General features: G+C 37.7%; 1 protein-coding gene across 1 annotated transcript; it reads left to right on the top strand.

Moving 5' to 3' along the window:
- The first annotated feature begins 62,005 nt into the window (after positions 1-62,005).
- On the top strand, positions 62,006-120,560 carry PTGFR (prostaglandin F receptor). Its single transcript, XM_022580890.2, has 3 exons — positions 62,006-62,434; positions 63,889-64,758; positions 114,501-120,560. The coding sequence occupies exons 2-3, from the start codon at positions 63,961-63,963 to the stop codon at positions 114,789-114,791; spliced, it is 1,089 nt and encodes a 362-aa protein (XP_022436598.1). The 5' UTR covers positions 62,006-62,434; positions 63,889-63,960; the 3' UTR covers positions 114,792-120,560.
- The last annotated feature ends 23,619 nt before the right edge of the window (positions 120,561-144,179 follow it).

Raw genomic sequence — 144,179 nt, 5'->3', positions numbered from 1 at the left:
AAGCAATCTCAAATTTATAGAAAAATTGCAAAAACAGAGTACAAAGAATTTTTTTCCTAAATTATTTGAGAGCAAGTTCCCCATCACCCCTGGATACTTTAGTGTATTTCCTACTACTGCCAACATTCTCTTAATGAACCACAATAAAACCATTACATTAGGAAATTAACGCTGACACATTCCTACCATCTAACCCTCAAACTCCATTTGAGTTTTGTGAATTATCTTGAAAATGTCTTTTGTAGCAGAACGATCCACGTGAACATCACAAGTTGCATTCAGTTGTCATGAGTGCCTCTTTAGTCTCCTTCAGCCTTTTTTCAATCTTTTTTTGACTTTCTTGACCTTGAAAATTATAGGGAAGTTATTTTGTGCAAAGTCCTCAATGTTATTTTTCTTGGTTCTATTTATGTGTCTTTGGCAGGAATATTACAAAAGTGGTGCTGGGTTCATCTCATTGTATCCCATCAGGATTTCTATTTGTTCCATTATTGATGATGTGCTCATCAATCATTTAATGATGTTTAATGACTTGATTAAGGTGGTGTATGCCAGTTTATCTTTGTAATTACTCTTTGTAATTAATGAATGTTCTATAAAATAGTCCTTCGAGAATAGCTAGACATCCCTTTCCTCAACAAGCTTTTTTCTTTCTTTCTTACTTCTTTCTTTCTTTCTTTTTCTTTTCCTTCCTTCCTTCCTTTCTTTCTTTTCTTCCTTTTTCTCTCTTTCTTCCTCCCTCCCTGCCTTCCCTCTATCATATTTCTATCATCTATCTATCTATCTATCTATCTACCTACCTATCTATCTATCTGTCATCTTGCTCTTTCTATTTCTCAGTATAGACTCATGAATTCTTATTTTATTCAAAGGTTATAATCTATTTATATCACTATTTACTTTGAACTTAAAATATTCCCTCATTTGATCAGGGGAATCTTCTTCAAGCTGGCTCCTACGTCCTTTTGACAGCCCATTATCCTTTGAACACATCTGTACTTTCTGGCACAAGAAGAGCTTCCAGGTTCATTTTTTATTTTCCTTGCCTTAGTCCTGGAATCATCCATTTCTCCAAGGACTTCTGATTCCTTTCATTAAGAATGGCATTTAGAAACCAAGATCTTGATGCTAAGTAAGCTCATTGTTACTATTGTAATATTGCTGCTCCCAGGCCCCTTATAGCCAAAGCTGGGAAATATATAATATAATTATATATTATTTATTTATTTGTTATATAGAATAATTAAAATATTATATATTCTTTATTTATTTGTTTATATATATAATATATATATAATTATATATTCCCCAGCTTTTTCCCGGGTGCCCAGGGGTAGCAACAAATGAGTTTATATATATTTTTTATTTTATTTTATTTTATTTATTTATTTTTTTTGCGGTACGCGGGCCTCTCACCGCCGTGCCCTCTCCTGTTGCGGAGCACAGGCTCCGGACATGCAGGCCCAGTGGCCATGGCTCACGGGCCCAGCCACCCCGCAGCATGTGGGATCCTCCGGGACAGGGGTGCGAACCCGCGTCCCCTGCATCGGCAGGCGGACTCCCAACCACTGCACCACCAGGGAAGCCCAATATATATTTTTTACATCCAAATTTTTCTATTTCCATCTAAATGTTGAAACTGTGAGTTCACAGATATATCTCCAGTTCCAGTCTAATACCACAAGAATCATTCTAGTTTTTTCTCTTGCCATATTTGTAACTCCCTTCACCAACTGTGAGAAATCTAGCTCCCAATATCCTCAATATATTTATTTGCTCAATTCTCCTGTGTATAGCCCATCTCCCACTGCCAACACCCCTTGCGTTGATGCTCTATTTACCTTGCTTAGACATCTCACTCTGCTTGGGCTTTGACACCGTGTGCTGTCATATACACACAGACCCTCCTCACTCCATTTGGACAGCTTGCACCTGGCCATCCCTCTACATGGATACCTTCCTCACCGTGCTCAGGCTTTGACAACCCACTCTGGGATGTCTCCTGGCAAGGACATTCTCTTCACTCGTTTCAAGGCTCCATCGCCCCAAACTGGGCTGCCACTATCACTGCTTCCCTAGGTGAACATCCTCCTCCTTTTGCTTGGGCTCCAGTTTTCCATGTGGGATGCCACCATGTGCCATAGCCTCTGTGCTGATGCTTACCTTGCTCAGCCCCACCTAAGAGATTTTGGATAGAATTGTTCAGGAAGGAAAGGGAAAGGCAAAAAAAGAACAAGAGGAAGAAGAAAAGTTGGTTTATAGTTTGCTTTACAGGCAATGCAGTGGGGCAGAAACTGAAATGAGAAAGACACTGTCAGATGATCTTGAGGAATGAGTTTAGCAATGGCATAGGATGAGCACTGGTTAGTAGTAAAGCAAAGGCCTGCCAAAAAGAACATAAAATGTGGCCAAGGGGAATTCTGTCTCTGGAATACTTTGGCTTTTTTTTTTTTTTTTTTTTTTTTGCGTTACACGGGCCTCTCACTGTCGCAGCCTCTCCCGTTGCGGAGCACAGGCTCCGGACGCGCAGGCTCAGCGGCCAAGGCTCACGGGCCTAGTCGCTCCGCGGCATGTGGGATCTTCCCAGACCAGGGCACGAACCCGTGTCCCCTGCATCAGCAGGCGGACTCTCAACCACTGCCCCACCAGGGAAGCCCTACTTTGACTTTTTTATTAGATGAAGGGGGAAAACAGAATGTGAATGGCTTGACCAAGCAAGTTCTCAGGATGATGGCCCAGGAGTAAATGTTCTATGGATAATTTCATAGCAAGTTAAGAATAATTGTTGTGTACTTATTATGTGTTAAGAACTTAAGTTATATTATTTAGCAATTTCCTTGATAGGTGGGCATTATTCTACCCATTTTACAAAACAGGAAACTGAGGTTTGTAAAGGTTCATCACCTTGCTAATGATCAATGAGGGGTCTGAGCCAGGACTCAAATCCAAGTCTGACTGACTTTTATAATCATTCTTTATTTTATTAACCATGATTAAACTTGTTAATTTAGGAGAAGTGATGATGATAGTTAAAATTTTTTGTTTGACTTCTCATGGATTTGTGTACAGGTGTATGTGAGGTTCTGAACTCTTTCAACCAAGTCAGTCTGGAAAAGCAGATGCAGGAGATGCTGGAAAACTTCCTAGTCCGTACTATAGTTCTTCCAACATGGAGAAAAAAGAATCTGAGAAGAGAGGCTGAGAAGGTTACATATCAACTCTAAGGAGAGATTGATCCAGAAACACAGCAGGCAGGAGTGGGGCCCAGGAAATTAAGCTTTATTTAGATTGGTATCTTAGAACAATCAATCTGCATATGGAGGATAATTTGTCCCCAACATGGAAGCTGTAGAAAGAAAGAGCTAATATGTATTTGTATCATTGCCTTGTCTCAATTTCAAAGTCCCCCTTCCTCCTTTTAAACTTCTGTTGGACAGGAGACAAGTGAGATCATGACAGTTTCAACAAGTATTTATGTCTGCGATTAGGTGATGTCTCTTGGAGCATAGTGTTTTCTCTACATCTGCATTGAAACTGAGTATAAAGTTATTCTGGTGACCTGTATGTCACATAATATCACAGACTCCCTGACTGCATTACAATGGGGAAAACATACTTCAGTTTCCAGAATCTTATTGTTTGATGTTGGTACCTGTTGTTGTAATCATTCAGTTGGTATGTTTTAATCTCCTATAATAAATAGAATAGAGGTTTGGTTTTATAGTTTCCCTTACGTAAGCAACAGTAAACGAAACATGATTTATGCAAAAATAAATTTATGGCTCTCTTTTCCCCAATCATTAAGAATGAAGACTCCATAAATGAAAATCTAAGCCTCACCCAGAGTTATAAAATGAATTCCACCAGCCTACCTAGCCCACAAATTTGTGAAACTTTGTAGAGTCTTATAGAATGTTTGGAACCAAGAAGCATAGAAGAGGACAGCCAGCATGACTTTAGCTCCAGGGGGAGGGAATAAAACCTAATGGCAGCTTCTCAACGTCCCTTTCATTTGCTGTGGTTACTCAAGTGATCTTTATTTCTGATGATGTAATGTCACTTAGTATTTACATTATCTTTTTATAAGAGGCACTCATTGCTTTTCAACATAAATTTTCACTGTGTGCCTGAGTAGGTGAGCAACAAACAGCACTGCCTATATTGTGGGCCTCGTCTGTATGAAGGGATGTGGAGAATTGAGCAATTAACTGCTTTTTTTTTTTCCAAGTTAGAAAGTTAAAATACTTATCTAGTAAAACAAGCTAAGGCTATTTATTTGGAGGACTATATTAAATTTTCTGTAAATTATAAGGTTCTAATATGGTTATTGCTTTTGCCAGAGTGTTGGACCCTGCTATGAAGATGGGGTAAATTTTATAGCTGAGCTTCATATTGGTAATAAACGGTTGGACCATTTAGTGTTAAACATAAAAACAATTACTCAGCTGCCTGAAGAAAATAGTATGACTGCATGGTGAAAAAAGGTGCTTATTAGGTAATTATAATATATTCTAGAGAAGTGGGAGATAGGGCCACCACTTAGAAAAATAAGGTTGTGCTCACATTTTGCTCTTTTGTTTAGCAAATTATTTGGTATCCTAGACACAAAGAATATTAAGGAGTTAAACTAAAATATTGCAGGATAGAAAGCATTTTGGATTATTAAAGGGTGTAAAAACTATTAATATAGGGAAGAAATAATTATTATATTCAATTACATTCTTAAGTGAATTAAGAGATTCTATTATTATTGGTATTCATGATACATGGATGGACATTGCTGCAGTTACATTAGTTTAAATCTCGAACATATTATAATATTTTAGTACTTGGCACAGTGCTGTGCACCTATAGAAGTTTGATGTTTCTTGAGTTTCAATAAATATATATCCAGTAACTATTTAGACAGCTTAATGAAGGTTAAAACTTGAAAATGTATGCCAGAAGCTTGCTCGCTGTCAATGAGAATTCACTTTAAAAATGTTATTAATGTCTGAAATCAAGAATTTTTAAGTAGAAAGATAGAGGACCCATATTATATTAATGAATTAGAAGTTAATATGGGTCTTAAGAAATAAAAATATTTTATAAATATTAAACAACTCTTCACAGAAGAGTTTTGTAAGTATACAAATAGGTTGCCAAAGAGGAGTTTAAACTTAGAATACAAATACGACTGTATAGCCAGAGAGTCCATCTGACTTACTGTATGAGTATGGTAATGATAGGAAGAAAAGTCTACAGAAAAAGAAAGAGGAAAACCATTAGGTGGTCTCCATGGGTCATGGAGCTTAAAGTGGGAATAACACCGCAGACTTAAACTTCAGAGTGGACCAGCGAGATAGGTGAAGTTGTCCTAACACTCCGATTCTTCAGGGTTCCCCAGTGGGCACACTTGTTTATGTTGTGAGTCATTGACTCAGAATTCAGTGTCGTATGGAAAAGAAAAGAGTAAGAACAACAATAATTAAATAACGCGAGGCATTTTCATAGTGTTCTCCTGGTTCCTTTCAGCAAAGCTCCAGTCCATTGTCCAGGGAAGAACTCTTTTATCTCCTCTCTGGGGATTTTTCTTCAGTTCCTAACCAAGCAAACTATTGTGTGCATTTCCCCTTCACATAAAAGAAAAAAGAATGAAGATAGTCACCTATCCTCCTTAATGCTTTCAACCGAATGAACAATAACAGTTATTGAAAGGGTAGAGGAAAAGGGGAAGGCAAGCCCACTCACCTTTCTTTATGAGGGATGGCACTCTTAAGCGTTGGCCTTTCTTTCTCCCTAAAGAGACACCAAAAGGAAGGCATCTGCTGGAATGTAAGTTAACGAAGCTCATTAGTCTTTAGTCTTTGCAATAAGCCTTGCTGCTTTTGACTTGTGAGAGGATAGAAAAGCTCGTCTGAAGCAGTAGAAAGTTAGGGATCTACACTTCACAGCCATCTCTTAGTGATCCAAGAATTGAGTGTAAACAGGATGAATGGAGTTTACTACGACCGAGACAAGCATTAAGTGACTAAACAGCTGTACGTTTACACATTTTCTTCTTACACATGCGAGGGACTTCATGCACTCGCATACAGCAGGGGAAGGGAACTAGCTAATTAGTGTTTGTCTTGTGCCGAGTTCCATGGCAGACATTTTATTTAAATTATTTCTTCAACTCTAAAATACCTGTCAGATTATTATAGGGTGCTGCTTATTAAATTATTACAGGATTGCTGTGAGGATTAAATGAGATGAAACTGATAGTATATGGTACATTAGATTCTCACAACAACCCTATAAATCTCGACAATGTTAAAGTGACCCAGCCAATGTCACACCGCTAGAAAGTGGCCAAGATGGTGTTCTAATCCAGAACTGATCCCACAGGCCTCACTCTTGCCGCTGCACTACCCAACTGTAAAAGAGTGCATTTGTTGGGTAGTTGTTTGTGACTTGTGATAAGAGGGATCTTGGGCCAGAAATTTCAAGCAAAAGCTTATTACTGTTAAACAAAGTCCATTCTGAGGAATAATTTGTAGTTCCTGGGAGAAGTGTACTTTTATGCTTTTTCTACTTTTGAAGTACAATGGTTAACGAATTGCTTAATTTCATCTTTACACGCTGAGTGCTGCAGGCAAGCTGTTTTCCCACTGGCAAAGTGTTTCCAAATCTGTATCTATGGAGATTAAATTTGAGGAAATTTGACATCCCAAACTTTGGGTTATGAATGTGACACTTATTTGGGAATTTTGTGATCTTATGATGATAAAGTAATTTCTCTAAGCTTGGTTAGGTGGAATCCTTGAAATAGTTTTTTGATCGGAAAGAATGGTATGCTCCACCGGCAGAAATGTGAGTGGAATTTACTATTCATAGAGCTGTCAGGACTGTGCTTTTTAGTCCTAATATCTATTTGTCATCTTTTTTGATGCAAACAGGGTAGGTGCACAAGTATCAGGTGAAATTATAAAGAGTTTAAGGATGAAATACTTATGATGACAAAAGTGATGGTTAGGCCATAGTTAATTCACTGAGGTATATCCTTAATAATAACACTTAATTTTAAGTTATCTAACTACTACCTATCCTTTCTATCTACTTAATTTTATGATACTAACATATTCTGGAATATAAGCTCCATATGGACGGAGACTTTTGTCAGTTTCAGTCACATCCGTATCCTTAGAACCTAGAAGAATTAGTAAGTGTCCAATAAACATTATTTAAAAAAAGAATGAAACACTTAGGCAAAGGGATAGAAGGTTAAGGAGTTGAACTCTAGTAATGCAGGAATAGAAAGAATTCTCATCAGAGGAACAAAATATTAAAAGGATAAACTATTAAAAAAAATTAATCAGGGGCTTCCCTGGTGGCGCAGTGGTTGTGAGTCTGCCTGCCGATGCAGGGGACACGGGTTCATGCCCCGGTCTGGGAAGATCCCACATGCCGCGGAGCAGCTGGGCCCGTGAGCCATGGCCGCTGAGCCTGTGCTTCCGGAGCCTGTGCTCTGCAACGGGAGAGACCACAACAGTGAGAGGCCCGCCTGCCGAAAAAAAAAAAATAAATAATTATTTCTATTGAAGTATACTTGATTTACAATGCTGTGTTAGTTTCAGGTGTACAAAAAAGTGATTCAGTTATGTATATATATATATATGTTTTTATATATTTATAAAGGAACATATATATATTTCCTTTTTCAGAGTCTTTTCCATTATAGGTTATTACAAGATATTGGATATAGTTCCCTGTGCTATACAGTAGGTACTTGTTGTTTATTTTATATATAGTAGTATGTATCTGTTAATCCCAAACTCCTAATTTATCCCTCCCTTGTGCCCTTTCCCCTTTGGTAAACATAAATTATTTTTTTTATGTCTGTGAGTCTATTTCTATTTTGTAAATAAGCTCATTTGTATAATTTTTTTAGATTCCACATATAAGTGATATCATATGATATTTGTCTTTCTCTGTCGGACTTCACTTGTATGATAATCTTTAGGTCAATCCATGTTGCTGCAAATGACATTATTTCATTCTTTCTTATGCCAGAGTAATATTCTATCTATCTATCTATGTATCTATCTATCTACCTATCTCACATCTTCTTTATCCGTTCATCTGTTGATGGACACTTAGGTTGCTTCCATGTTGGCTATAGCATATAGCGCTGCAGTGAACAGTGGGGTGCATGTATCTTTTTAAATTAGATTTTTTGTCTTTTCCAGATATATGCCCAGGAGTGAGTGGGATTACTGGATCATATGGTAACTTTACTTTTAGTTTTTTTAAAGATCTCCATACTGTTTTCCACAGTGGCTGCCCCAATTTGCATTCCCACCAACAGTGTAGGAAGTTTCCCTTTCTCCACACCCTAGCCAGTATTTATTATTTGTAAACGTTTTGTTGATTGCCATTTTGACTGGTGTGAGGTGATAACTCATTGTAGTTTTGATTTGCATTTCTCTAATAATTAGTGATGTTGAGCATCTTTTCATGTGCCTATTGGCTATCTGTATGTCTTCTTTGGAGAAATGTCTGTTTAAGTCTTCTGCCCCTTTTTTGATTGGGTTGTTTGTTTTCCTGATATTGAGCTGTATGAGCTGTTTGTATATTTTGGAAATTAATCTAAAGGCATAAACTATTAATGTAGGAGTAGAAATAATTTTATAGAATTAAATCTTCAAATGAAATATAAAAATTTTATTATTGTTGGTATTTATATTACAGAGAGGCAAAGAGCCTCTCCAAACGATCAAAGATAGTTTGCATAATTCTTCCAGGTTATTCAGAAGAAAAGATGAAAAGGATCATACCACAATGTCAAATGTTAAGTTTTAACATTTCATTAAAAAAAATGTGTGTGTGTGTGTGTGTGTGTGTGTGTGTGTGTGTGTGTGATGGGGCAGGTGAAGGAGAGAATGGAGGGGTAAAGGATGCATTAAGATATTTTAATTATCTCCCTTGATTACATCTTATTTCAGGGAACTAGCCATCAACAATGCCTTTTTGTCAATTTTGGCTAGTGTCTTTTTGGTTTTAGTATTATCAGTGACAATATGGTGCTGCACTGTTCTTCTTCATTTAATGATTTTTATCTTTACCTATGCTACACAGACTTTACCAAAGTTGTTACTTTTTCTCAGAGATCGAATTCTTTAAACATTAAACATACATTTTTTTTTTCACTAATAGCATGTAGAGTAAAGGAAATAAAAGGATGGGGAAAATGTAGAGTAAGGGATCAGCAAGAAAATCTCCCTAGTTTTCTATCTTCAGATTCTAGGAAAAACAAAGAACTTAATTCGTAATTAAAACACAAAAATTTTCTAGCTTTTTTATTTTGATTATTTTGAGTGTCTACGTTTGGGGAATAAGGAGAAGCTCTAAGTAAATTCAAAGAAAACAATTGCCTATTTCTAGGAAAAAAAAGCTTTAAAATTATTAACGACTTTAGACTGTTTATAAAATGCCTCTGTGGACATAAAATAGTTCTTACAAAACAAAATTTTGATTATTTGTGTGTAAATAAATTAGAAACATATGAACTAAATTTCACATAAAATACACATGACTTCAAAAAAATTGTGTAAAAAGGTACTTGGCAAAACTTATTTAGGGTTTGGTAAAGCCGCAGACAGTTGAAAAATATCTGGAAATAATCACCAAATCCAAAGTGTTCCTAAGTTAGCCCATTCCTTGGAAACTTTTTATTGTAATGATGTCTGATGATTGATCATTTATTTCTTGTACTAAAGAAAAGCAATTCAATTATGATAAATGTAAGGGAGATCAAATTTTCTTTTTCCAGTGAGTTGCTAGAATTTGAAAACCCAATAATTTAACAGGCATATTGTTTGCTTGTTTTTAAAACTCCGCAGCAGTGCTATTATTACAGTTGAGCGATAGCATTCAAGAATTAGCCTCTTTCCATTCACACCTCGTGTTTCCTCTTAAAGTTTGAAGAGAACTTTAGAGTTCATCTCATCTGTCTCTTGATCGTTCCCTGCCTCCTGCTCTTCCTCCTTCTCCTTCTCTTCTCCTTCTACTCCTCTTGCTCTTCCTTTGGTATTTCATTGTTTTTCTTGGGTATATCTCAATAACCATATCCTGGGTTCCATGTTGGGAATCGCAAAGTAGGCAAATGTCAATCTTAGTCCCCTTCCATCCCAGCAAACTTATTGCTCCTCTATAATCCTTAGCTTCTCTCCAGATGCTCAGTGTTCTGTAGCCGTGCCTACTCTACACTCTCAGTCATACGCTTCTTTAAATCCACCACTGTGGAGTTCCCAAACAATCCTCTCATCAAAGTTTACCTTGTGGTCAGCCAGCATCACACTGGGGAGAGGGGTATTGGAAATGCCTTGTATTATTTAATTACGGTTGCTCACATTACTTTGTTGAAAAAGAAAAATGGCATTAGACTTTAGTTGGAGAGTTTCTAATAAATTTCTCTTATGACTTGGTGCAAGCCACAGAATTCCATCTGATCTAGAATAAAGCAGAAAGAGGATGCATGGACAGCTCATGGTGCCCAAGGATTGCATACTGGATTGCGTACTAGTTACATCTAGAACCAGGGGCTGAAATGCTATCAGGCTTTTTCTGTGTCTTTCATTAACTACTTTTTGGAGAAGTCTGTATCATTTTTCTCTCCTGCAGGTAGGTTTCTACTTCTTTGGACTACATGGAAGAACATGGCTCATATAGTTTCTGAGTTTTCTTATAGCAAGTTCAGCCACCAGAAGAAAGACTAAATTTTTCTTTTGTTCCAAATTCTAAATTTTAGAGGCAGAACTCTTACTGGTCAAGCTTGGTTAAGGTACTTACTCTCATACTGGTCAATTGTGGCTAGGGGACGGGAGTCATATGCATAACTGTGACTCCTGGGAGCTATTTTTTTCACCAAGCAGATGAGGCTAGGTGGCTGTGAGGAATGATGGTGCTCAGAAAAAGAGGGGCTGGGGGACAACCCCAAAGATACACACTACAAAGATTGCTCACATTTAACTGTTAATTTTCTTGATAAAGAAAAGAAGGGTATTTCTTATTTATATATTATTTACTTGAAAGAGTGGATTTTTAATGTAGATTTTATTAGGCATTACAAGCTGGTAGAGATGAGTAAACAGAAAGGAGATGTATAATGATGCTTTTCATATCACACTTGCAGATAATTACACAGTCCATGTAAAAACTCTTTTGTTAAAAATTTGTTCAGGTTTTAATTTTCCTTGTTGGAAAAAAGATCCAGAAATATTTTGATACTCTCATTAATGGTAGGACATTATCCATTCAGTTCCTTGTATAAACATTTAACGAATACCTACACAGTGTGTTAGGTAAGAACACAGAAATGATTAAGATAGTATTTACTCTGAAGGTGCCCATAGTTTATCAGGAAGTCTAACATTAAAAAAATCACACTACATCATGCTAAGTACAATAATAGAAGTATGTACCAGGGACAGTGGTGGCATAAAGGATGGAAAAACACAGTGGATCAGGGGAAGCTACAGAGAATGAAAAAGAGTTCTGCCAGGAAAAGGAGAGAAGAAAGGGTGCTTTAAGGCAAAAGAAATATGATCAAAGACATAGATTTGTGAGACAACAAGGTCTGAGAATAGACCCCAGACAAGATTCCGAGTCTAAACAGGTAGAAGTAGCTTATGAGTATTCATTCCCCTTCCCTCCTCCCCAATTCTTACCTTAGCTAGATTAATATTACTCCCTCTATACCCCTGCAAGCTGACTTTATTTGGAACCTTCAGTGCTGCTCAGCAATCACACCTTATTTCTGTAGTATACTCTCTTTCACTCTCCTAGACAATTATTTCATTACTTCTCCTATTTCTTTAAACTTTGAAAATTTCCTCCTCCATCCTGCCTGACTTTACTTTCCATATTACTAAGAAAATAGAAGCATTCTGCAGAAAACATCCCCAAGCTCCCATTTCTTCCACCCACCTAAGCATATCTGTACACATAGACTCTGTCCCCTGTGTGACTATGGATAAAATGTCCATGCTCCTATATGAGGCTAATCTCTCCTCTTGTACATGAGGAGACATCACTTGATTAAGACACCCCTTGAGCAATTTTCCCTTCTCTCTTTACTGGATCCATTCCCAATAGCACAGAGATGGGCTGTTTTTTCCCCTCCCACCTTAACAAAAACAAAACACCAAGCAAAATATACCTCTCTTGATCCCACTTCCTCTTTGGCTGTTGCCTCATTGCCACATTCTTCTTCAGAGTAAGTCTTCTTGAAATAGCTATCTATACTTTTAATCTCTGATACCTGTTGTCCCTTTCTGTTTTGAACCCACACCAATCATGCTTTTACTCTCATCAGTTTACCCAAACTGCTCTTGTCAAGGTTACCAGTGACTGCCATGTTGCCAAATCCAATAGTCATTTCTTCATGCTCATCTTTCTTGACTCATTAGGACCATTGGACACAGTTGATCACTGTCTTATCTTTCAAACCCTTGTTTGACTTGAATTCTAGGACATTACACTCACCTGGTTTTCCTCCTTCCCTAGCCACTCTCAGTCTTGTTTGGCTTTTTGCTCCTTATCCTCTCAATATCTTAACTTTGGAGTGATCCATGGCTCAGTCCTTAGATCTCCTCTCTAACTAGACTTACTGCCTTGCTGATCTCATCTGGTCTCATGGATATAAACATCAGCTATATACCCTTACTTAAGATGTGTCTCATTTTATTTTTTTATTTTATTTTTTTTTTTGCGGTACGTGGGCCTCTCACTGTTGTGGCCTCTCCCGTTGCGGTCTGGACATGCAGGCTCAGCGGCCATGGCCCACAGGCCCAGCCGCTCCGTGACACGTGGGATCCTCCCGGACCGGGGCACGAACCCACGTCCCCTACATCGGCAGGCGGACTCTCAACCACTGCGCTACCAGGGAAGCCCAAGATGTGTCTCTTTTTAAAAGAGACTGGTTTGATAATCATTTACTTGGAATATTTTGGTACATTTAATGGAAATATTGATATATAGTGGTTAAATATCTTTAATTCAGTCAACTTTTAATTTGTTTTCTATTGGTTCTAACTGTTCTATGTTCTTTTTCCTCTCTCTCTCTTTTTTAACCATTTTTGGGGGTTAATTAAGGAATTAATTATGATAATTCATCTCTGAATTATCTTGTTAGTTATACATTATTTTACTACAGTGTTAGTGGTAACTCTGCACCATACGTCCTTGATGTGTTGAAGTCTAATATTACTTACATCACTTTCTGAATCTTAGAACACTGTAGCTCCATTCACTCACCTCTTTCCTTTTGTGCTACTTTTGTACATTTTAATTCAATGTATTTTGTAACCCCATAAGAAATTATTGTTTTATAAGGCCAATATTAATTTAGATTTACTCACGTATTTACTCTTTTTATGGCTATTTCTTCTGCAATTATTGGGCTTCCACCTGAGATAATTTTCCTCTGCCCAAAAAATTATCTTTAGTATTTTCTTTAATGTAGATATTGAATTCTTTAATGTGCTGGTGATTAATTCTCCAAATTTTTGCTTTTCTGAAAGTATTTTTATTTCATATTTATTTTCAAAGAACGTTTTTGCTGAATATAGACTTCCAGGTTGACAGTTATTTTCTATCTGAACTTTGTATAGATTATCTCATTGTTTTTTGAGAAGTCAGCAATAATCTCTGGTAACTTTTAAGATTTTCTCTGTTTTTCTCTATTTCCAGGAATTGTACAATGCCTAGGTGCCTAAGTATGCTTTCCATTGTAAATATTTATCCTGCTTGTGGTTTGTAGAAATTCTTGAATCTATAGCTTGATGTCTTTTACCAGTTTTGGAAAATTATCAGCTATTTTCTCTTCAAATATTACTTCTGCTCAGTTATTTCTTCCTCTTTTCTTTTTGGAGCTTCAATTACCTGTGTATTAGACCCCTACACCTTGTCCATTTGTCTCTCTTTGTATCAATCTGGATATTTTCTTCTGATTAATCTTTCAGTTCATAAGTTTCCTCTTCAGCTGTGTCTCATGTGCTGTTAAACTCATCTTAATTTCAATTATTGTATTTTTAAAATTTCTAGAATATCTATTTTTTTCTTTCCTTTCACTTTCCTTATATTTTCCATCTTTTCATTTAATTTTGGAACATATTAATAACAATTGCTTCCAAATATTTTTTCTAACTCCAAAATTTGGATCTCCCATGTGCCTGTTCTGTGTAATTTTTTCCCCTTAGTTTGTGGTCAGTTCCTTTCTTCTTTTTTCCTTTTAAAAAATTAACTTCTGGACATATGTACTAGTTTGCTAAGTTTGTCATAACAAAATACCACAGACTGGGTGGCTTAAAAACAGAAATTTATTTTCTCACAGTTCTGGAGGCTGGAAGCCCAAAATCAAGGTGTTAGCAGGTTTGGTTTCTCTTGAGACCTCTTTCCTTAGCATGAAGACAGCTGCATTCTCACTGTGTCCTTATATGGTCTTTCCTCTGTGCATCCCTGGTGTCTGTCTATGTCTTAATCTCATCTTCTTATAAGGACCCCAGTCAGATTGGATTAGGGTCCACTCTCACAGCCTTGCTTTAATTTAATTACCTTTTTAAAGGCCTTACTTCCAAATAAAGTCACATTGTGAGGTACTGGGAGTTAGGCTTTAAACATATGACTTTTGGGGGATACAATTCAGCCTAACAGTACTGTTTATGAAGAATTGTAGAGATAATTTGAGGCTCTGGATAATGTTGTCTTCCTTCAGAGAGAATTTACTCTTAGCTCTGGGAAGCAGTTAGGGGCAGACCTCTTTAATTCAGTTAAGGGTTGTGCTGACTAACAGCTGGCCTTCAGTCTTGGTAGGGGCTGATTAGTTCCACTTTACTTCTGCTTCTAAGGTATATGCTTCCAAGGGCCCACTTGAAAACTTTAATTGTTTTCCAGGACCCCTCCTGCTTAGTGGGCCCTAAGTTTCAATTTTTGTCTCTCCCGACCTTCAGCTGCAGGTTGTGAATTACTAAATGACTCATGAGGAATGGCAGTATCAAATTCCAGGCTAATTCCTCTGTGTTTTCATTCTCTTGAGCTTCTACTACTGGTAGCTTACTGATACCCTCAAGTAGATTTTTAAAAAATAGTAATATGCCCAGATTATTTTCTTTGTTCTCAGCAAAAAGGTAGGTCTGAAACAAGCCAATCCATGGTTTCTAGAAGGAGAAATCCCAGTCCAAGTCCCTGAAATTAATTACTTGAATACTTATTTACCAAAGGATCAATCAAATGACCAAATTCCTAATTTATCTTTTACTAAATGCCTGTGTTTCTTGAAAATATTTATAAAGTTTAAAAAAATTTATATTGGATAGGATACTATTAATACTTTTAATAATTTTTAGCATTTTTGAGAATGTTAGGTGTTGATGTTTACATTTGTTTCTTCATAGCAATTTTTTAAAATTAATTTTTAATGGAGTACGGTTGCTTTACAATGTTGTGTTAGCCTCCACTGCACAACAAGATGAATCAGCCATACATATACAGATATCCCCTCCCTTTTGGACTTCCCTCCCTTTTAGGTTACCACAGTGCATTAGGTAGGGTTCCCTGTGCCATAATCTATGTTCCCATCAGTTGTCTATTTTATACATAGTATCAGTAATGTATATGTGTCAGTCCCAGTCTCCCAATTCCTCCCTCCCCACCCCTTTCCCCCTTGGTATCCATGCATTTGTTCTCTATGTCTGTGTCTCTATTTCTACTTTGCAAATAAGATCATCTATACCATTTTTCTATATTTCACATATGTGTGTTATTATACGATATTTGCTTTGATCTTTCTGACTTACTTCACTCTGTATGACACTCTCTAAGTCCATCCACATCTCCTTCATAACAATTTTTAAAGGAATGTTGAGTTTGTCTCTTTTCCAACTCCATGCTGAAATGGACCACGGCAGAGATAGGGACCCTCTACTAGAAAAAAGAAGGAAAGTCAGTCTCAGTGCCATCTCAGCTGTCTGTTCTTGAGAGTGGGGAGACTAAGGAGCAAAGAACCAGGGGAGGGAATGGGGGCATGGAGTGAGGTTGGAAGTCTAAGGAGGTTAGAGTCTTGGATTTACACATTCTTTTGCTGGAGAACCATACATTTTTGAGAACTTTATAAAAATCCAAAGGAAAAAGTTTTTGGTTAATACATAAATTTGGTAAATTTGACAAATTGGCATTTAGCTAATTGATCCTTAGGCAAAGTAGCTTTCTGCAATTGTTGACCTTAATTAGGGTGCAGGATCCTATAATATAGACTCTAAAATATGGGAGCTTAAAGAAGATTGAAATGGATATTTCTTTCATTTAACACTCTGAGCCCAATGTTGATAGAGCAGCTCCTTGATATTTAAAAGCCAGGCCCTTCCATCCCAAGATCTTGGCCTTGTCCAAATGGTCAAAGAAGGACCAAAACTCAATCACAGTATCCACATCCCAGTGGGGAAGACAAAGCTGGGACAAAGGAGGGCACATTTATGCATTATAAGAACATGGAGCAACCTACAACAAAGATTACTCTACACAGCAAGGATCTCATTCAGATTCAGTAGAAAAATTAAAATCTTTACAGGCAAGCAAAAGCTAGGAGAATTCAGTACCACCAAACCAGCTTTACAACAAATGCTAAAGGAACTTCTCAGGGCAGGAAACACAAGACAAGGAAAAGACGTACAATAACAAACGCAAAACAATTAAGAAAATGGTAATAGGAACATACATATCAATAACTGCCTTAAATGTAAATGAATTAAAAGCTCCAACCAAACACATAGACTGGCTAAATGGATACAAAAACATGACGTGTATATATGCTGTCTACAAGAGACCCACTTCAGAGCTAGGAACACATACAGACTGAAAGTGAGGGGATGGAAGAAAGATACTCCATGCAAATGAAAATCAGAAGAAAGCTGTAGTGGCAATTCTCATATCAGACAAAATAGACTTTAAAACAAAGACTATCACAAAAGAAAAAGAAGGACACTATGTAATGATCAAGGGATCAATCCAAGAAGAAGATATAACAATTGTAAATATTTATGCACCCAACATAGGAGCACTTCAATACATAAGGAAAATGTTAACAGCCATAAAAGGGGAAATTGACAGTAACAAAATCATAGTAGGGGACTTTAGCACCCCACTTTCACCAGTGGACAGATCATCCAAAATGAAAATAAATAACGAAACACAAGCTTTAAATGATACATTTAGAAAGATGGACTTAATTGATATTTATAGGACATTCCATCCAAAAACAACAGAATACACTTTCTTCTCAAGTGCTCATGGAACATTCTCCAGGATAGATCATATCTTGGGTCACAAATCAAGCCTTGGAAAATTTAAGAAAATTGAAATTGTGTTAAGTATCTTTTCTGACGACAATGCTACAAGACTAGATATCAATTACAGGAAAAAAACTGTAAAAAATACAAACACATGGAGGCTAAATAATATGTTACTAAATAAACAAGAGATCACTGAAGAAATCAAAGAGGAAATCAAAAAATACCTAGAAACAAATGACAATGAAAACACAATGACCCAAAACCTATGGGATGCAGCAAAAAGCAATTCTAAGAGGGAAGTTTTTTTCTTTTTTAAATGTCTTTTGGAGTATAATTGCTTTACAATGATGTGTTAGTTTCTAATGTATAACAAAGTGAATCAGCTACATGTATACATATATCCCCATATCCCCTCCCTCTTGTGAATCCCTCCCACCCTCCCTATCCCACCCCTGTAGGTGGTCACAAAGCACCGAGCTGATCTCCCTGTGCTATGCGGCTGCTTCGCACTAGCTATCTATTGTACATTTGGTAGTGTATATATGTCTATGTCACTGTCTCACTTCATCCCAGGTTACCCTTCCCCCTCCCCGTGTCCTCAAGTCCATTCTCTACGTCTGCGTCTTTAGTTCTGTCCTGCCCCTAGGTTCTTCAGAACCATTTTCTTTTTAATTCCATAGGTATGTGTTAGCATACGGTATTTGTTTTCCTCTTTTTGACTTACTTCACTCTGTATGACAGGCTCTAGGTCCATCCACCTCACTACAAACAACTCAGTTTCATTTCTTTTTATGGTTGAGTAATATTCCATTGTGTATATGTGCCATACCTTCTATGAACATTCATCTGTCGATGGACACTTAGGTGGCTTCCATGTCCTGGCTATTGTAAATGAACATTGTGGTACATTACTCTTTTTGAATTATGTTTTTCTCAGGGTATATACCCAGTAGTAGGATTGTTGGGTCGTATGGTAGTCCTATTTTTAGTTTTTTAAGGAACCTCCATACTGTTCTCCATAGTGGCTGTATCAATTTACATTCCCACCAACAGTGCAAGAGTGTTCCCTTTTCTCCACACGCTCTCCAGCATTTATTGTTTGTAGAATTTTGATGATGGCCATTCTGACTGGTGTGAGGTGATACCTCATTGTAGTTTTGATTTGCATTCTCTAATGATTAGTGATGTTGAGCATTTGTTCATGTGTTTGTTGGCATTCTGTATATCTTCTTTGGAGAAAGTTCTATTTAGGTCTTCTGCCCATTTTAGGATTAGGGTTGTTTGTTTTTTTGATATTGAGCTGCATGAGGTGCTTGTAAATTTTGGATATTAATCCTTTGTCAGTTCCTTCATTTGCAAATATTTTCCCCCATTCTGTGGGTTGTCTTTCCTTCTTGCTTATAGTTTCCTTTGCTGTGCAAAAGCTTTTAGGTTTCATTAGGTCTCATTTGTTTATTTTTAGTTTTTATTCCATTTCTCTAGGAGGTGGATCAAAAAGGATCTTGCTGTGATTCATGTCACAGAGTGTTCTGCCTATGTTTTTCTCTAAGAGTTTAATAGTGTCTGACCTTACATTTAGGTCTTTAATCCATTTTGAGTTTATTTTTGTGTATGGTGTTAAGGAGTGTTCTAATTTCATTCTTTTACATGTAGCTGTCCAGTTTTCCCAGCACCACTTATTGAAGAGGCTGTCTTTTCTCCATTGTATATTCTTGCCTCCTTTGTCAAAAATAAGGTGACCATATGTGTTCAGGGTTATCTCTGGGCTTTCTATCGTGCTCCATTGATCTATATTTCTGTTTTTGTGCCAGCACCATACTCTCTTGATTACTGTAGCTTTGTAGTATAGTCTGAAGTCAGGGAGCCTGATTCCTCCAGCTCCATTTTTCTTTCTCAAGATTGCTTTGACTATTCGGGGTCTTTTGTGTTTCCATGCAAATTGTGAAATTTTTTGTTTTAGTCTGTGAAAAATGCCATTGGTAGTTTGATAGGGATTGCATTGAATCTGTAGGTTGCTTTGGCTAGTATAGTCATTTTCACAATGTTGATTCTTCCAATCCAAGAACATGGTATATCTCTCCACTTATTTGTATCATCTTTAATTTCTTTCATCAGTGTCATAGTTTCTTGCATACAGGTCTTTGGTCTCCTTAGGTTGGTTTATTCCTTGGTATTTTATTCTTTTTGTTGCAATGCTAAATGGGAGTGTTTCCTTAATTTCTCTTTCAGATTTTTCATCATTAGTGTACAGGAATGCAAGAGATTTCTGTGTATTAATTTTGTATCCTGCTACTTTACCAAATTCATTGATTAGCTCTAGTAGTTTTCTGGTAGCATCTTTAGGATTCTCTATGTATAGTATCATGTCATCTGCAAACAGTGACAGCTTCACTTCCTCTTTTCCAATTTGGATTCCATTTATTTCTTTTTCTTCTCTGAATGCTATGGCTAAAACTTCCAAAACTATGTTGAATAATAATGGTTAGAGTGGGCAACCTTGCCTTATTCCCGATCTTAGAGGAAATGGTTTCAGTTTTCACCATTGAGAACGATGTTGGCTGTGGGTTTGTCATATATGGCCTTTATTATGTTGAGGTAAGTTCCCTCTATGCCTTCTTTCTGGAGGATTTTTATCATAAATTTGTGTTGAATATTGTCAAAAGCTTTCTCTGCATCTATTGAGATGATCATATGGTTTTCCTCCTTTAATTTATTAATATGGTGTATCACATTGATTGATTTGCATATATTGAAGAATCCTTGCATTCCTGGAATAAACCCCACTTGATCATGGTGTTTGATCCTTTCAATGTGCTGTTGGATTCTGTTTGCTAGTGTTTTGTTGAGGATTTTTGCGTCTATGTTCATCAGTGATATTGGCCTGTAGTTTTCTTTCTTTGTGACATCTTTGTCTGATTTTGGTATCAGGGTGATGGTGGCCTCATCAAATGAGTTGGGAATGTTCCTCCCTCTGCTGTATTTTGGAAGATTTTGAGAAGGATAGGTGTTAGCTCTTCTCTAAATGTATGATAGAATTCGCCTGTGAAGCCATCTTGTCCTGGGCTTTTGTTTGTTGGAAGATTTTAAATCACAGTGTCAATTTCAGTGCTTGTTATTGGTCTGTTTATATTTTCCATTTCTTCCTGGTTCAGTCTTGGAAGGTTTTGCTTTTCTGAGAACTTGTGAATTTCTTCCAGGTTGTCCATTTTATTGACGTATCATTGGTTGTAGTAATCTCTCATATTCTTTGTATTTCTGCTGTGTCAGTTGTTACTTCTCCTTTTTCATTTCTGATTCTATTGATTTGTGTCTTCTCCCTTTTGTTCTTGATGAGTCTGGCTAATGGTTTATCAATATTCTTTATTTTCTCAAAAGAACCAGCTTTTAGTTTCATTGATCTTTGCTATTGTTTTCTTCATTTCTTTTTCATTTATTTTTAATGTGATCTTTATGATTTCTTTCCTTCTGCTAAGTTTTAGGGTTTTTTGTTCTTCTTTCTCTAATTGCTTTAGGTGTAAATTGTAATATTTACAATTGTTATATCTTCTTCTTGGATCGATCCCTTGATCAGTATGTATTGTCCTTCTTTGTCTTTTGTAATAGTCTTTGTTTTAAAATCTATTTTGTCTGATTTGACAATTGCTACTCCAGCTTTCTTTTGATTTTCATTTGCATGGAGTATCTATTTCAATACCCTCAGTTTCAGTCTGTATGTGTTCCTAAGTCTGAAGTGGGTTTCTTGTAGACCGCATATATACGGGTCTTGTTTTTGTATCCATTCAGCCAGCCTATGTCTCGTTGTTGGAGCATTTAATCCATTTACATTTAAGGCATTTATTGATATATATGTTCCTATTACCATTTTCTTAATTGTTTTGGGTTTTTTATTGTAGGTCTTTTCCTTCTCTTGTGTTTCCTGCCTAGAAAATTTCCTTTAGCATTTGTAGTAAAGCTGGTTTTGTGGTGCTGAATTCTCTTAACTTTTTCCTGTCTGTAAAGTTTTTAATTTCTCCGTTGAACCTGAATGAGTCCTTGCTGGGTAGAGTAATCTTGGTTGTAGGTTTTCCCCTTTCATCACTTTAAATATGTCCTGCCACTCCCTTCTGGCTTGCAGAGTTTCTGCTGAAAGAACAGCTGTTAACCTTATGGGGATTCCCTTGTATATTATTTGTTGTTTTTCCCTTGCTGCTTTTAATATTTTCTTTTTGTATTTAATTTTTGATAGTTTGATTAATATGTGTCTTGGCATGTTTCTCCTTGGATTTATCCTGTATGGGACGTTCTGTGCTTCCTGGACTTGATTGACTACTTCCTTTCCCATTTTAGGGAAGTTTTCAACTATAATGTCTTCAAATATTTTCTCAGTCCCTTTCTTCTTCTGAGACCACTATAATTTGAATGTTGGTGCATTTAATGTTGTCCCAGAGGTCTCTAAGACTCTCCTCAATTCTTTTCATTCTATTTTCTTTTTTCTGCTCTGCAGTAGTTATTTCCACTATTTTACCTTCCACATCACTTACCGGTCTTTTGTCTCAGTTATTCTGCTATTGAATCCTTCTGGAGAATTTTTAATTTCATTTATTGTGTTGTTCATCATTGTTTGCTGTTTAGTTCTTCTATGTCCTTGTTAAACATTTCTTGTATTTTCTCCATTCTATTTCCAAGATTTTGGATTATCTTCTATCATTACTCTGAATTCTTTTTCAGGTAGACTGCCTATTTCCTCTTCATTTGTTTCATCTGGTGGGTTTTTATCTTGCTCCTTCACCATGTGTGTTTCCCTGTCTTTTCATTTTGCTTAACTTATTGTGTTTGGGGTCTCCTTTTTGCAGGCTGCAGGTTTGTAGTTCCTGTTGTTTTTGGTGTCTGCCCCCAGTGGCTAAGTTTGTTTCAGTGGGTTGTGTAGGCTTTCTGGTGGAGGAGACTAGTGCCTGTGTTCTGGTGGATGAGGCTGGATCTTGTCTTTCTGGTGGGCAGGACCACATCTGGTGATGTGTTTTGCAGTGTCTATCACCTTGTCATGATTTTATGCAACCTCTCTGCTAATGGGTGGGGTCGTGTTCCTGTCTTGCCAGTTGTTTGGCATAGGGTGTCCAGCACTATAGCTTGCTGATTGTTGAGTGGAGCTGGGTCTTATTTTTGAGATGGAGATCTCTGGGAGTGCTTTCAGTGTTTGATATTACCTGGAGCTGGGAGGTCTCTGGAGGACCAATGTCCTGAACTCAGCTCTCCCATTTCAGAGGCACAGGCCTGACACGCATCCAGAGCACCAAGGCCCTGTCAGCCACGTGGCCAGGTACGTGGGGTGTGTCTTGCCTTTTGGGAAGTCTGAGTTCTTCTGCCAGCATTCTGTAGGTGTTCTGTAGGAGTTGTTCCTCATGTAGTTGTATTTCTGATGTATTTGTCATGAAGAAGGTGATCTCCACATCTTACTCCTCCTCTATCTTGAAGGTCTCCTTCATTTTTTATTATTTTTATGGGAATTATATACACTCCAGTTTTCCTTTTCTAAGTTCATATTACACTGTGATTGCCTATTTTTTTCTCTCTCTCTCCTGCCTGTTTTAAGCCCTTTGTGGGCAGGCACCTTGTCAATTTTGTTCTCCCAATATCTCCTCAGTGACACCTCAGGCTGAGTATAATCTACTGGTGAACTCTATAAATATGTGAGAAATAATTGCTTGAATATTCCAGAAAACTTAGTAATAACAGAAAATATTTGTTTGGATCTTGCCTATGTGCCACGAGCTGAGCTAAGTTTTTTCAGTAGATTACTTACTTTAAGCTTCAAAATAAATCTATGATACAATCTATTATTGACCTAGTTTTAATGTACAACCACGGAAAATAAGGCAGTGAGAGGTTTGATAACCTGCTCATAAGTCACACAACATAATAGACAGTGGGGTCAGAATTCAAACCTGGGAACTCTGTCTGGGGCTCCGCCCTTAGCTCCCATGCTATTCAACACTATTTCATAAGGGGCATCGTCCTTTGTATTTCTGGTGTTTAGAAACTCTTTGTTCAGCACGAAATCTAGGTTGCTGAACTTTCTTCTACAAAGGGAGAATATTTTCTTGTGTACTTAGCATTGTTTTTTTAATGATAAGCCAAATTTCTCAACTCTGACATGATGAAACTTTCTTTGCATCCAACTCTTTTTTTTGTTTGTTTGTTTTTGCGGTACGCGGGCCTCTCACTGCCGCGGCCTCTCCCATTGTGCAGCACAGGCTCCGGACGTGCAGGCCCAGTGGCCACGGCCCATAGGCCCAGCCGCTCTGTGGCATGTGGGATCTTCCCGGACTGGGGCACGAACCCGTGTCCCCTGCATCGGCAGGCAGACTCTCAATCACTGCGCCACCAGGGAAGCCCCATCCAACTCTTTTTATGACCTTTTTAAAATGTGACCTTCTTGAAATTCTTTTTTTTTTCCCCCCTTATTTCCATGATTTGGATAAATCCTTTCTTCAGCATCATCAATTTACTAATGTTCTAACGTTCCCTGGTCCTTTGTAAACTCCTTTCTAATTGGTTAAAGTAAAAAAAAAACCCACATCCTCATAGTATATATACACCCAATCATTGTATATATAATATTCACAGTTCATAATCGTGTTCCCGCTAGGCTATGGGTGCCTTGAAGGAGTGGGTGTGTGTCATGCAGGTGTCTCTCCAGGGCTGAGTGTCTAATACATAGTGGGTGACAATCAGTGTTTTGTTACTGAACAAAGGAATGAGTGTTGCTTTTGGAGGTATAGCTCCTTTGGGTCACTATCTAGATTGTAGATCTTCCATCCCAGAACTTACTTGATATCCGATGTGATAATGAATTGGAAGGAATTGCTAAGGTAGAATATGAATGCTTTTATTTTGTGAATACTCATAGTTGATACACTTGATTTCCTCAAAACAGTAGTTCATTCCCCCGATTCTCGGAATATATGACATTAAACACTTGTTTGGACATGTTATTGGTTAAGTATTATTATATAGGCTCAGCCTCACAATAAATGAGTTTTCCATAACTCAGAGAGAGACAGAAATCCCAAACTACACAATCACATTTTCTTCCTCAAAAAGGCTGATCACTATCATGTGCGATCTGTTTACAATAGCTACATTTTTTTTAAGACTTAAGAGTTAATTTGACCTGGCAGACAAGAATTCATGGTTATTTCATTGATTTTATGTGACTGTCATTCAGCCCACATGTTCTATAGGTCAGCAATTTGATTTCAGCATTTCATCTTGCTCAGTTGGCTCTAGCAGTGGGATTGATTTTCAGATAAGGAACTCAGAGAAGCTCACTTACTATTCTTATATTTCTCAAAACAACATATAGCTCAAGGAATGAGCTTCCTTCTACAGATAATTAAGAGATGATGGTCAGATAGTTACTCTTTGGCTTTTGACAAAGAAGTGCAGCTGGAGTAAAGGTTGTGTGTGAAAACCAATTAGGGAAAGGGGCCCCTGGCACTGCCTTTGTCACCCTAGCTGGAGGCAACCAGGCTCAGTCTGGGTCCTGTAGGTCTCTAATCCCTGACTGTCTTGTCTTTCCCACTGAGCCATTCAAATAGCTGTAAGGAGAGCCTCTTTTTTAGGACTGAAGGACTGATCCATGGTCATGAAATAATCTATTGCTGTCTCCAGGCTGCATTTTTCTTTTAAAAATCACTCAAACTTTAAATTAATAAAACACTACTTTCTTTGATTTCTTCAAAGGGCTTGGGGAAGCCTCTGAGTATAATCTCTCCTTAGCTTATTTCATTCACGCCCATGGCTTTAAAATCATCTATTACTATGACTCATATATTATAGTTCTTCCCTGATCTCCAAACTTGTATATCCACTACCTTCCTGATGATCCACTTGGATATTTGTTGGAGTGAATGGGTAGCTGGAGATGAAGATCAATTCAATTTTGAACATGAGAAATATAAAATTTCTATTAGATGTCAAATTAAGTTTGCAGAGGTAGAAAAGTGAAAAAAAGCCCAAGACATCCAACATTTAGGTGTCAGTAGAGAAGGGACCAACAAAGGAAACTGCTGAGACACCCAGAGAGATAGGAAGAACGCCAGGAATTGAGGCATCACAAAATCAAGTGAAGATTGTGCTTTAAGAAGGTGGTCACCTTTCATACTCTGCTGGGAGCCAGGGGAGGGTGAAAACTACAGAAGTGATCATTATACTTGACAGCATGGAGGTGGTTAGTAACACAGGGGTAATACAGTGATATTGACAAGTACTTTCAGAGGTATGGGAGGTCAGAAGCCATACTGAAGTGGATTCTATCACGAACTGTCAAATTGGTAAAGCAAGTAGCAAATAATTTATGCCATGCAATTTCACTCTGTAAGAACAAGCAATGATAGTAAAGGCCCCCAATCTAAAAACAAATGGTACAAATGAACCTATTTACAAAACAGAAATAGGGTCACAGATGTAGAAAACAAACTTATGGTTACCAAGGGGGAAAGGTGGAGCGAGAGATAAATTGGGAGATTGGGATTGACATATACACATTACTATATATAAAATGGGTAACTAATAAGAACCTACTATATAGCACAGGGAACTCTATTCAGTACTCTGTAATGACCTATATGGGGATAGAATCTAAGAAAGAGTGGGTATATGTATATGTATAACAGATTCACTTTGCTGTACAGCAGGAACTAACCCAACATTGCAAATCCACCATACTCAAATAAAAATGAAACAAACAAAAAACCACAAAAACCTAAAGCCCCTCTATACATGCATATATGTTTGCACACATGGAAGGGCATGTGGATGAATACAAACCATGTTATTAACGTTGGTGACCTTACATAAAACATCCTTATACCATTGCATTCCTTCACTAGGTACAATGAATATGCATATTTATTTAATTAAAAATTAATTAAAATGTTGAAAAGAAAAGGGTTCAGAAGATAGAGAAGTGGTTACAGGGTATTGTGAGACTTTTTGCTAAGCTTTGTTTTGAAGCAGAGCAGGAATATGGGACAGTAGCATGTGGGTGGTGCCGAGGAAGGAAGACTTTTAGAGAATGTCTGAACACTTCAGGATGATTGAATAGACCTGGTGAGATTGAAAATGCAGGACAAGGGGATAACTGCAGAAACAAAGTTTGGGGAAGATTTCCGTGTCTTAATCTCCTAGTTGAAAAATTATCACAGGGAACTGAAGACAATTCAGGACCTTGCTTTGTGGAGTCATCTTCCTTATACGCCAGAGTGTCTCAGTGATGGAAAGTCAAGGACTCAGGGTGAGAGAGGACAGCTATGCTTTCCTCCTTCCTCCTCCAATGGCTGTCACCCAACTCTTTGTTCAGAGATGTGACTGTGGTAACGCCTTTAACCTTTGTCATACTTGAATGTTACCACATTTTCCTCAATCCCATATTTCAATTCCATACTTCTGTTTCCTCCTGTTTACTTTATACTGTAAGTTTTCTTGTATGACTAAGTAGTTTTACAAGCCTGCATGGATGCTTTATATACTTTTGCTTGCTTTTATCGGAACTTTTTTGTTAAGAGAGTCTGTTACGAGCAATCTTTATAAATCTTTGGGGCTGAGAAGTTTCTCACTAATAATGCGCCTCATTCTTTCTCTCTCTCATCTCCCACATAGAAATGGGTGGAACAGTTCTTTTTGGTGACTCCTTACCCAAGAGATGGAGTCATTATGAGAGTTCTTGAACAACAGAACAAAATGACGAAGAATGTAGTTTTTGCTACTTGAACAACTTTCAGGCTGTGACTTATCCTAACCCCAGCTTACATACTTGATAAGCAGGCACTTATTCTTTCAAAAATAGATTGATAATTTGAACAACATTGCTGTTTTAAGTTAGCAAATGCAGTGTAGCAAGAATGCTACATCATAAAGTGATACTCCAGCTATTATTTTTACCATGCCTGTTCTTGTTGGAGAAACTGGCCAAGACTATATTCACTTCTTTCACCCTCTAAATATGTTGAAAGATCTTTTCACACATTGAGGGAAATATTACAAATCTATGCCACCAAGAGGAAAGATGTAAAAAGCCAGGAGATATTTTACCTGGAGAAAAGAATAATAAATGTTCCATGCTTGATATCTTAAAAACTTTTGAAGAACTATTGTTTATAACTGGAATAAACTTATTCTCCATGACCACTGAATGGAAGCTATAGGGAATCAGATTACAGCTAAACACAAGAACAAATTCTCTCACAGTTGAGAAGTCTTCCTGGGGATCCTTAGGTCACCTCATTGGAGACCTTTGAACATGGAAGGGAAGAAGGCAGCAGGAGTATTATTCAGGAGGACTAAAAACAGGTTTTGTGGTTAACCTACGTAAGTTAAATACCATTTATTAAATTTTTTTTTTTGGTTACAAAGAATTGTGTAGATTTTGCAGACATGGGAAGCCTAAGAGGAAAATACAAGTCATCTTTATATAATCTTAGTATGTGAAAATAAGCACCAGTAATATTTTGATCCATAGGGCATCCCTATGTGGCTGTTTAGATTATTTCTGCTCAAAGGTGCCCAGAAAAGGGAACAAGTGGGGCCCTAAGTGTGTGAATTTGCAAAGCTACGATCACACAGTACACTCTTTTGTAGGTTACTTTTCTCTTGTACCACTTAGCAAACATTTCTCATGTGGTCATGGTATTTTTAAGGTCAGTTTAGTAAACACAGTTTAGGTACACAGTGTGGATGTACTGTAATTTCTTTAAGCAAATAGCCTTTTGTGTGCATTGAAGTTTGCAATGTTGCACTCTTAAAATCTGATGTGAGCATCATTGTGCATATTTTTGACTTCTTTCTAATGAGACATTCTCTGAAGTGGATATGTTACAGCAATGTAAATATTTATAAGGCTTTTGGTTCATATTAGGTGATTTGTAATTTTCTTCTTAATTCTGAGATTCAACCAAATCTTGCACCTAGGTAAGTTACCACGTCAAAGGTCACACAGCTAATTATAAGCAGATTTACTTCTTATTGTATTATCTACTATCATGTGGATTGATATAATTTTCCATGAATACAAAATTCAGATCAAGGGATATGTGTTTTTCCTCTAGTCTTGTTGCTACTCTTGAGATAAAATGGGGAAATTATTAACTGATTTATTTATGTTCAGTGATCTTTTTCCTTCTCTTATCCTTATTTTTCACCTCTTTCTGACTACATATACATCGGCTTGGATAAATTGTGAGTTCACTGAGTGTAGAGACCAGTTTACACACATAATTTAATGGACAATCTTGATCTTGAATTTTCTATGTAGGCAATTATATCATTTGCAAATACTATTTTTTCTTCCTTTCCAATACTTACCTCTTATTCTTTTCCTTTTATGCTTGGCTAGGTCATGTGGAGTAATGGTGAATAGTAGCTGTCAGTGGGAATTCTTATTTTGTTAGTAATTTTACAGATTCCCTCAGTTATCTTGTTCCTTCATCTGGTACATAGTCCTCTGCCTCTTCATTTTGTCTATCTTTCTGTGAATGTGGTTTCTGTTCCACAGGCTGCAGAAGTGTAATTCTTCTTGCTTCTGCTGTCTTCCTTCTGGTGGATGAGGCTATGTAAGAGGCTTGTGCAAGCTTGCTGATGGGAGGGACTGGTGGTGGGTACAGCTGGGTGTTGCTCTGGTGGGCAGAGCTCAGTAAAACTTTAACCCATTTGTCTGCTGATGGATGGGGCTGCGTTCTCTCCCTGTTGGTTGTTTGGTCTGAGGCGACCCAGCACTGGAGGCTACAGGCTTTTTGGTGGGGTTAATGGTGGGCTCCGGGAGGGTTCACACCAAGGATTACTCCCCAGAACTTCTGCTGCCAGTGTCCTTGTCCCCGTGGTGAGCCACAGCCACCCCTGTCTCTTTAGGAGACCCTCCAACACTAGCAGGTAGGTCTGGTTCAGTCTTCTATGGGGTCACTGCTCCTTCCCCTGGGTCCTTATGTGCACACTACTTTGTGTGTGCCCTCCAAGAGTGGAGTCTCTGTTTTGCCCTGTCTTGTTGAATTCCTGCAATCAAATCCCGCTAGCCTTCAAAGTCTGATTCTCTGGGAATTCCTCCTCCCGGTTCCAGAACCCCAGGTTGGGAAGCCTGACGTGGGGCTCAGTACCTTCACTCCATTGGGTGAACTTCTATGGTATAATTGTTCTCCAGTTTGTGAGTCACCCACCCAGTGATTATGGGATTTGATTTTATCGTGATTGAGCCCCTCTTACTGTCGCACTGTGGCTTCTCCTTTGTCTTTGGATGTAGGGTATCATTTTTTGTGAGTTCCGGTGTCTTCTTGTAGAAGATTGTTCAGCAGTTAGTTATGATTCCACTGCTCTTGCAAGAGGGAGTGAGCTTATGTCCTATTCCGCCATCTTGAGCCAATCCCTCTTGGGCCAATTTTGATAATTTATTTTTCTCTAGAATATCACCCATTTTATCTAGATTTTCAATTTCATCTGTATTTGTGACTATATTGGCTTTCTTATTGCTAATTTTGCATATTATTTGTTCTCTCTCTTTTTTGCTTTTCTTCAGACTTGCTAGATGTTTGTCTGTCTTATTCATGCTAGAAAAGATTTCATTTCACAATTTCTAGAAATATTACATTTCTAGTTTATTAATTTCTGCTTCTATCTCTACGAATTCTTTCTTCTGACTCCCTTTTGGCTTACTTACTTATTCCTTCATTAGCTCCTTTAGAAGAATGGTGAATTAACTTGTTTGATATTTCTTATTTTCTAATAAATACGTTTGGGGTTGTATTATTTTTATCCCATGCTTCTCGATTTCATCTTACTGTTTCAATGTGTTATCGTTGCCTTTCACTTTAAAAATTCTATAATTTCAGAATCAATTTCTATTTAACCCAAATTATTTGGAGGAAGATTTTTAAAGTTGCAGATGGTTAGCTGGATGGTGGGGGTGTGGAAGACAACTGCTAGTAAGAATTGATTTTATCACAGTGTGGTTAGTGAAGCACACTGTAATAATTCTACATTTTGGAATTTATTATGATTGCTTTTATGGTTTGCTATATCATTAATTTTTAAGATAATTCCATGATATCTGAAAAGAATGAGTATTTTATTGGGTACAAAATTCTACATACTAATAAATCAAGCTTATCGAGTTATTCTAATCCTCTGTTACCTTATTTAATTTTTCTCTCCTGGATCTAACAAGTATTTCTGAGGTCACAGTTCTTTTTCTCAGAATTCTATTTTTTTCTAGTAGCTGCTAAGGGATCTATGTTTTAAATTCTTATACTTAATAATATAGAATAGAAATCTAACACCTATTTGATTCCCTTTCATTTGGGGATAATTTTTTAAAAAAATTAAAACGTATGTAGCGTTTTCTTTACAGCTATGGAGTCAAAAAAATCTCATCAGAAAATGTCTAGGTATCCTCCCTGACATTAAAGAATCAAGCCCTTTTTGGGGAAGGGTTTTCTCTTATGTTTTCAAACTGGCAAAGGAAAGAGTACGTGTGCAAATCTTGAAGATCTTTGTGTATCTGGAAAACTATAACTGGGCTCGTGTGCTTGGAGATGTGTGAGCTCAGGGAAGAATGGCGAAAGATGTAGTTGGGAGGTAGACAGGACCTAGATCATGCCGAACTTTTGGGGGAGAGAGGTTGGCTTTCATTTAAGCATATTGGGAAGATGTTGGTGCATGTCACGCAAGTCAGTGGCATTATTTAGATTTATATTTTAAAAACCTGTTCTGGGAGTTGTACGGAACATTGGAGGTAGACAAAAGTGGAAGCAGGAGACTAGCAAGAAGGCTATTGTAGTATTCCAGGTGAGACTTAGAGTGCGGCTTGAGCTATGTTGTGGGGCAGAGAAGTGGGAGGAATAGATGGAGTCAGGGTTTATATTAGAAGTGGGACCAACTAAATTTACCAATGGATTCGATAAAAGGGATTGGGGAGTTGAAGAATTAAGGAAACTGAGACAGTTTCAAATTATTCTGTTGGTGGAAAGGAGGTACAGAATTATAATGGAGTATTAGAGACACTGTTAAATTAACCCTGCCTTCTTATGCATTATCCTCATTCATTCTGCAAACATTTGTGGCGTATTTTGTGTGCCAATAACTGGGGTTGCAAAGAGGACTGCAATCCCTTTCCAATTCTCAACTAAGTCCCAGAATTATGCTTGATCTGGTGAGCATAATCTCAGGGGCATGCTGTTCCTTAAATGATATAAGCATGACAATGGAGCTGTGTTGGGAGCTTTTGTTGGGAGTGGATCTCCAGCATCAGCAGAAGCTCAGTTGCTATTCAACTGACGATAAAGTCTGGCAGCATCTCCCAGTCAAGAAAGATGCCAAACTCTGGCTGCTCAGCAACATTCTGTTTATATAGAGGCATGATATTCTCTGACAGCTATTTGGAAATAACAAGTATTCTTGGAAAATAATCCAACTTGTCGAATTGATAACAGTCAGAAATCTAAATTAAGGTGGAACAATATCACTAACAGTATATACATAAATATATAATTATATATTAAATCAATATATATTCATTTAATTTAAATTTATTAGTATAATTTAAATAAATTAATTTTAAAATAAACAAATATAACTATATATAATATAGCATATTCCATATATACATAAGTGGAATAGAGCAATTGCATTGTTCTACCTTGATTTAGAATTTAGATTCTTATCAATTTTATATTGAATTATTTTCTGAGAATATTTGTTATTTCCAAATATGTGTCAGAGAACATGGCACTATTAATAATAACAAAAATATTATTTTTCATATATACTGATATATATGTATATATATATATATTACTAATTGTTAGTGGAGTTGAATATACACACACCATATATTGCAAAGACTATTTGTAAGTACACATAAATTCCTAGAGAATTTTCTAGTTTGTCAGTCCAGTAGTAAATCACTTGTGGAGAATTTGGGAAGCAATGCTGCATAAAAACCAAACATGAATGTTAAGAATTTGGCTGAAGTTAACTCATGGAAAAATCCTGTGATAAAATTAAAAGGTCTGGAGAAACATTAGGGCAACACAAGGAAGAATATAAAAATTTACAGATTTATTTAATAAAAGAACTTTGTGATTTTGATTGGTGTAGTAGAATGGACACATTGTGGTGTGATAATTGCTGGAAGAACTTAAAACTGAAGGAAATTCTTCTCAAGAACATAGGAATGGAAATAAAACACTCAATTGTATACCTCTTGAAATCCAAGCTAGAAAGTCAGGACATAAGAATCATTTAACAATGTGGTACTACATATTTTATAATCACATCACCTGTAAAGTGTGAGTATATACCTAATATATATTATTTTGAAGTCATCAGATGATAAAGGAGAACAATGGATAAAGAGTGTTGCAACATTAACATTTCACAGTTTTAAAAGTGCCTGGAAAATAAACTAGACTTGAGTATTTCAAAATGAGTTTAAAATAGCCTTGCAAATATCTCTTTCCACTGTCCCACATAGAAATATAAGCAAATTCTACCTAGATTAAACACAGTGTTGATGGTTTGGCTCATCATTTTAGCAATGCAGTAGCCAAGTGGGTTCAGGTAGTTGAGAACAGACAAGTCTTATGCTTGGTGTTATCTCACCATTGTGTTAAGTACACAGGAAGTGATGAGTGAATATTTCACGAATTTATTAACATTTCAGTCCCCTATTATAAATACCAGTTTTTGAATACCAAATCTAGTTTTTCAGATATTCAGAATTGCTTCTGTGTTAGGTAAACATCTAAGAATTTATAGTCTGATTTAACTCTTGTACATTAAACAAATGAATCACTGTATATCAAAATCTGTATTTTATCTTGTGCTATGTAGCTTGCCATATTGAATAATAGTTAAGAGAATGGGCTTAAGAGTTAGAGTGACCGGGTTTTAAATTCCAACTCTAGCACTTAATAGCTGTGTGACCTTGGACAAATTACTTCATGTGTAAAATGAGGATAATAAGAGTACCTATTTCACGAGGTTGTTGAGAGAATAAAATGAGTTAATGCATGTAAATCAGCACTCTTTTTTTTTTTTTTTGTGGTAGGCGGGCCTCTCACTGTTGTGGCCTCTCCCGTTGCGGAGCACAGGCTCCGGACGCGCAGGCTCAACGGCCATGGTTCATGGGCCCAGCCGCTGCGCGGCATGTGGGATCTTCCCGGACCAGGGCACGAACCCGTGTCCCCTGCATCGGCAGGAGGACTCTCAACCACTGCACGCCACCAGGGAAGCCCTAAAACAGCACTCTTTGAAAGAGATTTTTACACATGTTGTTCTTCCTCCTCACCTCCATTTACTCTTAAACCTCTTCCAATCTGGCTTCTAGCCCCATCACCTATTGAAATTTCTTTTGTTAAATTCACCAATGACCTCCATATTATGTTGATTTTTCTTCCTTTCTCTTATGCTCAACATCTTAGTAGCCTTCCTCTTTTACTTATCTTTATTTCTTCCAAGGTTATTTCACTCTCACCTACGATTTTAAAAACTGTCTACATGCCAACAGTCTCCAAATGTGACCTCATGAGAAATGTTTGCAATGTGGTACAAGAGAAAAGTAGCCTACAAGATAGTACACAGCTTTGCAAATTCACACACTTAGGGGCCCACTTGCTCCCTTTGTTGGGCACCTAAACAGCCACATACGAATGCCCTGCAGATCAAAATATCGTTGGCGCTTATCTATACATACTAAGATTATATAAATTGTATAAACAAAATTTGAGGTCTGAAGACCTGGGTTTGAGACCTGACTTCATAACTCACTTTCCAGACTTTCTCATAATACGGCACAAAGAACAAATTACAGTATTTAGTATTTAATATATATTGATTTATATATAGTATGTAGTTCATAATATACAGTACTTAGTATAGTATGTATATTAATATACATAGTATTAGTATAATATTTAGTTTAATATAGTATTTAGTTGTTGTTGTCTAAGTCACCAGATATTTCCACTTTCCTAAACATCAATTCTTAGAACTTTATTTGACCTCCTGGTAGTATCTGTCATAGTTGATTACTTTTTTGTCCTTTACCTTTACTTTTTTTTCTTTACTCCCCCCTCCCCCCGCCCCCCGCAGAATATCACGTCTGTCTGGTTTGCCTTCTACGTATCTGCTGCTTCTTAGTTGTTGTTTTTTTTTTTTTTTCTGTTCCCTTGTCATCAACCTGAACTCAGTATAAAAGCCCTTCTTCTTCTTACCTCTGTCTATACTTATTACTCCTTTGGTGATCACATTTGGTTCCCTAGTTTTAAGTATAATCTATAGGTAGACATTCCCCATATTTACATCTTCAGTCGGATCTCCAGGCTTATGTATGCAATTGCCTGATCAACACTTTTACCTGTAGTTCTAACAGGCATCTAAAACTTAACATATCTGCAACTGAATTCCTGCCTCCCTCACCAAACCTTCTCTACCCCTAGTCTTACTTTTCTCAGCTAATAGAAACTCCATCCTTTAGTTGCTTTGGCCAAGATCTTGGAGGCATTTTGGCTCTTCTTTCCACTCTGTGTCAAATCCATCGGTAAATCTTACTGACTCTACCTTCAAAATATGTTCAACCACTTCTCACATTTCCACCACCTGGTTCCAAGCTGCCATCATAGCCTTCCTGAGCTAGTCTGGTTACCTCCAAACTGGAGACCTGAAGTACGAGAGGGAGTCGACAGAAAACACGGTAAGAGCAGTTATGCCAGAGGGAACAGCTAGTTCCAGGACCCAGGTCTCCTCCCTTAGAATGAAAGCTCCCCAAGGGAAGGGATTTTGGTGTTTTGCTCACTGCTATATTCTCAGAGTGTTACCCAATGCCATAGCAATGCCTCAAAAATTATTTGTTAAGTAAATAAATTTTCACTTTTAATGATATCTTATGACAGGGAACGTATGGATTTCAGTTGTACAATTTCTTATACAGTTATGAAAATTTTGCAAATAATTATTTTTGTCAGTGTTACTTCTCTCTGCCTTGACTATCTTATTCTTTTTAAGTCTACCTTCTAGTATGCTTTATATTTCAATGATCTTTCCACAAACTATTTTTTTACTTCAAAAAGGGAAGGTGAGAGAAGTAGGGGAGTGATATTTTGTGATCCAATTTTTTTGCAACTTGATATTTTATTCTTAAGTGTGCATATTAATATTTGTAATATTCATTAAAACAATAGGAAAAGTTAAAACAATTTATCTTCATGAACATTTATCTTGTCATTTCTTGGGAAATATTTTCAATCTAATCATATAATATATATTTTTATTTTGAAAATTTTGAACTTCTACTTAAAAAATAATAAGTAAAACATATCGTTATTAGCTAAAATTCCTAAGTTTCCATTACACATTGGTAAACTGTTTTTTAAACAGCAAAAAAGAAAATCTAATTAGAATCATACATATTTTCAGGTTTTCCTTTGATGAACAGTGAAAAATGACTATTTTTCAAATGGAACTTTTTCATCTTTTCCTTTTTTTAATCGGGGAAATGAGAGTAAGACCCAAGCATTTGTTTGGAACCTTTTGCACAGTCAGTTCAGAGATGTTTAATACTCACTTATCCCCATAGGCCCTGTGGGTTGGGAGAATGGGGCTGCTCAGTGCCAAACTTCTGCCCTGCCAGGTCAGCTGCCTGCAGCTGCTGGGAACAGCCCGAATTGGGGGGGATCCTCCCAGAGTCTTTGCACTTCTGCTTTCTGTCCCTCTGAATCACTCGGTCTACATTCCTGAGTTTTCTACAGATGCTGGTGAATGGCTAACATTATTTTTCATATTATCCCTAAACATTTCTTTTCTGGAAGATGTCCAGAGAATCTAGGCTTTAGTTTTTATAAAATTATCATCTTGAACCTCATAAAAATACCAAGAAAGAATTTTGAGAGCTATGAATCATAAAATCTGTCTTCAGTGCTTATAGACAGAAAATGCTGGTGGGCATAGTAATAGTTTCACAGTTAAGATTGTTACTGCTTCAGTAATTAAAAATCGTTTCCTTAATTGTTATTTGGTTTTAAAAGAAAGTGAATTCATTTGAGCCATTGGTTGTTACTTCTTATTTGTAGCTGGTTATTTTAGCCTGTACCAGTTTCAGCTTACCTCACCCTCCACACTGCACACACAAAGGTATGCAAATTCTCTTTTTGAACTTAGAACCCTGGGAACCATTAGGAGACGGAACATGCTGTCACGATATAAATACAGTTTTTTGAATAATTTTAAAATGAAATGTTTTTAAAGATTGAGTCATACAACTTTTTTCCTCAAATATTCAATCTAATACTTAAAAAAACCCCTCTCTGAACTATTATTTTAAAACTTTACTTTTACTTTTTATTGGTGTTAAAGAGCTCTTACTACTTAATTAATTTCTTATTGGACTCTAGAGAAAAGACACTTTAAATAAGCATTTATTATGTTAGAAAAGATCATATTTTACACTCTGAGAAATATAACTATATCTACACATAGCAGCATCACTTGTTATTGGATGTACTCTTAACCCTTTCATATTTGTAATTCTAAGAAAAGCTATTTGTTTTGTATTATTAAAATTAATAAGCTCACATATTTACAAGTGAGCTTTTCTCAGAGGGATTCTTCTCACTGCTTGACTTTCACTAGCCTGAGAAGCACTTGCTTTGTCTTTCAAATAGCCTGAAGAATTGATGCTATGTATGGGTTCTGGCCCATTGGAATGGATTCAGGGCACTGAGCTGGAGCAGGGTAGCCAGGTTTCTGCTATTTAAAGCGTTAGCTTTTCAATGTTTAAATTCAACGTTTCCAATATAGAGGCGACCCAGGGGGTGTGGCCTGGGTGGAGGCTGTGTGCATGGGCACTGCAATGCTTGAGTTGGCACCTAGTTATTTATTGGCATGAAAGTATTTCAATATTTTAAAAGCCAGATCTCCCATTCTGGTGCATATTGAAGAGTATTAGTACTAGTGGTAGCTCTGTTATTATCCCCCATTTGCAGTTAAGGAAATCAAGGCACAGAGAGATCAAGTACCTTGCTGAAGGTCACAACTAATACATGATGAAGCTGGAGTTGAAACAGGAATGTTGGTGCCAGGACCTGTGCTCTTAGTGTGTAATACAGCTTCAGAGAAATGTGTGCTGCTTATCCTTTTTTTTTTTCTTTTTCAGTTTAAAATTTTGCTTTATTTATTTTTTAAATGGAAGTATAGTTGATTTACAATGTTGTGTTAGTTTCAGGTGTACAGCAAAGTGATTCAGATATATATCTCTCTCTATATTTTATATATATTTATATCTATATTCTTTTTCAGATACTTTTCCATTATGGGTTATTAAAAGGTATAGAATATAGTTCCCTGGGCTATACAGTAGGACCTTGTTTTTTTTATCTATTTTGTATATAGTTGTTTGTATCTGCTAATCCCTAAACTCCTAATTTATCCTTCCCCCACCCTCTTTTCCTTTTGGTAACCACAAGTTTGTTTCCTATGTTTCTGAGTCTGTTTTTGTTTGGTAAATAAGATCATTTGTATCATTTTTTAGATTCTACATATAAGTGATATCATATGATATTTGTCTTCCTCTGTCTGGCTTATTTCACTTAGTATGATAATCTCTAGGTCCATCCATATTGCTACAAATGGCATTATTTCATTCTTTTTTATGATTGAGCAATATTCCATTGAATGTATATACCACATCTTCTTTATCCATTCATCTGTCGATGGACATTTAGTTTGCTTCCATGTCTTAGCTATTATAAGTAGTGCTGCTATGACACTGGGGTGCATCTAACTTTCTGAATTAGAGTTTTTATCTTTTCCGGATATTTGCGCAGGAGTGGGATTACTGGAGCATATGGTAACTCTATCTTTAGCTTTTTAAGGAACCTCCATACTGTTTTCCATAGTGGCTGCACCAATGTACATTCCCACCAACAATGTAGGAGGGTTCCCTTTTCTCCACACCCTCTCCAGCATTTATTTGTAGACTTTTTGTTGGTGGCCTTTCTGAATGGTATGAGGTGATACCTTGCTGTAGTTTTGATTTGCATTTATCTAATAATTAGCGTTATGCTTCTCTTTTTTAAATAAATTTATTTATTTTTTGACTGTGTTGGGTGTTAGTTGCTGCACGTGGGCTTTCCTCTAGTTGCAGCAAGCGGGGACATTATGGCGTGCAGGATTCTCATTGTGATGGTGGCTTCTCTTGTTGCAGAGCACAGGCTCTAGGCACGCAGGCTTCAGTAGTTGTGGCACGCGGGCTCTAGAGCACAGGCTCAGTAGTTGTGGCACACAGGCTTAGCTGCTCCGCAGCATGTGGGATCTTCCTGGACCAGGGCTTGAACCTGTGTCCCCTGCATTCACAGGCGGATTCTTAACGACTGCACCACCAGGAGAGTCCCATGCTTATCTTAAGCTTCAATAAACAGTGCAGGGATTGAGTGGAAGGGAGCCCAATGGACTCTAAAATGGACATCACACTTCTTGATTCTTTACCCCAAACGACATCCATAAGAAATTCAGTTGTGAAATGACTTTCGGAAACCAAGAAGGAGAAAATTGCAATAGAATGATGTCTGGTATACTTTTTTAGTTTGCGAAAGTATGGAAGACTATTTTTTAATTTTTTATTTCTTTGCGGTACGCGGACCTCTCACTGCTTGGCCTCTCCTGCTGCGGAGCACACGCTCCGGATGCGCAGGCCCAGCGGCCATGGCTTACGGGCCCAGCTCCTCCGGGGCATATGGGATCCTCCCGGACTGGGGCACGAGCCTGTGTCTCCTGCATCGGCAGGCGGACTCTCAACCACTGCGCCACCAGGGAAACCCTGGAAGACTATTTATATAAGTCCATATTTCATACGGAAGCAGGTTGATTTAAAAAGAAGTGAGAAGGGAGGAGCTTCAAGATGGCGGAAGAGTAAAACGTGGAGATCACCTTCCTCTCCATAAATACGTCAGAAATACACCTACATGTGGAACAACTCCTACAAAACACATACTGAACACTGGAAGAAGACCTCAGACCTCCCAAAAGGCAAGAAACTGCCCACGTACCGGGGTAGGGCAAAAGAAAAAGAAAAAACAGAGACAAAAGAATAGGGACGGGACCTGCACCAGTGGGAGGGAGCTGTGAAGGAGGAAAGGTTTCCACACACTAGGAAGCCCCTTTGCGGGTGGAGGCTGCGGGTGGCGGCTGCGGGTGGCGGAGGGTGGACGCTTCGGAGCCACAGAGGAGAGCGCAGCCACAGGGGTGTGGAGGGCAAAGCGGAGAGATTCCCGCACAGAGGATCTGTGCCGACCGGCACTCACCAGCCCGAGAGGGTTGTCTCCTCACCCACCGGGGCGGGTGGGGGCTGGGAGCTGAGGCTCGGGCTTCGGTCGGAGTGCCGGGAGAGGACTGGGGTTGGCGGCATCAACACAGCCTGCAGGGGGTTAGTGCGCCACAGCTGGCCGGGAGGGAGTCCGGGAGAAAGTCTGGAACTGCTGAAGAGGCAAGAGATTTTGCCGTGCCCCTTTGTTTCCTGGTGCGCGAGGAGAGGGAATTAAGAGCGCCGCTTAAAGGAGTTCCAGAGACGGGCGTGAGCCACGGCTATCAGTGCGGACCCCAGAGATGGGCATGAGATGCTAAGGCTGCTGCTGCCGCCACCAAGAAACCTGTGTGCAAGCACAGGTCACTATCCACACCTCCCCTCCCGGGAGCCTGTGCAGCCCGCCACTACCAGGGTCCTGTGATCCAGGGACAACTTCCCCGGGAGAACACATGGCGCGCCTCAGGCTGGTGCAACGTCACGCCGGCCTCTGCCTCTGCAGGCTCGCCCTGCACTCCGTATCCCTCCCTCCTCTCGGCCTGAGTGAGCCAGAGCCCCTGAATCAGTTGCTCCTTTAACCCCGCCCTGTCTGAGCGAAGAACAGATACCCTCAGGCGACCTACACGCAGAGGCGGGTCCAAATCCAAAGCTGAACCTCGGGAGCTGTGCGAACAAAGAAGAGAAAGGGAAATCTCTCCCAGCAGCCCCAGGAGCAGAGAATTAAATCTCTGCAATAAACTTGATGTACCCTGCATGTGTGGAATACCTGGATAGACAACGAAACATCCCAAATTAAGGAGGTGGACTTAGGGAGCAACGATATATATATATATTTTTTTCCCTTTTTCTCTTTTTGTGAGTGTGTATGTGTATGCTTCTGTGTGTGATTTTGGCTGTACAGCTTTGCTTTTACCAATTATCCTAGGGTTCTGTCTGTCTTTTTTTTTTTTTTTAACCTTAAAATTTTTTTCTTAATAATTATTTTAATAGCTATATTTTATTTTAGTTTATCTTCTTTCCTTCTTTCTTTCTATTTTTTTATCTCCCTTTTATTCTAGCAGTGTGGATGAAAGGCTCTTGGTGCTCCAGCCAAGCATCAGGGCTATACCTCTGAGGTGGGAGAGCCAAGTTCAGGACACTGGTCCACAAGAGACCTCCCAGCTCCGCCTAATATCAAATGGCAAAAATCTCCCAGAGATCTCCATCTCAACAGCAAGACCCAGCTTCACTCAACGACCAGCAAGCTACAGTGCAGGACACCCTATGCCAAACAACTAGCAAGACAGGAACACAACCACATCCATTAGCACAGAGGATGCCTAAAATCATAATAAGGCTACAGACACCCCAAAACACACCACCAGACATGGACCTGCCCACCAGAAAGACAAGATCCAGCCTCATCCACCAGAAGACAGGCACTAGTACCCTCCACCAGGGAGCCTACTAACCCACTGAACCAACCTTAGCCACTGGGGACAGACAGCAAAAACAAAGGGAACTATGAACCTGCAGCCTGTGAAAAGGAGTCCCCAAACACAGTAAGTTAAGCAAAATGAGAAGACAGAAAAACACACCACATATGAAGGAGCAAGGCAAAAACTCACCAACCTAACAAATGAAGGGAAATAGGCAGTCTACCTGAAAAAGAATTCAGAATAATGAGAGTAAAGATCTTGGAAATAGAATAGAGAAAATACAAGAAACATTTAACAAGGACCTAGAAGAACTAAAGAGCAAAAAAAAACAATGATGAACAACACAATAAATGAAATTAAAAATTCTCTAGAAGGGATCAATAGCAGAATAACTGAGGCAGAAGAACGGTTAAGTGACCTGGAAGATAAAATAGTGGAAATAACTACTGCAGAGCAGAATAAAGAAAAAAGAATGAAAAGAAAGGAGGACAGTCTCAGAGACCTCTGGGACAACATTAAATGCACCAACATTCGAATTATAGGGGTCGCAGAAGAAGAAGAGAAAAAGAAAGGGACTATGAAAATATTTGAAGACGTTATAGTTGAAAACTTCCCTAATATGGGAAAGGAAATAATTAATCAAGTCGAGGAAGCACAGAGAGTCACATACAGGATAAATCCAAGGAGAAACATGCCAAGACACATATTAATCAAACTATCAAAAATTAAATGCAAAGAAAAAATATTAAAAGCAGCAAGGGAAAAACAACAAATAAAACACAATGGAATCCCCTTAAGGTTAACAGCTGATCTTTCAGCAGAAACTCTGCAAGCCAGAAGGGAGTGGCAGGACATATTTAAAGTGCTGAAAGGGAAAAACGTACAACCAAGATTACTCTACCCAGCAAGGATCTCATTCAGATTAGATGGAGAAATTAAAACCTTTACAGACAAGCAAAAGCTGAGAGAATTCAGCACCACCAAACCAGCTTTACAACAAATGCTAAAGGAATTTCTCTAGGCAGAAAACACAAGAGAAGGAAAAGACCTACAATAACAAACCCAAAACAATTAAGAAAATGGTAATAGAAACATACATATCGATAATTACCTTAAATGTAAATGGATTAAATGCTCCAACCAAAAAATATAGGCTGGCTGAATGGATACGAAAAGAAGACCCATATATATGCTGCCTACAAGAGACCCACTTCAGACCTTGGGACACATACAGAATGAAAGTGAGGGGATGGAAAAAGTTATTCCATGCAAATGGAAATCAAAAGAAAGCTGGAGTAGCAATTCTCATATCAGACAAAATAGACCTTAAAATAAAGACTATTAGAAGAGAAAAAAAGGACACTACATAGTGATCAAAGGATCGATCCAAGAAGAAGATACAACAATTATAGGAGCACCCCAATACATAAGATAAATACTAACAGCCATAAAAGGGGAAATCGACAGTAACACAATCACAGTAGGAGACTTTAACACCCCACTCTCACCAATTGACAGGTCATCCAAAATGAAACTAAAGGAGGAAACACAAGCTTTAAATGATACATTAAACAAGATGGACTTAATTGATATTTATAGGACATTCCATCCAAAACAAACCAGAATACACATTCTTCTCAAGTGCTCATGAAACATTCTCTAGGATAGCTCATATCTTGGGTCACAAATCAAGCCTTGGTAAATTTAAGAAAATTGAAATTGAATCAAGTATCTTTTCTGACCACAACACTATGACACTAGATATCAATTACAGGAAAAAATCTGTAAAAAATACAAACACATTGAGGCTAAATAGTACACTACTTAATAACCAAGAGATCACTGAATAAATCAAAGATGAAATCAAAAAATACCTAGAAACAAATGACAATGAAAACACGTGACCCAAAACCTATGGGATGCAGGAAAAGCAGTTTTAAGAGGGAAGTTTATAGCAATACAATCCTACCTCAAGAAACAAGAAAAATCTCAAGTAAATAACCTAACCTTACACCTAAAGCAATTAGAGAAAGAAGAACAAAAAAAACCCCAAAGTTAGCAGAAGGAAAGAAATCATAAAGATCAGATCAGAAATAATTGAAAAAGAAATGAAGGAAACGATAGCAAAGATCAGTAAAACTAATAGCTGGTTCTTTGAGAAGATAAACAAAATTGATAAACCATTAGCCAGACTCATCAAGAAAAAAAGGGAGAAGACTCAAATCAATAGAATTAGAAATGAAAATGGAGAAGTAACAACTGACAGTGTAGATATACAAAGGATCATGACAGATTACTAGAAGCAACTCTATGCCAATAAAATGGACAACCTGGAAGAAATGGACAAATGCTTAGAAATGCACAACTTCCTGAGACTGAACCATGAAGAAATAGAAAATATGAACAGACCAATCACAAGCACTGAAATTGAAACTGTGATTAAAAATCTTCCAACAAACAGAAGCCCAGGACCAGACAGCTTCACAGGTGAATTCTATCAAACATTTAGAGAAGAGCTAAGACCTATTCTTCTGAAACTCTTCCAAAATATAGCAGAGGGAGGAACACTCCCAAACTCATTCTACGAGGCCACCATCACCCTGATACCAAGATCCGACAAAGATGTCTCAAAGAAAGAAAACCACAGGCCAATATCACTGGTGAACATAGATGCAAAAATCTTCAACAAAATACTAGCAAACAGAATCCAACAGCACATTAAAAGGATCATACACCATGATCAAGTGGGGTTTATCCCAGGAATGCAAGGATTCTTCAATATACACAAATCAATTAATGTGTTAAACCATATTAACAAATTGAAGGAGAAAAAACATATGATCATCTCAATCAATGCAGAGAAAGCTTTTGACAAAATTCAACAGCCATTTATGATAAAAACCCTGCAGAAGGTAGGCATAGAGAGAACTTTCCTCAACATAATAAAGGTCATATATGACAAACCCACAGCCAACATCGTCCTCAATGGTGAAAAACTGAAACCATTTCCACTTAGATCAGGAACAAGACAAGGCTGCCCACTCTCACCACTGTTATTCAACATAGTTTTGAAAATTTTAGCCACAGCAATCAGAGAAGAAAAAGAAATAAAAGTAATCCAAGTTGGAAAAGAAGTAAAGCTGTCACTGTTTGCAGATGGCACGATACTATACATAGAGTATCCTAAAGATGCTACCAGAAAACTCCTAGAGCTAATCAATGAATTTGGTAAAGTAGCAGGATACAACATTAATGCACAGAAATCTCTAGCATTCCCATACACTAATGATGAAAAATCTGAAAGCGAAAGTAAGAAAACACTCCCATTTACCACTGCAACAAAAAGAATAAAATATCTAGGAATAAACCTACCTAAGCAGACAAAAGACCTGTATGCAGAAACTTATAAGACACTGATGAAAGAAATTAAAGATGATACAAATAGATGGAGATATATGCCATGTTCTTGATTTGGAAAAATCAACGTTGTGAAAATGACTATACTGCCCAAAGCAATCTACAGATTCAATGCAATCCCTATCAAACTACCAATGGCATTTTTCACAGAACTAGAACAAAAAATTTCACAATTTGTATGGAAACACAAAAGATCCCGAATAACCAAAGCAATCTTGAGAAAGAAAAACGGAGCTGGAGGAATCAGGCTCCCTGACTTCAGACTATACTACAAAGCTATAGCAATCAAGACAATATGGTACTGGCACAAAAACAGAAATATAGATCAATGGAACAGGATAGAAAACCCAGAGATAAACCCACACACATATGGTCATCTTTTCTTTGATAAAGGAGGCAAGAATATACAGTGGAGAAAAGACAGCCTCTTAAATAAGTGGTGCTGGGAAAACTGGACAGGTACATGTAAAAGTATGAAATTAGAACACTCCCTAACACCATACACAAAAATAAACTCAAAATGGATTAAAGACCTAAATGTAAGGCCAGACACTATCAAACTCTTAGAGGGAAACCTAGGAAGAATACTCTATGTCATGAATCACAGCAAAATCCTTTTGGACCCACCTCCTAGAGAAATGGAAATAAAAACAAAAATAAACAAATGGGACCTAATGAAACTTAAAAGCTTTTACAAAGCAAAGGAAACCATAAACAAGATGAAAAGACAACCCTCAGAATGGGAGAAAATATTTGCAAATGAAGCAACTGACAAAGGATTAACCTCCAAAATTTACAAGAACCTCATGCAGCTCAATATCAAAAAAACAAACAACGCAATCCAAAAATGGGCAGAAGAGCTAAATAGATATTACTCCAAAGGAGATATACAGATTGCCAAGAAACACATGAAAGAATGCTCAACATCATTAATCATTAGAGAAATGCAAATCAAAACTACAATGAGATATCATCTCACACCGGTCAGAATGGTCATCATCAAAAAATCTACAAACAATTACTGCTGGAGAGGGTGTGGAGAAATGGGAACCCTTTTGTACTGTTGGTGGGAATGTAAATTGATACAGCCACTATGGAGAACAGTATGGAGCTTCCTTAAAAAACTAAAAATAGAACTACCATGCGACCCAGCAATCCCACTACTGGGCATATACCCTGAGAAAACCAGAATTCAAAAAGTGTCATGTACCAAAATATTCATTGCAGCTCTATTTACAATATCCAGAACATGGAAGAAACCTATGTGTCCATCGACAGATGAATGGATAAAGAAGATGTGGCACATATATACAATGGAATATTACTCAACCATAAAAAGAAACGAAATTGAGTTATTTGTAGTGAGGTGGATGGACCTTGAGTCTGTCATACAGAGTGAAGTAAATCAGAAAGAGAAAAACAAATACCATATGCTAACAGATATATATGGAATTTAAGAAAAAAAATGTCATGAAGAACCTAGGGGTAAGACAGGAATCAAGACACAGACCTACTAGAGAATGGACTTGAGGATATGGGGACGGAGAAGGGTAAGCTGTGACAAGGTGAGAGAGTGGCATGGCCATATATACACTAACAAATGTAAAATACATAGTGGGAAGCAGCTGTATAGCACAGGGTGATCATCTGGGTGCTTTGTGACCACCTAGATGGGTGGGATAGTGAGGGTGGGAGGGAGGGAGATTCAAGAGGGAAGAGATATGGGAACATATGTATATGTATAACTGATTCACTTTGTTATAAAACAGAAAGTAACACACCATTGTAAAACAATTATACTCCAATAAAGATGTTAAAAAAAAGTGAGAAAATGTTATTAAAGTTTTCAATGAAATTGTAATGTGAGAAATGTTATGAATATATAAAATATATAAAATATAAATATAAATAATATACATTACATCATTAAAACTTTAATGTGAGGAAATATTATGAATTCGTAAAGTGTTGTATATCATAAAATGGGTAACAACATGCATTGATTGTGCTCTAAGTTTTGCTAGATCCTTTAATTCTTACTCCTCCTGACCATATATTGTTTCATCCTTGATCCCATTTTGGATTTATTAGAGAGAATGAGAGCACAGCTGCTGTGTGTGAGGTTAAGCTCTGAGTGAGCACCAAGCAGTGTCCTAGCTTGTGGACTCATTAGTTACAAGAGGACATTATCATGTCCCATGTCTAGCACAGCGCCTAGCTGATGGGTGCTCTATAAATACTAGTTCCAAGTACAAATGTTTTAAAATTTGGGATGAGCACAGAGGCAGATGAGCTAACCTTTCAGGGCACAATGTCCAAATTCTTCAGTGAGAAGAATTCCATTCTTACATATTGCCTTTTTCTCTTTTGATCACTTCAGTTTTGTTAGAACAAAATGACAGTAATAATATATTCCAGTTTCTTTTGGCATATTTGCTGTGGGGTTAGTTAGCAGAATTTGATTCAGAATGCAAGCTCTGGATATTACTGTCTGAATTTGTCTCTCAATCCACCACCTACCAACTTTGAGACCCTGGACACATTACTTATCCTCTTGGTAATTTCCTCATCTGCAAAATTGGGATAATAATAGCACTTGCCTCATAGTACAGTCCTGAGAATAAAATATGTTAGCGAGTTAATATAAGTAAAGTACTTAAGAAAGTTCTTGGGACCATAGAAAAGGCTCAAAAATGTTGATTACTTCTGAAAGTCCAAGCAGGCAGATGACCACCTAAAGTTTACTTATGAAAACAGGCAATGTTAAGAATTTGCAAAGTGTGCAATACTCGATGAGAACCATTATTAGATGTCTGATGAATGACTGAGAGAAATAAAGAGACTGCTCTAATTGAATGAGATCTAGCCATCTTGTTAATCGCAGAGCAGGAGATCAAGACAAAGTGGCAAAACAGGGGGCCCGACTTACTGTGCTCCTGATGATTAAGGCTGTGCTTCATTCCTAAGTTCGTGCAGATAATAAGACAATGGCTCTGCCTAATGAGGAGATCAAATGAGCCACTAGAACGGAAGCATCACATTTAGTCAAACATTAAGTTTAATTAATTAATTCTTTTCACTGAATTGTTTTTGAAGGTCAAGTGTATGCTGAAGCAGAGCAGTACTGGAGCCATTCTCCTCATACATTTGAATGCATCCACCAACCACAGCTCTCCCAGCCATGGAGAGTTATTGGCTACCTCCCCACTCACACACTCTCCCCCACAGAGTGAAGACCTTCTTATGTTAGTTTTGCCATAATTACCTGAGGATCTTGGACAAGTCCCCAGTGCCTTCTGGGACTTCTTTCTCCATCTTTAAAATGAGGAGTTACATTAGATGTTCTCTCATTGAACTTTCCAGTCTGCTATTATTATAAGGTTGTGACAATTTGTTCAATCAAATCTGGAGAGAACTAGAGTTATCAGTTACTTCCTTGCTGGGCTTCGTTAGGCAAGCTATTTAGACTCCTCGAACTTCAGTTTCTTTAACTGTACAATGAGGAACAGAATAGTATTTTCCTTATAGGGTTGTAGTGAAGATTCAGTGATACGGTATGTGTGGATTACTGGGAACAATGTCTGGCTGTATGGCAGACACTCAATAATACTAGATATTACCGTTATTTATAGCAAAGTTGGTAATATATTTAGAAATTGTCAAATTAATTCCAGCCCATTGTTATTAATACAAAACAGTACACTAGAACCTCACATTTAACTTTAAGCTTCCAGTTAGGTTCCCAGGTAGGACATTTATCTTAGACATAAAATGCTAGTGGATGTTAATGATAGCCAAGATTGCTTGAATCTTTTGGTGCAGTGTCTATCTACCTGACACACTTGCATCACTTAGTCTGTACAGCAATCCTTTAAGGTAGATATTGCTATCCATGTTCAATTGCTTTGCATGTAAGACATCATTTACTCTTTACAATAATGTCCTTAGGTAGGGACTTTAAAAAAAAAAACAAACCTCTGTTAACAGGTGAGAGAACTGAGGCTTACAGAGGTTAAGTAGTGGGGCCAGTATTCAAACCCAGATCTTTATGACTCTAGTGTGCTTATTCACCTTTGCACATTACATGTCACATCATGTTATACATGTCCCATCATGGTATCTCTCATTCACGTGCTAGGAACAGTCCTCGCCCCCCACCTTAAAGAGCTGGCATTTCTCCCTTCCTTCTTTGTCTGAAACAACTATATGACTATTTCTTCCTTTACAAGAGACCTACTAAGACGCTTAGATCCAAATATGAGACTCAAATACAGTAACTCTATAATGCTGACAACTTGCATTATAATGCTAAGTTTCCCTGCTATCCTACTCTCTTATTTGTAATTTGCTCAGCCCTGATTTTTAATTCCAAGCTTGTCTTTTTTTTTTTTACATCTTTATTGGAGTATAATTGCTTTACAAGGTTGTGTTAGTTTCTGCTGCATAACAAAGGGAATCAGCTATGTGTATACATATATCCCCATATCCCCTCCCTCTTGAGCCTCCCTCCCACCCTCCCTATCCCACCCCTCCAGGTGGTCACTAAGTACCGAGCTGATCTCCCTGTGCTATGCAGCTGCTTCCCACTATAAGCTTGCATTTTTTATTTAACAAACTATTAGATATAAAATAAACTACAAGGATACATTGTACAACTCGGGGAATATAGCCAATATTTTATAATAACTATAAATAGAATATAATCTTTAAAAATTGTGAATCACTATATTGTACACCTGTAACTTATTTAATATTGTACAACTATACTTCAATAAAAAATAAGTTAAAAAATAAACTTGCCTTTTTATTAGCCATCTGTTTATTAAAACAACCCCCTTTAGGCTACAGTCAGATCTTTTGTGGAGCAAGATGAATGAATAAATAAATAAAGCCTATATCCATAGCTTGATAAATTGCTTAACAGGGTGGATTAAAGATACAATAGTTATTAACTGAGAGTGACCACTGCTCCTGGTTGTTTCCACAAGGTTTATGAATCTCAAATAATCACCTATAAAATATACATTTTTGAGAGTCAATAGTGTGGGTTATTATCTGGAGCTGGAATTCTGTGAGGTAATAAACATTTTAAAAGCATGCCAAGACTAATATGTCATTCAATAACTGTTGACTGGTTAGTTAAACATTCTGAATTAGTAACTCTGAATGTATGTACCCCGAGAAGTAGTCCTTCACAGAGATTGTACAGCACACAGACAAAATGAAAAGGTGGAATAATTTTAAAGAAAGGAAACAAAAGGGGGTCATATTTCAATCTAATCATTCAGGGGTGATTTAATTCAATAGAGACTTCATTTCTTTCACAGAAAGAAATGTTCTAAGATGTGGCAGAGGTAAAGTAATTGTGTGAATAACGCTAGGCAGTACGGCTTCTTTGGATGCCTTTACCACATTGTGAAATTCTCTGTGAATGCTTCTCAAGATCACATATGATACAGTCAAATCCTCAACTAAATATTTTAAACTACTTGTATGATTTCACCTTATACAGTTTAACTTTATTAATGCAACTGGTATTTATCGAGTCCTTACTGTGTTCCAGGTTTGGGTTGAGATAACCTGAGGGAACAAAACAGACAGAATTCCTATCCTCGTTGGGATAGGCTGAGAAATGCCCACCAAAGAAGTTGACATAGTCCCAGGAAGCTGTGAATATGTTAATTTCTGTGGCAAAGGGACTTTGCTGGTAGGATTAGGTTAAGGACCTTGAGACAAGAGGTTAGCCTGGATTATCCCTGTGAGCCCTAAATGTGATTACAATTGTCTTTACAAGAGGGAGGCAGAGAGAGATTTTCCTTCAGGAGAGGGGAAGGTGGAGATTGGAGTGATGTGCTATGAAGGTATAGGAAGGGCCCACAAGCCACGAAATGAGGGTGGCTTCTAAAAGTTGAAAAAGAGAAAGAGATGGATCCTCTTATCAGAGCCTCCCTCCTGATACCTTGGTGTTAGCCCAGTGAAACTGGCTTTGGACTTCTGAGCTCCAGAACCATAAGAGAACACATTTATGTTGTTTAAGCCACCGAGTCTGAAGTAGTTTGTTATTGCAGCCATGGGATACTAAGGCATTCACAGAGATGTCATCCTAGAGGGGGAGAGAGCAAATAATAGTTACAATAAAGAAAGAAATCATATTATGTTAGAAGTTAATAAGTACTATGGAAAAGAGGGAAAATAGTGCATGGTAAGAGGGATGGATAGGGTCTGATCCATGCAGGGGTGCTGTTGAGGCATGGGGGGAACCGTTTACAGTATAACTAGGAATAGAACTCATTGAGAAGGGGAGATTTCAACAAAGACATGAAGTTGGTAAAGGAGTTGGCTAAGCGGATATCTGTGGGAAAATTATTCTAGTCGGAGAGAACAACAGTACACATGCCCTAAGGTAGGAAAAAAAAGCCAGGGTGATTAAGATGACGAGGTAGAGAAGGATGATCAGAGAGGTAGTTGCAAGCTGATCGTGGAAGCCACCGTAAAGTCTACTGTTAGGAAAATGAAACCATTTTACAGATTTGCTAGAAGGTATTTTCTAGAAGATAATAAATATCTGGTCAGTTAAGTTAAATAGGCTTCAATTGAAAAAAATTATTGATAGGGTAAACTAGGGGATAACCCTAGACCCAGAGACATCTTCTAAATTAGTTTCAAAACACCAGTTTGGAAGAGTGAAATCAGTTAACTGATGATGTGTGTGAGACAATAGTTCTCCATTGCTTTTGAGTGTAAATACATGAGGACTGTACTTAAACTGAATTTCAGTGGATATCACTGCCTGTTTTTGTTTTATAAAGTTTTGATTGATTATTTTAAGGTCAAACTTCACAATTCTGATGAAATAATTTCTTCTTAATTTTTTTCTTCTTCTAGCATATGGTTTTGGATTACAGTGTGCAGTTTTGGTATAGTCTCTATCTGGATTTAATGTACCTGAAACTGACAGATTCCACATGTGAGGCAGGGGTAACTATCAATACATTTTAGTTGGATGGGTCAGCCTCAGGCCCTCATGGCCGAACAGCCTGGACTGACCAATTTGAGCAGATATCTTGGTAAATTGAAGGCACCATGACACAGTGATTGCCAACCTAATCCTGGCCCAGTGGTTCATTTCATATTCCAAGTACCTTCAGGCTTTCAGAGGCATCCTGGTTTACCCAAAGTATTTTCCATACCACACCCTGATGTGGTTAAGTTCTAAAATCACCTGTAGATGTGGTGTGGTTATGAGCTCAACTCCTCTTTCTTCTTCACATGTTATATTTGGGTGATGTCTACCATGCCAATTCTATCAAAGGCCTCTTGCCCACTTAAGTTTTAGCTGTATAACTTGATGGCAAACTTACTCCAGGAAGTCTGGAATCATTGTATCCAGAATTTTGTTCAAGCTAAACCCATAAACATTTGTTGAATAAATTAGTAAACCAGTGGTAGAATTAGCAGGGAGTGCCTGTCTTTGTTAGAATCTTCTCTAGCAGATTCCTGGGCTTGTTCTGATGGAGCAGTCAGTGGACTCAGACCACAAGCAAAGGGGAACTGGAGTGGACTTTGCCCATGGGGTACGTGGGAAGAGTCCTAGGCACTTGCATGTCCGGTGGGCTGACTTACACTCATTCCACTTCATTCACCCACTCTTTACAAACAGGCTTTTCCTTTGGTTTTTTATTCTGTCCTCTAGTTCCTTGTGTGACTGGTTCTCTGTATGGAATGCTATCTAACTGCTGGTGCCCTGACCACCCACATGATGTATGGGAGGGTCGTTTTCATGTAGAGACCAAGCAGTAGGATTAGGATTTTGTATCGGGGTTCTCCAGAGAAACAGAGCCACTGAGTTGTGTGTGTATATGTATATACACTGAACACCTGATTAGAACAAAAAGGCAGGTGTCCCCAAGTGAGAGGGAATTCTCCAGTGGTCTGCCTTTAGACTGGAACTGGAGCATGGTCCTTCTGGGTCTCTGCCTGTGGGCTGAACACTCATGTAGTATATTACATACATATGTATATAATATATACTTTATATATATAATATGTGTAATATATATATGTAGTGTATATATGCACACACACATGCATACACAAGCACACACACACACACCTTATTGATTCTGTTTTTCTGGAGAACTAATACAGAATCCTAAAGAGCATTCTAGCCTAGTCATTTCTCTTTTCTGTTCCATCGCCTGCTGTTCTCCAGTGTGTAGATGAGACGTCTGAAGATCAGAGGAGTCCAGCGACTTGTCCAAGATGATCAGCTAATTAGTGACTGAGTTGGTATGTTGAGCTATCGGTGGGGTAGGGAGAGAGGGGGCATCAAAGATGACTAATATATTGACCTGCTGGATACCTGGGATTGTCTAAAGGAACAGAGGTGTCAGGAGAGTGTTCACATTTTGAGACAAAGTTTGACCCTCATTCAATTGTGTTTAAACCATCAGCTGTGGCAGAGACACAGAAGGTAGTCAATGTGCAAGAGAGGTGTTCTGGAAAGGGAGACATCTCTGTCTGATGATTGTCCTGTTGAGAATAGAGATTTATTCTCAGTTATGATGATGTGAAGGAGCAAACTCTCAGCATGTGTGAAAAGAGCCAAGTTTCTATTTGTCAAGGCTGCGGCATTCTAACAGCAGCATTGTTCCCTCTGATTAGTGAAAAATGCCTCTGGCTGACACTTTCACAAGATGAGAGCCTCTTACAGTCAGAGAAGTCACACTCTGAAAGCCAAATTTTTTTTGAATTAAAAAAAAGTCATGACCATACAGAGCTTTCAACTTTCAATTTGATTAAAAAAATTTTTACGATAGAAGAAGAAACAATGTCAACCACATTAGAATAAGTTCTAACTGGCCTTTTTGAAAATGAGATGTGATGCCTCAGCTCTGCCTGGGTAGGAAACATGTTGTGGAGAACGTGGCTAATAAGTTGCACAATTCAGTCTGAGAACGACTTTTCCTCTCAATTTTTTTTTCTGCCTTGTGTGTTGGATAACTTGAGAGTATTTTTTGTTTTAAATTTATTCAGCCTATAATTTTGATCTCCACTTCACATTGTCTAGAGAGATATGGTTACTGAGACAAGGGAAAACACAAATGTATGTGGTGATTCAATACACTCTAATGATCATCAACAAAGGAAATGTGCTAAGTTTTAGGGAAGATACAAAAATATAGATGTCACAGCCTCTCTGTCAGTTTAGCAGGTAGAAAGCTTTTAGTGCCGTAAGGGAAAAGTTGTTACAGGAATTTATTCATTCACTTACCAAATGTTTATTGATTGTATGTTATAGCCTAGAGGTTCCCAGATGACTAGGATCCAGTGTTCAATGTGTGTAAGCTGAGAAAGAAATGCAAAAAGCAGAAAAAAGGGCAAAGGTACTAAAATATAAAGCTTTTCCTTCCTTTGTGGTCTGTCTCTGGCCTTGTCTTGGTGTTGTTTATTTGCTAGTTGATGTTCTAAGAAAATAGATACTAAAATAATACATTACTAGCATGAATTTTATTGTTCTCTATATGGTGCAATACCAATTCAAATGCAAATATCACATTTCACTTTGGGGTGGAGTCACCGAAATTACACAATTTGTATTTTGTGGCTTGTCCTTCAAGGGTGCCTCTAGCTGGTCAGAGACAAACTCAAGACTGAATGAGGAAGGTTGGAAGGAAGAAGAGAAAATCCGGCAGCCTGGAGCTGGCTGAGGGAGCCCTCGGGGCATAGGGGCCAGTGCAAAACCCTCACAGATACCCAAGGGTCCCGTTCTGTGATTTGAGGTGTGTATGCATTTGCTGGGGCCTGATGGCTGCTGGGTTCCTCCTCCCCTCAAACAAGGGACCCATGTGCAGTGTCCCGGTAGGGGACTTGGGCCAAGGGAGTCTAGCCAGGTGGCTCTCTGTTTCCACGGGCCCACTGCCCCAACCCACGGTAGATGGGAGACCCCTCAAGATCTTAAACCTCTGTGCCAGGATGTGCTCAGTACCCGGTTGAGGGGGTGAGAGGCTTGTCCTGTCCTGGCCCAGACAAGTCTCACCCGGAGTGGGAATGGCAGCAGCCATGTTTGGCCCAGAGATACCAGAGTGTGTGCCTGATCTCCACCCTACCAAAGCTCGTGGCCAGGCCCCTTCTCAGGTAAAGAGTGGCAGCAGTCACCTGCTGGGGGTGTCAGAGGAGACTGGCTGAGGTCTGGGACAGGGGAATGGGTGGCCAAGAACCCATCCCAGGGAGGCCCATCCCAGGGAGGTGGGATTGTGCAGGAGTTGGAGGTCTAAGCCCTTGGTGCAGGCTCCATTGTCCCACTGCACTTCACTTAAATACACCAGTTCAAAGATAAAGTGATTAAGAAATTTCAAGGTGGCACTGGCTGCCTGCCCAAGAAGGCAGTCCTACTCTGGAGTTTGCCTGTGGCTATTGTTTCCACAGCTGAGGTGGCTCCATCTTTCAAGAAAAGCAGTTTCCCTTTTGTGCTGAGCTGGAGGAGCAGTGAACCTATCACTATTTTCTTCTTCAAGCTCTCTTTATTAAATTGCGGTTCAAGGGACTCATTTTTAATGTTTTTTAAGGGGAGGTTTTCTTGACTTTAGCAAGGGTGGTCTCATCGTCTTTCATGGCGGTTTCAGATTTGCTCTGGATTTGGGTGCGGGTGTTTCGAAACGCCACTGAAGCGACATTCACGTGAAAACCCGGGACAAACACTGAATGCAGATGAGGAATCAAGATGACCCCTGATAACTGCTTAGCCACAAAAGGACATTCCGTGACAGCTGCCAATACTGGGAAAACCCTGCGTGTCCAACCACAGCGTGCGGGGGTGTCTTGACTGCTTATCATTTTCAGGGAGGCGGTTGGGCCAGGGGTTAGGGTCAAGGAGTTGAACAGACCTGGTACTGAGTTCCTCCTCTACCGTTAAGCAATTTAACCCCTTAATCTTTCTGTGCCTCAGTTGCCTCTGTGCAAAAAGAAGATCATGATTTTGCCTTTTTTAATAGAGTTCTAGGGTAAGTTAATTGAATACATATGTAAAGTGTTTAGCATTGAGACACAGCCAATTCTCAACAGATGTAAATTCTGTATCTTTTCATATGCAAGCATGCAAAAAATAGTGAAGGAGACCAAGTTTCTTTGCATAACACTGTCTTCCTTTTTGGCCCCTGTGGGGTCGCCAGTGCCTTCAGGCATTTCTGTGATGCTGCATCTGGTCCATTCTCTCCCCTGATGCAAACTCTTGCTTGCCACTTTCACTGTTGTCAAACACTGTATGTCTTGTGTCTCACCTGCTCAGGGCCACTTAAAAATGATAGTTTACTGGGTGGATTAAATTTGCTTCTTAGTTGGATCCTAGCTATCTATATGAAATATTGAAGTCAAATAAATCAGGAAGAAAAGTATCAAAAGGGCAAATGGGAGCCAGGAAAAGGATGAAGGTGAAATGGAAAGAAAAGTAAAAAATCGGTCATTAACAAGAACTAGCATACTAGTCTAGATTTTAAGTTTCTTGAAGGCAGAAGCTGGGGCTACATGATCCCTGCATCTGAAAAGTCCTTAGCATAACACCTTGCTCACTTTGAGTCTAATAAACTTGTAGAATAAATAGTGAATGGTGATAGGCATCCAGGGCTCCAGAGGGACTAGCCAGGGACAGGGTCCAGGCTGATGGGGAGGTGTGGGAATAGACAGGAGTTTTAAGAGGATCTGCATGGCCCCCTGTCCCTGAACGAAGCAGAAATTGCTGAGCACCTCATGGTTTGGGTTGCATCTCACTTTCATCATAGCTGTGTGATCTTGGACAAAGAATTTATGTTTTTTGGGCTTCGGTTTCTTCCTTTCTCCTCTGTGTAATGAGGATAAAATGACCATCTGATGGTGTTGATGTGTGCATTTAAAGAGCCTGTCACAGTGCTGGGCACAGGGCAGGAAGTCAATAAATATTATCTTGCTATTCTGCTTCCTTCCAACCTTTCCCATCTTTTCACCTCATAGGCTTTCCATTCTGCCTGTCTTGAAGACTTAACAAAAACATCAGTGCTAAAAAAGTGGCATTGTGGGTCTTGGACCTTGTGAAAGGACGTAGATGGATTATTGAAAAACTTCTTGCACCAAAAGAAAAACAATACAGGCATTTGTCCTTCTTGTGGTAGGCTTAGCAGCAACAAACCCTGTGCATAAAGGACAGCACTTTATGTTTTATTAAACCCAGAGGCAATATGAAGAGTTGGTAAGAGTATGGGTTTTGTGGTCAGATAGACTTGGTTTTGTCACATGTACTTGCCACTCTAATCAGGGAAGTTACTTCTTTGTGCTTGGGTTTCCACTTCTGTAGTATGTCTACTTCATTCATTCATTCATTCACTCATTCATGAGCACTTCCACAGCATGTGCAAGGTGCTGGAAATACAATGGCAATGACAGACATGCAGTTAGCATGATGTACAGAAACCACAATAACTTTTGAGCACTGAAGCCTGAATAGGGATCAGGCAATGTGTGAGGGGTTGGAGGAAGATTGCTAAAGATAGAGGTGGCAGAAGGCCAAGGGACAGGTTGTAGGAGTTGAGGATGTCAGTGTTGCTGAGGCAAAGAGTTCGAGCAGTGAGGAATGAGAGTTAAACCTCGGGGCAGAAGTAGGGGGATAGATTAGGAAGAGCCTTGAAAACCACCCTTAAAGAATTCAGAGTTTATCCTAAGGATGACAATAGCACTTCCCAAATAGTACTTCCGAGGGGGACCAGAGTCCAGTGGGAACCACTGAGCATGGTAGGTCTGTCAATGAATAATAATTTCCCTATGCATATATGGAAACTCGGTCCGTGAGAGATATATGTTTCAGATTAGTGGGGAAGGGAGGATGTACAAATTTGATAGGGCTGCCATAACAAAGTACCACAAACTGGGTGACTTAAACAACTGAAATGTATTGTCTCACAGCTCTGGAGGCTAGAAGTCCAAAATCAAGGTGTTGGCAGCATTGGTTCGTTCTGAGGGTTATGAGGGCTATGATTCTCTTCCAGGCCTCTTTCCATGGCATGTAATTGGGTCATCTTCATGTTCACATGGTGTTCTCCTTGTGTGTCTGTCTCCAAATTTCCCCTTTTTATAAGGACACCAATCAGATTGAATTAGGGCCCACTCTGATGGCCTCATTTTAACTTGAGTACCTCTGTAAAGATCTTATCTCCAAATAAGGTCACTTTCTGAGGTGCTGGGGGTTAGGACTTCAATATTTGCATTTTGGGGGACACAATTCAACCCATAGTAGTGGGATCATTTAATAATGGCATCACAAATGTTGGTTATCCATATGGAGAAAAACCCTGGATTCCTACTTCACAAACACTCAAAAATAATTATCTGAAGGATTAAAGACTCAAATGTGGAAGGCAAAAATGTTAGAACATTTAGAAAATATATAGTAGAATATCTTTATAATCCAGGTTCTGGAAGGCGTTTTAAAATGTGACACAAAAAATGTTAGAGTACAGCATAAAATGTGAGATTAAAAATATTTAAACTTGACACCATTAAATTAAGCACTGCTTGTAAAAAAAATGATAGCAAAGAAATGATAGTAAAGAAAATGAAAAGGCAAGCTGTGATTTGGAAAAAGATGTTTTCTCTACAACTGATAGAGGATTAGTATCTGGAACACATAAAGAGTTAATAAGAAGATAAATAACCCAGTAAAAATTTGGACAAAAGAGACAAACATATTTCACAGAAGAAGAAACAGGAATGCAAAGAGACATGTAATTTAGTTTCCCAATGTGATATCACTTTACAACCATCTGGTTGGTAATAATTAAAGAGATAGACAATTGCAAGTGTTATCACAAATGTAAAGGAAATCTCTTAGGCACAGCCTTATCTTGGCAAGTTAGACATTTTCATATGCTATGACCCAGTAATTTCACTCTAGGTATATATCCTAGAGAAACTCCTACACAAAGTGATAAATACAAGATTATTCATAGTAGATTATTTCCTAAGAACAAAAAACTGGAAATACTCCCAATGGTTATTAATAGGATGATATTCTAAAAATTTGGATATCCAAACATTGACTATAGAATTTTGTAAATGAATAACTATTACTGTATACAATATGTGTGAATCTTATAAATCTTGCATTAAAGAAACAAGTTACAGAAGGTTAAGTTACAAAACAAGGAAAATTAAATTACATATTGGTTCATCTGGTTATTTATGTGATAAAACAATAAAAGGCAAGGGAATGATGACAAACAATTCCGGATAGGGGTTATCTCTGGGGGATGGATACAGAGGAATGAAATGGAGGCAGAAATATGCAGATAGATGTAACGATATTAGTAATGTTCTAGTCTAGCCCTTGTTATGGATGGAATTACTCCCCGCCCTCCCCTCAAATATGTTGAAGTCCCAGCCCCAGGTATCTCAGAGTGTGACTGTATTAGGAAATAGGGTTGTTGCAGATGAAATCAATTAAGATCAGGTCGTACTGGAGTAGGGTGGATCCCGAATCCAATATGACTGGGCTCCTTATAAGAAGATGGCCATGTGAGGACAAAGAGAGAGAATGGCACGTGAAGATGAAGGGCAGAGATTGGAGTGAGGCATCTACAAGCCAAGCAACAATAAAGATTGCCAGAAATTCATCAGAAGCTAGGCCAGGGTTATGGAACAGATTCTCCCTCACAGCCCTCAGAAGGAACTAACCAACACCTCCAAACTATAAGACAATACATTTCTGTTGTTTAAGCCACTCAGTTTGTGGTGCTTTGTAACAGCAGTCCTAGGAAATTAATGCCGTCCTTAAATTAGATAGTAGGTGCATGGGTGTTTATTTTATAATTCACAACTTACAAATGCATTATGTATGTTACTTTTCATGTTTCAAAGAGTTACATAATAAAAATAAAAAGACAAAAGAAGTTGTTATTAGTTTCATTACTACCAAACTGGGCGTAGTTTCTAGTATTAATGTCAATGGCAAGTTCCAGAAAAGTTTTCCTAGACAGTTTTATTAAAACTATAAAAATCAACTTCCAACACTTCCTTTGATTTTTATGAAGTTTTAATTTCAGCCTCAGTGTCACTGAGTCCCAGTTTCTCTGACTTTAATTATAATGTGCACACTCTTCTGAGCAAAGTGATCTGCATCTAATCCTGAATGAAGATGATTGCCAGGTACACACCTGTCATGGTATGTTATCTCCTTGCAGACAGGCTGACATCAGCTTTGCCTCCATTAAAGGGAAGCCACCAAATCACATCAGGGTTTTGGACACATGCTCCACAAAAGTAAGTACCCTCCCCGAGCCTAGAAGCCATACCAGAGCAGGGGCTTGGATTCTTTGTCCACACAGCTGTACCTCTGCCTCTTAGTGCCTGACACAAAGTAGGTGCTCAAGAAACTTGTTGAATGAATGTATAAATTAAGAGTTTTATATGCGTCCACTTAGCAGTAGCAATACCAACTACCACTTTTCAGAAGTTTATCAGCCATCCCCTCCCCCCACACACAATTTTTGATCTGTTTGTTTCTCATCTGCTGATTGGCCAGCTAGTCTTCCTTATATAAGCAGTCAGAGGCTGCCATTGGGAACTTGGAATAGGGGATCAGATTTGGGTGTGATAAGGCCAGACATATATTTTTTTCTTTTAAGAGTAGTTAGTTAGCTGTTTAATCTTCCATATAAATTAGTAGCCTTCTCTACTGATACTAATATATTCTTTCTATCTTGAGAAGAGATGTAGATGCTTTAGAATCTTTTATTGAGACTCAGGTGAAATGTGTCGATTAAGGAATGGATTCTAAAAAAGGAACTCCAAGAATACATGTGAAGTGGATGCTTTTTTTTGGCGGGCCTCTCATTGTTGTGGCCTCTTCCGTTGCGGAGCACAGGCTCCGGACGCGCAGGCTCAGCGGCCATGGCTCACGGGCCCAGCCGCTCTGCGGCATGTGGGATCTTCTCGGACCGGGGCACGAACCCATGTCCCCTGCATCGCCAGGCGGACTCTCAACCACTGTGCCACCAGGGAAGCCCTGTTGGAAGATTTTTAATCACAGTCTCCACTTCAGTGCTTGTGATTGGTCTACTTACATTTTCTATTTCTATTCCTGTTTTCTATTTCTTCCTGTTTCTGTATTGGAAAGTTTTTTTTAATAGGATTTATCTAGTACTTTGAAAACTAAATTAATAATGTTTTAAATATATTACATAATAAATATTATGACTTGAAATTGCATTAACGAGGATTTTCTCTTTTTTTACCCAGTAGATTGAGCAGCTGTTGTTAGTGAGATGTGCCAGTGAGAGATGGGGACTGTTCAAGATTTTGAAGTGTGATACTGGAAATGTCGGTTATAACATTGATGAATTCAGACAGCGTTGGATAAGTGACCAGGCATAGTCCTGGGTGAGGATGGAGAGATGAATGAGACTTCTGCAGGAATTCAATTCAGTGGGAGAGACATAAGGAAATAGGTAATTGCATCTAATGTGATTAAGTGCTGTTAATCACTAAAGGAAAGAATAGTTCTCTGTGTCATGCACATTTTCCATGTGGTTTATTACATAGTTGCTTTTTGGACACTGGTCATCCAGATGTAATATTTCTCTACTAACCAGAATATTTGGTTAACCAAATTTTTCAATTCCCTGACCATACCTGAGTAACAGTTTATTTTACAAGTTATGATCATATCATTAAAAAAAACCCTCAATATTTACCACAGGGGAAAGCTGTGCAATCATTCTTTTCTATAGTTAATGGCTAATTTATTTTATCTCACTGTAGCACTTTATGATCCTTTCCAATTTCTAGGAATTTAGAGGCCCTTTCTGATTTTAGAATGGAGAAAAGAGAGTTTATTTCCATGTGGCATTGGTTTTTCACAAAAGCTGTGGCAATATTTTACTGATAAAAGAGCAAAGGTCAGTAATAGATTTCCATAAGCGATTAGCTATAAAAATGAGATAGTTAATAGGTACAGATCAAAACAATATTAGCAAAAAGTGGTTACAGCATTAAAATGGCTCAAATTATAATTCCTAATGAAGTAGTGGATTTTTCTTTACTTGATCATAAAAATAATCTCCACAAAATTTAAGAGTCACATCTCTTTGGGTAAACATACCACTAGAAATTCTCTCACCATTGGGCTTTTTTGATCATTAAAATGTTACTAATGCTTTATCTGCATGTGTCCTGTGAGAATACTGCTTATCCCTTTCCCTTCTCACATTCTTTAGAAAGCTAGGAACAGTCCAGTCCTCTAAGTGACAGTGAATCCTAAGGCAGTGACTTTCCATTGACAATACGTGGCCCGAATACCTGTTTTTAACTTCCTGGGGATGTCGGTCCCTAAGCCCAAATACACCATCTCTTTCCTTCTACCTGGTTTCTTTATCCTTTTTGAGCTGGATTTGGGATGAACTGTCTGCAATCTGCAATCTGACAGTTCAAGACGCTGTCACGACAGCTTTCTGCAGGCTTTCCTCAGCTCTCCTGGTTCCTATTTTACAGCCGTAGAGATGGCGCCTTTAGCTGGAGAATGAGTTTAAAACAAAACTTTTCCTTAAGTGGTCGGGCAGCTGAGGGGGCCGCTCTGATGCTGAGGAGGGGGACGTAGCATCCGAGCGCGGTTCTCAAGTCCCTCCGGGTCCGGCTCTGGACTCCAAGCAAAAGGGGCGGAGAGGAAGGGGCGGAGGTCAACCGCGCCCTCCACCCCGCCCAGGCGGTGAGCGCCGCTAGGTGCTAAAGGATCGGAGGAGCCCAGCGCACCGGCAGGTTCCGCGCTGGGAGAGCGCGCAGAAGCACGCGCGGCGAGACAGAGTCGGAGCCCGGGCCGGAGCTGGAGCGAGAGCGCGGCGCAGAGCCCCAGGAACCGGCGGAAGCGACGGAGCGAAGCCGGGCGCGGGATGGCCCACGGACCCGCGCGCTCTTCTGCTCCACCTACAGCCCTGCCCGCGGCCCGGGATGCCAAGGTAAACACCCCTTCAGCGGCTGGATTCCCACGCGTTGGCCACCCGACTGAGGTTTAGCCACCCCACCTCGGATGCCCGGCGGCAGCAGCAGCCGGCGGCACCGGAGGGCACCTTAGCCTGAGCTGGCCAACAAGTTTGGACCAGATGCCCCAAGCTGGGGAGACCCGCAGAGCAATGTCTGATCCGTCTGGAGCCTGAGGTGCGCGCCTGGGGATCGGGTAGAACGGATCTCAGAGGAGGGAAACGGGTAAAGGAAAAGATCCCCTTCCCTCTCCTTGCTTCCCCGCCCGCGACACTTCGACTCCGGCATCCTGGCCAGCGCAGGCCTTTGGCGCCCCCCGGGGTGGGAGGGAAATCGGCCTCTGGCGTTTGAGCAATCGCAGAAAGTTTCAGGCAGTTAAGAGGTTTGGGAAGGATGTTGCAAGCAGAGGCCTGGGGGCGGTGGGGTAGTAGTGATCGAAAGTCGAGCTGTGAGTAAGACCGGAGGAGGCGGCCGCCCTCCGGGCAGTCCCGGGTGGCCCCACTTGGGCAGGTCCCAGGAAAGGCTGGCTCCGGAATTCCTAGCCTCCCAGAAAGCTGCTGGGGAAACGCCGGTGGAAATAGCTCGGGGCGGGATGGCAGTGGTGGCGGGTATAGAGGGTCTGTGACTCAGGCCTCAACTCACTAGAGAAAGAGCGACAAATAAATAATTCGCCTGGGATGTAGCTACCCTGAAGCTATAACTTAGATCAATAGCATCTAGGCAGATGCGCCCACAGTGAGGGCGGCCCGCCTTCTATGCTCTCATCAGCCAACATTTCTGCACAGGTGGTAGTTGGACCGGAAAATCTTCCTAGACACTCAACACTGAGCCTTCCAGGGGTCACTGATGTGTGTGGTTTGCTGTTATTTGACCTAAATCAAATAGTTTTAGAACTTATTCAGAGAAGCCCCATGCAGCATCAGTGAGCTGTGGCTCCACTTTGCACCCTCCCAAAGTTTGGAGAAGATGATTTTGTCTGCCTGAGAGTCATAGGTCTCAAAGAAATAATCTGCACTTTGGGGACAAAGCTCATCAGAGAAAAAAGCAGAAACTTTAGAAAGTCACCTAGTTATTAAAATAGACTATTATACTTTAAAAGCTCAACTGGGTTTAAATCTAGCCTTGTTAAGCGACTTCGTAAACCTTAGGAGTTTTAAGGTGTCAGTGAATTGTCAGGAGGCAGTTTAGGAGGTGCCCAGTGGCAGAGTAGCCATAGAGGTTAACCAAGGGGTCTCAATTCTGGTAGCTTCTTTACCCTGAAAATGAAATGTGGAACTGCAGGCAGATGTGTGCTGTTTTCAGTATGATGCAACCTTGCTCATGACAGGCCAGATAAATCTGATTCCCACCACAGGGTGCTGGGGTGCTTTGGCCTTCAATGTCAGATGAACAGTTATCCAGGGCTCATAATTTCTCTGTCTTTATGCTACAGATCTCTGGACCGCAAGCCTGCACTGTTTTGAGAGGAAGATGACTTGAGTGGCCAGCTCTTATCTCCACAACAATGTCCACGAACAATTCCAAACAGCCAGTGTCCCCTGCAGCCGGGCTCCTTTCAAATACAACTTGCCAAATGGAAGAAGAGCTTTCAATATCTTTTTCGATAACCTTCATGACAGTGGGAATCTTATCAAACAGCCTTGCTATTGCTATTCTCATGAAGGCATACCAGAGATTTAGACAGAAGTACAAGTCATCGTTTTTGCTTTTAGCTAGTGCTCTGGTAATCACAGATTTCTTTGGGCACCTCATCAATGGAGCTATAGCAGTCTTTGTATATGCTTCTGATAAAGACTGGATCCATTTTGACAAATCAAACGTCCTTTGCAGTATTTTTGGTATCTGCATGGTATTCTCTGGTCTGTGCCCACTTTTTCTAGGCAGTGTGATGGCCATTGAGCGATGTATTGGAGTCACCCAACCAATATTTCACTCTACGAAAATTACATCCAAACATGTTAAAATGATGTTGAGTGGAGTGTGCTTTTTTGCTGTTTTCGTAGCTTTGCTGCCCATCCTTGGGCATCGTGACTATAAAATTCAAGCATCGAAGACCTGGTGTTTCTACAAAACAGATCACATCAAAGACTGGGAAGATAGGTTTTATCTTTTACTTTTTTCATTTCTGGGGCTCCTAGCCCTTGGTATTTCATTTTTTTGCAATGCCATCACAGGAATTTCACTTTTAAGAGTTAAATTTAAAAGTCAGCAGCACAGACAAGGCAGGTCTCATCATTTTGAAATGGTCATCCAGCTCCTGGTTATAATGTGTGTCTCCTGCGTTTGCTGGAGTCCGTTTCTGGTAAGGACCTATGGTTTTGACAATTTTTGCTTTGTTCAGTTAATCGATATTCAGTACAAGGTTTCTTGTCTTTTCAAAGTTGGTAGTCTTGATGGGCAATGCTGTTTCATCTTTTAAATGCTGGAACTTACTTCTACTCAGAACTTGCTTTAGTTCTCAGCTCTGGCTTATAATTAAGCTATTTATGGCATAGATGGTTATTTCCCCACAAGCCCAGAATTAAAAGAAATATCTCCCTAAACAATTCTAACCATAGTGTTACCTGTTGCAGTGTGGTATAAAGTAATTTTCACAAAAGTAACATAGTTTTAATATACTGAATATGATTAGTTTCTAAAATGTGAAAAAAAAGGCTATAAAACAATATTAGAATGGACTCCAGTAAGTCTTGATAGAAAACCACACGGACTTGTAATTTATAGGCTAGCTGCTTCTCAGCACACAATGACCAGGTCTCAGCTTGCAAAGGGAGGAGATGGGCTGAGATAGTTGGATAGTGTAGGTGAACTAGTTGGGTAGATAAGGTAAAGAATCACTAGTTCACTAACCCAGGATGATAGTAATGCAGGGAGGGGTATGATTGGCAGGAGAGCCAGGGATTCTTCTCTTATCATTTCATTCCTTCCTCTTTTTCAATTTAGCCAGCAGCTATATTTAACATCTTGGTATTTTTATTTGGAAATGATGGCTAAGTTTAAAGAATTAGCAACAAACATAAATCATTTATATGACTTTCTAGGTAGGAGACAAAATACTTAAGATTGATAAGTATGACCATAACTGTCTCCAACAGTTTACTTTATGATGGAAAAAGTGATAACATACAACGAAAGAGAAAACATCCTTCTGTATGTAGCTCCTGATGGCAGTAAAGATTATTTTGATCCCTTTTTTTGTACCAGTGGGGAAACAGATTGGTATCCAAAGATAGTAATACAGGTGATACCCAGGTAGAGGTAAAGCAAAAGAGTGAGACAAAGGTAGACATAACACAAAGGTCATGGTCATACCTTGCATCGTGTTTCAGGTGCTTGTTAATAATGCAGTTCTTCTAGGCCCCCTTAGGTCCATTGTCCAAGAACTGTTGCCAGTAGGGTTTTAATAAACAACCCTGATGGTCCTGGTGAGAGCTGTTGCTGCAGACAGATGCTATGGTAGTTGATTTTATTCTGCAAAAAGATTTCTACTTTTAAAATATTTCTTGGGCTTCCCTGGTGGTGCAGTGGTTGAGAGTCCGCCTGCTGATGCAGGGGACGCGGGTTCGTGCCCCGATCCGGGAGGATCCCACATGCCGCGGAGCGGCTAGGCCCGTGAGCCATGGCCGCTGAGCCTGCGCGTCCAGAGCCTGTGCTCCGCAATGGGAGAGGCCACAGCAGTGAGGGGCCCGTGTACCGCAAAAAAAAAAAAAAAAAAAAAAAAATTCTTTGTTTCTATCTCTGTTATTTCCTCACAATTTGAATTTGGCTTCTGAAATTTTTGTATCATTTAAATATTTTTTTCGTGATATTCCAGAACTGTCCTAGGGGCCCAACCGAGGAGAGGATAGGCTACATCTGTCAATGGCAAGTCAATGTTTTGAGGCTGGCTTATTGTCAATTTAGGAGGCCTTGGGTGACCCCAGTTAGGGATCTCATCTGAGCTCATAGTTCAGTTGTTTGAATCTGAATAGCAGAGACAAGTTCTATCAACACATCGAGTCATTTCAGTGTTCATTCTTAGAGAGTTTAATTTATGCTACTTGACAAAGGAAATTCCCTTAGAGTAATGCTCCTCTTCTTCTTAAACTTTTAAATAGAGTAGCTTTTTAAAATAAACAGTGAGTCTGAGCAAAAACGAAATTAATTTGAGGGTTGGAAAGGGAATAATAAGAAAGGGAGAAAAGAGGTAGCTGAAAATCTTTAAAGAAAATGTAAAAATGAAGGTCCTAGCTCTGGAGAAAACCCGAAAACCATGAAATAGTGAACTTATTGAGAGACAGATAATCTGGATAACTGGGCTAATCACTGGTGTTTTGGTTTTTGCTTGTTCTGAGTCACCTTTAAAATTCTACTTAGTTCTGGCTTTTGACTTTGAGAAATAGGAGTTATAGGTTAACTACTGTAAGGGAATGGAAAGTAACAAAATTTCATCCTCACCATGGATATTTTGAATTTATGTTTTTCTCTAAATTCTTTTCCTGAATTTTTGGTTTTCTTTACTGTTAAAATAGATATTACAATTTAATTCATATTTTGAACATATTTCCTAGTGGAATATAATTTTATTTTTGTGAAACATTTTCTGAGGTCTGCGTTCTATTTAGCTGTGAATTATTGCTACACATATGACACCAATGTATCAATACTTCTAAAATGCTTTTTAGTGTGGAAAATTATTTCTGCATTAGATGTGTAGTAGGTCTACCACAGATACCCCTTGCTGGATTGATGTTTTAAGTTGTTTCAAGCATTATTTTCAGTTTCTCTTGTGGAGTCTTGGGTCTTCATGGCAAGTTCTTTCTGAAGGATTTATAACTTGTGGCCTGGACATAAGTGCCTTGCACATTACATTAAGACCACCAGACAGCTCTAAATGGAACCTGAGTGAAAAACCCAGGCTTGGGAATGCCAAAATAACACCTAACACTGATTCCTCTGTTGAACCATTTCTCCTTTACTACGTAAGTGCCCAGGTGGAACTGCATAGGTATTAATGACTGAGCCATTATTCTCCACCCTATGTTTTAAAAGTTTCTTAGTTTAAAAAATATCTCTGAAACCAAGCTTCTAAATTCCCATAGATGCACTATAGTTGTGACATCTTCCATGTCAATGGCCTACTTTACACCATGTGCCTTCTCTCTATGATTGATGAGGATGAAATGTTGGATTTGTCATTTGAATGAACATCTGAAGACACTCTTTGACCTGTGTTCACTGTCATTTTCAAGCCTCAAACTGGAATGGGGTACAGGTGCACACACTAAAAGGAGGAAGTGAGGAATGCGGATGATGGTGTCTGGGTTTGGCAGGATTTACTGCATCAAAACATCAATAGTGGCATAATTTCTAAAACTTTTAAAATTTGTAGCTGATGAAAAGGGGGATACTTTATTAAGTTTGATGATTGACTTTAATACAAAGGTAAGATGATCATGATGTTTGTTAGAAATCTCTCTTTTAATAGACTTAATTTTTCTTGAGTAGTTTTAGGTTTACAGAAAAATGAGTGGAAAACACAGAGTTCACATATAGCTTCTCATGTCTCCACCCCTCCACCCCACAGTCATCCTTCTTATTAACATCTTGCACTGATGTAGTACGTTCGTTACAATCGATGAGCCAATACTTGTACATTATTATTGACTAAAGTCTGTAGTTTACATTAGGGTTCTCCTTATGTTGTACAGTGTGTGGGTTTTGACAAATGTATATTGACATGTGTCCACCATTGTAGTATCATATAGAATAGTTTCACCACCCTAAAAGTCCCCTATGGCTTTTTTTAAAAATTTAATGTTTGTTCTTTTTTTCCCACAAAGGGGAAAATGTGTGTGTGTGTGTGTGTGTGTGTGTGTGTGTGTATTTTCGGGAACTGAAGTTTAGAAATGTAGTACAATTGTAATATTAGTTTAAAATATAACTTGTTAATGACTTAAAAAAATTTTCAATATCTGAATTTTATAGTTTTAAACATGGTTAACTCATATAAATTCATTTAATTACAATCCCAACTGAAAAATCCAATAGATACTTATTAGCTTACATTTCCATTTAGCAACAAGTTAATACAAAAATCTTTGAGAGTCAAATGGCAATTACAAAATTGTCTTGCATGCATTCTAGGTAAATCACTTTTTCCAAATAAATCTTGAAGATTTTTTCTGATGTTTCTAGAGTGACGGGGAAAAAGAAGACATTTAACAGCACTTCTAAGTAACATTTCCTTAATAGTCTTTGCTTCTGTCTTTCTACAGGTACTGATTCTTTTTAATGTTCCATTTCTAGAATATGTAGTCCTAAAAGGAATTTATTATTATTGCTATGCTTATTTCACTAGTTTGGCAGAGCATTAAATACTTGTTGACTGCTTGACTGTAACTTAAGTAGTATGAATGTCAAGAGATTGGAAATGATTGACCAGAATGTGGATTCTGAGTTCTGTAGGTGAGCGTTAATTAAGCAAATATTGAAACCAAATGGTAATTTTTAATCTGTTCCTTAAGTCAGCAACTGTCGAGTTATGACACAATTAAACTTCAAGGATCTTTTCTGGAAGGCTGTTTAGTTTGTTTACCTTCTCTTCAAGGGTAGAGGTTCATTTTGAATTGGGAAAAGAAGTATAAAGTATATGAAGAGAAAATGATATCTTATGTAGGTGAGTTTACCCAAGAAATGTGTTTTCTTGTGTAGGTAGAGTTTGAATTTGATTTTTCTAGGGTTGTTACTCTTCTGCTAGTATTTCTAGTCATATAGTTAAACATTTGGTCACTAAGATGTTTGTCAGATATAAATCAAAAAATGAATGGTTAATTGAATTCTACTGAATTACTAAAGGTATTGGCATCATAATGACCAGGTCTTACAGGGCTAGTGGCAAATGATGGAACAACACAACAGAATAGAACATTTTGACTACTAGTGAAGATTGCTTTCTTTGAGAGGCTGGCTCTCATTATCATATGTAAGACCTGTGTAATGGAAATCTGTGTATGTGTCTTGTGCACCTGCCTCTACACTGAAAGGATGGTGAACAGATGTATAGTTACATGCTTCAAGTGAAAAGAAAAATACGGAAAATGTATAAATATGTATATACATAATGTGTACATGTTTGAATTATTTCCCAACCTAAAAAAATAACTAATCCATCATTGGATCTAATTGTACCAAATAAAAAGGGCTTTGAATGGGTTTCATTCTAAAATTAAAAACAAAATGGACCCCCACTCTCATATAGTTTTATGTCAGATCTTTTTGGTTATTCTTGCATTGCTGCTGATCTTAGAGGCGATTTGTCGGAAATTGTTTTAGCTGGTTTCCTTTGTGAAGTGGGAGTGCTCCCCGGTTTGGAATGTGGAAGCAGCAATCATGATGTCTGGAGAAAGGACTGGTAAGACTTAGGTTCTACTTTTAGGAAATTCGTAAACAACTCAGACTCATACAGCTTAAAATTCATATCCAGACGAAAAGGTATGTTTTAGAGTACATTAAATATAGTTTCTATGATGGGAATTCAGGCTGCTCTTGTGTTTGGGTGGACGTGGAGTACGTGGTGTGAGGTCAGTGACAGGAGCTGGCAGAGGAGCAGTTCTGAGAGATTTGGGAACATATTCCTGTCCCTGAAGCCTTGGTGTTCTCTTGCCTGGAGTACTCTCCTCCTGACATCCATGTGGCTCTCCCCCGACTCCTCTCTTAAATATCATGTTGTCTAGGTAGTCTATCTTAAAAAGTACCCTTTCTCTTCTCTCCTCCATTGCTCTGCCTTATTTACTCTCATAGCACTTAGCAGCATCGGATAACATGGGGTACATTTCTCTGTTTATTTGGTTGTTTTTTGGCTTCTGCCTCTAGCATGTAAGCTCCTTGAAGGAAGGGACCTCGATTATTGCTGCGTCCTCAGTTCTGAGGCCAGTGCCTGGCACAGAGTTGAGCTCAGTAAGTATTTGCTAAATGAATCTCACATAAAGGAGGGCTCAGTGGGTAATGGCTCTCATTTCCACTTTGGACCCAGTCTGCTGATGAGGTCAGGACTTAATTGGTCGGCCTCGGGAATACTTCCAATACTTTGAATTGGAATTTGGATTGGAGAAGTCCAAGAGGGGAACGTGTGTTCAGAGGTTCCCCAGGAGTATTAGTTGGAAATGGTGTCCTGGAGGATCCTGAACATTCTACAAATTGCATCTGGTGCTAGAATTTAGGAATTTTGTCAGCATCATGGATAAACTAGGAATGATATTATTTTGTTATGATGTTTACATGCCCGTTTCCTCTGTTAGTCTCAATGGTCCTTGGTAGCTAGGAGCTATATTACTGGTTTGTGCTTTAGTTTCTACAAGTAGTAGGTCATAAACCAATGTTTATTGAATGAATGAACTAAGGAACCAAGTATTAAATACAAAGTATTGAAGGCAAAGGAAACAATTAGGTGATATAACTTATTCATAGTTATTTTTGCACCATTATTATCTTTAGCACCACCTTTTTCTCTACATGCACACATTTTTCCTCCCAAAATGTATGTATTTTTTATTGGTGTTTTATCTTTGAGGGGGTCACTTCAGGAGACAGAAGGAAAAACTTTCTTTGAGTAAAGACCTGCAGATACTGGTTGTACATTGTCATAAATAAAATCTCCAGAGTAATTGTTGAAATTTCTCTATAAAATGGGCTTGCTTACCTCAAGCCTTTGCCAGCTGATTGAGTGACTACATGGCTCAATTTGTATTGCTAATCAGACTAAAAGATTGAGTAGGTCTTTTATTCATGGAGGATTAATTCTCAGAGAACTCCAACAGACCTGCTTAGTAGACATGGTGCCCCACCCAGATCCCCTTTGGGGTGACTTTTGCCCCTGGAGAAAGTACCCTCAGCCAAGGGAGCTGCCTTGCCCGTGGTTGTGCCCCCCTCTCTTTGGTCATTCTGTGTACAGTGACAGGTGGGTGTGGGGATCCAAAGCACTTACCCCCTTGCCTCATTTGGGACATTTCTGAAGGGTCATATGTGCTTCAGAGCTTGTAGCTCCATTCCAGCTCTGCTTCTCCCTGTGCCAAGTCCTGCTTTCCTCATCACCTCACTGTGCTCAGAAAAATGCCTGCATGTAGATCTCTGTCTCAAAGTCTGCTTCCTGCAGAATCTGGTTTAGGACCATTTTCTAGAAGTCCATTTGTTCACACATTATCTAAATATAAAGTATATTACACATAGGTTTACAGTGTGATTTGGTAAATATATTGAGTTATGCATAGGCCTTTGGAATTGAACTCATTTGAGTATATGATCTCTCTTCATGGAAAAGTATGGTGCAAAATTGGACCAAAAGTCAATCAATTAAAAAAAGACACTGCTAGGTTGAGAATTTACACAATAGTCTGTTGATTTAGTTGTGCACGGTTGTCTGGAATACTTAGGTATTTTAAGTTTATTTACTCTTGGCAAAATATGGCTTCCTGTTTTTAAGGAGAGAGACATAAAAACGCCCAAAGATGTCAGACATTGAGACGGCACTTACAAAACATTACTTGAATGATTCAAGTGTAAATGAATCAGAAACATGTGGATTAAGTTTATACCCTCATGGATCTAAAACTCTTCTGGCTTAATGTGTTTTGGGGTTTTAAATTAAGCCCCCAAACATTTCAAGAACAATTCAAGATGTTGATTTGCCCCAAATCTCTCTGGGTTGCCAGTTTTAACTTTATTTGCTTAGTCTCATCCTTACAGGAGGTATATAAAATGCATTTGCATTTATGTTTGCTTCGGAAATCATTTACAGCCACACCAGATTTTAACTGTTATTTCAATGCCATTTATCTGTATTTAGAGAGGATTTCATTCAATAGGAGAATTTTGTCTTTTGATATTTGCAAATATTACCTTTCAAAGCTTGTGTAAATTTGTCATTTTGTCAGTCCTCCGTCCTGGGCGTCAGGATGGTAATGCCACAGAGGAGTGGGTACAGCTGTGGCTTTATACAGACAGGGAGATGGTTTTTCTCACTCCTTCTAAGCTATTGAATCCCCAAATTAAATTCAGATTGTGAAATGCCAAAACAGAGTATGGCTGCGGTGTGATGGCAAAGGAGACAGAGACAACTGGATTGTGTAAAAGATTCCCTTTAGCTTTTAGTGCACAGTCCCAAGTCAAGCATTTCTTTTAGAATGCTCTAGTTATTTAAGCACAGGCAGTGGGGGGGGGGGCAGGGTCCCAGCCCCACCATCTCTTAGCTGTGACCTGGAGTTACTCTAAGCCAATTTTGTACATCCGTGAACTGATTATAAAACTGGATCTTACTTAAAAGTACCACTGGAAAATATGATTTGTCCTCCTTACAATCTCATAACATAGTGATTGGCATACAGTAAATGCTCAACACAATCCCCAGATCCTCAAGCATCTATTGCTGTTATTGCCACCTGCCATCTCAATTAGAAATAGTCATCTGTGTTTAGTCCAGATGTTTTCCATTTCTCCTGTCTTGAGAAGGTTTGGTCATGCTGGGATCAGAAAAGTTTCCTGAACAATGTCCCTCGAAGGTTCAGATTATTGTGCCTCATTTCACTGTCTCACCAGAAGTAAAGATGTTTCGTGCTAATCTTTCACATCTTATTTGAATTCAAATAATCTAATAATGTAGTATTATAATTATAATAATGTATTAGATATTAACTTATACATTATTGAACCAAGCTAAAATTAGCAAAAAACTATTGAGACTGTTATGTATAAAGTACTACTATTGGGGCTGTGCCCATTCCAGGAGTTAAAAGATAAAGCTTTTTCCTCGAAGAGCTGACAACTTAGTTGGAGTAAAAGATATACTCGAGGAGCTAAAATATTAGCTCAGTGTCATGTAGTAGTTAAGAGCCTGGGTTCACGTCCTGTTTCTTCTGGTTCCTGTGTGTCCCTATCCACTCTGTGCTTCAATTTCCTCACATGTAAAATAGGTAGAGTAATAGTATCGCTTCATTGGGTTGTTGTGAGGACTAAATAAATGAATAGTTGTAAGTCAAAATAGTGCCTGACATAGTACCATATGCTTCAGTTATTATACTATTATCGTTATGTTGCTATTATTGGCAAATATTAATGCTGTCGACCAATAAAAGCCAACAAAACATCATCTGTCAACAGGCTGATCAAAGGCACTTTTTAATTAGTTATTAAATGAATAAGGGTGCTACAGTAGGAAGCCGTTACTTCCAATTTGGTGGTCCACAAGGAATTATTTGTCTACTTATTTGACAAACGTTTATTGAGCACCTGCCAGGTGCCAGGCAGTGTTCTAGATGCAGAATAACAATCTCTGTGATTTAATTGGTCACTATATCTATGGCCTTAATTAACAGTATTTATAGAAAAGGAAAAAGGAAGACATATATAGAAAATTGAAATATGAAGATATTTGATTATAATTTATGTTAGAATAAAATAGCAGGTACATGTCAATCCCAAACTCCCCAACTATCCCTCTGCTATGTTTAAAATGGATAACCAAATAAATGCTTTTGCTTGCCAAAAATACAATAAAATAGCTATGGCAAAAAAAAAAGAAAAAAAAAGAGTAGCAGGCATACTGTTATGAATGTAGTGGATGAGATTATTTTTGATAACTTATAAATATCTATAGCATATCATTTAGAATGAAATATTACTGGAAAAAATTGTGATCCAAAGTCAAGTAATGTAAATTGTAAGGTAAAACAAGGAGAAAAGAGATAATAATGTATATAATTTCTAGAGATATAAAAGTGTAAGAATAACAAACTCTTTAGTATTTGCGACAGGCTTGAACAAGATTAGAATACAGCAGGTTGTAATAAATTAATATTAAAAGCTAGATTTTTTAAGTAATGAAATATGAGTAGTAGAAAAATTAAATCAGATAATAAAAATTTCATAATTCAAAGTAGTATTTTATACTATCTTTTGACAAGGGAAGTGACTCAGGATATAGAAGAGAAATAAATGTTGGTGAAATGAAGCATCACAAAACCCAATAATTCCTTCCAAGAATTTAGGTTAAGAAAGTGTTAGCAAGGACTGAAGATAAAGAAAAACAAGTTGCTATGAACATTAATAATATAAATTAAGAAAATTAAAAAATCATTTATTCTTTAATCTACTTGTTAATTTACTCACTGATATATTCTTTGAGCAGGTTTTTACTGAACAAAAGGCTGGGTGTCTCTCCAGGTGGAGTGTAAAGCATAGAAACAGAGACACGACCTGGGAAAATTTTCCTGAGCCAAATCCTAGGAATCATATTTTCTAGCTCCTTCAATTTACCCACAACCTTTGTGCTCGCTCCTCCAATCTCTCTTATCTGCGTCCTCCTTTTCCTTTTCTTTCTTCTTTTAGTATGACATAAATAAAACTATTTGTATTTTTCTGACCTTGCCTGGGAGCAGGGTAGAGGGTTAATTGCTTTAGTAATAGTGGAGGAACCTCTGGGCCCAAAGGTGTATTAGTATTAAATAATAAATAATAACATTGCTGTAGCAGCAGCAGCAACAGTCATTGTTGTTACTACTTTGATTACATCTTCCCCTATTTTGCTTCTCGCATTTTTGTTCACGGCAGAGGACCAGAAAACAAGGAAAATAAAAACCACACAACAGACAGAGAGACAGAATGCAGGATGGGGAGCGAAGCAGGGATGAAGCAGTGAAGGCAGCAGAAAGCTGGCATATATAGATGTGAGGGTGGAGAGGCGCTGTCATGTTATAGGAACTCTGTTGGAAAGGAAAGACCTCGCTTTATTTCCACGGGCATCTTATCCTTATTAAGGAATATTAAATTTCATGTGTTATATTCCCTCAAGCTACTTGCAATGTTTTCTTTAACTATAAAATTTTATTGTAAGAAAGTACAGCAAGCTACAAATTAAAATTTTAAAAAATCTTCCAAATCTGACTACCCAGAGATAAACACTATTAACATACTGGGTGCATCCTTTTACTCATCTGATACAGAATACATATTAGTTTAATTTCTTTGATTAACGGAGTGAAATTTTTTTCTTATATTATTGGGCATTATCTCCTTTCTTTTGTGAATGTGTGGGTATCTGTAAATGATTTTCAAGAACTTTTTGGATAACAAAGACCAGATACTGCTAATATATAAAAATAATTATAAAATCAATTGTTATAAAAGCAATTGTTTTTCCATATTCATTGTTCGCCTTTTAACTTAGTATTTTAATTATACAAGTAGTGAATGAATCAATAATTTCTTTTGTAGTTACTGCTTTCTGTTTCATGTTAAGAAATACTTTTTCAGGCTAAGATGACATTGGTATTCATTTCTTTTTTCTTCTAGCACTTTTGCTTTTTCATTTTTTTGTATTTATGTTTTTAATACATTCATAGTTTATGTTGGTTTAATTTGCAAGTTAATAACATGAATTTTCTTTTGAATGGTTAGTTAGTTATCCCAAATCTTTTATTAAATGGTCTTTCTGCAGCTGTTCTAAATTCCTACCTTTATTATATATGAAATTCTTAAATGTGTTTGGATCTCTCTATACTCTTTATTTCATCCTATTGATCTAAATTTAACTTTAAGTACAACTACCATTTTCTTCACATTTTATTTAGACTTGTGTTCAGTTTATCAATTACAATATAGAGTGTCCCCTTTCATGATCATAAGCATATTTTGAATAATAATTTTGTAGTTTTGTCATAACACAAAATTTGAAATTTTTCTTTTAAAATTAGTCTTTCCAGAGGGCTGTTTAGTTTAACAGTTTAAAAGTGCCTTATATCCTTTGTCAGTTGCTTCACCACGGTAAAGCAATTATACTCCAATGAAGATGTTAAAAAAAAAAAAAATGCCTTACATCAAATTACAAATCTTACTGTTTTCAAGTTAGTTAACTTCTTGGTTTTTCTCTTTCTTTCTTTTTTTTTAGTTAACTTCTTATTATCAGATTTTGTAAATATCCCATGGGCATTTGAAAAGAATTTACACTCTTTTTTAAGTTACAAAGTTCAATACATAGGTATTAAATCAAGATTATTGGTAATAGAATATTATTTTCTTATTATTCTTTCTAATTGTTCTGTCAAATAATGTGTATGAGGGCTTCCCTGGTGGCGCAGTGGTTGAGAGTCCGCCTGCCGATGCAGGGGACACGGGTTCATGCCCCGGTCCGGGAAGATCCCACATGCCGCGGAGCGGCTAGGCCCGTGAGCCATGGCCGCTGAGCCTGCGCGTCCGGAACCTGTGCTCCGCAACGGGAGAGGCCACAGCAGTGAGATGCCCGCGTACCGCCAAAAAAAAAAAAAAAAAAAAAAAAAAAAAAAAATGTGTATGAGAACTTGGAATTTTATTATATTTGTGTTTTGTTAGTTTATATTTGTATTTCTAATGGTTTTCATTGGATTTCGATGATTTAGATTTCAACATAATGTCATCGGGGTTAATTCATGTCTGTTATATCTTTGTTGTAAATTATTCCTTTTATAAACATAAAGCAACCTTCCCTCTCACTTTTAAAATAGTTCGCCTTAAATTCTTCTTTATCTTATACTGAAGGTGAGCATTATTAGTGCAATGAAAGCAATAGACTTTTCGGGTATTTTGCATTTTGTTTGTGCGTTTACTATTATTGGGATAGTCTAAGAATCTGTTTGTGCCATTCTTATTAATGGAATACAGCAGCATCATAACATTCAAACAGAACAAGAAGAGCTTTTCTCTCCCTCTCTGTCATGCCCCCAATACCTCTTGGCTGAGCTCTAGAATTCTGACATTGAAGAAAATACAACACGGGGAGTAAATTTTCTGATATTCTGTAGTATGTACTCTGGTGGATGCTTTAGTTCTGCTAATTTGGGAAGCATGAAGTTGAATCAGAAAGGGGGTCAGTGAAGGGAAGAGCATGGCTAATTTCCAGTTTAGAAAGTATGTCAGTTCTACCTGTTCCCACGAATTTGTTACAGACCACAGTGGACCTCAGCACCTGTAACTGGCCTGTCCCTGCTCCAGGTTGTAGTTTGGAATTGCCCAAGACCTATGCACTAGGAAGAGACTTCTGAGAATATTTCTCCAACCCAGCATATCCCGTGGATAGGCTTAAATTAGAAATGCAGTCTTTTTGGGGAAAAGCCAGATTAGAATTGCATATAGAAAGAAAATACTGTGTGAATGCCTTCTTTCTCCTCATTTCCTAATATGAAAGCTTATTTCCAAATTGCAACACAGAAGTAACAACACATATCTCTATCATTATGCTTGTGTTCAGTGCAGTGAACAGAAAATTAGTTTCTGATACAGTTTAATATTTATATGCTTCTATAATGACATTTTTGTGACTCACCATTTCAGTGTTTCTCTCATATACTATTTCTGAATCAAAAAACGACCTGACATACAAAAGAGCTAAAAAAGAAATTTCATAGTCTTTATAATCTTTGCTAGCATGAGGTGGTTTTGAAGCTATTATAGGATGTGTGGTGATTGTTTTTTCCATTGAAAGTCCAAAGACAGCTAAGGCAGACTGTTTCTTATTTCAAGGGAATATAAAGGATTGCTGTTTTCAATCAAGAAAAAAAAATACTAAGCAGTTCTAAATGCATGACATTTAGAGGACTTCTTTGCCTTTCTAGTTCATCTCTCTAAGCTTGTATCAGGCTCATCTGTGGATACGGATGCCAGGGCCAGCTTGCTAAAAGCACTCCTGGATGATGGAGAAGACAACAGTATGTCTCAGAGTAATTTCCATTGTGTGCTATTGACCTCCTGATTGCGCACTTTAGGTTTGTCTGTCTAAGATAAATGGCAGTAATACAAAAGCTAGCCTGCTTATTTAGAGGGTTTTAGATTGACGTGGATTTCACGGTTGATTTGGCAAGCCATTTTATATTTGGCTGTTACGATGAATGAATAACCAGCTTTACATATATCGGTGCCCTTGTCTCGAATACCTGCTTTGAGTATGAATTGACTTAATCTGTAACCACAGCATTGGAGTCACCTTTCTCTTGGACTTCTTGGTTTGTTTTACGTGGTTGCTGAAAGCTCAAGTTCATGTCAATTCAACTCGCCCAGAGCTTATTTATTTGCTAAACAGGATAGCGAGACAAGTAAGCAATCAGTTAAAAATCACACATCACAGGGATTTCTGAAGGATGCCCTGTATATTCAGGTACTGAGCAGAGTAACAAAGCCCTGTGAGTCCTGAGGAGTTTCTTTGTTACCCCCACCCCACTACCCACCCTTCTCCAACAGCCAAAACCAAAACGTTTCAGCTTGAAGGATGAAGGTGTGTATTCTGGAATTAAGCTCATTTTTCCTGTCCACTGAATGCCACTGGCATCTGTGGGAAACAGGAGCCTTCTTTGTGGTAGGTAGAGGGAGAAGTTTGGCCTCCCTATTCAGTGACAGATTACCACCCAGCCTGAGGAGGGGATGGAGGAATTAATGTGCTAGCATGACTTTAAGTACAGGTGAATACAGTTCCTTAAATAATGCTTTTATAATTAAAATCAGAACACTCATATATGAATGTTGCTTAAGTAACTTAAGTATTTTTCCTCCCAAAATTTCTTGAAGAAAGTCTAACGTTTCATAAATGAAATGCCAAAATTGCATGGTTTAGCATGAAGTATAGTCAAATGTATATACGGCTGGTGGCTAAAGATCATCTCTCTAGGAGAATATGTCGCTATGGCATGTTACACTGATGCAAATCTGATTTTCTTTTTATTAGAGAAATTACAATTCTGGAAGTCTTGATTTGTTTTTATTTATATCTAATGATTTTCTTCATGAAACCTGTTCTGATTATTCTAACCCACATTTATCTCTCTTTCTATGGATAAAGTATAGCATCAAATTCTATATAGTCATAAATTTGCACTACTTGTCTTGTGACTGTCTAATATCTCAAATGGACAGGGAGCCCCTAATGACAGAGTCAAGGCCATATGTTTCTACTCTATTTCTTGTGGTGCGTGGTACACTACTTGGAGAGGTTCAAGGAAAATGCAGCTCATCCATTAGAATCCTTTCATTACAAAAGAAATTAGTGAATGAAGCAACATCCTTATAATGATGGTTATTAAATGCATATGATGTCACATAAGGATTTTATTTTTAAATGTTAGTTTTGGAAAAAAGCAGTAAAGTTCTTGAAATGTAACTAGAAACTATAACTGTGGTGATCATTTTAAACGTAAAGTTTTTGCCTAGAAATTTCATTTTGTAGTGTGAGAATTAATTAAAACCCCTCATCTACATAGCTCCTGCCATATGCCAGACAATGCTCTCAGCACTTTACAGATGTTAACTCACTGAATCCCTATTACCTTTTCAATTGTATATTTCTTCAGACATGGAAACTATTTACGATTCTGTATGTTCAGAAGGTCTACCCAAAGAATACAATCGTATTCTTGGACATTATTTGCAGTTAGCTGGACATTATTTGCATTTAGCATCATGAGCAGTTGTAACATCACTGGCCATGTGTTACAATGCAAATTTTATGTAGTTAAAATTAAGATACCTTCAGATTTCAGTCAAGATTCACAGAGAAGAGCTCTGACAGCTTTGATAGCTCAAAGACATTGAGATGGTTGTAATTTGTGAAGAAAGATGAACAGGATTAAAAGGAGGATTATTTTTGTACTCTACTATTTTTCTGACATAGGCCTGACTGGGAGTAAGTCCTTGAACAAATTTGCTTAAAAAGTCTGCCTTCAATAAATTAAAAAAAAACATTTGCTTCTCTTCTTCCTATTGATAATATCCTTAGTCTCCTACCTTTTCCTGCTGTCCCCAAGCTAAATGGGTCCTAATTTATCTGGGTAAATTACAAAAATGATAATAGCAGCTCTGTTAGTTGCTATTGAATATCAAGAATAGCGTGCCATGAAGAGCCAGTTTCAGAATTTTGATTACAGCAAAACAAACTTTTATCCTGAAAATATGTTTATCTCTCAGTGAACAGCCTCTTTGTTCCAAATGTCTTGCAGTCATAACCAGGCATGTTTGCAGCTGGAAGAAGCCATCGTCCTTGATTTTTAGAGAGAGCTGAAGATATGGCCTTAGTGAAAATTCACTCTAAAAAAAAACCTAAAATGCATCCATAAATATAATATGTTTAGAAATGTTCATTTATTCAATAAATATTTTTCTTAGAGCCTTTCATGTGTCAGAGACTGTTCTGTGTTCTAGGAGCATGGTGCTGGATAAGACAGGCAATATTCCCTCTTTCATGGAGGGTGGTGGTAGCCAGGGGTAGGGACTATTTGGTGGGAGAGAGAGAGAGAGAGAGAGAGAGGAAGAAGAAGTAAACAAAGAAATTAACAGAATGACTTCGTATAGCTGTATGTGCTATGACAGAGGGTGGGCTGGGGCTCTTTTAGATTGGATGGTCAGGGAAGGCTTCATGATGAGGTTAGCCCTGGATGACAAAAAGGAGTCAGCCACAGGAAGATATATGGGCAGGGTGGTCGGGTAGAGGGAGCAACCAGCACAAAAAACTCAGTGGTGGGTATAAGCTTCTTGTAATGAGAAGCAAAACCATTTGTTTTGGTTTACCTAACCACAGGTAAGGGTGGTAGGATTTGAGGATGGAGAGGAAGGCAAGGGTCAGATTTTCGAGGACGTTTTAGGTCACTGTGAGTTTGGATTAAATTAGGTTGAAATGCTTTCTTAACAAGAGAAAGATATGATCTGACGTATGGCTTTAAAAGATCATTTTGGCTTCTACATAGAGAATGGATTACAGCAGAGCAGGAATATGGCAGAAAGTTGTTTGAAAAATTTCATTTGAAATATAAGTAATGTATACATTGCTTTTCTAGAACTTATATTGGGAAGTAAGGCAAATAATAAATCACTGTTAAATAAAGATTAGCTTGTGAGTAACAAAGGAAACACTTTCAAAACAATTCTCCTTAAGGCTTAAAATACAATTATATTGTGTGGCAAAAGTTTTAAAGGAAACATTTAGTTTCATCTTATCTATTCTACTTGGTTTATAATCTCAGTACATCTTCTTTGCTGTCTTAGCAAAGGGCATTTTGATGAACATTCATTTGGCTGAAATATGCAATTATCCATCCTATTTTGCTCTTGAGATGAGGTTATTTGGCTCTCTTTTAATTCTCTTTTTTTTTTTTTTTTTTTTTTGTGGTACGCGGGTCTCTCACTGTTGTGGCCTCTCCCGTTGCAGAGCACAGGCTCCGGACGCGCAGGCACAGTGGCCATGGCTCACGCGCCCAGCCGCTCCACGGCATGTGGGATCTTCCTGGACCGGGGCACGAACCCATGTCCCCTGCATAGGCAGGCGGACTCTCAACCACTGCGTCACCAGGGAAGCCCTAATTCTCTTTATTATTGTAATCTTTTTTGGTTTTGGTTTTGCACAGTCACACACACACACTCACACTCACAAATTTGATAAGTCCATGCTTTAGTTACAAATGGTTTTCTGTTTCTTGACCCTAGAACAGGGGTCCCCAACCCTTGGGCTGAGGACCGGTACCAGTTCGTGGCATTTTAGGAACCGGGCCACACACAGGAGTGAAGCTTCATCTGCCACTCCCCAGCGCTCCCCATTGCTTGCATTACTGCCTGAACCATCCCCCCTGGCATCTATGGAAAAATTGTCTTCCACGAAACCAGTCTCTGGTTCCAAAAAGTTTGGGAACCGCTGCTCTAGAGAAATCAGCTTTGAAATGCCCTAATAATTATTTTACAACAAAAGAAAAATGTTCAACCATTATTTTGTCTATGATAACAGTATGAAGGACACACATGTACATGCATTTCTAGGAGAGTGTGTTTTACATGTCAGATGGACCATGGGCCAGGAGTTTATATATCCCTTGTTTGGGGTTTTTAGGTTTTGACTCTGGAATTAAAAACATTTTTTTTTTTTACTATTGATTTTAATACTATAGTTCCCATTGTTTAAACTGTACAAAGCAGGAATGGGGCATATCCTTTTATTTTACAGAGCTTTTCTACAGGGCCTTAAAGTATTTAAGGGCAGAGAAAGAGAGCAAGCCCCACCATAACAAGCCTCAGCAAATTCTGACTTGAGAAGAGGCTGTGTTTTCTGAGTCAAGATGCTTAACTATTCTCTAGGCTCTGTTGCTGGGAAGAAAGGATCAGTATTCATTCCCTGTTGAATGGCATAGTTAGGACCTCAGTACAATTCTTTGACTTGGAAAAATTGTTGTTTCCCACTTTAGCTCTGCATTCACTTACCAAATATTTAGCAGGCACCTACTATAGTCAAAGATGTCTTGATTTTTTATGTTGTCTACATCAATGAGCATCTTCATCAGTGTTGACTCCACAATGTAATGACTATACTGTCTCTGTAGCCTATTCTTGAATCTCTACTTCTAATTAGGTGAGTTCCCATAGCCTATTGTAGTGTGCAGAAATTTCTTTTTCAAAAATTTTTAAATTTTATTGAAGTATAGTTGATTTACAATGTTGTGTTAATTTCTGCTGTACAGCAAAATGATTCAGTTATACATACATATATATATATATATATATATATATATATATATATATACGTTCTTTTGCAGAAATTTCTCACTACCCAAGTTTGGATATGCTAGCCACATCTCCTTTGACAAATTATTAAGGATTTTTGTAGGCTTAAATTTTAACTTCTGTAAAATATGGTTTGCAGTACTGATTATATCTATATACTGATTTAATCAAGTAACCTGTGAATTTTCCCATGACATCTGGTAAGCACCCAGCGAAAGGTGCTGTGTGATTGTTTTGATTATTATTATGACCATTATTCCAAATTGTACTCTAGTAAAACTCAGTGGTAATTTGAAAAACATTCACTAAGTGCCGTCCATGGGCATTTATTTGCACATGTGCTACATGGGTATATAAACATGAATAAAATGAGAGCCTAACTTCAAAGGAATTTGTAGTTTATCTGGGGAGGCAGGAGCAGAACTGGCTCTATTACAAGAGAACCCTGTGAGCAAGTGCCCATGACCTTCCAAGGAGCAGCTTTGCTGGAAAGCTAGTCTACACCAAACAATGGAGGGTAGAGAGTTCTTGACCAAAGCCCCCTTGACTTCAGGCTTATGTGGTCTCTGGTGGTCTTTGGGTTTAGTGAAATAGGCGCTTAACTACCAATCATGAGACAGAGTTCTCTTCTAGAATTGCAATTCTTGTCTTTTGATTCAATCATTGATTTATAAACTTTCTGTTTTCTTTTCTTCCTTGGACTAAATGGTCTCATCTTTTCCTTACACTGATTTCTTTTCCATAAACTTGTAGTAAACACCATTTTCGGTTTGTACCGCCTCCTTTCTTTTCATGATGTGCTTCTTAATACGAATGTATTTAATAAAGTCAATTCTTCTCGAAGATGCCAACCTGACATCGTTTCACCTTTTGGGATTTTGGACCTTTGCAATTCAGGGTTTTGGATCTTGTATCTTTCACTGGTTAACCCAACCAGGGAAATCTGGAGGCTAGTTCAGCTCTTCTTTATCAAAACACTTACCTGGATGCAAAGCCTAATTTCTTGTTGATTACATATGTTTATCTCCTCTTGTTTACTTCTGGGAAAAATCATGTTCTTTTAAGCAAGGCCATTTTTGTGGTATTATTTGCAAAACCGCTTAGGAATCCAGTGTCTTCTATATTACCACAGAAGAAGGGCTTGGCTTTCTGGTATTGCAAATAATACCACAAAACTTGGTAGCTTGATGGAAAAAATAGCAGAGAATTTATATACTGGAAAGAATGGAGTGGCATTGGAACCAGTTTGACAGTACTGCAAGGATGAAATTTCCTGAGCATTTTCTGAGAGTCTCCTAAGGGAAGAACAGTCTTGTTACCTTTGATGGTCATTTTCAGACCTACTAGACCTTTCTTAGTGATATGAATGAATCATTAGTGCAATCTGGCAACAAACTGCCTTCAGCTTGGGATCAATCATGATTAATGTATACAGAGGGTGTCTCTATTGCCTTCCTTGAATGTGTTTATAAAGTGAAAACAACTTGACCTCTTTGGTTATCTATTTTAAATATAGTAGTGTGTACATGTCAATCCCAAACTCCCAATCTATCAATCCCCCCACCCTGCCCCCCAAGTAAGCATAAGTCCATTCCCTATGTCTGTGAGTCTGTTTCTGTTTTGTAAAGTGGATCTTTCCATTTCCTCAGTTTTAAATATTTTATGGCTTTGTGCAATGCCAACTATTGTTAGTTAGGCACCATTGATGTTGTGATAGTGAACTAGCTGCACAAATAATATTTCAAAAATTATCCAAAGATGGAAAGGAATAAGTGCAAAATTCTGAGATAGTATTTTTTAGAAGTCATTTCTTGACATTTCTAAAACAATTCTATGTTAAGAGGAGAAACAAATTATCTGTTGGGAAGACCAGGATTGTGATTAAAAAAAAAAAACCCCACCAATTTGACCTCCTAAGCTGCTTTTTATGTTAAATTTACTTACCAATCTGTTGGATTTTGTAAAAGTACTTATTTAGTATGTTGACATGCTTTAATTACTATTTTTGATTGCCCCTGGGGTCTGAAAATCAAGCTCCAAGGAATATTACCCTAGTCATTTCATAATTTGAAGGCAGGTAATGGCAAGTTCTCCAGCATTTGCATTCTCTGAAGACTGAGTTCATGTGGGGAGATGTAATTTGAGCTACACGTTTTTACTCTGTCCCCTCAGGCAGGATAGGATGGCCAGCCTGCTGGTCACGCGCAGGCCACATGGGTTGGTTTTGATTTCTTTTTTGTTTTTTGGCTGAGCTGTGCAGCTTGTGGGATCTTAGCTCCCCAACCAGTGATTGAACCTGGGCCACCACAATGAAAGTGCTGAGTGCTAATCACTGGACTGCCAGGGAATTTCCTGGTTTTGTTTTCTTACTTTCCCATATTTCATCCCTGTAGACATGTCTTTCTCCCTTCTATGCCAGTTCTGTTTTTTGCTTCATGCATTTTTTAAGTAAGCCAGCTTGCCTTGTTGATCTAATTGCACTCTCTTACCTTTCTTTGTAAGTACAGGAAAAAATAGTTAATTGACAGAAATTCTTCAAAGACAGTGGAAGGCTGAAGTTTGTTCTTCCCAGCCAATTCAGGGAGAGAAATATAATGATTACTTAATTAATAATTATAAGTCGTGAAGCTTTTCTTCACCTGGCATATACCTGTATGGCTGAACTACTTCTTTATTGCCCGTGCCATTCTAATTGATTGGTAGCAATGTTCTAAACATTTTGAATACCATATTGATATGGTATATTTTTATTAACAAAGTAATATGTGTTCATTAATTATGGTTTGGAAAATACAGAAAAAGGAGAATTGAAAAATGTAAGCCCCTGGCTTCCCTGGTGGCGCAGTGGTTGAGAGTCCGCCTGCCGATGCAGAGGACACGGGTTCATGCCCCGGTCCGGGAAGATCCCACATGCCGCGGAGCGGCTGGGCCCCGTGAGCCATGGCCGCTGAGCCTGTGCATCCGAAGCCTGTGCTCTGCAACGGGAGAGGCCACAACAGTGAGAGGCCCACGTACCGCAAAAAAAAAAAAAAAAAAAAAAAAAATAAGTAAAAGAAAAAGAAAAATGTAAGCCCCTTTAAAGGGCTTGTTTATTTCTTGATTAAGTAAATTCCTAGATAGTTTATAATTTCTATGCTATTTTGAATGTTTTTTTCGTTTTCTTATATTCTGTGGTTGCTAATGTTAGTGAGGAGAAGTGTTTTTAATTTTTCTGAGTTGGTCATGTATTCAGCAACTTGCTGAACTCTTTTATTGGTTTCAGTCATTTATTGATTCTAATCATTTCTAGACAACAAAGCTTGATCCCTTTTCTTCTAATTCTTATATACCTCATTTTTAAAATAGCATTGGCCAGGAATTATAATACTAAGTTAGGCAATGGTAGTAATAATAGATGTTCTTATTTTATTCCAGCTCTTAAAATGCATCTATATTTTCTCCATCAAGTATAATGCTGTTGTAGGTTTTTAATACACAGATTTTAGTTTCCTAATTCTAAGTCCCTCATAAGTACTGTATTAGTTTTCTATTGCTAGATAACAAAGTCCTACAAACTTAGCAGCGTGAAATTGCCCACTTTATTATCTCACAGTTCTGTAGGTCAGAAGTCTGGGTGGGTTCAACTGGGTTCTCTGCTCAGGGAATTGAAATCAAGGTAAGAGTGAGGTTTGGCTCCAACCTAGAGGCTTGGGGGAAGAATTCTCTGCAAAGCTGATTAGGTTGTTGTCAGAATCCAGTTCCTTGTAGCTATAGGTCTGAGGTCCCCATTTCCTGGCTGGCTGTCAGTGGGGGGCTGCTCTCTGGTCCTAGAGGCAGCTGAACTCCCTTCTCATGTGGTCCACTCCATCAACAAAGCAGAAATGGTGTACTGAATCCTCCTTACACTTGGAATCTTCACTGGCTTCTCGCGCTACCTGCTGAAGAAAATTCTCGGCTTTTAGAGGAGCTCCTGTGGTTAGATTAGGTCCACCTGTGATAGTTGCACTGTGTTAAGGTCCACTGTGCCTTTTAATATAATCATGGGAGACATATCTCATTGTATTCAGGGATTGGGTTGGGACATCTTTAGGGAGTCATTCTATTGTAAAAATTTTGCTTACGACAGGTACATACCCAACCTCTCTTAGGTACTGTTAATATTCTTCCATGCTTTCCTCAAAGCATATACACAGGTATTAGAGAGGCTGTATTAAGGGTGTGATTTTGGGAGCCAGATTATCTTTACTAACCATTTGACCTTGGGCACGTTAATTAATTTTGTCTCTTTTTCCTTATAATTAAAATGGGAATATTAGTAGTACCTATTTCAGAAGGTATGTAGTAATTATGCAATAAGTTTCAGCTATTATAATTATTATAGTAATCAAACTAAAATGCTACTATTTTGTAATCTTTATTTGCTTAACTACAATATAAATGTTTTATCTTATCTGTAAGCATTCTTAGGCAACATCATTTTAATGGCTACAAACTGTTCCATTGTGTAGTATCCTATAACCTATTTTACAAATCCCTGCTTATTGGAGGCTGCTTCTGCTTTTCTGTTTTATAAACAACATTGAGGTGTGCATCCTGTGGATTTTTGCACACTAATTCTATTTACTTCCTTAAAATAAATTCATAGACATGGAATTGATAGTTTCAAGGGGAAATACGAAGATGTAGGGGGTATTTTGCCAAGTTGTCCTACAGAAAGATTGAACTAGTTTGTACATTTCCCTCTCCTTTCTCCCAGAAGTCTGACTTACTTTTTAAAAAACCTAAAATTATGGAATAATATCTTTAGGGAGTGAGCAGTGGTGGTCAGTACCTTGAAGCAGTGGAAGGAGGAGAATTAGTACAATTCAGAGCTCATGGGGAAGTGGTCAGGAATAGAAGTCTGTGTTGGAGAATAGCATCTGGGGAAAAGGAGAATGTGAAAGACAAGTGTAAGTACCTTTGGACTACCTAGGAAATTGGCAATCTAGGGGTCAGAACCCTACATAGCTTTCAGATATGACATAAAGTTCCATTTAGAAAATAACTCTTTTTGTGTGTGTGTGAGGATTACTAACATTGCAACAGAATTTAATTTTAGTTATTTTTTTGTGTGTCAATGGCACAATATTTTAAACAAGCTTATATAGCAAGTAGATTCTACATTGTTATGTGAGCTGTATTCTGTGCTCTAAAAAGTAACTGATGAATGAATGCTATTTCAAAAGTTTGTAAATCAGGGACTGTCTATGGTTCGTTGTTTAAAGAAGTGATCCAGAGGGTTTTTAAAGTACTCAGGTCACTCATTAGTTCAAATGTTGTACTGATACACTGCTAACTCTTGGGAACTGTATTCCTAGCATGTATAAAAGTGGCCTCCAATTCAGCAAAAATATCAATACCAGATTTCTGGAAACAAAATCTCAACAGCTCTTTGGAACACAAAGATCTGGTTGTAATTGATAGCATAAAACAGTGTATGGATTCCTTAATCTTGCTGGTGCCTTTTAGGCAGCTGGTGTAGTAGCTTATTGAGTATAATCATCTGTTCATTGAAAAAGAATGATATAACTTGATGAGGGCACTTGTTAGAGGCTGGTGAAACCTTCTCCATCTCTGTACTTGCCCTCTTCAACCTCCACGCTCAGCACACTCAGCAACTGCACATGCCCAGGCTTGATGAGTTAGTTTACCCCAGAAGGTATTAGAGCCAGTTTACTCCATCTGACTCCAACAGAATGAGGAAGAGAGTAAATCCATGCTATCTATAGTATTACTGCATTTTTATTAGTTCTTGAAGTGACTTCAGAACCAGAAAATCCTAATAATATCAACAATAATAATGACATCTTTAATAATTATGCTAATGCTCATAAGCAAATACTAGATGTACCTTTTCAGGAATTTGTTACGTACCTGACGTAATACTAAGTGTTTAAATATTTTATTTAACCTTATTCACTTATACTTTTATTTAACCTTATTCACTTATAAACTTGTTTTTTTTTTTTTTTTTTTTTGCGGTACACGGGCCTCTCACTGTTGGGGCCTCTCCCGTTGCGGAGCGCAGGCTCTGGACGCGCAGGCTCAGCGGCCATGGCTCACGGGCCTAGCCGCTCCGCGGCATGTGGGATCATTCCGGACCAGGGCACGAACCCGTGTCCCCTGCATCGGCAGATGGACTCTCAACCACTGCGCCACCAGGGAAGCCCTAAACTTGCTTTTATTATTCCCATTTTACTGATGAGGAAAGTAAAGCACAGAGAGATTAAGGAAGTTGCCCAAGGCTACATTGCTAGTAAGAAATAGAACTATGTTTTAAACCCAAGACTCTGACTCTAAAACCTATATTCCTTAAAACAAGAACAACAACAACAAAAACAAACCAAAAAAAACTATACAAGCTTTTTTTTTTTTAATTTAGATTTACTAAATAGTTGCAAAGATGTTAAGGAGAGTTTATATCTATCTATCTATCTATCCCCTTCACCCAGCTCCCCCTAATGTTAACATCTTGCTTTACCATAGAACAATTATCAAAACTAAGAAAATCACATTGGTACAAGATAATTAATTTAAATATAGACTCTATTTGGATCACTGGTTTTTCTATTATGCCCTTTTTCTGTTCCAGGGTCCAATCCAAGATCCAGCATTACATTGTTGTGACTCATTAGTCATGTCTCCTTAGTCTCTGTGACAATTTCTTAGTCTTTCCTTGTCTTTTTTGACCTTGACACTTTTGATGTATTCTTGTCTTTATTTTGTAGGATGCCCCTCAATTTGGCTTTGCCTCTGGATAGTAAACTGATAGTCTTAATTGCTAGTTCTCTTAACAAAGATTGAATTCATTTTTTTGTATAATTAATTTATACTTGTGTGTTTGTTTTGATGGACTGTATCACTTTTCATCCCTGGAATCCTGAGAAGCTACCCAAGGATTACATAAGCGGCAACATGCCTCCCACTGTTTCTTATAGAACTGGAGAACTCCATGCTGGAAGGACTCCTGCAGCCAGAAATATTTTACTTGTTTTTCCCCCCAGACAGTGCCTCAGTGACTCAGTGGGCTGGAGGTCTGTGAGGGATCTCAGATGTGCTTACACGCTCAAGTGGGTGCCTGATTCCTTTACTATCTGCCTCAAATTTCTTCGTGGCCCTCACTTGAGCCAGGAATTACAGAACTGAGTTTTAACTGTTCATACAAGGAATTGGTTATACCTTCTTTATCATAAGACTTCCATAATAGGGGCTGAACAATACTAAGTTAGAGTGTATCTGGCCATCTTCACAGTTTTGGCAAAACCATTGTGGTTGCTGAGGCATGTAGAAAGAAAAGCAACAAGATAAGGAAGCATTTCTATTGAGATCTTCAAGCAAGTTGGCAAGGTCATGTCCCATGTATGCCTTAGGGAAGGGTTTTTTGTTTTTTTTTTTCTGTTTTTTGTTTTGTTTTGCTTAGAACCCTTTAATGGCTTGTCATGCCTACAGAATAATGGCCAAATTCCTTAGTCAGCCAGAAAAGACCCACCCATGATATCCCCAGCTTTCTTTTCTGTGCTCTCTCTCTGAGGCCTTGATCACAGGACTTACACAGCTGTGTTTATTTTTTAATGAAGGATGAAGTTCTCACTAGAAAAGAGGGGCTTAATAATTAATCTTGATATCTCTAAGTACCTAGTACTGATTTATAATAGATGCTTTATAGATACTTTATAAATGCTTATGAAATGAGTGAATATCTGCATTGGCTACCTCTTTTGTTAGGTAAGTCAGCAGAAATGTAAGGAAGACATGAAAAGGGCTACTTTAATGATCAATAGAAGAAAGGCAAAACATGTGATTGTATCCTGCATGCTATTTTTTGCTCTCTCTCCCACTGGCAAGACAACTAGACTAAAATAGATCTGCCTCAGTAACTGAATATGTTTTGCCACAAGGAGCTTGGGAATCACAGTATGATTTGAGATGTTGCAGATCTAGGCCCAGCTCTGACACTAAATAGCTATTGGGCAAATCCCTTATCTCCTTGGCCTCAGTTATTTTCTTCCCTGTGAAATGAACAACTTAAGCTACATGATTTTTAAGGTTCTTTCCAATTCTAACCTTTTATACTTTTCTATAATAAAGTATTTGTCTTATGTCAATCAGAAGGGGATCATAATAACTTTATCTAAAACTCTGTACTTTGAACAAATGCAAGAATTTTTTTTTGCTACTAGTTATGCCTAGGGTATCCACCATGGCTTAATTGAAAAGTTCATGTATATCCTCCGACTGCTTTTTAATGGTATGAAAATGGTATCCCAATCACCAGTTCCAACATGTAAGATCAATATCAGGGTGCCTAAAATGAAGCAGTCCATGGCTATTATAATATTTCCAGGCTTACTTAACCTTTATCACACTTACATGCTTGAAGATGTAACAAGGGACCTGCAATGCAATTCTGATGCTGACTGGCCAGAGTTAGTTCAGATTTTACAGATTAAGGGCACAGTCCCCTGCAAGACTGCCCTTACTTCAGACACTAACTGAAAGCTTGGGGATTCTCAGGCCACCTACATTTCTGACCAACTGGAAATAAATTCAGGCATTCCTACTACCTCCTCAGGTTTGATAATTCTCTAGAATGACTCATAGAACTCAGGAAAGTGTTATGTTTAATGTTTTACTGTAGAGGATATAAATCAGGCTAGCCAAAGGAAGAGACCCATAGGGCAGGATCAGGGAGGGTCCTAAACACCAAGTTTACATGTCTTCAGGGTGCTTCACCCTCCCAATACCTCAAGGTGCAGCACCAACCAGGAAAGCTCACCCAGGCTTTCGATGTCCAGAGGTTTTATTGGATTTCATTACTTAGTAATAATTGATTGAATCATTGGCCCTGTCAGTCTCCAGGAGGTCAGGCTGATCTCATGTGGTTCAAAGCTCCAACCCACTAACTACATGAGTGGTCTTTCCAGCATGGCCTGACCCCATCCTGAAATTATTTATGGGTCCACCATGCGTCACTTCATTAGCATAACTCAGGCCTGATTCCAGGGGCCCATCATGAATAAAAAAGACAAATCTATCATTTGGGAAATTCTAAGGGCTTAGAGGCTCCTGCCTAGGAACCAGGGGACAATGGCCACCCAAATTCTTTTTTATATTACAGGACCAAAGGTGGTATTACAATATTTTGTTTGCTGTTTTGAAATCTTAGAAACTATTTCAATTCGCTAGTTATAAATTGTAAGCAATCTTCTCAAATTAGTGATAGGCTTATGTAATAAATCTACATAATGATCATACCAAGGAGTACTATTGTTGATTTTGGTCTATTACTGAGACTTATTTATATTAGATTGGCAATATGCCTTTAAAAGCAAAAACATACAAACAAAAAATCCCAGGTCCTGCCCCATACTGCAAGAACTATACACAATTTAAATTATTCACTGGAACTAAAAGCTTATTGCTAGATCTTTATTTCAAAGTGGTGTCCTATTCAGTGACAAACAATTGAAGACAACCAATACATTTTTCCAAGAGGCCGCTTAAGTGTAGGGTTGATGTAGCATCAAGTTTAACACCACACTGAGAGTGGAGAAGGCAGAAACATTCCTGAACCTCCATTATAGGCATGATTCATTTCTACAGAGAGTCTTAAATGAGGTGACTGAATCCTGCAAGGCATGTCTTAGTGCTCTTGCCTTTTGCTTTGTTTGACATCATTTGTCAGCAAAGAATGATAGAAATGTGTGGTGTGAGTGGACAGAGTAGAGGTAGCCTGGATAGCGCTAACATCCAGTTTGCCACAGACATCCAGGGTCCCAAACAGTTTCACCTATAGGTCCTCCTGAACACTGAGGGCAGTGACAAGAACACCAGTGATTTTATTGGGAATGAAGCCAGGTCACCAGCATTTTCGTATACTCTTTATGATGTAGATCCTCATTTGGGACAAATAGAAAGAACGGGGTCACCACCTATGTCATTCTTTGGCAAGCTACCAGTGAGGCAGTAAGCAATACCTCAGTCAGTAGCATGGCAAGGAAATGCTCATAACAAACACTGTGATTCGTGAGAGTAATGTTAGTGAAGTGTCTTTGGTGGAGCAAAAGTTTGGGGTCAGTAGTGAGTCAAGGAGATGTTTCATGGATGGGTTGCCGTCACCCATTAAAAGGGATAGAATGCACTTGTGCTCATTGTAGAGGTAACCAGGACTTACCCATAAAATAGGTGGAGGACGCAATCTGCTTCATAAAAGGCAGATCCCACAAGGCCGTGTAGCTCTTGTTAAGGATTAATGATAGCATGGCTCATGTTTCTTTTCTAGTAGAACACTTTGGCAAATTCTCAAAGTCTTCTTATACTTTACCAAAAGCCATACACTTCAGCCACAAAGGAAGCTGATATAATTCACATTATCAACTATGAATTTTAAGGTAAGATAAAATGCTTTATAAAACACAGAAATGTTGCAGTCAGTACTTTTTTTTTTTTTTACATCTTATTGGAGTATAATTGCTTTACAATGGTATGTTAGTTTCTGCTTTATAACAAAGTGAATCAGCTATACATATATCCTCATATCTCCTCCCTCTTGTGTCTCCCTCCCACCCTCCCTATCCCACCCCTGTAGGCGGTCACAAAGCAACAAAAGGATCCCCCTGTGCTATGCAGCTGCTTCCCACTAGCTATCTATTTTATATTTGGTAGTGTATATATATCCATGTCACTCTCACACTTCATACTAGCTTACCCTTCCCCCTCCCCATGTCCTCAAGTCCATTCTCTACATTTGCATCCTTATTCCTGTCCTGCCCATAGGATCTTAATAACCATTTTTTTTCTTAGATTCCATGTATATGTGTTAGCATACGATATTTGTTTTTTGTCTTTCTGACTTACTTCACTCTGTATGACAGACTCTAGGTCCATCCACCTCACTACAAATAAGTCAATTTTGTTTCTTTTATGGCTGAGTATGATTCCATTGCGTATCTGTGCCACATCTTCTTTATCCATTCATCCAATGATGGACACTTAGGTTGCTTCCGTGTCCTGGCTATTGTAAATAGAGCTGCAAAGAACATGGTGGTACATGACTCTTTTTGAATTATGGTTTTCTCAGGTTATATGCCCAGGAGTGGGATTCCTGGGTCGTATGGTAGTGTTATTTTTAGTTTTTTAGGGAACCTCCATACTGTTCTCCATAGTGGCTATATCAATTTACATTCCCACCAACAGTACAAGAAGGTTCCCTTTTCTCCACACCTTTTCCAGAATTTATTGTTGGTAGATTTTTTGATGATGGCCATTCTGATTGGTGTGAGGTGATACCTCATTGTAGTTTTGATTTGCATTTCTCTAGTGATTTGTGATGCTGAGCATTCTTTCATGTGTTTGTTGGCAATCTGTATATCTCCTCTGGAGTAATGTCTATTTAGGTCTTCTGCCCATTTTTGGATTGGGTTGTTTGTTTTTTTGATATTGAGCTTGATGACGTGCTTATAAATTTTGGAGATTAATTCTTTGTCAGTTGCTTCATTTGCAAATATTTTCTCCCATTCTGAGGGTTGTCTTATCATCTATTTATAGTTTCCTTTGCTGTGCAAAAGCTTTGAAGTTTCATTAGGTCCCATTTGTTTATTTTTGTTTTTATTTCCATTACTATAGGAGGTGGGTCAAAAAGGATCTTGTTGTGATTTATGTCATAGAGTGTTCTGCCTATGTTTTCCTCTAAGAGTTTGATAGTGTCTGGCCTTATATTTAGGTCTTTAATATATTTTGAGTTTATTTTTGTGTGTGGTTTTATGGAGTGTTCTAATTTCATTCTTTTACATGTAGCTGTCCAGTTTTCCCAGCACAACTTATTGAAGAGGCTGTCTTTTCTCCACTGTATATTCTTGCCTCCTTTATCAAAGATAAGGTGACCATATGTGCATGGGTTTATCTCTGGGTTTTCTACCCTGTTTTATTGATCCATATTTCTGTTTATGTGCCAGTACCATACTGTCTTCATTACTGTAGCTTTGTAGTATAGTCTGAAGAACAGGAGCCTGATTCCTCCAGCTCCGTGTTTCTTTCTCAAGATAGCTTTGGCTATTCAGGGTCTTTTGTGTTTCCATAAATATTGAGAAATTTTTTGTTGTAGTCTGTGAAAAATGCCATTGGTAGTTTGATACGGATTGCATTGAATCTGTAGATTGCTTTGGGTAGTATAGTCATTTTCACAATGTTGATTCCTCCAATCCAAGGGCATGGTATATCTCTTCATCTGTTTGTGTCATCTTTAATTTCTTTCATCAGTGTCTTATAGTTTTCTGCATACAGGTCTTCTGTCTCCTTAGGTAGGTTTATTCCTAGGTATTTTATTCTTTTTGTTGAAATGGTAAATGGGAGTGTTTCCTTAATTTCTCTTTCAGATTTTTCATCATTAGTGTATAGGAATGCAAGAGATTTTAGCGCATTAATTTTGTACCTTGGTGGTTTACCAGATTCATTGATTAGCTCTAGTAGCTTTCTGGTGGCATCTTTAGGATTCTCTATGTATACTATCATGTCATCTGCAAATAGTGACAGCTTTACTCCTTCTTTTCCAATTTGGATTCCTTTTATTTATTTTTCTCATCTGACTGCTGTGGCTAAAACTTCCAAAACTATGTTGAAAAATAGTGGTAAGAGTGGGCAACCTTGTCTTGTTCTTGATCTTAGTGGAAATGGTTTCAGGTTTTCACCATTGAGCATGATGTTGGCTGTGGGTTTGTCATTTATGGCCTTTATTATGTTGAGGTAAGTTCCCTCTATGCCTACTTTCTGGAAGATTTTTCTCATAAATGGGTGTTGAATTTTGTCAAAAGCTTTTTTTGCATCTATTGAGATGATCATACGTTTTTTCTCCTACAATTTGTTAATATGGTTTATCTCATTGATTGATTTGTGTATATTGAAGAACCCTTGCATTCCTGGGAAAAACCCCACTTGATCATGGCGCATGATCATTTTAATGTGCTGTTGGATTCTGTTTGCTAGCATTTTGTTGAGGATTTTTGCATCTATGTTCATCAGTGATATTGGCCTGTAGTTTTCTTTCTTTGTGACATCTTTGTCTGGGTTTTGTATCAGGGTGGTGGTGGCCTCGTAGAATGGGTTTGGGAGTGTTCCTCCCTCTGCTATATTTTGGAAGATTTTCAGAAGGATATGCGTTAGCTCTTCTCTAAATGTGTGACAGAATTCGCCTGTGAAGCCATCTGGTCCTAGGCTTGTGTTTGTTGGAAGATTTTTAATCATACCCTCAATTTCAGTGCTTGTGATTGGTCTGCTTATACTTTCTATTTCTTCCTGGTTCAGTCTTGGAAAGTCATGCATTTCTAAGATTTGTCCATTTCTTCTGGGTTGTCCATTTTATTGGCATATTGTTGCTTGGAGTAACCTCTCATAATCCTTTGTATTTCTGCAGTGTCCGTTGTTACTTCTTTTGCATTTCTAATTCTGTTGATTTGAGTCTTCTCCCTATTTTTCTTGAAGAGTCTGGCAAATGGTTTATAAATTTTGTTTATCTTCTCAAAGAACCAGTTTTTAGTTTTATTGGTCTTTGGTATCGTTTCCTTCAATTCTTTTTCATTTATTTCTGATCTGATCTTTATGATTTCTTCCCTTCTGCTAACTTTGGGGATTTTTTGTCCTTCTTTCTCCAATTGCTTTAGATGTAAGGTTAGGCTGTTTATTTGAGATGTTTCTTGTTTCTTGAGGTAGGAATATTTTGCTATAAACTTCCCTCTTAGAACTGCTTTTGCTGCATCCCATAGGTTTTGGGTTGTAGTGTTTTCATTGTCATATTTTTCTAGGTATTTCTTGAATTCCTCTTTGATTTTTTCAGTGATCTCTTGGTTAGTAAGTAATGTATAGTTTAGCCTCCATTTGTTTGTATTTTTTTACAGTTTTTTTCCTGTAATTGATATGTAGTCTCATAGCATTGTTGGAAAAGATACTTGATACGATTTCAATTTTCTTAATTTTACCAATGCTTGATTTGTGACCAAATATATGATCTATCCTGGAGAATGTTCTACGAGCACTTGAGAAGAAAGTGTATTCTGTTGTTTTGGGATGGAATGTCCTATGAATATCAATTAAGTCCATCTTGTTTCATGTGTCATTTAAAGCTTGTGTTTCCTTATTTATTTTCATTTTGGATGATTTGTTCATTGGTGAAAGTGGGGTGTTAAATTCCCCCACTATGATTGTGTTACTGTCGATTTCCCCTTTTATGGCTGTTAGCAGTTGCCTTATGTATTGAGGTGCTCCTATGTTGGGTGCATAAATATTTACAGTTGTTATATGTTCTTCTTGGATTGATCCCTTGATCATTATGTAGTGTCCTTCTTTGTCTCTTGTAGTAGTCATTGTTTTAAAGTCTATTTTGTCTGATATGAGAATTTCTACTCCAGCATTCTTTTGATTTCCATTTGCATGTAATATCCTTTTCCATCCCCTCACTTTCAGTCTGTATGTGTCCCTAGGTCTGAAGTGGGTCTCTTGTAGACAGCATATATACGGGTTTTGTTTTTGTATCCATTCAGCCAGTCTGTGTCTTTTGGTTGGAGCATTTAATCCATTTACATTTAAGGTAATTATCGATATGTATGTTTCTATTACCATTTTCTTAATTGTTTTGGGTTTGTTATAGGTCTTTTCCTTCTCTTATATTTCCTGCCTAGAGAAGTTCCTTTAGCATTTGTTGTAAAGCTGGTTTGGTGGTGCTGAATTCCCTTAGCTTTTGCTTCTCTGTAAAGGTTTTAATTTCTCCATCGAATCTGAATGACATCCTGGGTAGAGTAATCTTGGTTGTAGGTATTTCCCTTTCATCACTTTAAATATGTCCTGCCACTCCCTTCCGGCTTGCAGAGTTTCTGATGAAAGGTCAGCTGTTAACCTTATGGGGATTCCCTTGTATGTTATTTGTTGTTTTTCCCTTACTGCTTTTAATACTTTTTCTTTGTATTGAATTTTTGGTAATTTAATTATTATGTGTCTTGGCATGTTTCTTCTTGGATTTATCCTGAATGGGGCTCTCTGCACTTCCTGGACTTGATTAACTATTTCCTTTCCCATATTAGGGGAGTTTTCCACTATAATCTCTTCAAATATTTTCTCAGTCCCTTTCTTTTTCTCTTCTTCTTCTGGGACCCCTATAATTCGAATGTTGGTGTGTTTATTGTTGTCCCAGAGGTCTCTGAGACTGTCCTCAATTCTTTTCATTCTTTTTTCTTTAGTCTGCTCTGCAGTAATTATTTCCACTATTTTATCTTCCAGGTCTCTTATCCGTTTTTCTGCCTCAGTTATTCTTCTATTGATTCCTTCCAGAGAATTTTTAATTTCATTTATTGTGTTGTTCATCATTGTTTGTTTGCTGTTTAGTTCTTCTATGTCCTTGTTAAACATTTCTCATGTTTTCTCCATTCTATTTCCATGATTTTGGATCATCTTTCCTCTCATTACTCTGAATTCTTTTTCAGGTAGACTGCTTATTTCCTCTTCATTTGTTTGGTCTGGTGGGTTTTTACTTTGCTCCTTCACCTGCTGCATATCTCTCTGTCTTTTCGTTTTGTTTAACTTACTGTGTTTGTGGTCTCCATTTTGCAGGCTGCAGGTTCATAGTTCCTGTTGTTTTTGGTGTCTGCCCCTAGTGGCTAAGGTTGGTTCAGTGGGTTGTGTAGGCTTCCTGGTGGAAGGGACTGGTGCCTGTGTTTTGGTGGATGAGGCTGGATCTTGTCTTTCTGGTGGGCAGGATCGTGTCTGGTGGTGAGTTTTGGGGTGTCTGTGACCTTTTTATGATTTTAGGCAGCCTCTCTGCTGATGGGTGGGGTTGTGTTCCTCTCTTGCTAGTTGTTCAGCATAGGGTGTCCAACACTGTAGCTTGCTGGTCATTGAGTGGAGCTGGGTCTTAGTGTTGAGATGGAGATCTCTGGAAGAGCTTTTCCCGTTTGATATTATGTGGAGCTGGGAGGTCTCTGGTGGAGCAATGTCCTGAACTCAGCTCTCCCACCTCAGAGGCTTAGGCCTGACACTGGTCGGAGCACCAAGACACTGTCAGCCACATGGCTCAGAAAAAAAGGGAGAAAGAAAGAAAGAAAGGAAGGAAGGAAGGAAGGAAGGAAGGAAGGAAGGAAGGAAGGAAGGGAGGAAGGGAGGAAGGAAGGAAGGAAAAAATAATTAAAATAAAAAATAATTATTAAAAATTAAAAAAAATAAAAATTAATTAAAGAAAAGAAAGAACAAACAAACCAGAAAACAAATCCAGCAATGATAACAAGCGCTAAAAACTATACTTAAAAATAAAAATAAAAAGGGACAGACACAACCCTAGGACAAATGTTAAAAGTGAAGCTATACAGACAAAATCACACAAAGAAGCATACACATACACACAAAAAGAGAAAAAGGAAAAATATATATCGTTGCTCCCAAAGTCCACTGTCTCACTTTTGGGATGTTTCGTTGTCTATTCAGGTATTCCAGAGATGCAGGGTACATCAAGTTGATTGTGGAGATTTAATCCGCTGCTCCTGAGGCTGCTGGGAGAAATTTCCCTTTCTCTTCTTTGCTTGCACGGCTCCTCAGCTTCAGCTTTGGATTAGCCCCCTCCTCTGCGTGTAGGTTGCCCGAGGGCGTCTATTCCTTGCTCAGACAGGACGGGGTTAAAGTAGTTGATTCAGGGGCTCTGGCTCACTCAGGTCGGGGGGAGGGGGGGTACGGATGCTGGGCGAGCCTGCGGCGGCAGAGGCCAGTGTGACGTTGCACCAGCCTGAGGCGTGCCATGTGTTCTCCGGCGGAAGTTCTCCCTGGATCGCGGGACCCTGGCAGCGGCGGGCTGCACAGGCTCCCGGGAGGGGAGGTTTGGAGAGTGACCTGTGCTTGCACACAGGCTTCTTGGTGGCTGCAGCAGCAGCCTTAGTGTCTCATGCCCGTCTCTGGGGTCCGCACTGATAGCCGCGGCTCGCACCCGTCTCTGGAGCTCATTTAGGCGGTGCACTGAATCCCCTCTCCTCGCGCACCAGGAAACAAAGAGACAAGAAAAAGTCGTCTCTTGTCTCTTCGGCAGCTCCAGACTTTTTCCCGGACACACTCCCGGCTAGCTGTGATGCACTAGTGCCCTTCAGGCTGTGTTCACCCAGCCAACCACAGTCCTCTCCCTGGGATCCGACCGAAGCCCGAGCCTCAGCTCCCAGCCCCGCCTGTCCCGGCGGGTGAGCAGACAAGCCTTTTGGGCTGGTGAGTGCTGGTCGGCACCGATCCTCTGTGTGGGAATCTCTCCGCTTTGCCCTCCGCACCCCTATTGCTGTGCTCTCCTCTGCAGCTCCGAAGCCTCCCCGCTCCGCCACCCGCAGTCTCCGCCTGCGAAGGGGCTTCTAGTGTGTGGAAACCTTTCCTCCTTCACAGCTCCCTCCCACTGGTGCAGGTCCCGTCCCCATTCTTTTGTCTCTGTTTATTCTTTTTTCTTTTGCCCTACCCAGGTACGTGGGGAGCTTCTTGCCTTTTGGGAGATCTGAGGTCTCCTGCCAGCGTTCAGTAGGTGTTTTGTAGGAGCTGTTCCACATGTAGATGTATTTCTGATGTATTTGTGGGGACGAAGGTGATCTCCGCGTCTTACTCCTCTGCCATCTTGAAGGTCCCCCAGTCAGTACTTTATTTCAGAAAGAACATCAACTCAACCTAATAACTGTATATACTGCATTGAAGAGTTTTGGTTTTATTTAAAAGTTGAATTCTTATGACTTTTTAAAAAGCTATGGGATTAAATGTTTCAATGGTATAAATGCAGTAATTTTTCATATTGTTGTAAAATGGTTTAGTTTTTAGACAATGATTGCTGGCCTCTGAGTCTTAACTGTATCTTAAACTAACAAAAGAATTTATTGTAATTTTTGATGATGATGATGCTGATGCTAATACACCAGTAAATGACAGCCTTTCTGAGGTCTTAAGTGATGATTAATGGAATGCAGAAATGTCTTTAATTGCATTCCCAAAATCATGTCAAACAGACAGATCAATGACATGCTTATGCCAAACTTTTAAGGTCTAAATTTACCACTTCAAATAACTGAGTCTCTTACCTAAAATAAAATAAAATAATAAATTTAAAAAGATCCCCTTTCCCCCAAACCCTACAACCCATTAATTCTGCTTCTATTGGATGTTGAACATAAAAGTGTCATGAACTTGATGAGTGTTGGCTATTCATTTATTTATGATATGATGTGGCCATTGCAGCAAATTGGGATGGTTTTCTGCATTACTGAGAAGACTGTATACCAATTCACAGTTAGGCACTCACTATGTGCCCAGTGCAGTGTAAAATAAGAGTCATGGTTTGTGACCTCCATGGACCTTAAAGTTTCTTCTCATTCATTCTTTCATTTGGTATTTATTGAGCACCTGTTATATACCGCACATTGAACAAGGCACTTGGGATAAAGGAGTCCACAAGACAAAGTCTTTCTTTTGATAGAATTTACTGTTTAGTGGAATGGTATGTGCTTCTGAAACAGTTGAAAATTGGGTAATATATAACAAAGTGTGATGAGAAAGAACCATGTGGAGTATAATGATTGCACTAGATTGTTTCACAGAGGAAACAGATTTGGAACAGAGCTTTATGGCTAAGTGTTGAAAATCACATGGGAGTGAATTTGTTTGGATTTAGGCCAGTAGACTGTTGTCTAGAGAATGCTAGTGTATACACTGATTTGCAACTAAGGAAGACGAATTTCAGTTTGCTGCTTAGATACCCCAAAGAAAAATTAAAAGTGTAACTACATCTCCCCAGAGAATTAAGTTCAGAACGTAAAAAAAGAAATCTCAATGATTAACAAGTTGTCTTATCCTGGTGGCCAAACAACCAGACTGACTCAAGTGCTGCCAGGAAATGGAATTATTAATTAAATTGACTGGATAATCTGTGAGGCCCGATTTTTTTTCCTGACCAGAAGTATATGTTGATTTCATTTTGAACTATACTCATATTATGCTTTAGATTTAAATAGACATTGGTTATAATCCTGACCCAGACTCTACCTAGTTATGTGTTCTGTGTCTCAATTTGTTCATTTGTAAAGAGTTTGTAACAAACTTACCCATAAGGTTGCTGAGAGCCTTTGCATTTGGTCTGTGGGCTTAGGTTGCCTTTTTCAATGACTGATTTTCTCTTAAAAATGGTGGATGTTTTTTCTCTTTAAAGGGACACTCATTTCATTAAAAATTCCCATTACATAATAAATTATTGTGCTAGAGCCTAGAGAAGGCTTTAGAAAATCCTTCCGAACTTCTGTAGTAATAAACTGACTTTGCCTGTAGGAAATTTCTCTTTGGAAAAACATAATGTGTTTCAGGGTAGATGTTTTACTGAAACACCTTAACATCTGTCCTGAAACACCTTACTGCTACAGTCTGCTTTTGCTATTAAAACAGTGTTGCCACTAAGTGTCCATCGACAGATGAATGGATAAAGAAGATGTGGCACATATACACAATGGAATATTACTCAGCCATAAAAAGAAACGAAATTGAGTTATTTGTAGTGAAGTGGATGGACCTAGAGTCTGTCAAGCAGAGCAAGTAAGTCAGAAAGAGAAAAACAAATACCGTATGCTAATATATTCCATATATATGGAATCTAAAAAAACAAATACCATATGCTAATATATTCCATATATATATATTCCATATATATGGAATCTAAAAAAAAAAAAAAAGGTTCTGAAGAACCTAGGGGCAGGACAGGAATAAAGACACAGACGTACAGAATGGATTTGAAGACAAGGGGAGTGGGAAGGGTAATCTGGGACGAAGTGAGAGAGTGGCATGGACATATATACACTACCAAATGTAAAATAGACAGCTAGTGGGAAGCAGCCACATAGCACAGGGAGATTGGTGCTTTGTGACCACCTAGAAGGGTGGGATAGGGAGGGTGGGAGGGAGACGCAAGAGGGAGGAGATATGGGGATATATGTATATGTATAGCTGATTCACTTTGTTATAAAGCAGAAACTAACACACCATTGTGAAGCAATTATACCCCAATAAAGATGGAAAAAAAAACAACAACAGTGTTACCAGCAGTCAAACAAAATAGTTTTTTATTCCCAAAACAGTGCACCTCCAATACTACAACTGATTTCCAACCAGTTGTTCTCTCTTTAAATCATAGGTGAGTTGTTAATAATTATCTTAGTCATGACATTTTAGATAAACATTTTTTGATTAGGGTGAAAATATCTTATGCATCTCTTGTTGCTAATGTTTAGAGCATAACCAATATTTCTTTAGCCTAACTATGGGTTTAAGGTAGATAATCATAGCTAGAAAAAACCAGAGTTTACAATACTGCTAAAAGCATAATTCAAAGTAAAATGCCTCAAATCATTTTTATAACAAGGTAGGACATATAAAGAAACATACATATTTTCATACACGTTTTCTTTTTCTAAGACCTAAAATTTTTTCCTACCCATTTTTTATTTTCAATGTTGCCTAAGAACAGAAATGATCGACTAAGGATAACAATTAGAAGTGTGGATTAAAAAGTAATTTTAAAAAAAGATTCAAAAGGGTATTTGAAGACCAGTCAAAAGGATGAGAGGAAAGACACTAATAAAATGATAATCATGCCATTTATCATGGGGTAGATAAGAAGAAGAAGAAAAAAAAATGATGCTGAGCTTTGTCTATTCTATCACTTTACATCTATTAGTTAATATTAAAAAAAATACCTTTCCCTTCTGGATAAGTAGCTCTCCTCTGCCCTTGCAGCTTTTTGACAACCGTCCTTCTGAGCCTAAGTTGGTACCCAACTCATATGACTTACCTGTCAGTTGCATCTGTTGTTATGGCACAAGAGATTTGGAGCAATACATTTATAAGCATATGTTCCCGATTTAAATAAAAGTTACTAGTGAAAGTATATTAATAGAAATACCGGGTGAGAGAGTGCTAGAATCAGACAGAAAGACAATTAGACATAGGCAGACAGAGATAGAAACCTAGAGATTTAAAAATGAGACCTACCAATGCCAGGGAGACCAGTACATGAATCTTTATTCACCATCTCCCACTCCTCAAATCCTGACTCCACCACATTTTAGTTGGGTGACCTGGGGCAAACCGCCTAACTTCTCAGTGCTTCAGTTCCTTCATCTTAATATAGGGATAATACTGCTTTCCTCAAAGAGTTAACAGGTTTAAAAATGATATTAGGTATAAAGTGTTAAAACAGTGCTTGGAACATAGTGACTACTCACTAAATGTTAATTGTTATTTTCTTTTTATCTTCTTGTTCATGAATGTAACATAGCACTACTGGTCTCATTACTGGGAATGGTAAAGATCACAGGCTTTGAAGCCAGATAGACTTGGATTTAAATCCTGCCTCTGCCATTTACCAGCAGTGCAAACTTGGGCAAGTTAATGTCTTTGTGATTTAGTTTTCTTATCTGCAGTATCAGAAAAATAGTGACTACCGTTGGGAGTTTTGTTAATATATATCTAGTGCCAACATGACTTTTCCTTTCCCTTTCTACCCTCCATTGAAGACAGATTGGGATTCCATTATTCCTACTATGCCCAAGCCACCTTAGGTGGGCCTAGTCTTCCTGTACCACTCTTGTGACTGGAGGTGTCAGACACTGAAAGGAATATCCAATGGCTAGCAGTAGGTGGCTTCTCTAAAATTAAATCAAACTGATTACCAGTGAGTTTGATTTAACAGTGGTTGAATCTAACAACTTATTATGTAGAAAGTGCGAGAATGGCACAAGCTCGCTCTTTTTTTTTAAATGGTAGTAAACATTACATTCTTGTTCAAAGAATGAGATAAAGTTTTAGACAATTTTTGAAATCTTTTCTTTGAATTATACTTGATGTACAATATTATGTAAGTTACAGGTGTACAATACAGTGATTCACGATTTTTAAAGATTAGACAATTTATCTGAATGAAGGTAAAAATTATTTTATCAGTGTTCCAAAAAAGTTTTTCATTTTGACTTTTTCAGTTTTGTTTTGTCTCCTTTGGAATTACTGTTTGCATTATGTTTTGATTTGGTTCAAATTCAAAAACTTTAAAAAGGTAAGTCTCTTTCACTCTTGTCCCATCCCTGACAGGCAACCACTGATATTAGTTTCTTATTTATTCTTCCAAAGACATTTCATGAATAGGCAGGTAAACATAAATATATGTATAAATTATTTTCCCCCTCATACAAAATGTAATATGTGCTTTCCTGCACCTTGCTTTTTCACCCTTCACAATGTGCCATAGAGACAGCCCTATTAGAATATATCAAGAGTGTCTCACATCTTTTTTTTTTTTCTTACAGTACTTTCTTGTATAGATATACAACGTTTCTTTTTTGTTTGTATTTTTGGCGTTTATTTATTGATTTAAATTGAAGTATAGTCGATTTACAATATTTCAGGTGTACAGCAAAGTGATTCAGTTATATACTCTTATATATATTCTTTTTTCAGATTCTTCTCTATTATAGGTTGTTATGAGATGTTGAATATAGCTCCTTGTGCTATACAGTAGGTCCTTGTTGTTTACCTATTTTATGTATAGTAGTGTGTATCTGTCAATCCTAAATTCTCTATTTATCCCTCTCCCCCTTTCCGTTTTAATAACTATGTTTGTTTTCTATGTCTGTGATTCTATTTCTGTTTTGTAAATAAGTTCTTTTGTATCATCTTTTTACATACATATAAGTGCTATCATATGATATTTGTCTTTCTCTGTCTGACTTACTTCACTTAGTATGATAATCGGTACAAGCTTTTTAACCTCTAAGACAGAGAAGTCTCTGTTGTAGCACCTTGAATGCACCCATTCCCCCTGCCTCCCATTTCCAAGCTCCCAAGTCCTTCTGGGATCTGGCCAGTGGAAATCTCTGCATCTGCATCTGTCCTCTTCACCCTCCCATATCAGTCTCAGTTTTGACCAGAGACTATGACCCTTCCCTAAGGACAGGAAAGATTTCTGGGGAGATGTTTGATTTCTAACCTTAAAAAAGTTAAATATTTAAAACTCAGTGTAATTAACCAGGTCTCTTTAAGTAAATAAGCACTTTTGGGCATACTAAAACTTAATGGTCTGAAATATCTGAGGCGTTCGTTGAAACACATGTCCACATAAGCTTTCTTTTATGTCTGTTGTTTTTCACTTTGAATCCTTGACTTGGATCTGGGGTTGTCAGGCCTGCTTTCTGCTTAAATCTCTGAACTTCTGTTCTTGAAATTGCCTGTTTCTTCTTGTCTTTCTCACCTAAGCTGTGGGAGTCTTTTCCCTATTGTCCTGTGTAAGGTGGAGGAGAAGGATTTGAGAAAGTGAAAGACATAATTCCTATCCTCAAGACACTTACAATATAACTGAAGGACTACTATACATATACTGACATTATCTCATTATATTTTTCGTATTACACTGATACTATGTCTGTCAATGCTCATGAAGTGGTGCCAAACATGATGGGAATGTATTTAGAATGAGAGATTACCAAGCTATAGAGAGCTTAGGGAAGGCTTCCTGGAGAAGATGGGGTAGGAAGGATAGAAGGATAGGTCATTCCCATGAGGGAAGGACAGGAAAATGACATGTTTTTGGCATTTATGAAATACTTGATAAAAGAATAAAGAAGTTGAAATAAGATAAATGAATAAGTAAAAAAGTTGAGTCTGGAAGACCAGCTAGGAGCCTGTAATATAATGTTCTGGTTTTTAAGTGATAAGACACTGAAGAGGGAACAGGATGTGGGTTTGAGGGACATCGTCAAAGAGCGTATGCATTGGTGCTGCCTCAGGTTTGACATATGAGGCTCTGGAACTGGATGTTTATACCATGAAGTAAATCCACTGACAGAGTCATAAATCTGTGACTCTAACTCTGCATATATTTAGATGCATGAATATATTGATGTGTATTTATACATTCATACATCTAAGTGTGAATAATTTGGAAACAAGCAGGGAAAAGTGAAGGTTATATTACTCTACATATTCACTAAGAGTACAATTAATAAGAAGCTTATTTCCTATAATGTGCTAGAAGTTAGGATCCATTCATAGGCTGCATGCCAAGGAGAAACTAGCTGACATACTCCTGGAAGCACAGATAGGTAGTTTGTCCAGATCACAGGAAATAATTGTTCCATTGAGCTTTGTACTTACTGGACCATTTGTAGAATGTTAATTTTATTTCTGACCAGTGCAATTTTTAAAAGGAAGAATGAAACTAGGGTATAAAAGGTAGACAGCCAGGAGTTTGCAAACTGTGTTGTATGGGGAGCAGTTGAAGAAATGAAGAAAATATAAGACCAGCGTTATCTTTAAAGTATGTGAAAGGCTGACATTAAACAAGTGCATTTATTCCATGATGCTCCGGAGAGGAAAAATTAAGATACATAGAATAAATTTTAGCTTGTGATAATAGAGAATGTTCAACAACTCACACAGTTAAAATGGCAGAGATTCTTTCATGAGTAGTGCTGAGTCTTTCCTACTAGTTACTTAAGGACACCTGCAAGGAATTTGTGCTTTGTAGAGAAGACTGGACTAGATAAAGGAAACTTTCCTGTGTTCACTAAGATTTTGTGATTCTGTCTTCTCAGGTGAAGTGATGTAGACAGGTACATGTGTACATAATAAATGAAGCACATTTTGTTTTCCCTTCTCTCAGAATTAAATTATATTTTTGCTTTCTTTGAAACATGAACATAGGTCTTAGTGGTAGTGATCACAAAATCACATAATCATTTACTGTAGCTCATGACTAGATTTGGGCCGAGAAACTTTAGCATAGTTCCTCGGACCCCTCTGACTCAGAGACATCAATCCTAAACCTTGTTTTATGGCCTCTGCCTTATTCTTGGCCTCTCATAGGGGCAAGTTGGATATATCTGTGTTAATCTGAAGGGAAAAAGAGAAGGGCTTCTTCAGGCATTTTTACAACTGGAGCAGGGCTTCAATCCTGCCCCGCTTTCTTCTTCCATCCCCACCACTGCCTCAGGGTGGACGGAGAGGTCGGCTGGAGCAGAAGATTCCCGGCCCCTTCTCTAGGCCTGGTTGCAGTGAGAGCTCTGTTCCCTCAGGCAAGTGTCTCTCTCAGTGTCTCCCACTCCCTAGGAAGCTTTGTTTACTCTCCTGAGTGAAGTTTGGTAAGAATATTGAGCAAGTAAATTGCAGGGCCCTTAGGCAGTCTGGTGTAGTAATTAGAAGGACAAGCCCTGGACATGCTTTCATTCAGGCCCTGACTTTAACATGGACTGGTCCTTTATCTTATAGAACCATAGTTCCCTTATCTGTAAAGTGTAGATAACAATAGTACATATGTCATAAGGTCATTGTGAGGTTTATTTGACCTAATACATAAAAAGAGCTTTCCTAGCACAGGGCAGTACTCAGTTCTAATTTTAGTTGTTATTATTTGTGGCTGTAACTCTTACTCATAGGTGGCATAGCATGTTGCTCTGGTTTACAGGAGACTTTCTGCCTTTCCCATGATTTAGGATCCCATAACTGCCAGGATGACCAGTTCTTATGGTCTGATGCTGGCCTGTGTTTTGTGTTTTTGTTTTTTTTTTGCGGTACGCGGGCCTCTCACTGCTGTGGCCTCTCCTGTTGCGGAGCACAGGCTCCGGACACGCAGGCTCAGCGGCCATGGCTCACTGGCCCAGCCGCTCCGCGGCATGTGGGATCCTCCCGGACCGGGGCACGAACCCGTGTCCCCTGCATCGGCAGGCGGACTCTCAACCACTGTGCCACCAGGGAAGCCCTGGCCTGTGTTTTTATGGTGGTCCAGTTCTATGATAGAGTCTGCAGTTGTAGTAAAGATGTTCTCTTAACTGTATAGTTTGTTCTCATTCATTTATGAGTAAGTTTCTCTCATTGTAGCTCAATACCATCTCTGTTTGGTTTGTAGAACATATCTTTTGATTGTATTCATTTCACATTTCCTATATTTTTTTCCTTAAAGAAATCACATGTGAAATATATGTATATGTGTGTGTGTGTATGTGTATATAAACATTTTATTTATTTAAAATTTTTGTTATATTTTGTATTCTGGGATAAATGTATTTTATTCCTTTGAAAAGTGTCAGAAAAAAAATATACAACTTGTTTTTTTTTTGTAATGCTTAGCAGCAGGGGACTATGTGAACGATTATTCCTAGGAGGTCTGGCATAAATTTTCCCTCTAAACAGACTCAAAAAAAGTGCAGGCCTGGGAGGAGATACTGGAATAGAAAATGAACATACACGGATTCTACAAAGGAACCTTCTCTAGAAAGATTAATATTTTGTTCTTTCAAGTATTATACTTTTTTTCTTCTCTATGCACTGTTCAGTTGAAAATTTTTCCCGCTCTTCATTTTGCACCTGATTTCCTCAGCCGGCATGAAGCAGCAAAGATGCATACAAAATATTATGGTTTAGGACAGTCCCATTCTAGGGGGAGTTATCTTGATATAGCATGCCCTGTTTTCTCACTTCTTTGTAACTGTCAATGTCTTTAGGCAGAGACAAAAATGTGCTGTCAATCGGACCATTGGTTAATCCTCTATCAACAAATCAAACAGAAAAAAAAAATTTATTGTACAAGTGTTTGTATTTTGCAGCACTGATGTATACTTTAGGGGTAGACAACATTTCACAGCTGTTCTAGAGTTGTGGTATAAGAAATACCACGTGTTTTTGTCCGTTTCTCCCCGCGCTATAATATTTCTGTCTTACTTATCTCTGAATCATTCACCATGTGCAAATACTGTCTTAATTTTAATGAGTATTCAATAAATAGGAAATGAGTGAAATGTTACCTTCTATATTCAACAATGTAGAAATTTATAAAATTCATGTATGGGAAAAGTTCATAGTTGAAAGATATATCCTGTTAGAGCCTCTACATTTCAATTTGTTACTTAAAAAAAAATCTATTATTTGGGAGTTACACTAGAGTAAGTTTTTTTCTCAAGGTTCTTGTAGTCACTGATGCAGAGATAAAATATTCTATTTTAAGAATAAATGCTAGAGTTAAATCACCACAAATATATTCAACTCTAAAAGTTACCTGTTGTATTGAGATGGATTCAGTGATTTATATAATGTATCTTTTCCAAAATTGCCATTAAGGCAACTTAAGTGAAAATGAAATGAAATGAAATGAAATTTCTAATTTGCAATACTCATAGGTGCTGTGACATTTAAAAATCATTCATCTATATCTGGTTCTTTACTCACTAGTTATCCAAATTAACACATAGATTGAACGTCTCAAACTTGGAGGTGTAATGAAATGCTTCCTTGGTAAAGCTTCCAGATGGACCATTGTCATCATCTGGTAAGACTGGATTGTAATCGCATAATCACAGTTAGCCCCCATCTCTGTGGTTATTCAAGTGCCAACCCTAAAGATCAGTCTCTGGATGACTATGCTATAAGGGACAATAATTTGCAAATCAGTGAACTGTACTTCTGTGTATGCTTTCAGTACCCAAAGAAAGTGTCCCTGAACTAAGTGTTTTATGATGACAGAAAGGAGGAAAGGAATGGTCTGCTTCTTGGAATAAGAAAGCTATGTGTGAGGGGCTTCCCTGGTGGCGCAGTGGTTGAGAGTCCACCTGCCGATGCAGGGGACACGGGTTCGTGCCCCGGTCTGGGAAGATCCCACATGCTGCGGAGCGGCTGGGCCCGTGAGCCATGGCCGCTGAGCCTGCGCGTCCGGAGCCTGTGCTCCGCAACAGAAGAGGCCACAACAGTGAGAGGCCTGCGTACAGAAAAAAAGAGAAAGCTATGTGTGAAAATACCTGCTTTAGTGACTAGATGAGAACCATGTATAGTTGTCATAGACATTGTTCATGTGAAAATAGATGTTAATAAAATGCTAGAAAATAGCTTGGCATCTAAAGAAGTTGGATATTCTATCAGAAATGGTTTTTTGATTATGTACTCATTTAAATTTCCTTAAAAAATGGTGCCAAGGAGAAATACAAACTCTAGCAGAAACAAAATTCAAAATTAGTGAAGTCTGAGTAAATGAAGTTTTGATGTACTAGAAAAATTGCAAAAACTCATTAATTACTGCATCTGTGATCATGTACCAGCAAATAGCTCTGCCTATGGTACCTTTTATATGTCTTTATTATATTACTTACAAATTATAACTGTTTGCTTTCTTGTCAGTCTCTCATCATAGGGACTTCATTCATTTAATTCATTCAACAAATGTTGACCTGCCCTACTCTATGCCAGGTGCTGGGGATACAGCAGAGAGCCAGATAAAAATACATGCCTCAAAGATGATATTTTAGTGGCAGAGACAGAAGTAAAAACTAGATAAAGAAGCAAAACTTTGGGGAACTAAGATGCCGCACATGCCATAGGGCGAAGTTTGGTAACTTGCTTTAAAACAAATTAAGACTGAAACACAAACATCAATGCTTTCATTTTTTCCCATTACATGAAATTACCATAATTTATCCTTTGTTGCATACTTGGTTGTCCTGAATTTTCAATAATATACTATTGTCAACAATATACTATGATCTTTCTTTTACATGAATACTCCACCCACATCTTTACTGGTGGGTAAGTGGTTGGTGCTTCTCCCAAGCTAGGCCCTAAAGCAACCTCTCTTCCAGGTTGGGGCTGGGGGTCAAGGGAGGGAGAGAGAGGGAGTGCCTGGCCACTGCCCTGGTGTTCTGGAGAGAAGCCTGGGTACTGGCTGCCCTCAGCAGAGGACTCAATGGCTTTTCACGGCTGGTGACCACAATGCTGCTTGCAGGAAGGGAGGAGAGTCAAGTCAGAGGAGTGTGTGTCATGTAATTCAGGCGTTTTTGTTTTTTTTTTAATTTTTATTTTATATTGGAGTATAGTTGATTAACAATGTTGTGTTAGTTTCAGGTTGTTTCTAAACTAGGCCCAGCTGTTCCATGCAATTGCACCAAGCATCTTTGTTCCTGACTACACAGAGCCATGTCTTGGCTGGGCTCTGAGATCTCCAGGAACACACCTAGTCATAAATAGGAAATGCATTCACTTAATATTCATGAGGCAAGAGGAAGATTGATTCCTTCATTCTTGAACCAAAAAAACCCTCCCAAAACTCAGAAAATAGATTTTAAGTTCTATAAGGGCAGGAAATGTCTGCTTTGTTTGCCACTGTGTCCTCAGTGCCTAGCACATTTCCTGGCACATAGCAGATAATCAACACATATTTGATGGGTAAAGAAAAAACAAGAAGTGAAAATATTGGGTTGGCCAAAAAGTTTGTTCAGGTTTTCTTGTAAGATGTTATGGAGAACCTGAACGAACTTTTGGCCAACCCAATATCTCAATCCGATAGCCAATTGGGGCTTGGCTCTGCTTTCTTCTGAGAGAAACAGGGCTCATATAGGCTTACTTCCTCAATCCTGCTGGCTAACTTGGGGAGCAGGGATATAGGACTCTGGACCTGACCCAGGTACTATTGTATGGGGACTAATTTTCTCTGTGTTTGATACATTTTTGATACTTTGATACATTTTTCCCCTACAAAAGGACCCATAAAGGAAAGAACCATTTCCCAAAGGATCTGTGTGGACTGCAAGATCTTGTTCCTTTTAGTGGCAACAAACCACCTTGGAATCCTTTACTAGTGGATGGTGTTGTGTTAAAACTTTTAGAAGCATTCTAAGCCTCAAAGTATTAGGCCTCTGTGATGGATGAGCAGATGTTTCTCTGATGACTAGTTGCTGTGCTTCTAGAAATAGCCTCAATGAATAAAAAATAATACAATTTTATTCATTTCAGCACTTACTAAGAACATCTTAGGTCTCAGCTTTGTACCAGATATTAGAAATAAAAATAAAAAGAAGAGATGATCATAGATATACAGGATAATACAGGCAGTGTGGCAAGTGATACAACTGGGTATAGACAGGGTGCTGGGGCAGCACAACTTGCCAATTCATCTCAGTGAAGTCGGGGAAAGTTTCATGGAGGTGAGCCCATTTTGACATGGGGTTTGAAGGATGGGTAGGAGTTTGTCAGGCAGAGAAAGGGGGAGTAGAAGTTCAAAATGAAGAGACTTACACAAGCCAAAGTTCAGAAGGGAATGGTGCATTTGGGACAGACGAGGCCTTTACAGCAGTTGGAGCAGAGGGTGTTGGCAGAAGAGATGAGGTTTAGAGGAGGATTTCAGATGCATCATCAAGAAGGCAATTAAGGAGTTTCTACTTTGTTATGTAGATAATGAAGGTTTTGGTAAGGGACATTTTTCCTTCAACCATTAGTATCACCAGGCCAAAATAAGATATTTCTTCTTGATAATGATCCATCAAGAAGACCAAGAAGACTTGATTTTCCTTTCATTTGGGTTTTAGGCTTTTACATCTTCTCTTAATCCTGGTGGCATAATAATCTAAGTCTCCCTTAAGTTTTCAGTTTTACCTTTTGTTCATTTATTTGTTATTTGTTTTTATATCCTAGGTGTTTTCAAAGATATCTTGTTTGCTCTGCAGTTGTTCATTTAGAAGTTAAAGCTGGGCTCAGTGATTAGACCAGTTCTAACCTATAGCTGGGATCATTTATGGAACTTATTCTACAAAATGATCTCTTTAACATCATGAGTGGTCAGGAAATAGACACACGAGACCAAAATCTACATTGTTATTGTTAAGTCTCAATGGTAATGAAGAGGGGAACCCACTTCCTCAAAGCCCTTAGGAAATCTCATTGCATTTTGGAATATTTTAGCCAAGTTAAGGCTAGGGTAAGAGATGAAGGAAAGGGAATATGAAAGAGAAGACATTAGTATCATTGTAGTTACCAAGCAGAAAATTTTAAAAGTAACATTCCAGAACAATATAACATACCATGTGCAAATTAGTATCAGATGCTCTAAATAATTTTTTTAAAACTCTATAGTTTATCCAAACTTTAGCTTATCTATACTTAATTTGCATAAATAAACTTTAGTTTTTTTCATTGAAATTTACAAATGTGTGTTGGCTTTGAATTTTCTCTTCCCAGAAGTAAGAAAAGGTCTGTTGCTAGGATCAGTGTTTGTCCTCTCTTGGATCATTCTATTTGTGCACATTTGACTTGCCAGATAAGTTATTATTTTTGTAGTTCTGATGTCAGTTTGAATTCAAAGGATTCAGATGTCTACATCAATGTTTCTGTGACTGTTCATTTCTTTTTCTCAGTATTTTGCAAAATAACATCACTTTGTGGAAAGTGAAATGAATAGCATAAAGCAGTTTGTTCAGTTAAAAAACTGTAGGACTGAGCTTTGTGACCACCTAGAGGGGTGGGATAGGGAGGGTGGGAGGGAGACGCAAGAGGGAGGGGATATGGGAATATATATATACGTATAGCTGATTCACTGTTATACAGCAGCAACTAAAACAACAATGTAAAGCAATTATACTCCAATGAAGATGTTAAAAAACAAAACAAAACTATAGGACTGAGAAAATGTCTCTCAGCTGATTTCCGTATTTTGTCTTGCAGGTGACAATGGCCAGCATTGGAATGAATAGGCAAGATTTTATGGGTGCCTGTGAAAGAACCCTTTTTACTCTTCGAATGGCAACATGGAATCAAATCTTAGATCCCTGGGTGTATATTCTTCTACGGAAGGCTGTCCTTAAGAGTCTCTACACATTTACCAGACGCTGTTGTGGAGTGCATATCATCAGCTTACATGTTTGGGAGCTTAGCTCCATTAAAAATTCCTTAAAGGTTGCTGCTATTTCTGAGTCACCAGTTACAGAGAAAGTAACTCAGCAAACAAGCACCTAGTTCAGTAGGATGGTAAATCAGTGTAGGTCTAGGACCAAATTAAGGAAAGTTTTGGCGATATTTCAGTTAATGTATGAATATAGAAAGCCTAACTGGAAAAATCAACCCTCAGCCAGATAGTTTGGGGGGCACTTTTGTCAGATTTGGCTTTTGAAATTTGTTAAATTAACTGTATAATTGTGCATTTTCACATGTTTTTGTCAACTGGAGGTAAACATGATGAACTAATGCCACAGGAGTCAAATTGAAAACAATTTTGGGCTTATCTGTGTTATTGATGCTTTTGGAACAAGTGACTCTCTTGAAGGCTGTAGCATTTACTTGGCCTACTACCTGTGCAGTGAAATGGCTATTTGGGGGTGTCACTGCTCTATAGCAGTTCCTTATAGACTAGGCACAGTGAAGCGGAGCGCCCTCTTTTGATCTGGTCTGTTTTACCCCAGATTATGTAGCCTCAATTAGTGTGTTGTCATGTCACAGTGGATTCGTTGTGGCTTTTTATAATGACTTCCACGTACGTGACGTGTGGCTGTCAGTTTGCCTGATCTTGTGAGCCTGTTTAGAATGAGCCTATCCTTGTTATATTTGACAGATATGACTGCTTGCATTTATTATTATGGAGGTCAAGCGTTGTTTGAAGATATTCTTGTTAAGTCATAGTTTTCAAGTAATCACCATTTCCTCTGAAAATTCTAGCGTATAGTCAATACTTTTTAGAGAAACAAAGGCTCTGTGAGCACGTGTATAGGTGACATGCATTATAGCAGTTCCTAAGAAGCTCTGCCATGGATAATGCAAACCAGTAGAACTTAAACCCCAAGCGATGGGTGCAAAGAACATTGGCAAATGCGCTTTACCTTTAGAGTCATTGACACAGTGTCATTTCTATGTCAGGGAACAAAAGAAACACAACCTCTAGAGAATAATATTCAAAGACCATCTGCAGCTAGTGTGGTTCTTTCCACTTACACACACACACATACACACACACACACACTCACAAACACACAAAGAACATCAGAAATTTCAGTTGAAGAGGGCTCCTTAAATCTGTAATGTGGCATCTTCTAAAGCCTGTGCTACCAGTGCCAAGGAGAGGGTTGGCAATTAGCAGGCATTTTGAGACCCTTATAATGGCTAACCAAGAGATCAAGGGTTGAAATCTTTCCCCAAATTTCTCAGTGATATTTAAACTTTATTTTTGCTTGTTTGTATAACTTAACCCAAAGAATTTTAGTAATCATTCAAAATGTCGTGGGTCTATCACAGCATAGGGTAGCTAGTTCTGCTTTATAATAGGGAAATGCATTTCTGTAGAAAGTCCCTTCATTAACTGGGGTCTGTTTTAAAATTAATCTTCCCCATGAGACTGATTTTAGATTCTCTAGGAAATCTGTGCAGTTCAATTAGACTTAAAGTATTATTTTCACAAATTTTTGCTTTTGACTGGTAATTTACATTGGAAGTTATTGTTAACTTTGGTCAATGTTGGTAAATTCTAATGAATACATTAAAAGAAACTGGGGCTTCCCTGGTGGTGCAGTGGTTAAGAATCCTCCTGCCAATGCAGCGGACATGGGTTCAAGCCCTGGTCCGGGAAGATCCCACATGCTGCGGAGCAACTAAGCCCGTGCGCCACAACTACTGAGCCTGCGTGCCACAACTGCTGAGGCCCGCACGCCTAGAGCCCGTGCTCCGCAACAACAGAAGCCACCACAATCAGAAGCCCGTGCACCGCAATGAAGAGTAGCCCCCGCTCGCCACAACTAAAGAAGGCCCGTGCACAGCAACGAAGATCCAACGCAGCCAAAAATAAATAAAAAAATTTTTTTAAAAAAGAAAAAAATTAAGCAAATAGCCTCAGTGAAGATTTAAATACAACTATCTTTTTTTCCAATGAATTTAAAGTAGGGCAACATACATATACACACTGGCATATGATATTCTTAGTTTATGACCAGTAAATGATGAATCATACAAATGCAGGTCATTCTCATATATAGAGTACTGAGTAGGTGCTTGATACTTGCCAAAACTGGAAAGAATTTCTTGGTGCAAATGAGCATGGATGTGCAAAGTTTTTGTGCATTTTTAAACTGGCAATTACATACTGGTTATTTTAAGATATATATATATATATATATATCTTCAGTGTATATACTTAAAAAAAAGCCATTGCAGTTTGTTATCGTTGTTGTATTACATAAATGTTCTCATGTGTTTTAGGAGCACTTAAAGACTAAAAGAATTTGTAGATGGTTTAGAGGAGATACGTATTTCCTACAGTTGCTTGAGAGAGCGTTGGCGTTTTGTGAGATGAGGCACAAGGAACCAAAGCTCCATCCTTTCTCCTCAGGCTGGGTAGCATGCTGCAGTGAACACTCCCATAGAGCCTGATCTGGGAGAGATGTGGAGGAGAAACCCTCATTCAGAGTTTTAGGCCTCTTCTCCTTGTGGCTTCTATTCAAATGACAGAATTGTTTATCTATATCATGACCCTTGGCCATTATGTCATTCTGGCCATGTGTGTCTGCATTGAGGAGATATTGTGACATGCCCATGTGTGGGAGAGTATGAGCTTAGCATGCAAGATTTTGGGGAGGGACAGGGTGGTCATTCTCTGCATAACCTGGAAGGGTTATCTCTATTATCTGAGCATAGGTTTAGGGTAACTAAATTGGTTTTATGATGCTGTTAAACTCAAAAAATAAACACCAAAAATTGAAAAAAAAATTAGTCAAGGAATATGTGTGTTTACATTGTGTTAGGCTTTTTTTGTCCACAGAAAATGAAATAAAGTGAACACAACAATATGCATATCTGACTTCAGAATTTTATTTCTGTTATTATATGTATTTCAGTGTAGTTTGTCAATTTATTGTATAAGGAATAATAAATGGAGCATCTACCAATAACTTTCATATATTTGTTCAAAGTACTGGAAGTAAATAGAGTTCAGCACATTTACCAGTTTTGAAGTTTTACACTCTATTTTAAAATTTATCATTAGACCATCAGAGTAACTGAATTTCCCTTCTCATTGGATAAAGTAGTAGCTAGGCAACTTCACATGCAATTTGATCAAATTATTTCTGGGGAATTATATTACTCTAGGCAAATTACTTGAAAATACCAGACTTTTCTGATGTTAGTGAACTTTAAAAAAAATGAGACCAAAAAACCCCCAACAGCACATGGGTTTTTATGCTTGTGAATGCAGAGACAGATAACACTGATTCATAATTAGCTGTAAGTGTATCCCCAAAACATCAGATTTTTTGCTGATGGATTTTAACTAGGCGATAGAAATATGTTCTTTAAACATTTTTTCTAAAGGCAGAAAGTTGCTTCTAACTATCTGTATTGCTGAAGTGGAAAATATTTAAAAGTTACACACACACACACACATATATATACACAGATATATCTGTCTTGTAAAACAGATGGTCTTCTTTGATCATTTTCAGTCTTAAAATGAAAAACTTACTTTAGTTTTGTGCTAATCTGAGTTTAGAATCCAAATAAGATTATTTGTTAAATAAAGTGTGAACTTTTTGTGAAACTTATTGCTAGCATCACCTATATCACCATTATTGCTCTAAATTCATTGTCTAAGGTGAGAATATAAAGGATGGGAGTGTACATTTTCCTGCTTCTTCATCTGGAGGTCAGAATATTTTACCACCTGGTAAAGAATAGTGTTGGACTTCAACTTGTTATTGACATATTTTAACAGTAGATGAAATGTGTTACGTGAATAAATGTATTTTGTTCTCTTCATACTTGTTGGATTGTATAAGAGAGTAAAGAGTGATATGTGTATTTTGTGGCTTCCATCAGTATGCAACTCATGTAATTTTAGTGCTTTGACTACTTTAAAACTTTAAACAAATGATTTTTAAAAAATAAACTTGGACTGGTGTTTATCAAGAGTGGTTATTTTTAGGAAGATCATATAAAACTTGGAACTCTTGAACCTACCTAAACTTCCATTTTCACCTGCTATTAGATGGGAAGAATTTCAGCTTGTTTTCCATTTGCTATCCCTTTCCTGTCCACTCTTCTGTGACATCTGCTTTCTTTCTTTTACCTGTGCCTCATTTTATGTAGGTAGGTCATAATTCTGATGGGAATCTGATCATTTCCGAAACAGAGTGGCCCAAGTATACCTGTGATAACAAACAACCCACAAATCTCAGTGCCATAAACCCAGAAAGGTTTGTATCTCACCTGTGGATGCTGTCCACTCAGAAGGGGAGCTCTGCTTACCGTACCCACTCAGAGACCTCAGGGGACAAAGCAGCCATCATCTTATATGTTGCTGTCTGCAGTGCTAAAGGGAACAACAGCCTGGTGAATCATGCACTGGCTCTTAGAGCTTACACCTGGAGGTGATACATATTACTTTTGCTCACACATTTCTGGCCAAAGCAAGTAATATGGCCCCACTAACTTCAAGCAGGGCAGGTAAATGCAATACTATAAAATGTCCAGGAGGAGAACTGAAAATAATTGGTAGATAGCACTAGTGAGTTCCACATTAGGTAATTTTTTTTCATTATTGCCTTTCTAACGGCATTCAAACTGGAACCAGGTTTAAAAAAATTCTTTTTTAATTTAGAAACGTCGTGGGATTAAAAACATTTAGGTCTCATTCACCTAAGAATCTTGTAATCTATAAAGATAAGACAGAATGAATGCCATTATATATTCCACAAGCTTTTTGAAATTAATAGAAATTTTAGATGACAAAAAAAACAAAACAAAACATCATAGAATAAAAAGTGAAAAACTTGGTTCTTAAAAATGCAGGGAGTGGGACCTTTCTGTACAATGCCTAAGAATAGCTTAGTTGCAACACTGTCTGAAATAGTTGCTTTTTTAATAAATGGGGATATTTGAAATTTATTTTTGCCTTTGCATTTTCAGTCTCCTTATAATTGAATATCTTGATACCTTGATATACTCTTTGCCATTGAATTTTATTGAACTGTCAGAAAACCCAAAGTAGTATAATAGCACTAGAACAAGATTAAACTACATTCCTTTTCTTTTTCTCCAAGTCTCTTCATTTTGAACCCAAACATGACAGTATATGAAATGACTCAGAAACTTGGCTAAATTTAAACCTTAGGAATCTTGAGATGTAAGTTCATATACACCAAGTGTCCTGTTCAAAGATTCTGTAGGAAGTTATTGCAAAGAATTTCCGGCAGAGCTGTCTTTCTGCCCTGCAAAAATATCAACTGAAAGTAATATGATAAGGATATGATATGCAATTATGAAAAAGTAGTTGGAAGGTTTTTACATTATCAAAAATCTCATATTTGTTAAAGTATAGTTTTTAGTTAATAATCTAGTTTGTGAAAGAATAATGAAAATACTGTTTTATATACATCTTATTCATAAAAAGGAAAGGTAGAATTATTGAAATCTAAAGGAACTATATTTTGGATTTGAAGTGCCCTTTACAATTTTACTTAGGATGTAAACTCAGTCTTAGAGTTTTGTATTTAATTTCATTTGAATTATTTTTAGTGTGTGATTGGTAAACTCCAAATTAACAAAGTGCATCCTGCCGTTACAGTGCTACCTTTCCCACGTTAAAGGAGGCAATTCAACACTAGTATACACCAACATCATCTTAGCTTTAAAAAATGAGATCATATGAGACATCTATTGTGTTCTGCACTTCTTGATTTCAATTGTCCATGTCAATATATTCAGAATACTCTTCTTTGAAAGCTAAATAGTATTATATAATATAAATGTGCCATAACTTAAAGAAACAATTTTCCTATTGAAGGAGAGTTGTTTTTGTTTCCAGTTATTTCCCTTTTTTAAATAATGCTATTTTGATATGCATACCTTTATACTTTGTGTGTATGTTGTGGAATTGCTGGCTTAAGACATGCTCATTTTCAATGTTCATATGCATTGCTAAATTGTGCAGTGTGTACAGCCATTCTCTTCTAAGAGAAGATGCCCTATTCCTGACATCACCACATCACCTACCATGTATTCCAGCAATCTTTTTTTTTTGCGATACGCGGGCCTCTCACTGCTGTGGCCTCTCCTGTTGCAGAGCACAGGCTCAGCGGCCATGGCTCACGGGCCCAGCCGCTCCAAGGCATGTGGGATCTTCCCGGACTGGGGCACGAACCCGAGTCCCCTGCATCGGCAGGCGGCCTCTCAACCACTGTGCCACCAGAGAAGCCCTCCAGCAATCTTTTCATGACAATAAAGTCACCAATCTTATTGGCAAAAATAAAGCATATTTAAGTCATCCTTTAGGTTACTTTCATTTCACTTTGCTAATGAAGATGAGCATGTTTTCATACATTTATTAGTCATTTGTGCTTCCTCTATAAATTTCCTGTTCCTGACCTTTATCTATTTTTAATACACTCATTGTTTCCTCTTGACTTGCAGGAAGACTGTGTATGTTAAGGATATTATCTTTGTCAGCTTGGGCTGCTCTAATGAAGTACCATGGACTGGATGACTTAAACAATAGAAATTTATTTCTCACAGTTCTGGAGGCTGAGAAGCCCAAGATTAAGGTGTCAGTCAGTTAGATAACTGGTGAGGGCTCTCTTCCTAGCCATCTTCTTTCTGTATCCTCACATGGCAGAGAGAGAGAGAGAGAGAGAGAGAGAGAGAGAGAGAGAGAACAAACTGTCTGGTCTCTTCTTATAATGGGTACTAATCCCATTATGAAGACCTTGCCTTCGTGACCTCATCAAAACCTAATTACCTCCCAAAGGCCCCATCTCCAAATACCATTACATTGGGGGATAGGGCTTAAACATAGGAATTTTGTGGGGTGGGCAGACACAATTCTGTCCATAGCAGGTATTAATACTTTTTGATATATGTTACAAATACTTTTGTACCAGGCTGCCATTTTCTTCTGCACTGAAGGTGTCTTTCACTATATAAGAATTTTACATTTTTACTTAGGTAGAACTAACCTTTTATGGATTCCTTCTTTTGTTTCTTGTTTAGAAAGTCTTTCTGTCCTCAAAGGTTATAAATATATCCCCCTATGTCATTTTCTACAATTCAAGTTTTGTTTTTTATCTTTAAATTGTGTAGTTTTCATGGAATTTATATTTTTATGTCATGTGAGATGGGTATCTAACTTTCCTTTTTAAATCCCAGATGTATAACCAATAGATCCAACATCATGCTAGCAATTTCAGAATTTTTTTTTTTAAGTTATATTCTTGAAGTCTTATCTTGGGTAGATTTCTATTAGGCTTTTTGAAATACTGCACTCAGCCTACCTGGCCTCTATTATTAACTCAGGATGGAAAACAGTTGTCTAAACCACACAAAAGTAATACTACCTTTAGTATTCAACAATACCACTAAGACCTATCACTACTAGGACTCAGCCTTTCAATTGTTTTTCCAGAAAAGAATACAATTTTATGTACTGCCATTTTTCCTGTTTGCCATATGTTTTCTGTGACCATCAACAGTTTCCAGCTTAAGGTTAAGCGGGTTAATGAGGAGGTGTATTATTTTGCTGGGGCTGTTATAACAAAGGACCACAGACTGGGTGGCTTAAACAACAGAAATTTATTTCTTCACATTTCTGGAAGGTAGAAGTCTGAGCTCAAGGTGTCAGTTGGGTTGATTTCTACTAAGGCCTGTCTCCCTGACTTGTAGATGGCTTTCTCTTCCCTTTAGCTTCACATGGTCTTTTGTCTGTGTCTAATATCCTCTTCTGATGAGGATACCTGTAATATTGGATTAGGGCCCACCTTAGAGTTCTCATTTAACCTTAATGACCTTCTTTAACCACCCTGTCTCTAAATTCAGCCACATTCTGAGGGACTGGGGAACTAGGACTTCAACATATGCATTTTGGAGGGACACAATTCAGCTCATAACAAGAGTATAATCTGAGACATTAAGATAAAGTTATGGTAGATGGACCATACAAGAGTTGAGTCTGTTACCTCAGGTTTATTATCCAGCGGTTCTCAAATGTTAGTATCCATCTCTTTTACATGGAGGTCTTGCTAAATCAGATTGCCAGGCCCCATCCCAGTGACTGATTCAGCAGGTCTTGGGAGGAACCACTGAATTTACATTTTTAACAAGATCCCAGGGGAAGGTCCCTAGGCAATGCTGGTCTGAGGAACACACTTTGAGAACCACTGGCCTGATCAACTAGGCTAACCAGCCACAGATGGCATGATATGAAACATACAAAGAACCATGAAGCTTTTTGACAGTGCAAAACTGTACCACTGTTTTAGTACTGGCATTTTAATTCTTTTCCTAAACACATTTTTTGCTCCAAGCCCAAACAAATTTGACCTGAAAAATGTAAGAACTATCCAGAAAGTGGCTAGAAGAACATGGGCTAATATAGACTGACAGTAAAAGTTGTATACAAAAAGACAAAGCAGACCTAAGTGAGGCCACAGTTTAGATGGCTACAAATTTCTTACTGGTGTCAAAGGAATTTTTGTGTTATGTTGTAGACTGGCAAAATTCCCATAGTCTAAAAATATTGCTTACCTTTTAATTCTAACCAAAAGCTTTTAATAGGTTGTTTGGATAAATTTTATATTTTCCTCCCCACACTTTCAGTGTTTATAATCTTTTTTGATCCTTGTGTTTTCCACTCTTGCTTGAGTCCAGGTGATCTTAAAATAATTCCCTGCTCTGGTAAAATAAATCTTCAGTCAGTTTTTGGCTTCCCAGAGGGGTACTGAGACTTTTCAGTTTCCAAATAAAATATAACACTAATACTTTTGGGTCAAGTAAATTATTAGAGTGGTTTTTATTAAAAAACAAACAGAATAACAGTAGTCAATAAATGGACCAAAACTAAATACTTGAATACAAAATCTTGAATACAAAATCTCATGCTAAAGGCATTAAAATACAAGGTCTTTTATACAACTCCAAATAAATGGTATTTCTAAGGTAAAGGGGAAAAAAGCTACAGAAGCAAAAGCCCAGGCTGTGCTTTTTCAAAACACAGTTCTACCTAGGAAAGTTCCTCTCCCTCTTAAGAATAATATATCATTGGTTACTGGGAGACTTACAAAGAATATCAAACATAAACACAGATAAAAATGTTTTAAGTAGCTACTTCTTTAAATAAATATATCATTCTGAAATCTCAGTGCCAAAGTACTAATTTATAAAACTTGGACTATTAAAAGAGTGGAAAACAGCAACTGGATATAGTTTTCTGAAGACTGTGACATTTGTCATCACTTTATGATTTTGGTTTTATAAGATTAGTGATTTCCTCACAGCAATGCTCAAGCAAAACAGAGAGCTTAAAAATGTCCTGAGAATTAAAGAAGCTAAAGTTAGAAGCACTACATAGCTGTTTGCTTTCCAAATTGTGGTTGGGCAGATATTAAAATTGTCATTTAGTGATGCTTTCAGTAATGCCTTAAGAAACAATGGCATTTCCCATGAGGTAGCATTTGCCAGATGATCTAGCTGAGGCTCTTGTGGATCCTACCCTCTTTCTGGTTTGTGGTACACACCTCCCAGCCCTTATTAATTGCACTAATCAGAAACTTGTTGTGTTTGGGAAGAGTGTTCCAAGAGGAACTCCATGTGCCAGGGCCTTGAGGTGAAAAGCAGCTTGGATCTGTGTGGTGGTTGTAGTTTCGTGCTATAATAAGGAGATATCAACTGGCTTTGAGGGCAAGTTGTTGGCCCTCTACTGATTTAAGCCCAATATAGCTTATGTCTAACTAAAATAGAAATACATTTTGGACCAGCTTGCCTTTACCTGTCAAGAGAACCTATCGTCGGTTGTGATTCAGTTCAGAACTGATTCAGCAATTCAATTTGACCTAATGAAGCAGCACCAACCACTTAGCTTACGGGCTGGCATTGCAGTCATTCACCTGTACATGTTTAGAAACTTACCATAATTTTGATTTGTGGGGAGTAAGCATGAGGGGAAAATAATTATTTTAATGTCTCTAGCTTCAGAAGAAAAACATCTGCAAGAATGGAAGATGATCCACCATCACATTACAACACTGCTCTTGGAAATAATTCAACTCTCATAAGAATTGCCAGTAATTCTTTATAAAATTATGACCACCCCCCTGAAATTCAGCATTTCACTTGTAATGCTGAGTAAATTTTGCAAGTAGGTAAGAGGGTCATTATTAAATTTATAACTATTAATATCATCTGAGCCTGTGTGGTTCGAACTTCACTTGCCCAATGACACATTTCTTTATGGATATAAATCATTTTTTCTCTGATGATTAAGAGAGGGTAGATGGCTGCTGAGTCCCAACATGTAAGCTTTTAAATTTTGCTCTTCATTACAATTACTACTGCAAGTCAAGTATCACATTTTACCTGATCTATAGCTGCCTAGCTGTTGTTGTTTTAAACCACTTTGTTTCCCAAAGAGTCACCACTTTGACCATTTACACTGAGTGTGGAATTTTCTTCCTAAAAATAACTATGACTATTTTACCTACCTGCTTTTGAATTATTTCCATTCTTCTTTGCCTTCAAATTTGGTCCAAATTACTTAGCATGGCAAACAAAGCTCTTCACTATCTTGTCTATAGTGGATATTTTCTGGAGAGTCTGAGCAATCCTATAAACCATCCTGCCTTCGCTGAGATTTCTGAGTCTCCTTTTATCATTTTCAGAGGTTTTTACCAATAACTATTCTTGTACTCTGAGACTAATTGAATCTGACCACAAGTAGACCTCTTTATCAAGTTCTGAAAATCAGATTATCTTGCCTGAAATTTTATTCATAAGCTTATCAGTGATCTAATTTGATCTTTACTTGGTATTATTATTCCATTATATTATTATGTCATTTTAAATAGACAAAATCTATAGCTTGGTGAAACCATTTGCTTAAGAGCACAGAGAGAGAATTAAAACACCAGTCTTAAAATTGAGGCTACATTGCTGCTGTGAAAAATAATTTTTAATGTGGTGGTATAATTAAAGAGCCACATGAATTACCTAATTTATAGGGCTGGACATTGAAACCATTATTAAGAATTCTATTAGTCTGATGTTATTTAAAAGTTATCAAAGGATTCTGCATAAAGAAGATGTGGCACATATATACAATGGAATATTACTCAGCCATAAAAAGAAACAAAATTGAGTTACTTATAGTGTGGTGGATGGACCTAGAGTCTGTCATACAGAGTGAAGTAAGTCAGAAAGAAAAAAACAAATACCATATGCTAACACATATATATGGAATCTAAAAAAAAAAAAAGGTTCTGAAGAACCTAGGGACAGGATAGGAATAAAGATGCAGATGTAGAGAATCGACTTGAGGACACGAGGAGGGGGAAGGGTAAGCTGGGATGAAGTGAGAGAGTGGCATGGACATACATAAACTACCAAATGTAAAATAGATAGCTAGTGGGAAGCAGCCACAAAGCACAGGGAGATTAGCTCGGTGCTTTGTGACCATCTAGAGGGGTGGGATAGGGAGGATGGGAGGGAGATGCAAGAGGGGGTAAATATGGGGATATATGTATATGTATAGCTGATTCACTTTGTTATAAAGCAGAAGCTAACACACCATTGTAAAGCAATTATACTCCAATAAAGATGTTTAAAAAAAAAGACTCCTTTGTGAAATAAAACATAGTGCCAACTACAACTGTGGTACAAAAATATGCATGTTACAAAATTAATGTACCAGAAAAAACCCTGAAATTTCTACTGAGCTTTTTTTTCTAAATGCACATAAAATACATGATATTGCTCTAAAAAAGAATAATGAATTAAGTGAAAAGTTCCCCAGTCATCAGAATCTTTTTACAGACAGTAAATTTATAAGAGTAGCCATGAAGTACAGATCTATAATTACTTTGTTTTCTCTCGTGTTTCTGCTGTTGAAGCTCAGTGTTCAGTGGGATTTAAAACATGTCATTAGCTGTATTCTAAAGGGTCTAAGTAAAATAGAATAATATGCTATCAGATTCATTAAGGGAATGAATTGGCTTCTTAGCCAATCACTTCAAAATTGATACGCAGTATTTACTAGAAGAGTATGCTGCCCCAAATTCCTTTCAACTAGTGGGAGCCCTATAACTAAATTCTTGTCCATGGATATCAGGAGAAGTGTTTTGTAGAACTTGTTTTGTAGGAGAAAAATTGACTGAAAGGAGTTACTACAGTTAGTTGGAGTCCATTATTTCCCGTTATACCTTTCCTCCTTCTGCAACTCAGACACGATGACTGAAGCTCTTCCTACCATTTTGGATTGTGTGGTTACCTGCCTATGTTTTCCTCTAAGAGTTTTATAGCATCTGGCCTTACACTTAGGTCTTTAATCCATTTTGAGTTTATTTTTGTGTATGGCATTAGGAAGTGTTCTAATTTCATTCTTTTACATGTAGCTGTCCAGTTTTCCCAGTACCACTTATGGAAGAGGCTGCCTTTTCTCCATTGTATATTCTTGCCTCCTTTATAAAAAATAAGGTGGCCATATGTGCGTGGGTTTATGTCTGGGCTTTCTATACTGTCCCATTGATCTATATTTCTGTTTTTATGCCAGTACCATGCTGTCTTGATTACCGTAGCTTTGTAGTATAGTCTGAAGTCTGGGAGCCTTATTCCTCTGGCTCCGTTTTTCTTTCTCAAGATTGCTTTGGTTATTCTGGGTCTTTTGTGTTTCCATGCAAATTGTGAAATTTTTTGTTTTAGTCTGTGAAAAATGCCATTGGTAATTTGATAGGGATTGCATTGAATCTGTAGGTTGCTTTGGGTAGTATAGTCATTTTCACAATAATGATTCTTCCGATCCAAGAACATGGTATATCTCTCCATCTGTTTGTATCATCTTTAATTTCTTTCATCAGTGTCTTATAGTTTTCTGCATACAGGTCTTTTGTCTCCTTAGGTAGGTTTATTCCTAGGTATTTTATTCTTTTTGTTACAATGGTAAATGGGAGTGTTTCCTTAATTTCTCTTTCAGATTTTTCATCATTAGTGTATAGGAATGCGAGAGATTTTGGCACATTAATTTTGTATCCTGCTACTTTACGAAATTCATCGATTAACTCTAGTAGTTTTCTGGTAGCGTCTTTAATGTTCTCTATGTATAGTATCATGTGATCTGCAAACAGTGACAGCTTTACTTCTTCTTTTCCAATTTGGATTCCTTTTATTTCCTTTTCTTCTCTGATTGCTGTGGCTAAAACTTCCAAAACTATGTTGAATAACAGTGGTGAGAGTGGGCAACCTTGCCTTGTTCCTGATTTTAGAGTAAATGCTTTCAGTTTTTCACCATTGAGAACGATGTTGGCTGTGGGTTTGTCATATATGGTCATTATTATGTTGAGGTAAGTTCCCTCTATGCCTACGTTCTGGAGGGTTTTTTTTTTTTATCATAAATGGGTGTTGAATTTTCTTGAAAGCTTTTTCTCCACCTATTGAGATGATCATATGGTTTTTATACTTCAGTTTGTTAATATGGTGTATCACATTGATTGATATGGGTATACTGAAGAATCCTTGCATTCCCGGGATAAACCCCACTTGATCATGGTGTATGATCCTTTTAATGTGCTCTTGGGTTCTGTTTGCTAGTATTTTGTTGAGGATTTTTGCATCTATGTTCATCATTGATATTGGCCTGTAGTTTTCTTTCTTTGTGACATCTTTGTCTGGGTTTGGTATCAGGGTGATGGTGGCCTCGTAGAATGAGTCTGGGAGTGTTCCTCCTTCTGATATATTTTGGAAGAGTTTGAGAAGGATAGGTGTTAACTTTTCTCTAAATGTTTGACAGAATTCACCTGTGAAGCTATCTCATCTTGGGCTTTTGTCAGAAGATTTTTAATCACAGTCTCAATTTCAGTGCTTGTGATTGGTCTGTTTATATTTTCTATTTCCTCCTGGTTCAGTATTGGAAGTTTGTCTTTTTAAGAATTTGTCCATTTCTTCCCAGTTGTCCATTTTATTGGTATATAGTTGCTTGTAGTAATTTCTCATGATCCTTTGTATTTCTGCAGTGTCAGTTGTTACTTCTCCTTTTGCATTTATATTTCTAATTCTGTTGATTTGAGTTCTCCCTTTTTTTCTTGAAGAGTCTGGCTAATGGTTTATCAATTTTGTTTATCTTCTCAAAGAACCAGCTTTCAGTTTTATTGATCTTTGCTATTGTTTCTTTTATTTCTTTTTCATTTATTTCTGATCTGATCTTTATGATTTCTTTCCTTCTGCTAACTTTGGTTTTTTTTTGTTCTTCTTTCTCTAATTGCTTTAGGTATAAGGTTATGTTGTTTATTTGGGATGTGTCTTGTTTCTTGAGGTGGGATTGTATTGCTGTAAGCTTCCATCTTAGAATTGCTTTTGCTGCACCCCATAGGTTTTGGGTCATTGTGTTTTCATTGTCATTTGTTTCTAGGTATTTTTTGATTTCCTCTTTGATTTCTTCAGTGATCTCTTGGTTATTAAGTAGTGTATTATTTAGCCTGCATGTGTTTGTATTTTTTGCAGATATTTTCCTGTAATTGATATCTAGTCTCATAGTGTTGTGGTCAGAAAAGTTACTTGGTATGATTTCTATTTTCGTAAATTTACCAAGGCTTGATTTGTGACCCAAGATATGATCTAGCCTGGGGAATGTTCCATGAACACTTGAGAAGAAAGTGTACTCTGTTGTTTTGGATGGAATGTCCAATAAGTATCAATTAAGTCAATCTTGTTTAATGTGTCATTTAAAGCTTGTGTTTCCTTATTTATTTTCATTTTGGATGATCTGTTCATTGGTGGAAGTGGGGTGTTAAAGTCCCCTACTTTGACTGTGTTACTGTTGATTTCTCCTTTTATGGCTGTTAGCATTTGCCTTATGTACTGAGGTGCTCCTATGTTTGGGTGCATAAATATTTACAATTATTATATCTTCTTCTTGGATTGATCCCTTGATCATTATTTGGTGTCCTTCTTGATCTCTTGTAACAGTCTTTGTTTTAAAGTCTATTTTGTCTGATATGAGAATTGCTACTCTAGCTTTCTTTTGATTTCCATTTGCATGGAATCTCTTTTCCTATCCCCTCACTTTCAGTCTGTATGTGTCCCTAGGTATGAAGTGGGTCTCTTGTAGACAGCATATATACGGGTCTTGTTTTTGTATCCATTCAGCCAGTCTATGTCTTTTGACTGGAGCATTTAATCCATTTACATTTAAGGTAATTATCGATATGTATGTTCCTATTACCATTTTCTTAATTGTTTTGGGTATATTATTGTAAGTCTTTTCCTTGTCTTGTGTTTCCTGTCTAGAGAAGTTCCTTTAGCATTTGTTGTAGAGCTGGTTTGGTGGTGCTGAATTCCCTTAGCTTTTGTTTGTCTGTAAAGGTTTTAATTTCTCCGTCAAATCTGAATGAGATCCTTGCTGTGTAGAGTAATCCTGGTTGTACGTTTTTCCCTTTCATCACTTTAAATATGTCCTGCCATTCCCTTCTGACTTGCAGAGTTTCTGCTGAAAGATCAACTATTAACCTTATGGGGATTCCCTTGTATGTTATTTGTTGTTTTTCCCTTGCTGCATTTAATATGTTTTCTCTGTATTTAATTTTTTATAGTTTGATTAATATGTGTCTTGGCATGTTTCTCCTTGGATTTATCCTGTATGGGACTCTCTGTGATTCCTGGACTTGATTAACTATTTCCTTTCCCATATTAGGGAAGTTTTCCACTATAATCTCTTCAAATTTTTTCTCAGTCCCTTTCTTTTTCTCTTCTTCTTCTGGGACCCCTATAATTCGAATGTCGGTACATTTAATGTTGTCCCAGAGTTCTCTGAGACTGTCCTCAATTCTTTTCCTTCTTTTTTCTTTATTCTGCTCTGCAGTAGTTGTTTCCACTATTTTATCTTCCAGGTCACTTATCCGTTCTTCTGCCTCAGTTATTCTTCTATTGATTCCTTCTGGAGAATTTTTAATTTCATTTATCATGTTGTTCATCATTGTTTGTTTGCTCTTTAGTTCTTTTAGGTCCTTGTTAAACGTTTCTTGCATTTTCTCCATTCCATTTCCAAGATTTTAGATCATCTTTACTCTTGTTATTCTGAATTCTTTTTCAGGTAGACTGCCTATTTCCTCTTCATTTGTTAGGGCTCGTGGGTTTTTACCTTGCTCCTTCACCTGTTGTTTCTCTGTCTTCTCATTTTGCTTAACCTACTGTGTTTGGGGTCTCCTTTTTGCAGGCTTCAGGTTCGTAGTTCCCATCGTTTTTGGTGTCTGTCCCCAGTGACTAAGATTGGTTCAGTGGGTTGTGTAGGCTTCCTGGTGGAGGGGACTAGTGCCTGTGTTCTGGTGGATGAGGCTGGATCTTGTCTTTCTGGTGGGCAGGACCACGTCCGGTGGTGTGTTTTGGGGCGCCTGTGACCTTATTATGATTTTAGGTGGCCTCTCTGCTAATGCGTGGAGTTGTGTTCCTGTCTTGCTAGTTGTTTGGCATAGTGTGTCCAGCACTCTAGCTTGCTGGTTGGTGAGTGGTGCTGGGTCTTAACATTGAGATGGAGATCTCTGGGAGCACTTCCACTGTTTGATATTATGTGGAGCTGGGAGGTCTCTGGTGGACCAATGTCCTGAACTCAGCTCTCCCACTTCGGAGGCACAGGCCTGACACCCAGCCAGAGCACCAAAACCCTGTCAACTACATGACAGGTATGTGGGGAGTTTCTCGCCTTTTGGGAAGTCTGAGGTCTTCTGCCAGCATTCAGTCAGTGTTCTGTAGGAGTTGTTCCACATGTAGATGTATTTTTGATATATTTGTTCGTAGGAAGGTGATCTCCACGTCTTACTCTTCCACCATCTTGAAGGTCTCTTCACAATGGAGTCTTAAGTTGTGTCTTTTCTGACACAGAGATACTTTATTCAAACATACATTCATTTGATTTTTATCTTGATTTTCCTACTTTTGACAGGAAAATGGCTTTGTAGATGCTGCTGGGTTTCCTCAGCCATATCCTCTTCACCCTTTGATTTTGGAAGGGACTGTGGTGGATACTTCCCTGATTCCTACTTCAAGCCCCAGCAGTATCGCTCAGTTTTTTCTGCCTCAGGGCTTTCCCCAAAGTTTAGGGAGTTGATTCTGCCCAGAGTCGGTTGGGACAGGTGGTGGGGTGGTGGAATGAAGTGTCCCTAGTTGCAGCCCTCAACTAATGCAGAGAGGGGGAAGCAGTGGATGAATACACCAGCTCCCATTATTTGAAGGAAAAATTCTGAGGTGGCATCTTCACAGTTCTCAGAGGTCCTTGGGGAGGACTGTGCCTCCATTGTTTACTGCAGCGCCAGTTCAGTAAAGGATATTCCCTTGTTTTTCTCTCCTTCGCTTTCTCAGTCTTCCTAACTCCCTCATTCTGGCTTCCTTCATTCCTTCCCAAATAAACTCTGTGCGTTCTCTGTCCCAGGCTGTGCTCTCTGAGAAACCCAACCAAGACTCACATTTACAAGAAATGTTCAACTTTTCTAACTCTGTTATTAGAAAAACTATATCAACAACAGCATAAGAACACTGATGTTTATCCCTTCCTACTCAGCCCTAGTTTTTGAATAAAACAAGGAATAATGCAGATGAAAGTAAACTGGAAAAAGTATTTCCTACACAAAGGGAACAGTGCAACTTAGTTCCAGTCTATTTGTAATTTCTGGGAATGGGCTAGATCTCTTAATTTTTCAAAAGGACATGGAATATTGCTAATTGAAGTTTTCAAAATAAAGTATTCAAAATAATTGTATTTAGTATAGATTGCTTTTAGTCTGGATTAAGTCTTTGGATTAGCAGTTAATAAAATAAAATTACAATGTCAGTAAATGGCTTTCCTGCAAGATAGCCAGACCAGTTGGTGTCAAGTAAGTAGGAATAAACATAACAAAAATGTTCAGAATCTAAATGAAAAATACAAAGTCTTATTGAGAGACACCAAAGAATATTTGAAAATTGTTAAGATGTAAATCTTCCCTAAATTAACCATTAAAACTAGCGCAATACTAATGAAAATTACATCAATTTTTTTCAATCTGAAAAAATTAATATAAAGGTCATTTAAAAATAAACAAAATTAACCTGATTGTTTCAAAAAATAGGAAAGATACTTGCTAAAGCAGAGAGTGTTAAATTTATTATAAGTTAGAGTAATTAAAACCTTGTGGAACCACAATAAGATATCATTTCACACCCACTAAGATGGCTATAATAATAATAAACCAGGATTAATAAGTGTTGGTGGGGATGTAGAGAAGTTTGTGATGGGAATGTAAAATGGGGAAACTGCTATGGAAAACAGTTTGGAGTTTTCTCAAAAAGTTAAACATAGAATTAGCATATGACCCAGCAACTCCACTTCTAAGAATATACCCAGAAGAATTGAAACAGGTATTCAAACAAAAACTTGTACACAAATGTATCATCAAAAAGTGGAAACAACATCAGACATCAGTTGGGGCCAATATTTACAGAATTTTGAAGAGAAAAGTTTTGATCAAAGAAAATTATATCCAGTCAAGGTGTTGGTCACATGAGTTGCTAATGAAAAAATAAACTCAGATACACAATAGTAAAGAGAATTTACCCTAAAAGGATACTTTTTGAGAAATACTTCAAGTCATGTATATGTCAACAGAAAAATAAATAAAGGTCTATAACCCCAAAATGAGTAATTTGTGGTGTTAGAGGAATGGGGTGAGTGTGAAAAACATTTCAATATAAAATAAATTGTAAGCAATTATTTTAAAATATTGCTTTAAAATACTGTAAATATCAAAAGTAATTCTTAAATGAAAACACATGTAATATTAAAAATGATAATTTGACATGACTAATATATATTGAACTCCTAGATTATATTTACAAATATAGATTGGGGAGAAAAAAATAAGTAAATTCCCACTTTACTTGGAGTGGGGGTAAGGCAAATTCATTATTGATTTTGGTAATCAGAAAATTATAGTATTTTTATTTTTTTATCTTAATGTGATTAGCAGCATATTTTAAAGCAGGATATATCATTGTTAAATCACTGGAGTAGATAGAAGCTAAGAATGTTTAGCCTATGCAATAAAACTCAAAAGAAATGAGTATTTTTTTTAAAGAGGAAGTATGAAATAAGAGAACTGTTATATCAGTTATGAAAATGGATACAAATAGCTTAATTTCCCCTATTACATAGCAACATTTCATATTGATTTAAAATGGATATTTCAACAACAGGCTGCTTGTAAAAGCATATCTAAAGTAGTGACACAGGTGATTAAAAAACAAAAGATGATAAAAAGTAATAAGGCAAGTAGAAACAAAAAGCAAAAGAAGAAGTATTAAATTTCAAAGAAAAGACAATTCAAGACAAATCATTAAGCAAGATAATTTTATATCAATAAGCATGGTTCACAATGACCATATAATAGTCATGAACCATTTTAGCAGAATACGTAACCTTGCAATATTTCATGTAAGAAGGTGTTAGAAATATACAGATAACTTGATAGAAGCAATCATTTTAGAATACTATAAAGCGCTCAACTAACTAAAGAAATTATACCCAAAGACCAGATATTTCAATAACAAAGTGAATCATTTTAAAATTTGTATACATTTTAAAATTAATTACGCACAATCACCTAAATTACTATTGGATGTAAAATACAATTCAGACTCAACTTCATACTATTTAGAGAAAGTAAAAATGAAGTTTTCATATTAAAACATGAAATACATCATCTAAAGATCTGCTCAAGAGCAAATTCAAAACTTTAAATATTTTGAAATTTAAAAATAATGAATTAAACATTTATCAAATGCATTTGAAAATGAACAACAAAAATATATTGAAGGCACTATGAACTAAAGGGAAATGTGTAGGAAAGGTAAAACTAATCTCATTCCTAAAACTCAGAGGTTGAGCACAACACCAAAAATGATAGAGAGTACAGAGCAAATAAGAAATTAATAACTCAGAAAGTAAACAGAACAAGGAAACTGATAAAAATCTAAAAATTGGTTGCTTGTCTGATGGAAGGAAACCCAACAATCTAATATTCTTGAAAAGCCTAGCAAACAAAATTGAAATAAAGAGGGAACTACTAAAATCAATAGTGAGAAACTAGATATAGGGACACATATCTAAATTATTTTTAAAAATTAAGAAATGCTGCACACAATTCCATGCTTACAATATTAAAAACCTGGATAAAGTTGATTATTTCTATTCATCCCAATTTCTCCTGTCTCAACATACATTGTAAAAAATGAATAGTATTTTACAGTGTACAATACTGGTTTGTTACCTATAGGTATTATGTTGTACAGCAGATCTCTACAACTTATTCATCCTGGACAACAGAAACTTTGCATATGTCCAAACTCATGAAGGGTCTGCATGAGTTTACATGAAATGTATACAGTATTTTTGTGTATAAATTATACCTCAATAAAGCTAAAAATAAAAAGAACAGTATTCAACTAATTTCTTATAATGGCACAGGCTGAATTAATTTCAGAATATAGACTCTATTACTGTTTTACTTTTGTCAAAACATTGTTTAATTGTTTTGTCTCCAGTCCCTTTCTCTAATAATAATTTTATATACTACATCTCTTCTTATCTACTTATTAGATAGTTTATCTATCTTTAATCTCTTCTTTCATAGAACGTTATACATATAAGCCCTCCAATATTTGCAAAACTCTTTTAAGCTTCCTGGAAGCAGTTTGCTAGCTCCTAAGGTGAAGATAAATTGGAGTCTTATTGCAAACACCAAAATATACACTTATTCCGGTAGGTATAAGTGTAAATTTGTGTGGTCTTACATCTTCCCCCAAATGCATTATGCTTCAGTGGTCTCAGCTGGATATCTGGGTTAAAATAAAGAACGAGAAGCACATGCTTCATTTGATCTCAGCTTTCCTAAGGTCATAAATAATGAAAGACAAATTGTGCCTTCCTAGTATTTCCAAAGAGTCATCAGGCATAAAGGCATGGCAGTGGAACAGAGCATTAGAATATAATCAGGCTATTTGTATATTAACAGAAGCAACACCTGTTGATCCTGATCTCTGAACTTTGTGTTCTTCAAAACAGGTGCTTAATTTTCCTGTGCTAATAACTCTGTAAATTGTAACATTATATTATCTTCATTGGAAATACTGATCTTTCTTTCACTCTTAACAAATATTTGTTAAACACCTTTCAATATGTCCTAATTTTAAAAGCCATATATTAAAACTATGTAATAATCATTAAGCTCATGGCAACTGAGTGGTCAATGTTCCTTTCATAAGAATAGAAAACATAATGGGAATTTGTAGTCTATATTGGCTATTATTAATTTAATAACACCTGGTAGTTTTAAGCATAAAAGAATTTGTCCTTGGTTTCTTTTAAAAAAATAATTTATTATAGTTGATTTACAATGTTGTGTTAGTTTCTGGTGTACAACAAAGTGATTCAGTTATACATATATATGATAGTTTGCATATGCTAAGCCCAAACTCCCAATCCATCTCTCCCCCACCTCTCCTCCCCCTTGGTAACCATAAGTCTGTTCTCTATGTGAGTCTGTTTCTGTTTCATAGATAAGTTCATTTGTGTCGTAATTTAGATTCCACATATAAGTGATATCATATGGTATTTTTCTTTGACTTGCTTCACTTAGTATGATAATCTCTAGGTACATCCATGTTGCTGCAAATGGCATTATTCCACTCTTTTTTACAGCTGAGTAGTATTCATATATATATATATTCATGTATATATATACACCACATCTTCTTTATCCATTCATCTGTCGATGGACGTTTAGGCTGGTTCCCTGTCTTGGCTATTGTAAATAGTGCTACCATGTATAAGGATGCATGTATCAATAACTTTTTGAATTATAGTTTTGTCCAGATATATGCCCAGGAGTGGTTTCTTATAAAACATGAAGCTCATTGATTAACATAATATGAATACATCTTTCTTTGATTTCTTGGCTCAGACACATCATTTAACTCTTTTGAACCAATTTTTCTCGTATGTAAAGTGGAAATATCATTTATATCCTGGGATTGTTTAATGTTTTAATAGATAATAATGATACGTAATATATGAGCATCATTAACATGTCCATCATTTCTGTTGGTGATATCAGAACAGATTTTTGCAGTTGTCTGGCAGTTAGTCTAGGAGAGGATCAGAATGAACAATAATGAAAGCTTAGTCCAGGCCTAGTGAACAGTATATTCAAAGATATATCCATGTGTAAAATCATGGTGTGTTAGAAATACTGTGTCCCTGGTGCTTAGGGTGAGATAGTCAAAGATGAGTCTGGAGAGTATGGTAGAGCCTGGGCCTTACTGAATTTTATGTCATCCTAAAAGCCATGAAGAGTCACCAAACTGTTTTACATGGCAAATCACATAAGATTTGCATTTTAGAAAGAGTCCTCTCACAGTAGTGCGCAGAATGTGTCGGAGGGACTGTTGCCCTTGTCTAGTCGAGGGCAGTGTTATGAGCCCTTGATGAGCCCATTGACGATTCTAAGAGGGACAGTGACAGTGAAGAAAGAAAGGACAGAACAGAGGGCTAGTACATACGAGGTAGATTACCAGGATTCAGTGACAATGGTATTTAGAGGGCAAAGGGAAGAATAAAGTTTAATTTCAATGACACCGATTTAGATAAACTAGGAGGAGGCTCATGTTATTCTCCAAATTAGAGAACAGAGAAAGATCAGGTTTAAGAAGGAAATGGTGAGTTTAAAGTGCCTTATCTTCACCACAGATAAAGTTCATATTTCCAGTTGCCAGCTACATACAAGAGTCTTGGGTTTAGTTGGGTGTATGACAGCCTTCAACATGTATGTCATAATTGAAGCCATGGGAATGGATGAGATTTCTTAAAGTGAGATGCCGAAGGCTGTGTTCTGGGGGTCATTGTTATTAATAGTTAGGCAGAAGATAAAATAGAAACCAGAGTGATTCATTTAAATGAAATAATGGAGGAAAATAATTTATTAGACGTAGTACACTGACATTACGGATCAGATGAAATGTTGGATCTTATTGCTTCATGAGAATGTTTCATTTCAGCAGTGCCAGAAATTATATTCTGCCTCATAGAGAAAACCTAATTAACAGTGGTTAACTAAAAACAGCGAGATTTTTTTCCCCCTTTAGGTAATGAGAAGGTAGGAGGAAGGTATTCTAGCTGGTATAGCAGCGCCAACATGTTGTTAAGATTCTAGCTTTCTGCCCTGCCACTGTTAGATGTGAGTTTTCTTCTTGCTTCTGCTACATAAGTGCAAGATGGTTCTTCTGCTTCTGGCCATTTACTTGCTTCCTAAGGGAAACTGCTCTCCCCAAGGTGTGGCTGAGGAAAGCAAGGGTGTCCATGTTCCATGCCTTGTAAACTTATCAGCCATGTATGATTGTACCAAGATGAACTCTTTTAAGATGGCCTGGAAAGTGTTGATGGTAGTTAGCAGGTCCCACTAGATTCACTCATTATCAGGAATTTGAATAGGGAAATTTAGAGAAAATTACTTAATTGGTAGCTCGAGAGGAAATGGACATAGTAACTGAGCCATGTTGGTAGCAGAAAAACTAGAGTGATGCAGGGACTCTCATAGTGGGAAGGATTAAAAGTTGACCAGATTTTTACAGCTGCCCTGTTGCCTGAAAGACGTTTTGGTGCCATGAGGGCCAAGAGCACTGTGGTGTCTCTTCTTCCTGTTCGGGCTGGGTGCTTGGCTTTTCTTGAATTTCCTTGACAACTGCTCATGTGCCTAGGATTCTTACTTTCTTCATTTTCCTATGCATCCTACCAGTTAGATCCTCATTAATTAAAATAACTTGACTCTGTATTTTGCAAAGAGAATCACAAACAAACATACGCACACATATTTTATTCACTATTCTTTGAACATTCTTGCTAGATTCTAACCAATGATTTTAAGGAAATAGCCAATAAAGTGAAATCAAACACTCATGAAATCATGACAGCAATATCTCTAAATTTAAGACAAGTAATGAAGTGGAAACCATTCTGAAAGTTAGTGAATTCTCGCCAAGGTTAATTACTTTATATAGAATGGGAAAAATATAATACTTATATTTTGAAAAATAATAGTAAGAACTATGGAGTATACAAAAGTTGATTTCTGGATACTTTGAAATTTTGTCTGAAGCCATGTCAAATCAAATCAAATACATTTAATATTATCTTAGCAAAGATATTAAGAAGCTGGAGAGTATACCTGCCTATAAAATGAAATTATAAAGATCTTGAGCTTTCATAAATTATCTATTGTGTGGGAAAAAGAATAAACACAATATTTACTCAGTACTGAATATATGACCTATACACAAAACTGAATTTTCCAGAATAAATTATGTCAGACTATGCTTCATCAATCATAGATATAGGATTGTAAGGTGAGTCAGAAATAATCTCAGTGACTAGGATTTGAGAAACTTAAAGAGATTGAAAGCAAAAGATTCTCAGATTCAATGTTATCACTGCACATGTCTTTCAAGTGCCAAAGATTTGAGAGGACACTAGGAAACAGATTTATGAGTTATAGCTCAGAACCACTGGCTAGTATGTGGTCTGAAGTCACCGCAATCCAAAGATTCTGACAATGTTGCTCCTCTTCTCTTTCTGTCCATCAGTATGTGTGAGCTAATCCCACCGTATCCCAGCTTGCAAATTTTCCATCTAACTGGATTCAACCCTACTCTTCTGGGACTATCTTGATGCATTTAAAAAATAATTTTGTTGAGTGAGGGAAAGATTGGTGATTTAAATAGTCATAATTATTATCTGTAATTTATATATTTTTGTGCAAATGTATTTTCAAGATCTGTGTCCTGCACTGCGTGGAAATCTCTGTGAGAGCAGGGACCATATTTATTCTGTACACTTCTCTCTCTTCAGTGCTTAGCTTAGTAATCAGGCACATAAGAGATGGTCCATAAAGATTTGGTACATTAATAATAACGGAAAATAGTTTTAAAACTTATCTGCCCAATTCTCTAACCCTGCCATTTTTATCAGCTGTTTATTCTTTATTTCTTGACCCTTAATGGCATGGTTTAGATTTATTGGAATCTGATGCAAGATAGTAGGGATGACACGAATAATACAAATGAAGAGGTACTTTAAAATTTGCTTTCTAGAACATTGAAAATTTAAGCTTAATCAGTATAATTCTCACAACATTCAAGTTTTTTGGAAGTTTTTCAAGAGATTTAGTAAGTAGAATTTTTATTATTTGCTGCAGTAGAAATATGAGATAGGATTATTATCTGAAAAAAAATATTGTTGACTGGAACCAAATGGAACTAAAGATTCTAATGCAAGTCCTATTAGTTACAAAGAGTAATTTTCAATACACCATGGTGTTTTCTACAATATACCATTTACCACTGAATTGAAAATCAGACTTCAAATAATAAGAAAAACTTTTATTTATATACATATATTTTCTATTATCATTCTTTTTTAATTTTTGAATAGTTGTAGGGAGCTATGTTTGCTGATCTGGTGGAATCTGAAATGCTTTTATTTAATTTCAAGAAATAAATGATTTCACAACTATTTTATAGAAAGAAAAGATAAATTTACTTATAATTCTTTTTAACATCTGTTATTTTGTAGATGGTTTCCAAGATAAGAAAGTATACTTATTGCTTGTGGTAATGTCATTATTAATATACTTTTATTATTTTGACTGAATAGCGTTTTTATATTTCACTGAACAAACTGTAAAGCTGAAGATTTTATTCACAACACATTTGAGATCTAAAAACTAATTCCCAGCAGTCCTAAATGCTTGTAAACAAATTAATATATTTGTCTGTAATCTGTTTCTTCCTCTTCTCTCTCTGCCTCTCTGTCTGCTTCTCTCTTCCTTCCTCCCTCTCTCTCCTAGCCTTCTCATTATGCTACATTCTGACTAAAATTAAAACGTGGATTTTTAGAAGCAGTTTTCTTTACAGCAGAAGTGAAGTCATTCGGTGAGAATGATATTTAAGTAGTGTCCAGTTCCACTTTAGGTAAATCATCTATTTTGCCAAACTGGTTTGGCTGTTGGGATTTGAGTTGACCTATCAGGTTAGTGGAGAAAACAAACTTTTAAGTCAGGCAAACGTTGGCTATCTGCCTTATTAAAAAATTATCAAAGTTTTGATCTTTGAGCTTGCTTAGGAAGTGTTTTTAAAGTTATAACATTTGGTTTACATAACTTTTGTTTAAATAATCTTTTTTATATAAATACTAGCACTGGTTCAGGTAATACAAAATGGACAAAAACCAGTTCCTGATTCCTGACAACAAGAAACATTTCCTGGTCCCCAACAGTGTTCTCCAATATGTAAGGCAGAAGTTAAACTACTCTCTGTCTTCAGTAATGGCTGTTTGGGGGCATGTCAGGCTGTGGGGCAGAGGGATGAATCACTGAACATTATCTAAATACAATCTGGGATACGCATTCTACTGGAGTTTCCAAAAATCAGCTCACAGAGAGAAGAGAGGGGAAGATAAAGGGATGAACAAAGGGTGAAGTGACAGGAACACCTAATGAGTTCCTCAACACTCGTATGTCTAACAGGCAACTGAAAACTGCTACATAATTGTTTAACATCTAACTTTGTATACTCAAGTGGAAATTTTGGATCCATGTGCCAAATCTGATCTTTCCTCAGTTTCCAGTTTCCCTTTGGCTCAGAAAATGACACCTTCGTATAGTCAATTGCTTAAGCCAAAAATTTAGAAACTGTTCTTTGTTTCTCTCTTTCTGCCAGTCCCATATACAGTCCATTAGCAAGGTCTCCTGGCTTTACCTCCAAAATATTCTTCCTACCTCTTAATTTATTTTTATCCTGATCACCACCACCCTAGGCCAATCCATCATAACTCATTTGGATAGTCACCCACTTTTGCCACCTTACCCTGCCATCCCTCTTCTTTTCAGCATACATAGTGATGCTTTCAATCTATCAACTAGATCATATCTTTCTTCCACTGAAAACCTTCAATGGCTCCCTATTACACTTGGGATGAAACACAAACTCCCTGACATGACTGATCAGTCCACACTTGCTCTGGTCCTTGCCAACCTTACCCGCCTCATCTCACACTTCTTCTGCTGTTGCTCCCTATACATTACTTTGACCTTCTTTCTTTTCCTCATCATGCTTGTTACCGCCTCAGATCTTTCTTTGGTTGCTATTTTCTGTTCTTGAAACTTTTTTTTTTGGTCATTTTTGTGGCTGGTTCCTCACAATTCAGGTCTTAACTCAAATGATACTTCTTCAAAAAGGTCTTCCCTGACCACCCTATCTAAAGTATCTCCCTGTAACTCTCTACTACGTAAGTTTGCTTTTATTAGCTTATCAAAACTTTTGCTATGTGACACTAACTTGCTAATTTATTTGTTCAATTATTTATTTTCCATTTTTCTCCCACTGAACATAAAGCTCCTTGAAGGTAGGAACTTGTCACATTCAAGGTCCCCATCCCAGCTCCTAGAAAGTGCAGAGCACCTTGCAGGCACTCCATATATACTCGACAAATGAATGACTGAATGCATGAGCAGACAAAATTATAGAGGGAAGTAATGATCACTAGGTACCATCATAACTTAGTCAAAACCAGGTCTTGGCAGAATAATCTAATTCTTTGTGAAGTAGGTTTGCTCAACCTAAAGACTTGGGTAATGCTGTAGACATCAAATATATAGAGAAATGTAAATATATGTAGACAAGATAGAGAAATGTAAATTAAGTTTATAATTATTTGGGTTCAAATTGCTCTCTTCTTGAATACATTATTTCACCGAATTGACTTAAATGAATATTACTGAGTTATTACTATATGCTAGGCACCTTATGAGGTAGGAGACATTCATTTACATTTGTGTGTAACACAAGACTTGTGGAATCTAATTTGAAAACCAAATTAGATTAAAAATAGCACGATAGGTTGACATAATTGTCTAAATTTAACAGAAAATTAATAAGGATTAACAGAGTCCTGAAACGCGTTTGTACAAAAGATTTAAACATGACAACACCCAGAAAAAAAAATCTGTGGGTGTTACCCAACTGTCAGTTTAAAAAGTTAGAGATAGGATGTACCTGATAAACATACCTCAGTTGCCTTAATAGAAAGCTTACACTGCCCAAAACAGAGAAATTCAGTCCTGAGAGGCAGAGCAAGAACAAAGGCTAGAAATGACAAGGGGATAGATTTAAATATTAGATTAGGATACACTTTCTAGTAATCAGATTAAGAGTTTGAAGAAACATCTTCCACTACTTGTTGGATGACCATTTTTGGAGTAATTGTGGAGAGGCTTCATGCTATATTCTATTATGTAGATTTACAGATTTTCAGTAAAGAGTGTGCCTTGTTGAACCCTTCAAAGATAAATAGGTAAAATGCATCAGAACACCAAAAGAATCTAGAAAATATGTAGTGTCATAAGTAAAGGAGTGTAGCAAGGGAACCCCCTTGTGGCAGGATAATATTATTCCAAATGAAGACTGTAACTAGAATTCGTTAGATTTTTCTTATCTTATACCCAATGTTTGAAGTATGAGTTAATTGTACCATATTCATTAATTTGATGTCATTGTTTGTTTTTGTTTCCTTTTCTCTCTTTTAAAAGCAACTTATAGAAGTATAACACATACAGAAAAGTATACAAATCACAAGTGTATAGCTCAATAAATTATCATAAATTGAACATACCTATGTAACCAGCACCCAGATCAAGAATAAGAATATTGCTAACACCAAGGACACTCCCATTGTTCCTGCTTCTAGTCACTGCTCCTGCAAGGGCAGCCACTATTCTGATTTTTAACACCATAGGTAGGTTTTGACTATACTTGAACACTGATAAATCATACATTATGCATTCTTTTCCCATCCTTTTCCCATTTTTCACTTAACATTGTGGGGTTCATGATATGAAGATATCATTCTTTTGCTCTCATTGCTGTACAGTATTTCATTTTGTGAATATACCATATTTATTTGTTCTATTGCTAATGGGCATTTGAGGAGTTTTCAGCCTGGGACTATTACAAACAGTGCTGCTATGAACATTCTTGTGCGTGTTCTGTGATGAATATGGATAGGAGAATGCATAGGTGGTAGAATTGCTGAGTCATAAGGTACCCTTATACTCAGCTTTCATTGATATTGCCCACTAGTTTTTTTTTTTGTTTGTTTTTTGCAGTACGCGGGCCTCCCACTGCTGTGGCCTCTCCCGTTGCGGAGCACAGGCTCCGGATGTGCAGGCTCAGCGGCCATGGTTCACGGGCCTAGCCGCTCCGCGGCATGTGGGATCTTCCCGGACCAGGGCACGAACCCGCGTCCCCTGCATCGGCAGGCGG

The sequence above is a fragment of the Delphinapterus leucas genome, chromosome 1, assembly GCF_059928025.1.
Source record: "Delphinapterus leucas isolate spDelLeu-1000000601 "Yukka" chromosome 1, BTC_Dleu_Yukka2, whole genome shotgun sequence".
NCBI lineage: Eukaryota > Metazoa > Chordata > Mammalia > Artiodactyla > Monodontidae > Delphinapterus > Delphinapterus leucas.
This window is presented reverse-complemented; position numbering and strand designations above follow the sequence as displayed.

Coding starts and splice junctions, on each gene's coding strand:
- PTGFR (XM_022580890.2), top strand. CDS start 63,961: ATGTCCACGAACAATTCCAAACAGCCAGTGTCCCCTGCAGCCGGGCTC. Junction 64,759..114,500: donor TTTGCTGGAGTCCGTTTCTG/GTAAGGACCTAT, acceptor TTTGTCTTGCAG/GTGACAATGGCCAGCATTGG.